At 39.0% G+C, this 128,872-nt stretch overlaps 1 pseudogene; it reads right to left on the bottom strand.

The window, feature by feature from the left end:
- Positions 1 to 59,022: 59,022 nt before the first annotated feature.
- On the bottom strand, positions 59,023 to 118,222 carry LOC132693137 (large ribosomal subunit protein uL4 pseudogene; annotated as a pseudogene).
- Between the last annotated feature and the right edge of the window lie 10,650 nt (positions 118,223 to 128,872).

Here is a 128,872-nt window from a genome sequence, read left to right on the forward strand (position 1 = left end):
TCTTGTGTTTGAACTAACATTTTCAATATGGACAGGTCTCAGCCTCTAGGCCAAGAATGCTAGCATGTACATTCTTCTAGGTTTTCTGATTTGATTATACTGAGTATAGCAACCACATTTCAATGGTCATTGCTATTTCTATATCCAATTGTTATTACACAATAAAGTTAAGATAGTTAAGGAATGGTAACTCTTCCTAAAGCCTAAAATGACCTAAATGTCCTCAGCTTAAACTATATCTTCTGAAGTGGTTGCGATTTCAGTGGGGAATAAAGAATATTTTCCAGGTTGATGACTGTAAGATTGTTCGTTATCCAGATAGCTTTCACTCTACTCTATTTTCTGTCTATCACCACAGATGCCTCCTGATGACAGTTGATGAGGTCAGAGTCATCTGCTAAGGTGTCTATTACAATGTCCTGGCTGAAGATGACATGGTTGGACCTTTGTGAATTAGCAGTTTCATGCCAGCCACATGTGGTAACACAGTTTGGGTCTAGACTTGGCATCTAACCAGGCCACTGTCCAATGAAAGCTTTTGCTATTTGGGTGGAGCAGGGAGATTAAGAGAAGAAAGTAGAAAGGCTGCATGATGCTTTAGAGAGAGTGGGTTTGGAGTCAGGCACACTCATCTTTGAATTCCAGGCACACCATTTACAAGCCAGGTTATATTGGTCAGGTAATTTAACCTCTATGAGTTTTAGGGTTCTCATCAAAGCTGAGTAGTTAATAAGTAGTGTGTATCTTATAAGGTTGTTGTGTATACTAAATAAGGTTATATGAAATCCGAGTAAATGTTCATTTGTGAAAGAAAACCCAGTCAACTACTGAGGCCTTTGTTCAAACTAGATGATCAAGTATTTTCTGCTCTGAGAGCAGACTTGAAGTAGATCTGAAGAAGGAGGAAATGGGAAAAAGGTCTGGAGAGTACATTAAGATTGAATGGCAGAGGGGACTTCAAGACAGGAAATGCCATGAAAGAAAGACAAAATAATAGGACATTGATACCCTGTGATAGACCCGTAGCTAGGCCATTTACCTGTATTATTTCATTCCATTTTACAACCTTTTGAGGTATACATTTAGGTCATTGTAAGAATGAGAAAATCGGGCTGTCTGAGAGGGCAAGGGACTTGGGGATTATGTAGCAAGGAAGTGACAAAGTTTGAATGACTAAATAGATTAATCTGAAGTTCCTAGACTGGGCCATAGTCCTTCTCTGGGGAAAGAAATGAGGGGAGGGCTGTGGTGAGGATAAGGGGTTGGTCCATATCTGCTTAATTGTCATCATTTCCGAGATAGCAGCCGATATGTAGTGATATGGTAGTATTTGTCTGCAAGAAAAAGAGTCCAGAAAAAAATTCCCACAATCTTTCCAAGTGTTTTACAAAACACATGATTTATTAGATGATTTAAGAGACAATGTTCCACTGATTTTTAGCTTTTTTTTTTTAATTGGTCAAATGGGAAATATGATGCTAAGATACACTTGGGCATTTGGTCCTTTTAAAATAGCTTGATGGCAACCCCACCACTCACTGGAATGCCATTGGAATTGAGTCCCTCCCATGTGTCAAGTACTGTGCTGGGCCCTGGAAATATACAGGTGAACAAGGCAGCATGGTCTTTGCCCCGCATAGAACTTTCACTCTAGATAGGAAGATGGGCCCTAAATAATTACACAGATAACTCTGAAATTATAATGAGAACTATAGAAGAGGAGTGAAGGTTATTAATGTAATTTTAACAGGAGAATAACCACATGGAGGTAATGAGGCAATGGTTATCAGAATCTGTCCCAAGGCTGTGATATTTCAGCTCAGCTCTGCAAGATGAGTAGAATCTATCCAGCTGAAAAGGAAGGAGCTCTCCAGGTAGAGCACATACTTATCTGTCACCTGGCATGTCAATTCCTGATTTTTTAAAAAACACCTGCTCATGCTTTGATTTTGGTACCAATCTCAATCCACTCTGGCATATTCCATTTTGGATAGGAGGTAATTGGCTTGGACTTTAACCAGTCACTATCCTTTGCCTCTCTCACTGGCTGTGGAACTTGTTCACAGCTTCTTCAATATTGCATTCTCTATGCCTCTTGGTTTTTGCTTTCTTCTGCCTGCTTTGTGCTTGCACATTAAAATTGAAAAGGAAGAGATTTTAGAAAAATACATTTATTTTCGAAAATGCTAGTTGTATTGAAGAGTGGTTACCTGAGATGCAGAGCAAATTTAAATTGCATCTCTCATTTGATACGATTGCTGGTGAACATAAGCAAATAGTGTCCATTTATTAAGGAAGCCATGTGCAAATGCAGGGCATGTTTGCAAAGGCTTATTATAGTACAAGAGGCAATTGCTGCTTTGTTTATTTGGTTTGTGGCTAAGTCATTACAATGCTCCTCTTCTAGAAAAGAAAATGTATGTAGACTGAGATGTTTCTGGCAACATAATTGCTTCCATTTTATTTGTAGATAACCCAAATTTTAAAAACCCTTGTTGCAGTGGACATTGCTTATTTGGGGCTGTCCCACATCCATTTGCCCTATTCTTGGAAATGTCAGTCCAGTACTTCTTAGTATTATATTAAAGTAATAATGACTGTTGCAATAAATACATGGTAAATTTTCAATGCTTAAGCATTATAAAAAGTGTATTTCTTGGCCATATCATCATCTAATGTGGGTGTTCCTGGTAAAGTGGCTTATACTTATTCAGAGATCTCTGCTTCTTCCATTTTCTTGGCTGTGCCCTCCTTTAAATTTTTAGAGTCCTCTCTTCAGCTGACAGGTGGGAAAAGATAGAGAGGATCATATGTGAAAGGTTGTCATGGGCAAGGATTTCATGCCATTGGCCACAGCACAGTACCATGACCACATCTAGCTGCAAGAGAAGTAGGAAAATGCATTCTAGTTGCCTGTGTGGGAAGAAAAGGAACTGACAGTTTATGCTGCAGATACCTGTCTCTTCCCATGTTTCAGAGGATGCTGACTTCACTCACCTCTCCTCTACCCCAAAATGAAGCAAGTAACTTAGCCCTCACCTATTCTGCTCATAAATGGGCATATGACCTAAGTTAGTTGAGTCAAACTGGAACTCCAGAGTTTTGTTGAGTGTTTGGGTGAATACTCTTTTTTGATGGAAATAAACAAAGGAACATGTGGTTCTATGGCAGCCACCCTGAGATTGGAGGTATGATGGGAGGTGCCTTAGAGATTGAAGCCAACACTTAAAAGTAGACCCAGAAATGGAGACAGAGAAACCACTTTCTGGTGATTGTTTTAGCTGTTGGATCAAGTTTTACCTGAAGGCTTATCTAGTTTTTCAGTCAGAGGACCCAGTCAGTTCCCTTTGTTTAATTCAGTTTGATTTATAGTTTGTTCTTGAAAAATTTCAGTCTTGTAGATGGTATCATAAGTGATATCATTACACAATTATTTGGGGAGTATATAGTATTTATGTGACTTTATTTGGGGAATGATTTAGTTGAGAAATGGACTGTTTCTTAATTTAAGGCATTGTAATTACATCTGATTACACACTCACTAGTTCAACAAAGACTTCGTATCACTTATCTATTGTGCTTTTTAACATCACCAGCTCTTTGACTTCCCCTTTGGCAATACTGGCCATTTCAATGGTTGCACCGTTTAAACTCCTATCTCTAAATACATTGGATTTCAAACAAAAGCCAGGGTAGGGTAGGGATCACACTTCTCCATGTGGCTACATGCATATGGATGAACATTCAGCATTTCTATTTAATACTTCCTGAGAACTAACAGTTAGTGCAGTGATATGTCCAAATCTGTTCATCAGTGGCCTGGTAAAACAAAACTTCAAGATATATAATGTTATGGTAACAATAGGGCTTTTAGAATTTCTTTGAGACAGAAGAGGAAGCAATCAGCCAGATAAGGCATGGACTACTTTATTAGACAGTATATGGATTCAGGATTTATAACAAAATAAAACATTTGAAACAAATTGGAAGTTTATTTCTCTTTCACAGAGAAATCTGAGCTGGTATTAAGACTCTGCTCTGAGAATTCTTCAGAGACCCATGTTCCTTCCATTTTGTTGTTCTCATGTCAGTAGGATGTTGTTCACATGGTCCAAGGTGGCTCACTAGCATGTCTGAGTTTCAGCTAGGGAGAAGATGGACAGGGGAAGGGGGAGGGGGATTGGTTGGAATAGCTTAATTGTGCCATGGTAATAATAATCTAAATATTAGTGGCTTATTTTTTGCTCACGTTATATGCTTAACATGGGTTGCTGGACCTGCATCATCAGGAGCATTGCTAAGGCCTGTGGCAGGACAAGGGCAAGCTGGATAGTCTTGCAACAGCAGTTAAATGATTGTGCCCTTCACCTGTTGGCCAGAACTGGTCACATGGCTGCACCTAACATTAAAGAGTCAGGAATTACAATCCTACAGTGGACTGTGGATGAACAATCTTAATGACTACTACAGAGGGCATGCCCTTTCAAAGCATGACCAGAAAGATGCATGTAGCAACTTTTCTCACATCCTATTAGTCAGAATCCAGGCATACAGTTACCCCTAGCCAGAGAGGAAGTTGGTAAATGCAAGTCTTCATTTCTGTTACAGTGGTTATGTTTTAGCATTTCCTTTTGAATCCTTCTTAGAGTTTCCACCTCTTAGCTTACATGACATCTGTTCTTCCATTTTGTCCACTTTTTCCATTAGAGCCTTAGGATATAAATCATAATTATTTTTGCCTGGTCTGATGATTCTAAAATCTCTGTCACATTTGAGTCTGTTACTACTGTTGCTTGCTCTGTATCTTAAGATTGTGTTTTTTCTTGCCTTTTAGCATGTGTTGTAGTTTTTGTTGAAAGCCAGAGATGGTATGTTGGGTAATAGAAAAGTAAATAGGCTTTTAGTATGAGGCTTTATGTTTATCTCACTAGGAGTTATGCTGTTTACTATTTGTACTAGCTATAGATGTCTGAGGCTTCAATTTCTTCTAGTTTTTGTCTTCTGGGTTGTCTTTGGGTTCCCCTAGGAACTCCTTAAATAGAGTCATAACCTTGCAGTTATTTCAGTTATAATCTTCTGTTATTATCCAGGGTCTTGTTGTGTTGTGCTAAGATGTGGGAGGAGTAGGGAAAACATTCTGCACTCACTCTCAGTCTTTTCTTTTTAAGTTTATTTATTTATTTGGAGAGAGAGAGAACATGAGTAAGGGAGGAGCAGAGAGAGAGAGAGAGAGAGAGAGAGAGAGAGATGGATGTTGATATTCAAGCAGGCTCATGCTCAGTATGGAGCCTGAGATGGGTCTCAATCTCATGACTGTGAGATCATGACCTGAGCCTATATCAAGGGTTGGATGCATAACCAACTGAACTACCCAGGTGCCCCTACTGTCAATCTTTTAGTGAGTATGTGTCATGGGCTGTGACCTTCACAAGTGCTTCTCAGCTTTTTATTTACTTATTTTTTATTTAGGTAATAGAGGAAGGTTATAGGCAGGACTGGAGTTGGGTATTTCTTTTCTCCCTTTCTGTTGGAAGCACAAAAGGAGTTTCTTCCAGTCTTCACCATCAGAACCTGATGGGCTCCTGGAGGCAACACAACAGGAACACATGAAAGTACGGGGCTCCTCTATTAGGCTGGGCATTTTAAACTCTCACAGCAGTCCACGTCAGCCTCCAACAGTTCATCCATTACAGCTTAAGTTCTCTACCTATTCTTGGCTCCAGCAGCTTCCACTCCTGGTAAGTTGTGATTCTCTGGATTTGCCTGTTTGTGTCTTTAGTTTTCAGGGCATTGGTTTTCCTTGCGATCTCAATTCTCTGATGGAATTAAGTAGAGCTCTTGACTTTCAGTTTGTTGAGTTTCTTTTTCTTGTTGTGAGGAAGGGGGTGACAACTTCCAAGTGCTTTATTTGTCTGAGCAGAAGCCAGTTGTTGATAGTGGTTTCATCATTACTGTAAACTGGTAAATGTATTTAGGGCTAGAGGCCATGTGTCTAGTTAATAATTAGGATTCTAGGGGTGCCAGCCTGGCTTAGTTAGAAGAGTGTGCAGGTCTTGATCTCAGGGTCATGAGTTCAAGCCCTATATTGGGTGTAGAGATTGCTTAAATAAATAAATAAATAAATAAATAAATAAATAAATAAATAAATAAACTTCAAAAACTAATTTGGATTCCATATTGGGGGAATGGCAGTCTCTGACACACCTGCATTAATGAAACTCTAGGTGTGAACAGTACAGGGCTTAGGTATCTCTGAAGAACCCAAAAAAGTACCCATTAGACCACAACTAAGCAGTTGGATTCTGCTAAGCACAGAGAATCCCAATACTAGATTATAACTGTGCTAGTAAAGTTGGAACTTTCTTTCCATCTCTCTTCCTTCTCCAGCTGCAACATTGGAGAGCCACTGGAATCCAATCAATGCACAAGAGGATAAAGGTGAGACAGTACAGAAACTAATCTTGCCCTACTGTCTAGTATAAATGGAGGTGTTTTTAGTTGGATGAGGGTTTGGAGTTTTATTATGATGGACAAAGCCCTTGATTATAGGACTGTGACCAGGGGAACAACTGAATTACTGGAAAAGCAATGGAAGCTGGGGGACTGCCAGTTGCCTATCCATTCTCCCCTCCCTAGTTTGTAACAAAACTGGATTGTCAACTAGGCAAATTGCACCCTACCTAGAAAACCGTGTTTTACAGCCTTCTGTACAATAAACTGCAAAGGGAAGTGTTGTGTAAAACTTATAGTGAATCTCCTTAAGCATTCCTTTCCTTTATTTTTCCTTTAGCCTATTCCTTGGAATGGGTATGTGGTAGCCAGATCTCCAGCAGCCATTTTGGATTATGAAGATGCAGAAGGGGTGACACATTTTAGGTTTGGGGGAACAGTGAGCTAGAAAGGACCCAAGTCCCTGAGGAACATGAAGCAGCAATACTACTCCTGGACATTTCACTCCAAGTCTTGTTTTATATGAGATATAAATAAACTTCTATATTATTTAAGCCGTTCATTTTCAGGGTTTCTATTTATCCTAATGAAACCTTACTCTAAGAGATATAAAACCTACCCAAGATTATATGCAGGAGGGAGAGAAATGGGCCCATGGGGCAGGTTTGCAGATCTGCAGTGATGAGAAAGAATAAACTTGATTTCTTTAGAGTCTAGTTCATTTAACAAATCAGTTACAAAATAAGAAACTTACAGCTGAGCAAGGTCTCCTACCCAAACCAAGAAAGAGGAAAGGAGGTGTGTAAACTCATGTTCTTCAAGAAGAAGATATCAACATGAGATACACTATGCCAGGATTTTATAGGAATAACACCCGAATGAGAGAAAATAATAAGGGATCCAGGTAAGCCCAGGAGAGCCATCAGACTTCTGTGCAAGTATGACCTCTTGTGAAGAGAGAAGGGGAGAGTGTTGTATGGAAGCATGACAGTCTGTCATGTCAGTTGAAGGAAGGTTGGGCAAAGCTATCAGGGGTCCTAGAGCCCAAGCTGACCCTTAGAGAAATGCTGTGTCTTTCAGGGATGGTTCTGTCTTAATATCTTGCCCCATTCAGTCCCTGGCTGGAGGCATCCCATGTGAGTCATGGCCTCACACAAACTCTGCTGAGAATTTCAGAGCTCAGCAGCTAGAACCCTTGTGAGCACTGAGCACTCTGTGAAGTGCATTCTCATGGCCACACAGAAGCTAAGAGTAGGCAGCTCCAGAGAATGGGTACCTAGATGTGCACAGTGTACCACTGTGCAAAGAGAATAGACTCATGGTAGAGTGGCAGGATCATCCTGCATCCATCAGGGTCAGATGCCACAATGTAGGTTTCCTGTGGGAGGTGAGGAAACATCCCCCCCTTGATGCCACCTAGAAGAGGCAGAAAGACCTTGGTGTTGATATAAACATGGACTACCAGGCTCTAGGCCGAGATAAATCATACTCAGTATCAACTGCAGTATAGCAAGGCTCACTACAGGCTCAGTTCCACATAAGACATTCAGAACATCACTGCATTTGCCAAGATTTTAAATGTATAAGGGGAGAATTTTATAATCATAAAGGTGAGATGACTTTAAAAGTTGAGAGCTTCTTAAAGCATTACATGTATAACAGTGGTAATATATGATATTATACTAGGAGATATATAGATAAAATTATTTCAATAGTTATAACTTTATTTTTAGGATTCATGGATAATGATACATTTCCAATTACATGTTGATTCAAAGTTTTAAATTTAAATTTATTAAAGTTTTATTTCATTTACATTCGAAGAAAAAGTGGAAATACAGGCAGATGGCTTATGGATATGGCAAAAAATTATGAAGTGAGGAGGTTATCAACAGGCTTACACAACTAGCAAATGACAGGGTCATAGTAAGAACAAGACATTCCAACTCTTTCTAAGACATTTTGTTGGCTTTCCAGGAACGACTGGCTTCCCTAAAGGGAAATCTGGCTACATCATGATAGAGTTTCCTGTCTTTTAGAGAAACGGGCTTACTATGCACTAATATTGAAAGTTTAAAGAGTGTCCCAACTGCCAGTTCTCTGTGCATAGTCAGGTACATCAAATGTGAGGAGGGGAAATGAGATCTAAACAATGTCCAGAAGAAAGCGAGACTGAAATTTATGCAGGCTTTGAAAAGAAGTGGAAAGCACTCTCGAAGAAGTTAGAATGCAGTCTGGGGGATTCAGGACTGAGCTGAGGACCTGGAGAAGACGAAGAGGGAAAGAACATTGGATTGGAATCGTGTCATGACTACTTTCTATGGTGCATCTTTAACTTGTCAGTGACTGGGAGAGAAAGCTATTTGAGGACAGGCCACTTCTGATTGGGGCTAATCACATGGGTGGAAGGTTTTAAAGGTTTATTTTACTTTAAACTTTGAGGAGGTGTATAGAAAAATTTAAACTATATTTTAAGCATGACCCTACTATTGGATGGGAGTCGTGTCTTTTTGCATTTGTTATGTACATGGTACATGTGTAATAACTGTTTAGAGGAGAAATGATTGGCTGATGCCATTACTCATCAGCAAGCTGAAATAAACTCTTAGGGAACCTCTATATACTTTCTTTCCTTCTTTTGCATCTTAAGCTCTGCTATGATGGCTACACGAGCTGGAATGACCTCGTTGTCCTAAGAGATGCCTGGATTGAATGTCGTAGGAATCAGCAGAGAAAGCATAATTCAGAGGGGAATGAGAGAATAGTGACAAGAAAGTAAACAAGTCCAGCACTGTCAGTTTTGCTCATTATTTAGGACTGTCCCGTAGTTTAGTACCTTGTCCTGTAAGTAAGTGCCTGCTGCCTGATGGTTCTTGACCTGTAAAGAAATTTAAGGAATGGGATGTTTACGACCTGCATGGTGTCCTTATGTTTGGTTCTGCTGGGACAGGAGGTTTGGTGGTCAGACTTGCTCTCAGGCAGCTTCTCAGGCACGTGATGTACAGATAACACCAATTCTCAGATCCTCCCACATCCCTTTCAATCAGGACACGCTGTGTATCTCCGCTGAGAGTTCTGGTAGCTATTGTATAGCAAGCCTATAATTAAAATAATGGAAAAATCTGCCACAAAACACTGGTTTGTCTTTATGATATATACTCAAAGGTATTTGGATCATTGGAAATATTTAATATCTATTAATTAAATAACAATGAATAAGTGAATGTTTCTTATCCAGTTGTTTTAAATAGATCTTTGTATGTGTTTTCAATTATAATAGTCACTTAGTGTCCTTGTAGAGTTTATTAATTTCTTTGAAGGCAAGGGCTAGGTACAGTTGGTAGAATAAATTCAAAGAAGCAATATACTCCCAAGGGTAAAAAGATGGTAGATGAAACATCATAAATCCTGATTTCTTCTCTTGGTTCTGTCAAGAGTAGTTATTGTAATTAGCATTTTCTGCATGCTTATAATACACAAGGCGCTTTGCACATGCTATCTTATTTAAATCTCAAAATAAAGCTATGTGAAAGGTACAGCAGGGGTGTCCAGTGTTCTAGCAGGCTTCAGTGTTGTGTTTTCTCCTTCCTTGGCATACCACAAGACCGTATTTCCCCTGGCCCTCTTGCTTGTGGGAACGGGCGTACAACTAGTTCTCAGCAGTGAAGTGGGAATACAAGTGACGTGAGTCACTTCTGGGTCAAGATCGATAAGAACTTTTGTGTATTTTCCCCACGTGTTGTCTTCTCCATTTACTGCCTGAAACAGAGATGGGATCCTAAAAATGAGCAGAGCCATATGATGACTGTTATTATGATTACTCCATTTCACAGACGAGGAAACTGAGGCTAGAGAGATCAAGTATCTTACACAGAGTAGGCAAGTGGTAAAGTAGGGATCTGATAGTTTTAACTCAGTGTGACTTCATTGTCACTTAGTGTAGAACTAGCCGTGTAGACTCAAGTCACTGCAGCTCTGTAAGTCTCAATTTCCTCAGCTGTAAATGGAGATATTAAGATTGTCTTAAAAGCATGTTATGGGGATTAATGAGTTAACATATCAAAAGCCTAGTAAGAACATAGCACAAAATAAATTTTTTAAAAAAGGGACTGTGTGTGTGTGTGCACACACACACACACATATATTTGGAACTTTGTCACATCAAGGCTGCTTTTTAACAAATAGTCCATGGTTGAGGCCTGAGAATCTCTTTATCACTTGAGGATTTTGTTCAGTGGCATTTTTTAGATAGGATTTGACCTGTTGTATGAATTATGCCTTCTATCTAAGGAGACTGTTTGGATACTAATTTGCTCTCTTGCTTCTAAGCAACCAGAAGTAGGGAGAGGGTCAGGCAGCTTCTCAAGCTGTTTCTGGACAGCATCCGTTACTGGGTCCTAAAGGGAGCTGTGTTCATCCCTTCTGACAAGGAGAGGAAGCCAGACTGGCAGCAGGGTGGGCCGTGAGCACCTGGGTAGCAGCATGTGACGCTCCTGAAGTTTAGGAAACTGCGGTCACCATCATAATTCAGATAGTTGCTTTGATTTTTATTTTGAATAAAAACATTTTGAGGCAACATGTTGTAGAGTACTGAAAGTCAGAATAGTAGGATGTGAGTCTTTTTCTTTGGACTTTGGTGTGTTCAATAGTCTCTTGAAGCCTCAATTTTCTTACCTGTAAATGGGGATAATAACTGACTCTCTCTTCCTAGAATTGCTCTGAGGCTGGAATGCAGCTACACCCAGGAAGGTGGTCTGCAAATGCTAACAAATTGTGCAAAAATGTTAAGTCTTTGTTGTTGCTGTGGCATTTCTGTGGTTCAGTTGCATTTGCAGCTTTCAGCATCTGAGAGAATAAAAAAGCTACACCTCATTTTCACTATGGAAGAAATGATGTGTCTGCTCACCAGACTTGCCTGATTGCTTGATCATCACATGACTGATTCTTCTAACTCTTCATTGTGAATGGTTCTGCACCCAGGATAGGCCCATGGAGGGTGAAGATGTTATCCTTTGAACCTAATTGAAAAGGGCAGGAAAGATGGGAAAGAGCCATTGGTTAATGAATTAGCTTGCTTGTTAAGTTAACATTTATTAAGAGTCTGCTAAGTGTGTTGGGTACTGAGCATACAAAAGTGGAATAAGACAGAATCTTGATCTTGCTGCCAAATGACTCACAGCATAGTAGGAATAACAGACATTTCAATGGGTATTATATGATGATACAGTAAGGGCAAAGAGAGAGTTAAGTTTAGGGTAATCTGGAAGAACAGAGGAGGGGTACTTAATATATCCTGTAGGTTGGATGTGAAGGTCTTACAGAGGGTGACTTCTTGAGTCTTAGAGCGTGAAGAGAAGATACTCAAGTATATGATCTGGTGAAGCAGGAAAAGAAGGGCATTATGAGTAGAGAGACTTCGGGGTCAAAGTTACAGAGATAAGAAATAACGCAGTGTAGTATAAGTAGTTGCTGTTCCTGGAGTGTAACATTGTGAGGGCAGGGGTAGGTGCAAGAATGGGAAGAACATATTAAGAAATTTTATCCTGAATTGAAACATGAGAGGGTTTAAAGCAGGTTGTGTTTGAAGGTAGGGTGGGATGGTTGACAGCTATGTAAGGAGAAATATCACTGTAGTAACTTATGTGAGATATGATGAGAAGCTGAACCATGGCTGTGGTAGTTGGGATTGAAATAACAACAACAACAACAACAACAACAACAACAACAACAACAACAAAAGTCATTAAGAGATATTCTGTCTGGAAAAGCAGACAGCAGTCCTTCCAGCAGTCCTGGAAGAGGAGAATTCTGGGTTTCGAGCTCGGGTAATGGGTTGATGGTTTTGCTACCAACCAAGATAGAGAAGGCAGGAAACAGTTCAGATTTAGAAGACAGCAAACGTATATTGAGCGTGAAAAGATTGGGGGTCACCCAGGTGGGATGGTAGCTGGCATTTGGAAGCCATGTAGTGCAGTAAGTGGGAGCTTGTTGCTCTGTCCCTGTGCACTGCTGGAACTTTCTGGGCATGTGTGGGGCAGGGTAGACACATTTGGGAGAGGCTAGTGGTAACTAAGTGGGAGACTTTTCATTCTTTGGAGCAGACACTTCTCCTTGCTCAAGGCAACTGTAAGCCAGATGTCTTCTCTTGAGTGCTTTACCCTCAATTCCAGGTAACATCCCTTGGCTCTGCTGACTAAAAAGTGAAACATCAAATATGAGATTCTGCATTCTCATATAGAATACAGAGCTCTGGGCAGGGCATTGAGAGTCTTGAGTTCTAGTCCCTTCTCTGCCTTTAATTATTAAATATGGTCACCTCTTGGGTCTCTTTCTCTTTCTCTTTTAAAGGACAAAATGGGAGTGGTTGACTTTTAGATTTTATTCAAGTCTCGAGGTTCTTTCAACTGTCTACATTGTTTTTCTGTTTTATGATGCTGACTTAACTGTGAAATTAGTAAAATATTAAGCAATAGACTATCTTTTTAAAAAGTAAAGGTACAAAATCTTCCAAATTACTTAGTTCCTGGGAACTGGTCATAAATCTGTACACAGCACTTCCTCTGCTACCTGGATTTTCATTAACCCAGAGCTCTATTAACCAGCCCTCCACATGCAGTGTAATCTCAGAGTGGGGCTCTAAGTTTATGCCCTCATATGCTGATGATTGATAGTCATCGTGGTTGCCTTGAGGCAATGTGATAATCCAAAGTCATCAGAGACAGAGGAAATTATGTCCAGCCTAGTTTCAAAGGTGAACTGTATTGCTTTCACATGATTTGAAAGTCATTAATCTATGTGTGGTGTATATCAGGGCTCCCTGACCTTTTTGTGAGGAGAATTTTTTAATTTCCGTGAGACAGATTCTTTGATTAACCAGAATTTCCTTTTTCCCTGAATATGTTAGATAAGATGGTTTCATATTTACTTACGAGATCCTTTGCTATATTCAACTTAATTTTATGCTCATTTGATGTTAAACACAAGTAAAGATGAATCTGATCTTTGGGTATAGTGGGAAGATCTCTGGATTAAAAGTTAAAATATTCAGGGGCCTCTGGGTGGCTTAGCTGGTTGAGCACCGAACTCTTGATTTTGTTTCAGGTCATGATCCTAAGGTTGTTAGATCAAGCCCCATGTCAGGCTGTGTGCTAAGCTTGGGGACAACTGGAGATTCTCTCTCTCTCTCTCTCTGTCTCTCTCTCTCTCTGTTTCTCTATCTCTCTCTCTCTCTGATTCTCCCTCCCTTTGCCCCTCTCCCCGTCTCATGCTCTCTCTCTCTTAAAAAAAAAAAATTAGAAGACCCAAGTCGAAGTCCTAGCTCAGGCACTAATAAGCTGTGTGACCTTGGACAAACCATTTCATTTTCTGGGCTTCAGTTTCACCTTCTGTAAAATGAGGAGGTTGTAGTAGGTCATCTTTAAGGTCCTTGCAATTTTGATTTGGCATGTGTATCTGTCTTCCAAATGCTTCAGTTAAATGCAACATTAATTGACTGTACTATAGTATTTTGCATACAAGATCTTATCCATGTAATGCTAGCCCTATTTTATAGCTAAGAAAACAGACCTAGAGAGAATAAATACCTTGTTAGTGGCACAGCCAGAGTTTGAATTTCAGTATTTGTTTTCAAGTCCAGTGTTCTTTCCTGTATATGCGCTGTTGTGGCTTTTATGAGAGCAGAGTGGGGTGCTGGCTGTGAGAACAAAATGGGGACTTTGAGGACGAGAGCCTTTGTCTGTCATTGTCTCTGGAGAGGATGATGTATATTTCACTGTCTTTCTCAGTTTAAGAAATGCTCTGCACGGCTTTTTTGTGACTTCTGATTGTTGCTTTCAATCTTTCTTGGATCATGTCTCTTGGCAGTTGCAATACTGTAATATGAGGATCAGATCAGCCTGCCTGTCTCAATAGCTGTCAATTTATCTCTGGGTATTCTTAGGTGCCTCAGATAAAAGTAATATAAATATAATGAAAAAATGAATTCCTTTCTGACACTTGGTGTCATTTGTATAAAAGAATGAAATCGCCTTTAAAAATATTGTTTTTTTAAAAATATGTGTTCTCTGGATGTAACCCAGTGTTACAAAACCATAAAAACATTTTAGAGGCCATATGAATTTAGGAAACCTTTCTTAATATAGTGGGAGTTTGAGCCTTTAAGACAATTATGCTCATTGTGAATTTAAAGGAGGGAGAAAGCGTATGGTCTTTTCTCAACCACAGTTAACTGTAAAACCTCCTCTAACCTGTCTCTCTAGTCCAACACCAGATTGCTACTGGGCTAGTTTTTTGAAATACAAGTTTCCTTTGCTATTCAAAAATAGAACCTTCCTAGGAAACCATTCATAGGTTAAAATGGCATAAAGCAAAGAGTAATCTCTAGCTTTCTGAAAGTTTGCATTGCAAACTAAGAAATCTGAAGAGATTTTTGCTTTTACAAACAACAACAACAACAACAACAACAACAACCATATTTGTACCAATGTAGGTGTTTAGTAAAAGTGAAGTGAAGTGATGGAGAATTTCAGAAAGTGGGCAATACCTGAATTGACCTATAGTGTCCTAACGTGCTGTGTGCCAAAAAGGAGGGTAACTATCATTTCTTTTTTTTTTTTTAACTATCATTTATTTTCAATACCTATGTTCTAAGTACTTTCATAAATTTTATTTTATTTACTTTTTTAACTCTATGAGGTCTCTTCATCCATATTTATTTGATGAAAAACTGAGGCTCGGATAGGTTAAGAAATGCAGTTTGTAGGAGCATAGCCAAATTCACACCCACGTCTAACTGCCAAGTCCTGGTTGTTCACTGTAGTTCACTGTGTGTGTTAAGGTGATGTAGTGACAGTTCAAACACATGCACTGGGGGAGCGATGTTCTCTCCTGCCAGACCACTCTCACCTCAGTGAGACATGTGCAGAGCCAGCTAGAGGCAACATGATGGGTTCTCTCCAGGGATAGCTTTCCCCATCCATCGCTCATTTCCCTCCCTCCCTTGGGATTTCTGCAATGGTTTTCTCAGTCTTCTGGGTAAAGGGTTATTTCACGGTCTGTGAACAAGGGAGACCTTGTGGTACTTCTGTTTTTGGGGAAGCCTGATTCAGAACACTGTATCTTCCAATATTGGGTTCCACCTCTGGAATAGGAAAATTCCCAGCAGAGAGAGGAAAGCCTAACTGTATGACACATTCCATAGGAAGGTGCTATGCATGTCCACATCTTGGATGCATTTTCATGACATCTGATTTATGTGGGGGTGTTTTGTTTATGCTGTTCATTTTGTGACAGAGTCAGTGGGGTCATCTAGAAAGAATGAGGGTATTGGACTCTGGCATTCCTCAGGGTGAGTTCCAGCCCCAGCACCTATTTGTTGTGGAGGCCTTGGACCTGTCACTTTATATTCATGGCCCTCATCTACCTTGCCGGGTATTTGGAGGATTAAATTAAGCAATGCATACGTGATTACTGGTGCATGGAAGGAATTCAATGCATCATAACAATTATCAATACTGTTAGTGGTATAATCTGCATTCCGAACCTTTTCTTTATACCTCAGAGTAGCTTTTCTTTGATGTCCCTGGTGAAATGGAGATCAAAGGAATCTTTCTCATGATTATTTATGGTGGGGAGAGTCATCATCTGGTGGTCTGTAATCTTCTCTGGGTCACTTTTCTCCCCAAGGGAGGGCAAGTTCTTAACCAGGTGATAACCACCAGGAGGCACACCAGACACTGTTCTTCCATGGACTGAGCAGAACTGAAGTTGGTGGAGGTTAAACGCTTCTTCTACTAAAGCATGCAAATGAGTAACCTACAATAAATTTCTTTTTTTTAAAGTTTGTTTGTTTGTTTATTTATTTATTTATTTATTTATTTATTTAGAGATTGATCTGGGGAGGGGCAGAGAGAGAGAATCCCAGGCAGGCTCCACACCATCAGCATAGAGCCCGACTTGGGGTTTGAACCCACAAACTGTGAGATCATGACCTGGGCCAAAACAAAGAGTGAGGCCTTTAACTGACTGAGCCACCCAGGCACCCCTACAATCAATTTCAAGGACTAGGAATTATGGCTCTACTTAGCTAACCTGTTTTCTGTACCTCTCATAGTAAGAGGGGAGGAATATAGTAGGGGTGGGGGTGTATTAAGAAAAGATCTCATGGTTTGGAATATACCATGGGGAGCATATCTCACCCTTTCAACCTGTCATCTTCCCACCACCCCCTTCTATAACCACAAGATCATCTTTCCCCCACCTCTGGTGTCTCTAACACTGCTTTGATTCCTCCACCTTCTGTATAAACAGATTCTCAGCTCTATCTGTTTTTTTGTGTTTTGAAAATACTGCCTGCATAAGTTTCAGCTGATTACTATTAAAGGTATTTTCCTTTGTTCAGTCATTTATTGCCTCCCAGGTGGCAGTAGGATAATTTAGTCCTCTTGGTGGGAGGCAGGGAAGAATGGAGTATTTCAGCTCCAGCTTCACCACTTGCAACAAAGGTGGCTGTGTCTACATTTGTCTGAGTTACCTGAAGAGACCAGTAAGATGAACTTTTCTACAGAGGAACATTCTAGGAACCCAGAAGTCACAAAGGAAAACCTATCAGATCTGCAAACAGAACATGTGCCTTACAATATCTGGATGACACTACGTATAAAAAAATAATAAGGCACTAGATGAGATTCAAATGCAGCACACACATGCTTTGTCATGGAACACACCATCACCACCACCAAAAACATTCACCACCAAAACAACAATTAAATTCCCATGATTTCCTGTGTAAACAATTCTGTAGAAGAATTGAAGGAGGGATTGTCACTGTTGGTTTCAAATTTGGGAGCGTAAGGATTATTTCAAAGTACAAAATTTTAATTTTCGTAATGTTTATTTCTGAGAGAGAGAAAGAGAGAGCAAGAGAGAGAGGGAGAGAGAGAATGCAAGTGGGGAGGGGGGGGTGGTTGGCAGAGAGAGAGAGAGAGAGGGAAACACAGAATCTGTAACAGGCTCCAGGCTCTGAGCTGTCAGCACAGAGACGGGTGCGGGGGCTTGAACTCAGGTATAGTGAGATCATGACCTGAGCCAAAGTCAGATGCTTAACCTACTGAGCCACCCAGGTGCCCCATCAAAGTATAAAATTTGAAAAAAAAAAAAAAAAAAAAAAAGGAAGACAAGAGGGAAACAGTAAAAGACTTAAGGATAGAGATCTTTGAGACTTGGGTAGACATTTCAGAAGAGGAGCAATGAAACCAATAAACACCTGAAAGGGGTCCCTTGGTTCTGGGATGGATTGATGAGAAAATAACCAATACTTTAAGGTGGAGGAAGATGGGGAGTGAGGAACAAGAGTGCAGGATCCATCTCAATTTCTCTTTGTCTCCAAAAATTAGATCAAAGTGGATAAGACCAGATTGGGAATATGTAATACGGGTGCTAAACGAGGGGTTTTAGAAGACATATACTGATATACTATAAGGAAAAATCAAATAATTAGGTAGAATAAAAAGTCGTATTCCACTTTAGCAAAACTAGGCTCATCTCATTGGGGTGGAGGAAGGAGAGGGAATAAAATGTCTTGAGGGAGGAAATAGTTGGTATCTTGTTTTCTCACAAAAGTAGAAGATTTTGTGATTATGACAACAGGTAAAAGAAGGTGGTCACCATGAAATTCAGAATTCCAAATCAACAAGGGGGAAAATAGCAATATGATCAAATCCGCAAACAAAGGAAAATTAAGAAATATTAATGTAAAATAATCGAAGTGAAGTATCATGAAAAGATAGAATCAATTCATACAGAATATGAGCAGTCTTAGTTTTCTCCTTTAAAATACATTTTCAATTGGGTTAAAACACAAAACTGAGCTATATGACTTAAAAAAATCTATATTTATATCTATACCTATATCTATATCCATCCACATCTTTCTCTATGCTTAAAAAACTGATGAAGAGAAAATGAAGGTAGGTCAAAGGGATATAAAAGCAAAGCAAAAGGACAGATGCAAACAGAAAACAGGCATGGCAGTGTCGCTCTCTGATGTGGGGAAATTCAAGGTCAACTGCATTGAATAAAATAACAAGGGACATTATGTTAATGCAACAGTTTATGAAGGCAATATATTTATACTCGTTTGCCTATCAAATAGTTACAAAAATCAATTATTTACTTGATCATAAATTAAACCTTCAAAATTGAAAAGGCATATTCTTAGATCATAATTCAATAAAAATTAAATAATAAAAAGGTGACAAAAGTCTTATCTTTTTGGAATTTATGAAAAACTCCACTAGGAGCACCTGGGTGGCTCAGTTGGTTAAGTGTCCGACTTCAGCTCAGGTCATGATCTCACAGTTTGTGGGTTCAAGCCCCGCGTCGGGCTCTGTGCTGACAGCTCAGAGCCTAGACTCTGCTTCAGATTCTGTGTCTCCCTCTCTCTCTCTCTCTCTCTCTCTCTCTCTCTCTCTCTCTCTCTGTCACTTCCCCACTTGTGTTCTCTGTCTCTCTCTCTCTCTCTCAAAATAAATAAACATTAAAAAAATTAAAAAACAACAACAACCACAAAACCCCACTAGATAAACCTGGCACTAAAATAAATTTACTTTTACTTATTTTCATTTATTTTATGTAGGCTCCATGCCCACCATGGGACTTGAACTGACCCTGAGATCAAGAGTCACATGCTCTACCACCTGAGCCAGTTAGGCGCCCCAGCACCAAAAGGAATTTAAAAGGGAAATTATAAACTACACGAAAAAAAAAATACTCAGTACCAAAAACCTATGGGAGGTACTTAGAGCTATGCAGAGAGAAAATTTTAGTATCTTAAATATACTTCTATTAAAGAAATAAAAAATGAGGGGCACCTGAGTGGCTCAATTGGTTAAGCATCTGACTCTTGATTTCAGCTTAGATTATGATCTCTCAGTTCATGAGATTGAGCCCCACATTGGGCTCTGCACTGACAGCCAGTGCCCACTTGGGATTCACTCTCTGTCTTCTCTCTGCCCCTCTCCTGCTCATGCTCTTTCTCCCTCTCAAAAATAAATAGATAAATGTTAAAAAAAAGAGAAAAAAATGCTTATTTTATTTTAGTTTTTTATGAATGCTTTTTTAAAAATTAGTAAAATAACAAATACACACAAAGAAACTAGGAAAAAGGAATTAAGATAAACCATGAAATGAAATAAAAGTAACTATAGTAGAAATAATGGATCAGCTAAAGAGCTGATAGCCAAGAAGTCCACTGAAATTAAATAAACCCACTGAAAATATGATCAAGGAAACAGATCACACATTAAAGAGAAAGTAGACATGGCAAAGATACAAAGAGATGAAAAGAACCATCAGAGAATATTATACACACCTCTGGTGGACACCGTGGTGTGCTGCCCAGGTGCCCCTTTCATGACTGCAAGACTCATTCTCTTATTGTGGGGAGTGTTCATGGCTGATGGCTCACAGTTGTATCTCTTTCCAGGCATTGCTTTTGGCCAAGTGGGCTGTCTTGCCCAAGTTACCATCCAGCATATATGGTCCAATATGTACTGGAGACAGCTTACATCTCAAAACTGATTGATGAAGAAATATAAGATCCCCTCCCTCCTGTCTCCTTTTGGGGCAGTTCTGAAACGCCCTAGCTCCTAGTGGGATAGCCCCTGCCACTGTTGGCTTCACAGTTCACGTGCTCCACCTACTGAGTCACACTGCCCAAACTTTCCTACAGGTGCCTTTCCTGATTGCACGTCCCAATAAACCTCATACAAATCTCCATTTCAGAGTTTATTTCAAGGGAACCTGATTTAAGATATAGTCCTGTGAAAAGAAAATGGAAATCTGGAGAACATGGACAATTAACTATGAAAAAATAAATTACTAGAAAGGGGTGCTGATTTCCACCATTCTTATATTTCTAAATAAACTTTACTGTGGTATAATTGACATGAAAAAATTGTACCCATTTTAATTGCACAGATTGGTGAGTTTTGACAAACATGTAATCTGGGTAACTGTCACCACAATCAAGATACAGAATATTTCCATCATCCCAAAATCCCTTGTATTCCTTTCCAGCCAACTTTCTCCTTCCAACCTCCAGCCTCAAGTATCCACTGATCTGCTCCTTATCATCACAGATTGGATTTGTAGTGTATATACAGTATATATTCTGTAGGGTCACACTACAGTCACTTAGCACAATGTTTTTGAGATTTGTCTCTATTTTTGGCTCCTCTTCTTTCCCTTCTCTCAAGGACCATAATCCTGCACTGCTGATTGTCTATTTACTGAAAGCAGTTGTTTTCATACATTTTGTTTTGTAGTTCTTTAAAATATGATGTTGAATCTGATGTCTGTACTATTCATGGCTAGAAGTAGAAGCCCCCATCATTCTTATTTAATAGTTTCTTAAATGTTGAGAATGCACTATGAAAATGAAAAAGGAACTAAGTGGTTTAAAATAGGTAAAAAAGAGATAAAACTGTTTCCAGTTGCTGATTTTTAGTTGGGTTATCTAAAAAAATTCTAGGGACCTACTAACAACATTTTATACAGTAAGAGAATTTGGTGATTTTCCTGAATATAAGATAAAAATATAACATTAATTGGTTTTCATTGTCCTGATAATAAGCAACTAGACAGAGAAATGGGGGAAAATATACTATTTGTTAGTAGTAACAAAATTTTTAAGAATAAATTTTATAAGCAAGGCCAGGACTTATATGGAAAAAAACCCAAAATTCTTATTGTTAGATTTTTCAAAAATAGCTAAGCACTCACTTTATTATTATCACTATTCTAAGTACTTTACATGTATTAGCTCATTTAACCTTTCCAGAAACTCTGGAAGGTTATTCTTCTTCTCATTTCATGGATGAGATAACTGAGATATAGAGAAATTAAGTAACTTGCCCAAGTTATCCAGCCTACAAGTGATGGAGCTAATATTTGAAATCAAGGCTGAAAAAAATGGAGAGACATACCCTGTTCTTCCATGAAGTTACTTAACATAAAAATAGTTTCTAAAATGTAAATACCATCATGCCACTTTCCTACTTCAAGCTCTTTATTCATTGCTGCACTTGGGATGTTCCCCTAAACATGTCTAAACCTCCAGAATATTTCACCAGTACATCCCTTCTATCCATTTGCATCCAGTATTTGAAATGGGATCTCCTTTTATTCCTTGATTTGATATTCAGTAATTACTGAATAGAATTCAGTAATTACTGTTAATGTCTAGTTCAGATCCTTATCCATTTATCCATCTATCCATCTACCCATTCATTCAACAAACCAGATGATCTTGGTGGTGTTGTAGAGGGCAGATTTGAGGGGGCCTGGGGAGTCAGGAATGAGCTCATTTGTGAGACTGTCATAGATCAAGTAGAAAATGAGCAGAGGTCTAGGAGTAGATAGGAGGAAGCATATATGAAATATGTTTAAAAAGAAAAAACCAGCAGTACTTAAATGTACCCATTTTGAGTGCACAGATTGATGAGTTTTGACAAATATGTACATCCATGTAATCATCCACACAATCAAGATACAGAATATTTCTATCACCCCAAAAGGTTCTCTTGTGTTTCTTTCCAGCCAACTCCAGCCTTTCCACATCCAGCCTTAAATAATCACTGATCTGCTCCCTATCATCAAAAATTGGGTTTCTAGATTATGTACAGTATACGTTCTTTGGTGTCACACTAAGTGGGTGTGAATGTTGAGGGTGTTATTCTACTCCACTATGACTCCCAGGATTCTAAATTAGATGATTGGTAAAATATTTTCAAAGGCCTCAACCATGTTGGGGAGGGTAATTTCAATGATTGAGCTCTACTCTAGAGTCCTTTAGCCAAACTGGTATTAATCTCTTAGTGAATATTCTTTGGTTTAACTTCAAAACTAGCTTTTACTTCGTCAAAAGGTACAGTGCTCCTTTATCAGCTTCAGAGCTTATACTTTTAAAGTCTAAGCAGTAGAAGAACATAACAGTTGAGAAATTTACAGGTGTGAGGAACTGGTTTGATGTAATAATTAGAATCTGGAATAGAATTGCCTGGGCCTCAGTCAAATCTCAGTTTACCACCTTTTAGTTCTACTTAACCTCTCTGAAACTCAGCTTCCTTATCAGCAGGGTGAGGATAAAGCAAATAGTATGGCATGGGGTTTTTGTAGAGATTTGATGAGATAATGTATATAAAGCTTTTAACAAAATACCTGGCTCCATAGTTTAAAATTCCACAAAGTTAGCTATTATTATTTACCATGTATAAAAGTCTCTCTCTGTCTCTTTTTTTAACATTTACTAAGATAAAGCAGTAAATCCAGACCACCGTATAAAGAGACGGTCAGTGTGATTTTTGCATATGTTAAGTTGATAAACATGGATATGGTGCAGTTGATTCCTGTGTTATTTCTTATTTGCCAGAGAACTTTTTATAGGGGTGAAATGTGCATGCCATGAAATTTACCATTTCAATCACTTTTAAATGTACAGTTCAGTGGCATTAAGTACATTCACAATATTATGCATCCATCACCACTCTATGTCTCCAGAACTTTTTCATTATGTCCAGATGTCAGAGAATTTTAACCAATACTCTTCTCTAGATTTTCTAGGAGATGCTTATAAATACATTTTGGCTTTTGGAGACTGCAAATATTAAGAGATAACACATTTTAAGTTTGGTGTACCTTCCCAATGTTTGATGCCTTTCTTAGTTTACAATTCAAAAGTATTGACTTTGACTTCTCAGTTTCCTCCTTGGTCCTAGAGACATAGAGTAACCTGGTGGTTTGATACGTTTTGAATAGCTCATTTGATTTACACATTGTAGCTGAGGAAGTATTTCTCACACATCTTCTCCAGTACCTAGGGTCATCTAGTCCTTAGCTCTGCCTGTGAACACATTTTCCCAAAGTAAATGCAGTCAGCCGCTCTTCTACTTTACCAGAAGAGGAGGGCAGCTCCCAATCCCAGGGTTGTTTTTCCTTAGCTCTTTTGGAAAGAGGTATTTAAAATTTTCTTTGCTCTCATGTCATTTGCTTTAGTCTACCCTTTGCATTCCCGACCTCGGTTCCTCTTTATGTAATTATCCCCAACATGATATTATGTCTAGAATAGGACTCATATTCTTCCAACAAATCTTCTTCTCCTCCAGTGTTCTTTATCCCCATAAATGGAAAAATCATTTATCTACCCTACAGCTCATGCCAGATACCATAATTTGGTCAAAGGATAATTCCATCTCTCTTGGCAGTGATTGGTCCAGTAATTGGCATATGACCTAATTTGGATAACATGAAGTAAAGAGAGGTCTACTAAGGGGCTTCTAGGAAAGTTGTTTTTATTTCTGGGAATCCTTTTGGAAGTAATCTCTCTCCTTTCCCCCTGAGTGTTGTTGTATGTATGAGTCCAGAACTTCTGTTGCATCTGACCTCCTGCATGAGGATGAGGGTGACATATGGTTTTAGGTTCCTCTTAAGCAACTTTCAGCTGAGCCAATGCATTTTTTGAATGTTTAAGATAGTCTGAATTGGGTTCTCTTTTATTTGTTATACAAGTCACCCTAACTGATAAACCACTGTAGGGGCTAAATTTTAAAAAGTTATGTTTTCTACCATTCACTAGGTTGCCTTTTGGTTTTGTTGATGGTTCATTCCCTGTGTAAAAGCATTTTATTTTTATGTAGTCCCACTAGTTAATTTTTGCTTTTGTTTCCCTTGCTTTAAGAGTCATGTTTAGAAAGATGTTGCTATGGACCATGTTGAAGAAATTATTTTCTCTTCTAGGAGTTTGATGGTTTTAGGTCTCATATTTAGGTCTTTAATCCATCTTGAGTTTATTTTTGTGTGTGGTATAGGAAAGTGGTCCAGTTTCATCTGATGAGGGGCTAATATAAAAAATATATGAAAAACTTACACAACTCAAAACCCAAAAACCATAATCTGATTAAAAATGGGAAGAAAACCTGAGTAGACATTTTTCCAAAGAAGACATACAGATGACCAACAGACACATGAAAAGATGCTCAATGTCACTAATCATTAGGGAAATGCAAGTCAAAACCACAATGAGATACCACCTTATACCTCTCTAAATGGCTAGTATCCAAAAAACAAGAAATAACAAATGTTGGCAAGGATGTGGAGAAAAGGAAACCCTTGTACACTGTTGGAGGGAATGTAAATTGGTGCAGCCACTGTGGAAAACAGTATGAAGGTTTCTCAAAAAATTAAAAATAGAAATGCCATATGATCTAGCAATTCCACTACTGGGTATATAACCAAAGAAAAGAAAAACACTAATTTGAAAAGATAAATGCACCCCTATGTTTATTGCAGCATTATTTATAATAACTGATATATGGAAGCAATCCAAGTGTCCATCGATAGATGGATGAAGAAAATGTGTATACACACGTGCACACGTGCATGTGCGCGCACACACACACACATGCATACACACACACTGGAATATTACTCAGCCATAAAAAAGAATGAGATCTTGCCATTTGGGACACCATGGATGGACCTAGAGGGTATTATGTTAAGTGAAATGTCAGAAAGAAAGACAAGTAGTGTGTAATTTCACTTCTATGTGGAATCTAAAACAAAACAATTGAATATACCAACCAAAAACCAAAAATCAGACCTGTAAATGATGGTTTCCAGAGGGGAGTGGGTGATGGGCAAAATGGGGGAAGGAGAATGGGATATATAGGCTTCCGGTTATGGAATGAATAAGTCATGGGAACAAAAGGTATAGCATAGAGAATATAGTCAGTGGCATTGTAATAGCATTGTATGGTGATGATGGTAGCTACACTTACAGTGAGCATAGCATAACATATAGAGAAGTTGCATCACTATGTTGCACACCTGAAACATACATTTTGTATTAACTGTACTCAGATAATAAATAAAAAGTTATGTCACTGAATGGGGTGGAATTTTGGTATGTGAAAAATTCACTTATGCCAATCTTACATGCTATTATTTTCTGGGATTTTTTTTCCCCTTAGGACTTTTGAATTACCCTAAGTCAAGATTGATAATATAGTGACAGTCTTGTTTACCTTAATTTGAGGAAACCATCTCTTTCTCTCCATAAAATTCTTAGACTAAGAGTAAGAGAATGAGTTATTTAACCTCATATCTAGACCATTCTTACATAAGTTGTGGCTTGTCTTCCTCACTTAGCACTGGAGGCTAGATTTTTCTGAGGTTTTGATGCCTTCTTGTCAGAGGAATTTAATTGTGCTGCATATGACTTCTCATGGCTTAGCTTTGTGAGCCTTATGCCCATTTTTTTTCTGATAGTGGTATATCTGCCCCTCCCACCTCACAACTGCCCATCATCCTTAGGGGAAATGAGCAATAGGGGCTATGTTATCTAATTTAGATTGTTACTTAAAAATTTTTTTTTAATTTATTTTGAGATAGAGAGTGCTAGTGGGGGAGGGGCAGAGGGAGAAGGAGAGAGAGAGAATCGCAAGCAGGCCACTGCCACCACAGAACCCAACATGGGGCTTGACCCCAGGAACAGTGAGATCATGACCTGAACTGAAGTTGGAGGCTTAACTGGCTGAGCCACCCAGGCACCCCTAGATTATTCCTTAATAGAGAAAGTGGACTTGAACCTTAGGAACCAATTTGGAAAAATTCTTAGCCATTACTTATTTTAAAAATTTTTTTCTGTACCATTCTCTGTGTTCTTTCTGTCTAGAATTCCAATTAGGTGTTTTTAGATTTTGTCACTCTCTTCTCAAGATCTGTTTTCTTCATATTTTCTATCTCCTTTCCTGTCCTTCATCCTGGTAGCTCCTTCTGAAATTTCAGTTCACTCTTTCTGTCTTCTGTTGTATCAAAACTGTTTACCATGTCCACTGAATTTCTATTTTAATGACCATAGTTTTCATTTCTAGCCATTCTATTTTTCTTTTTCAGATCAGCTTGATATCTTTAAATAATCTTTTGATGCTTTTTCATACTTTTGATACTCTATTTTATTACTTTAAATATTTATTTTATATTCTGGCTTTAGAATTCCAATATCTTTGCTTTTGCAGGTCTGATTCTGCCATCTGTTGCTTCTGCTGGTTATTCACACTCACAATGGCTCATTTCCTCATGATTTGCCACTTCAAATGTGAATTAGTATTCCTTGGAAGTTTTTCAGTAGGAATTATTTGAATCTTGGGTTTAGAATATTTTTGTCAAAGGAGATTTGGGTCTGTTTCTGCCTGACTCCTGGTAAGGCAAAAAAAACAGGTAGTATTTTTTGGTTTGGGTTTTATAAATATATATTTTATATATGTATATATTTATATATATCCTATTGGTTCTGTTTCCTGGAGAATCCTGACTAACAGAGTATTTAGAAATAGAAGATCTAATTTATGCTGTAAGTGTTGGCATTTTTATTACTCCTCTCTTTAGGATTCCAAAATCTTTTCTCTTGCCTTTTTGTCCACCATGCTAGTTACCCTTTTCCATTCACCTGTGCCAGTGTGATTTTCTCTGCCTTCCCTGTTGATGTTTGGTCTTTTTTCAGGACACTGTCCTGGTTGGTCTCCTAGTCTCTGTCTACTGTCTGTCCCAGGAGATCTCATTTAACCCACGGCTACATGTTGAGGATGGTCCAGGCTGTATCTCAAACTAATCTTTTCTCTAAATTCCAGATACACATATCCAGTTCCTTACTCGACAACTCCACCTGGACATCTCACAGATTTCTCACACTTAATTTTTCCAAAGCAGAATTTTTTCCCTTCCTAGATCAATTAAGTGGTACTTTATTAACAATCATTGGGCAAATTATAGTCTTTCTCATTTTATGGACCAAGACCTCAGGTCCATAAAATGAAGATAATGATAGAATGAGTATTAAAATAATTACTATATGTAAAAAATAGTTAACAAAGTGATTATCTTGTGTCACATACTAGCTGTTGCTCCTTTTTGCTTTACTTTATCTTTTCTTCAGTATTTTGCAACAAGGCTGTAAATTCCATGAGGTTAGTGATATTCTCTGCAGATTGAGGAGCAAGGCCTTTCACATGATAGATCCTCATTAAGTATCTGACAAATTGAATGTAGGAGGAATTATAGTTACTGAATCCTAGAATTCTTTTTATATTACTTGATTTTTTTTTCCTTTTTGTAATTTAAATTTTAGTTAACATACAGTACAATATTGATTTCAGGAGTAGAATTCATTGATTGATCACTTACATGCAGCACTCAGTGCGCATCAACAAGTGCCCTCCTTAGTACCCATCACGCATCTAGCCCACCCCCCACTCACCTCCCTCTGCCAACCCATAGTTTGTTCTCTGTCATAAAGAGTCTCTTGTGGCTTGTTTCCCTCTCTTCTACCCCCCACCTTCCCTTTTTGTTCATCTGTTTTGTGAAACCCAGAGTTTATGTTTGACTTTGCTCTTTCTTTCCCTGACCTGCCAAGTCACTCCATCAGTGGGAACTAGTAATTCAACTTTCAAAACATATCTGAAGTCTGTTTCACTAGTACTCTCTAGTCTAGAAAATCATCACCTCTTTGTTGGACTACTATAACAGTCTAGCTTTGCCGTTCTTTGTTGTTTCCTGTTTATTAAACATGCTATAGTTTGGGATATATTAGGGAAGGGAGGTAGTACAGGAGGAAGGTGACAAATGAAGGGCCCTTCAGTTCTAGAAGAACATGATGCCCAGAGGACTGGACTTTTCTCACTCTTGGCTGTAGCTGGTTCCTTGCTGGCTGGAATCAAGGTGTGGCCAGAACCTCCATGTCACCTTTAGAGCTGAGGCCATAGCTGGCAGCACTTCTGGAAGACGGTCTTCCTAGGGAGCTGCCCAGCTGCTCCAGGCGCTGCATCATGGTCGCCTCTTGTCCCTATCATGTCCTGGTTCTCTAAATACTGCCCAGGTGAGCTCTGGTTGTCAGCTCTGTGGAATCTGATTTCACAGAGCTGAAAGCCACACCTCTTGTTTTAATGATTGGGGCTATGGTGACATGCTCCCAATGCAAAGTAGTCTAAAGCAGTCTAAAGTGACAGCCACCAGAGCATGTCCTGGAGGAACCAGGAGCTGGGCTCCTGGGGTGGGATTCTGTGTTTTGTATCTTCTCTGGACCTTTCTGTTTCATCTTCAGAGTCAAAAGTACCTCTCAAACAGATGATGCTGCAAGCCCCAAAGAGTATGTTCCTATAGTTTATCTACTTGAATGCAGCTTCTAGGTGGGGAAAAGGAGGAAGGTAAGGAAGAGAAGAGGATCTCTTGAATATTCTGTTTTCCTCCTTCTGGAATTTTTATCCCCTAATCCTGGAATACCTGGTAGGGGAACAAACAAAAAGAAGAAATCTTCCATTTAGTGTTAAATCATTTCTTGTACTGAATTAGAATGAAGATAGTGTTGTCTTGTCCTACCTTTTTGGAATATCATGACTTTAAACATTCTGCCTCTATGTCTGATATGTGAAATTGCTTAAGCAGCTTGCAAACTCTTTACCCAAGAGGGTGTGTGGGCAATAGTGAGTCTCAAGGGAGATGGCTTAGATCTAACAATTGGGTGTGCTTGCCTCTGTAGAAGGTCACTGAATCAGTCATAGTTGTATCTAATAAAATTAGTATTTGCTTTAAACTTATTACATGCTTACCATGGTAACAAATATCAAAAGGATTAAGGATACATTTTCTGCTGTTGCTGGAGAAACAAGGGATAGAGACTAGGAAAAATCTGGATGATGCAAAATAATATGGTTGTATAATTTATTAAGGTATGAAATTGTGTCTTTCTTTACTATACCCCACATTCACCAAACATATATTTTTTGGTACTTAAAGGCTTTATCCTTCCGGGAGTCACTTACTGAGGAGCAAATCTTGAAATAACTCTGCAATTAGGTGGCAATATCAGATGACCAAGTGTTAAAGAATTCCAGGGTATGTTTGATGAGCCAGCTTTTCCTTTTTGACAGCTAGATTAATTCTGCCATTGGGTGGGAAAGAGAATATGATAGAAGGGACCCTAAGGGCTTGAAAGCTATGAGAGACAAACTGAAGTATATCAGAGCCAGTTCCCATCCTTTGTCAGTACCAGGAGCTGAATGGAAGCCAACCCAGGGAAAAGTTCTCTGGCTTCTGCCTGCCTGATTAGGACCAGCTACCAGCCATAGAGGCTCAGCCTACTTGAGATTCTGCCTTAGCTTATCTGACCCATCATGTAAGAATGCCCTCACTTCCATCCAGGACCTTGGAAACCTTTTCTAGATTAGCAAGTAGGGCATTTGGACACTTTATAAGGTGTTAGCAATCTGAGATCTTTGCTCCTGGCCCAAGGGGAGACTATTCATAACACATTTGAAATCTCTCCCCTGAGCTGAAAAAGCAGTTCTCACTGGGTGAATATATTAGGTGGGTTAGAAACATATTGGTCATATTTGGGCTTCTAATGGTGATGTTGACCATGCCTTGTGTGGATGTGGCCTGACTCTCCATAGGTTGAGCAAAACAGATCTGAACAACCATCCAAGTGTCAGAAAAGAGAGGTTTGAACGTCGGATATGACGGTACAAGGCATGAGACCTTTGACAAGTCATTTAACTTTCTGGGATTAATTTTCTTCTCTATTAAACATGGACACTCATTTTTAAAATTAAATTATATTTATGAAGTCACTTTGAGAACTGGAAAGCACCCTATGAATATGAATTTTTACTAATCCTTTCTTCTATAAAATGAGAAAAATAATACCTATGGTTAAGGACTGTTGTAAAGGTTAAATAAGTAATTCAACAAAAAATATGTTTGAAAACTCTTTGTATCTATAAGAGCTTTTATTTTTTATTTTTTTAAGTTTATTTATTTATTTTGAGAGTGAGAGAGTGAGCAGAAGAGGGGCATAGAAAGAAGGAGAGAGAGAATCACAAGGAGGTTCTGCACTGTCAGTGCAGAGCTTGACGTGGGGCTTGATCCTGCAAAACATGCGATCATGACCAATTGAGCTGAAATCAGGAGTCAGACACTTAACTGACTGATCCACCCAGGTACTCCAAGCTTTTATTATTTTTTAGTGCATTTGTGGATTTAATTACTTTGTTGCTTTAAACTGCAAGGTAGTTTTTGACTTACCTTCCTCTTTCCTACCTTTTACTTTCCACTACTCCATTCTTCCAGTAGTGGTATTTAATTATGTTTCCCTTCTCCATACAGATAATAATAGAGACTCTGTTTTACTCATGTAACTATAGTTACAAGAGATAAATCCTTTCTCCTGGTGACACAGTCTTACCTAAGTACAAGTTAACATATCTTCATGGATCTTTCCCCTGCTGACATTATTACATTCATCAACAAAAACTATCATCATCACCATACCTCCCCTATTTCACTGAAATGTGCAGCAAACATTCCTAATGCAACTCTTTACTCAGATTGTGGTGAAATTGTATCAAGTACTTCTTTACGCCAAAATAATCCCACTACTTCATTTATATTTTAAATGTCAGAGGCTCCTGGAATTCACCTTCATCCTTTTTTTTTTAAATTTTTATTTTTTAATGTTTATTTATTTTTGACAGCGAGAGAGAGGGAGAGCATGAGTGGGGGAGGGCCAGAGAGAGAGGGAGACACAGAATCCGAAGAAGGTTCCAGGCTCTGAGCTGTCAGCACAGAGCCTGATGCGGGACTTGAACTCACAGACTGCGAGATCATGACCTGAGCTGAAATCGGACGCTCAACCGACTGAGCCACCCACGTGCCCCTCACCTTCATCCTTCTAAGGCAGGTGCTCCCTGGAGAAAATAATCACACCCCCACTATACCATGATGAGTAAATAGTGATCACATCGTTAAGGGACTTAATCATTTACCATATTGATACTATTTAGTAGCTTATAAGGATTTTGATAAAAAACTGTATCTGCATAACATAAGTATTACATTGTATTTAAAAATGATAGATAGTTAAAATCTTAATTTTAGACTTTAATAACTTTGTAGACCTCATATTCACCTTAGATCCATATCAATGCATTTTATTTTTTACATAGTTATTGTTAATATATAGAGTCTCAAAGGCTCTTTTTCACTCCTCCGTTTTCATGAAGCAAGGTCTACATACCTTTTCTTTTTGTTATTTGATACTGTGGTTTTTTTTTTTTTTTGTAATTTGCTTTCTCATTCTATTGTGGGTCAGTTGCATTAAGACAATTCATCTGGATGTAAAAGGTAGCTTTTCTTTATTCATTGCTAATCTCTCCATTTTCAAATTGTTTAAATAAATGGCTCTCCCAATTTGATGACATCTAAATCACCTTATGAAAATTTTAAAATAAAGAGGTTATTTTGTTCTACAACAGATTTACTGTATAGAATCTGTAGGGATGCTAGCTTGTGATTTTACAAAAGCTCTTCAGCTGAATTTGATGGGAAAAAGTGTCTACTGTGTGGATACAGCTAAAATCAGCTCCAGAACAACCATTGTCTTCTCTAGCTAATATGCATGCATGTGCATGCGCACGCACACGCGCGCGCGCGCACACACACACACACACACACACACACACACACACATACACACACACAATTTAATTTTCATGTAATTCTACCTGCAGTGGACATGGTCAGCTCTAGCATGATGTCGCATACTGTTTTAGTGATTCTTTGCCAGCATCATGGCTTTATGTACGTCAAATCTCCTCAACTAGAGGATAAAGAATACAATTGAAAACAAGGTTTCTGTTTCCTCTATATCCCCAGAGTACTCAGCACAGGGCTGGCCGTGCATTGGGGTCTATGGTAATATGGTCGTCTCCTTTCCTGGCCCTGTAAATCAGGCCAACTCACCCACTCATATTGTGAAGCAAGTTGTGGAAAACTGCTCCACTCTCACGTGTTCACCCAGGCACACCTGACTTATCCATTCAACACTTTCTTTAGTCACCTGAGCTCAGTTCCCTTGTTTTCAGGAATTCTAGAGATTCATTCATTTATTGATTCATTCCAACATTTATTGAGTCCCCATGTATCTGTGCCAGATAGTTAGGACATAAAGGCTAACATCCTATCCTGTCTGCCAGCAAGGTTCTTGTCATCTGTTGGTAGGTCTGGGTAAGAGTTCCTTCCCCAGTGGAAGAAGTCAGGTAGCCAGTTCTGGCTCTGTGTCAGGGTGGGAGGATATATTGTCCTAGCTACCAATCTCTAGCTCACATTGTAGTTCTAAAATACTTGAAAGTTTTGAAATATAGCTATGTTTGTGTGTGTGTGTGTGTGTGTGACATTCATTGATTTATGCATTGATCTGGCTCCCATCTAGCCTGTAAGCTCCTTGAGGGGGAAAATGTGTTATTTGCATTCTTTGAAACAAATTTGAGAAACATATACTGTGTTGATTTATTGATTTCTATAGTTAAGAGATGGATTGGCTTTTGTGACTTGGCTCATATTTCTAAATTATTTGACTTGTCTTTCATTACTGTGTACATCTCATTTCCCTCTCCATTTAGCCTCCATTCCAGGACCCATCTATTTGACCACTCTCTTTCAGCACCTTCTGCTTTTTTGGCTCCTTGACTTACAAGGCCTACAGCCAGTCTTGGACACAATCAGCCACCAGCTTTTTCTGCTCTCACACCCTCGTGGCTGAACACTTTGGAGAAAAATCCCAGAATAGTATAGATGAGGACCCTAACAAACTGCTGATCTCTATCTTTAGTTGGACCCTAACTCTTCTTGGCACACATTTCTCTTACATATCTTTTATCAGTGCTTCTTCCTGTTCCCGGGAAGCTCTTTCAACTCTACAGTTCTTTCCTGATGGCCTCTTCCTCACCACCTCTTCCCTCTCTCTCTGGTGATAAACAGCCAGAGAGAATAGAGTCCTTAGAACATATTCCTCACCTCCTTGCCTCCTTTGTCTTTAACAACTCTCATCCTCAGTCTCTCTTCTTTGAATGGAAGGGACTCCTTGCCTCTTCCCTTTCTTCCTGTTTAAGGCCAGTTCCTCCACCTATGCCCTTGATCCTCTACCTTCCTGTCTTTTCAGGCCTTTGCTCCATTAATTAATCAGTTTCTTTCCTGACTCATTAACTTCTTCCTCTCTATTGGCTATTTCCCTTCATCACAAAATAAGATGAAAATATCTTCTACCCTGAAAAACCAATTCTGGTTTCTCTCTTGCCACAGGATGATTGAGACAACCTGAGAGATGCAAAATACTAGAGTGAGCTTTGAGACAGATCTCAATTTGATTAGGTTATTGGCTTTTAACCAAGGTATGAAAATGGTACCATCCAAAACGGGGAGAGCTTCCATAGAGCTCATAGGAATGCAAGAGCCAAGCCAAACTGAGAAAACAGTGTGGAGAGGACCTGACTCCAACCCTCAGACTGGAGCCTGGATTCCACAAGTTCAGTTTGGCCCAGCCAGTTTGTAGATGGACTGAGACCTGTAAGAAGAAATAAAGCTCAATAATTTTGGAGTGGTTGTCATACAGCATTATTCTAGTAATAGCTGACTAGTACAGTTGGCACTTAAAAAGTGACAAAAAAGAGATACAAGAGACAGGGGTGGAAAGGAGGTAGGCTTCTCTTCCTTCCACACCTAGAATGCCATATTCTGCCACCCTTCTGGTTGCCAAGGGAAGAAGTTAATCTACCACAATAATGATTATTTTAATGCACTGAAGTTCTTTCTTTCTAGTTCACTTTCTTTGCCTTTATCTTCCTTCCTTCTTTCATTCTTATCCTCTTTCACTATTGAGCCCTTACATTCTGTTGGGTACTAGGAATACAAAACAAAATCCATCTTTTGGTTTAAATGGGGAAATGAACTGTAAACAAATAATTAATCCCCATGCAATATGCCCAGTAGTAAAGATGTATATAGAAGGAAGAAAAAATGGGATAGGTTAGCTCTGCGTGTTGCTGCTGATGGTCACTGAACACTTGTGAGAGGCCCTGTGCTAAGAGCAGAGTTGAACAAGGACATAGTCCCTGCCCTTGTCCCTTCTTTCAATTTTTTTTGATGTTTATTTATTTTTGAGAGAGAGACACACACATACAGTGTGGTTGGGGGGGGGTGGGCAGAGAGGGAGACACAGAATCTGAAACAGGCTGCATGCTCCAGGCTCTGAGCTGACAGCACAGAGCCCAATATGGGGCTCGAACTCACAAACCATGAGATCATGACCTGAGCTGAATTTGGACGCTTAACCAACTGAGCCACCCAGGAGCCCCAGAAGTTTAGCAGTTTACATCTGTGATTATACCATAGTCTCTACCATAGGTTCTTCACATACATTATTTCCTCTGTTGAAAATTTTCTCTTCCTCTTTACCAAGCCACCCAACTTTGGGTCTTTCCCAAGCAGGCCTTCTGTACATCCAGGAGTAGGCTGTATTCCCTTTCTAGATATATTTATAGCACTTGATATGTCTCTTACTGTAATATGTGTTATACTTGAATTAGTAGTTAAATGTCTGTTTTCTTTGTTAACCAACTAATCCAAATCAAATCTGTCTGGTTTACTGCCTTATCTCCAGTAACTAGCTTATTTTAGGAGAGACTCACTAAATATTAAGTGAATGGGATAGAATTGAATCATTAAAGATCTGTTATGTATATGAGACAGTAGGCATGGAGGCAGGAAGAGGGTTTGCAGAAAGTATATCAGTTTACTTCCTAGGCCCTTGAACAAAATACCCAAATTGCTACCCCAACTTGATCCCTGAATTTGGAAAAAAGAAAACAAGAGAAATCCAATTTGAGTCTCCAAGGAACTCAGCGGTACTTTGCATTTTTGAGAGCTCTCTGATAACTAGAAAATTCCACTCATGAGCAGCTGGCCTTGCTCATGGCTCATGACGCAGGCAGTGTGTGGTGATAACACTTCCTGGCATTGATACGTATCTGCTGTGTGTACAGTTCGGGGACCTTGTCTTATGCACAGGAATACAAACCCCAGCAGTGCAGCATGGCTTGTGAAGACCAATAATCCTGGTGGGAGAGGTGGTGGGAGGCTGGCTGTACAGAAGGCTGTGTGCTCCACTGGTGTGCCTTGCCTGGGGCCCTGCCTATTCTGCCACTGTCCTTTGTCTGATCGTTAAGAGTTGGCTACTGTGCTCTGTTCTTGGTAGGTGAAATCATTCAGTTCCTTCTCTTTGTTTCTGCAAAAAATAAAAATATGAAAATTTCAACTTCCTTGAACCAGATGTGCTGCAACAACATCTATCTAACAATTTGAAAAGATTGCACAGAATAAAAAGCAATCTTTTGTACATACAGATTCATCTCCATGTCCTCAATGAGTTTTCAGTCATCATGGCCATGGGACCATGTGGACTGATGTATAAGGAGTCACATGATGGCAAGTTGGTTTTAAGAAAACCCTACCATCATGTGATGGAAATCAGTAGCTTTACTCATACAACAGGGTGGGCAAATACTGCCTGCTTTTGCACAGCCCTCCAGTTAACAGTAGTTTTTATATTTTCAAATGGTTACAAAAGTCAAAGAAGGGGCACCTGCGTGGCTCAGTCAGTTAAGTCTGACTCTTGATCTCGGCTCAAGTCTTGATTTCAGGGTTGTGAGTTCAAACTCTGCATTGGGCTCCACGCTGGGCATAGAGTCTACTTGAAAAAAAAAGTCAAAGAACAATGGTATTTTTAGAAAGGGAAAATTAGATGAAATTGAAATTATAGTATCCATTAATAAGGTTTTATTGAAACACAACCATGCTTATTTGTTAAGGGCTTGTTTAGGGCCACTTTCCTGCTGCAAGAGCAGAGTTGAATAGAAGCAATAGGGACTAGGCATGGTTGGCAAAGCCTAAAATACTTACTGTCTTGCCTTTTACAGAAAAAGTTTGCTGACCTTTGTATTGGATATGGATTTTTAAATGGACTCATTCTGAATGTACCAGAGACTTGCTGAAGGGCCCATTTTGTGTTTCCAGTAGACTGAACTTGCATTCACCCTCTGGGAAAGATGTACTGCCACAGATGGCTCTGTTTGCTACCCTTTTCTACCCACCTTCATGTTACAGGGATGGGTATGATAATCACAACTCAGAGAACAGAACTGAGTGAGCAGGAACTATGTAAAAATTCAGTAGAGAAGGTAGAACTAATGTGTAGATCTGCTGCCTACATGTCTAGTGAGACCTTCTAGGATATTGGGTATTCAAGAAAACCCAGGATGTTCTCTTTTTTTTCATCTTTAAAGGGATTCACACCTGTGGGGAAAGTTAGTAAGCAAAGACACTTGTCCAGATTATCTCAGTGCCCCTCAGTAGGTCTTGTTGCCCACCACTGATCTCCTGTGTCCTGTTCTTACTCTGCAGTAGCAGACCCATGGCCAGAATTATGATTGTTTGTCTTTGTATCTTCTAGACTGTGAGTTCCTTGAGGGCAGGGTTTTAAAGATATCTCTGTGTCATGAGCATCTGGAAAGGGCTAGGCACCTGGTGGATGCACACAAAATGTTCAAGGAATCAACAAAGTCTGTCATGCTTCTCACACAGAGTTATAAGTCTGGAGGGTCCATGGTGGTGTGACAGGAAGTACCTGAATCCACAAAATAGCACAGCCCAACTTTCTGGGTATTGATAGTACTTGAAGATCTGTGGTAGGAATCATGAGTTTTATATTTAAACAAGAATGGCTAGATTACAGAGACTTCAAAGAACTTAACCTGCTTGTGGTGGTCATTGGGGGTCTGCCTCAGGTCTCTGAAGTGGGGAGAGGGGTGGCAGGGGTAAATTCATTGCCTCCTGAAGTTAGAAATCTTGGCACGAAATTGTCAGAGAAGGACTAAGGTACTATGTTTCTGCAAGTCCTGAACGTGGCATTATTATTTTTTCCCAAGATTTTATTTTTAAGTAATCTCTGCACCCAATGTGGGGCTCGAACCCACAACCCTGAGATCAAGAGTCACATACTCCACTGACTGAGCCAGCCAGGCACCCCCAAACATGGCATTATTAACAATGGGAGGCAGGAAGGTAGAAGATAGAGGCCCTTGAAAGGACACGGCCAATTCTGCTAGTACTTCAGATGCATCATATCCTTTGTCAGAAATCTTCAGACAGCAGTGTGGACCTTTGGTCCAATAGGTCCCTTGAGAATCTGCTAAAGTCTGTAGACGCTATGAAATTACACTGTCTACCAACTTGGGTATAGTAGATTACAACTTTAACATGAAGTTTATTGTATCCTCATTGCTGCTAGATGAGGTGATTTTAATCAATCCAAGATTATTCCCTGGCAATGTGACTCAGGTCTTGGTAATATGGGGAAGGGTGAAAAGTGAGTTACTGTTTAATGGGGAATATGGTCTAAATTGGTATCCTAGATGACATTTTCCTCGATTCCTTCTGGTCTTCAGTGGTTTTTCTAGCAGGTCATTTACAACCTATCTCTCACAAGCTGTATCTCACTCATGTCTTTTCTTCTCTATGTCTATGCCAATGCTTTTATTCCTTTTAGGTTCTTTTTGCTCCTCCCTGGATGCACTGGGCCACCAGAATCTGGATGGAGCCAGCTACAGTCTGTCCCCACTTCCCTGTTAGTCTGGCTTGGGGGTGGGTATTGAGAACCATGCAACATACACCAAGTTTTTATATACAATTACACTGTGCCCATGGATCTCATATGAATAACCCCTGCCAAAGTCTAGTCCAAAACAGGAGGTCTGCTATTTTCAGGGCCAATGGAAACAAGAAAGAGGGGATGAGATGAACCAGGAGGTTTTTCCTGTTGTCTGAATTACTGGTGAAGGGAAAGAGTGGGGAGAGAGGTGAGTGGGCACCAGTGTGTAGAACATCACTGGCAGCAGGCGGCAGCTAGCATCCAATCATAGCCACATGCCTACTGTACTGTGTAATTCTATAGCTCTTTTGGCAGCACTTACAGGCATGCTCTCTTTGAGTGCTATTGATTTCTTGGGGAAAGGAGATCAAAAACAAGTGTTATACTTGGTGTCGTGTGTTTTCTGGGGGAAGTAAATAGATTAGCCAAATTGGACAGACAAGATCAGGGCAAAGAAAGAAGAGGCTCCATGGAACTGCCTTCCCTGAAATGGGATCTCTTAAAATGATCCACAGGGGAAATAAAATGATTAAGCAAGGCAGGGATTTATTCTGTACTCAGATCGAATGTCACATTTTGTTTCCGTCTCAGCTTCATGTCCTGGGACTCAAACCACGCTGCTTTCCATTGGATTACTGTTTGATACCAGCAACTTTGCTTGCCTGATGACCATCCCCGTCCCCCAGGATGCCAGGGCTAATTGTCACTGTGTTTCTGGATATTGCTCTAGAACAGCACTGTCTGATAAAACTTTTTATGATAGTGTAAGTGTTTACACAGTTCTCTGCTGTTAAATACAGTAGCCCACTGGCCTCATGTGGCTTTTGAACACTTGACATGTGGCTGGGTTGGCTATGAAACTGAATATTTAATTTTAGTTAATTTAAATTGAAGTAGTCATTTGGTATTTGCTATCATCTTAGGCAGTTCAGTTTTAGATTCTTGCAATACTGTAATATGAACCAGCATCATCCACATCATCTGGGAATGGGAAATTGTTAGAAATACAGTATCTTGGGCTTCAAATCTTCTGAACAGGAATCTACACTTTTACAATATCTCCAGGTATTAGAGTGCATATTAAAGTTTGAGAAGCAGTGCTAGAAATGAGTAAGTCTCAGGAAAAGATATGGTATCATTTAGAGTAAGCTGAATTATGTTGCAGTAACAAGCAAGCCCCAAGTCCTAGTGACTTAAAATAAACAAATTTTACTTCTCACCAATGCTTCTTGTCCATGGTGGGCCAGAGGGGGTTCTGTTCTACATCATTCTTACTCCAGGTTCCAGGCTAATGGGCCAGTGCCCTCTGGATCATTTGTCATTGCTGTGATATAAGGGAAAACAGACAGTGTGGTGAAGCCTGTAATTTCAACTCACATTCCATTGGCCAAAGCATGTCACATGACTGCACCTGACTCTAAGGGGACAAAGAAGCACAATATTATCAAATGCCCAGAAGCGGGAGGAACAGAATATTTGGTGAAAGTATATGGTGGACAGCACTAATGGCTGCCACACACAAGCATAATTATACCTTTTTTTTTTTTAACAGCCAGTTCTGAAGATCATCATTTCAAGTCTGGACTTGCCATAGCTTTCTAATTGGTCTCTCTGTTGTGCTTTATTTTTTTACATCACTACCACATTAATCCTCTTAAGGCATTGCTCTGAGTATGTCATTTCTTTGCTCAAAACCCTTCAATGACACCTCATTGTCCACCAAGTTAAGTAAACTCCCTTTAGCATGATGTAGTGGAAAGAATGCTACTAATATATGTGTGACCTTGGACAGCGTTACTTAAATTCTCTGAATCACAATTTTCTCATTATTTAATTTGAAGATAAAAATACCTACTTTCAAGGGCTGCTATGAGTCTTAAGTAAAATAATGTGTATAAAGTGCATAGTGTATTAGACATTTAGTAAATGAGAGTGTAATCCCTGTCATGAACTCCTAGAGCCCACCATGCATATATATACATCATAATATTTATCCAAAACATATTGAGATGACCTATTATATGTCTGTTTCTCCTAGTAAACTTGAATTCCTTAAGGGTGGAGACTATGTCTTTGACTTTACAATTACTGAATCTAGCATAAGGCTCTTCACGCATAAGATTCTTATGAAATGTTTTAACTGCACATCATTTATGAAGCATTTTGGGCTCTCTCTAGCAAGATTGTCCTATGTGTGTACCAGTGTTATAACCAAGCTGTACCATTTGCTGTTGCTTAAACAAACAGCATGTTTCTCACTTCTGGACCTTTGCTCATGATGTTTCTGTTTCTCATATATATTTTTTATTCCCTGTGCCTTAGCCTTTCAAAAGTTTGCTTAAGCCACACCTAAAATGGCACCTCTACAACTATTATTTTTCTAATTCCTGAACCTGAAAGCAGCATCTTCATTCTTAGAACATTCATAGTATTCAGAGAAGACTTCACACAGGTGGCTGTGATTTGAGATTCCTCTGGGAAAATAATGACTTGTACTGGTAAGGCAAAGTGGACAACAGGAGATAGGGAGGGCATTCCAGATTGATCAGGATGGGCCTAGACACCTGCATGTGGCTGAAGTGCAAAGATGATGGAGAAAGAAGGCAGAGACAAGGCTGGAGAGATAGGCAAGTTCAAGAGGTTACTGGCTTTATAGGCCATGGTTAAGAAGTTTGAATTTTATCCTAAGCCAATGGAGATGACTTTGAGCAGGGAAGGGACATGATCATTTTTGTGACCTAGAAAAACCAGTCTATTGAGGATGAGAGTATGATATTTAATAATTAATATTTAATAGAGATATTAGATATTTAGTAATTGATCTTCAACATTCTGTGTTAAGCCAGTTAGCATTGTCTGTTTTCTGATCACGATGGTCTTCCCAGTGCCCCTCCTTTTCTTATGTCATTTATTTATTCCAGTTACCTACCTATCCCCTGAAGATGTTTGCATTTTGAGGCCTGTCTTGCACTCCAAGCAAGTATCATCTGATAACTTCAATCATCTATCAAATAGGAATTGCATTTGGCTGTTAATAACAAGGACACTTCTCTCAGTAGTGGCTTCAATAAGATAGAGGGTTATTTCTCTCATGTAAAAGAAGCCTGCAGATGACTTGTACAGTTTTATCAGGGACTAAGACTTGTACTTGTTTCCTGTGCCAGCCCTGACCCTGTTGCTTCCATTCTCAGAATCATCTGGTGCACAATAGCTGTTGGAGCTCCTACCGTCACATCGCCATTTCAGGCAGTAGGAAGGAAGAAGTGGGAAAGAATGCATTATTTCTCGGAGTTCTATGTAATGCATCTGCTTATTATCATTGACATTTAGTCATAGGGCTACGAAGGGGTTGAGAATGGAGACTTTTATTCTAAGAAGCTTTGTGCCTGACTAAAAAAATAATTTTTTTTTTAATTAGAAGAGACTTGTGAGGGGTGCCTGGGTGGCTCAGTGGGTTAAGCGTCCGACTTTGGCTCAGGTCATGATCTCAGTTTGTGGGTTCGAGCCCTGCATCAGGCTCTGTGCTGATGGCTCAGAGCCTGGAGCCTGCCTCAGATTCTGTGTCTCCCTCTCTCTCTGCCCCTCCCCTGCTCACGCTCTGTCTCTCTCTCCTTCAAAAATAAACATTAAAAAAAATTAAAAAAAAAAAGAGACTTGTGAGGGTAGGAAAATAGCATCCTTTGCTATGATATGTGACTCCAACCTTCATTCTTATACATCTGTTTTTTGAAGACTTTGTGCTTCCTTTAGTACATACTTGCCAAAAGTTCCCTCCTTCTTAACCTCCACCTACAGTCCTTCATCTCAACAAGGGAGAGAACCAGAAGGCACTGCACAGACTAAGGGCAGAGGCCTCAGGTGTGTTTGAACAGACACCCTTCAGTTGATACCCATCTAGATGAGGAATATATTTTTTTCTTTGTCCAAATTTATTTGTTCTTAGAGTGCCCCTGTTTGAATTGTTTGTCATCAACTTTGCATGCCTGCAGCCCCTCTCTAAGGTTTTCTCTGCATTTGCAGAAGAGAAGTCAGGAGCTTTCCATCCCTATATTGTTCCCACCCCTATATTGTTCCCACCCCTATATTGTTCCCATCCCTATATTGTTCCCATCCCTATATTGCTGCAGGCTCAAATTCGCTAATAAGAGGAATTTACATAGGACTTGCAAGGCAGAAGACTGGGAGAAGCCAGTGTTGTCTGGATGCAAACCCAGAGTTGCTTTCTAGGGAGGTTTTTACCCTAAACACTTGGTTGTTTCAGGCTGAGCTCAAGCTGCTGTCCAAGCTGCTCCTGGGCAGCACTTCCCTGATTTCACAGGCATCTCCTCTTACTTCTGTTCCCTCAGATCTTCCAATGGCTGTATAATCTCCTAAACTCTATAATGAGTGCTTCGTACCAAAGTAGTAGAGTGGATTCTCTTTTTCTGAATGAGCCCTGACTGATATAACCTCTCTCACCTGAGTTATTTGATTACAAAAATTTTGGAAGCTCTTTTCATAGGATAGTATTTATATAGCTATGCAGGTATATTATTTTACATTGTAAACATCCTTTGAAATTATATATATAAATATTAAAATATATAGTACAATGAAATCTTCTATAATTATATATTACAAGTTACATTATGTTCTATAGTATATTATAAATGTATTTCTCTCACCCCTCTGAAGACTTCTCAGAGTACTAGAGAATACCGTATACCTCTTGCTTCAATTACATTATTCAAGGAGGTCTTTCACTGTGCTCTGTAAAAGTGCCTTAGGAGCCAGTGTGGGGTGGGGTGAGAGTAGGGATGGTGATGGAGTCAAAAAGTGAAGTAGACAACTCCCAAGCTTGGTGGGACTCCAATCTGAATTGCCAGCCCTGCACTCTTTCTTCATCTGCAGAGCTCAGCTTCCATTAATTGACACATGAGTGATCCACTCAAGGTTTCCTCTGATAGGAAGCATTTCACTGCTTAAAACTAAGGTTGGATTTATTTTTGTGTATGTGTAAGAAAGTGGTCCAGTTTCATTCTTCTGCATTCGCTGTCCAGTTTTCCCAGCACCATTTCCTGAAGAGTGTCTTTTTTTCCATCGGCTACTCTTTCCTGCTTTGTTGTTCAAAATCACAATGAGATACCACCTCACACCTGTCAGAATGACTAAAATTAACAACTCAGGAAATAACAGATGTTGGTGAGGATGCAGAGAAAAGGGAACTCTTTTGCACTTGTGGTGGGAATGCAGACTGGTGCAGCCACTCTGGAAAACAGTATGCTTTTGTCAAAAAATTAAAAATGAACTATGTTATGACCCAGCAGTTGCAGTACTAGGCATTTATCTAAATGATACAAAAATGTTGATTTGAAGGGGCACATGCACCCTAATGTTAATAGCAGCACTGTCAACAATAGCCAAATTATGGAAAGAGCCCAGATGTCCATCAACTGGTGAATGGATAAAGAAGATTATCACACACACACACACACACACACACACACACACACACACACACACACACACACTAGAATACTACTTGGCTATGAAAAAGAATGGAATCTTGCCATTTGCAACAATGTGGATGGAACTAGAGGGTATTATGCTAAGTGAAATAAGTCAGAGAAAGGCCAATATATGCTTTCACTCTTATGTGGAACTTGAGAAAAACAACATATGAACATAAGGGAAGGGAAGTAAAAATAAGATAAAAAGAGAAAGGGAGGCAAACCATAAGACACTCTTAAATACAGAGAACAAACTGAAGGTTGCTGGAGGGGAGGGGGGATGGGCCAAATGGGTGATGGGCATTAAGGAGAGCACTTGGGATGATCACTGGGTGTCATGTAAGAGATGAATCATTGGGTTCTACTCTGAAGCTAAGTCTACACTGTATATTAACTGACTTGAATTTAAATTAAAAAAAAAATAGTAAGGTTGAAAGATGCTCCTTTAAAACCCTAAATTTGAGATGTGCGTTATAAGTCTCAGCTCCTCCACTTATTAGCCTTGTGACCTTGAGCATATCATGAAAACTCTGAGTTCAGCTTCCTTGGGGTAAGATAATGCCAATGGCAAAGTATTGCCAAGAAGCTGGAAAGAAATAATGCTCATAATTTTGAAGGGCTGCACTAGTCAAGTCATACTCTCAAGTGCCTGCAGGACCAGGTGTGAGTGACATAAATGAATGAAATAGGCCACTGTGAATGGGAAGGGGCATCCTCAACTTAACTATATTTGTTAACATTTGGGGTATGTGACCAGATCTTTTGTTTTTTGAAGAAAACCTGGAAATAAAGATTTTTGGAGAGGAATCTCAGGATTTTAAAAAGGTTGATACTGATTTCACTTAAAAAATTTTTTTTAATTTATTTTTGAGAGAGAGTGCACAAGCAGGGGAGGGATAGAGAGGGTCCAGGCAGAGGATCTGAAGTAGGCTCCGTGCTGACAACAGAGAGCCTGAGGCAGGGCTCGAACTCACAAACCATGAGATCATGACCTGAGCTGAAATCAGACTGTTAACCGACTGAGCCACCCAGGTGCCCTAATACTAATTTCACTTTTAAAAGCCTATCAAAACACATTTGTTTATTTGTGGGCCTCCTTGTATGACCTTTAAGTTACACAGATACCAATTATTATTATTTTTAATGGGCTTTAGAAGCCACTGTTCTTCAGCCTTTCCTGTGCGCCTTGTCTTTACACTCTGTAACTTACCTTCCCCCTTGACTCAGGTCTGACTGCTCATAGTTTTCCATCTAAGGGGTTGGTATTTGAACTAGGTAGGCCTAATTAGGTTCTTTCTAGGGATCAGTATTGGATCCTAGGGAAATTAGTCTATCCTTCCTTACTTGTCTTGCCCAACTGCTCTGCATAGGCATAGAGATGCCAATGACCATATTTCTTAGTCACTTGATAGAAATCCAGTTGTGGGAGAGAATGAGGCCGAAACACAGAGGCAAGTGGGGATAAAAGTGACCAAGAGAGTCCTGGCAGCACTGAGTCAGTGAGACCTTCATTTTTATAGCTCTTTCTTTAACATTGTGAGTTACTAAAAAATATTCCTCTTAGCCATAGAAGCCAGTAAATTCCCTTTTGGTTTGCTTATGAGAACTTGAACTGAGTTTGTTTCAATAACATCTAATGAAAATGAATACTCCTATTAGCAGTAATAGTAGTATTAATAGAGATAAAACTCATTAGCCATCAATTACTTTAGAAACAAGGCAAAAAGTAGAGTGCTGGGGTGGCTCAGTCAGTTAGAAATTTGACTTTTGATTTCAGCTCAGGTCATGATCTCATGGTTCGTGAGATCAAGCCTCATGTTGGGCTCTGTGCTTACAGCGGGGAACCTGTTGGGTTTCTATCTTTGTCTCTTTGTCCCTCCACCCCACACACGGATGCACGTACCCTCTCTCTCTTAAAATAAATGAATAAACACTAAAAAAAAACACCCAAAAGAAAATATTTGGATTTTTAAGAACTGTCCTTGAACTAAAATTATTTTTGAATTTAAGTTTTTTGAGTTTAGGAATTATTATTGAGTTATTATTATTACTATTTTCGAATTTAAGAATTACAGTAAGAGACTTGGTATTTGGAATAGTGTAAGAGAGAAGCACAAAAGGAGGCTTTTTATTCTTATAGGTTGTGATGTGCAATGGCTCTTCATAGATTCTGTGCCATCCATCATCTGTTCATACTTTTCTTAGAGAAGTTTCCTGGTACCATTGTGTGAATAGTTCAGAAGGTTTTTATTTTCCCAGAGTGCACACCAAGAGCACAGGTCTAGAAGAAAAGATTCAGTAGGCACTGACACGATCTGTCTGGGATAACTACCGAATTGATGAGAAAATGAAAAATAATGCCTCAGAGCACTTGCTTAGATGTTATGTGTGATGTGAGTAACTAAGTAGATATGTTTGTCTTTTGCTAAATATAACTTAATGGCACTTAAAACCAGTCTATGGGGGAGAAATAGAAGATGTAGAATGTTATGTAGGATTCATATATAGATAGTACAAAGGCAAAACATAATCAAGAATTGAAATGCCTCTCATTTTAGTGTCATAGGAATTTATTTAGGCCTGGGAGGTTGAAGAGCTGATACTGGTGGTAAGAGAAATTGTATATTACCTTTATGACACCCCATAAGGATATAGTGATTTCTGAATGTGTGCATTTAGTTTTACTTTAGATGCCATCAGAATGATCAGAGACTTTACAGAGAAAACATCTTCCCCAGGGATAGGTAAGCATCCCACCGGGAACACAGTTACAAATGTTCCTCAGAGTTGGCAGAAAGCTTGGCAGAAAGCTTGGCAATGTGCTCCTTAAGCATCCTTTCAAGTGCCTCAAGCTCCTTCATTCAAGCCCATAGTTTTTTTTGAAATCTTGAGCCTTTGCTGGAGAGGAAACCTTAGAAATCAAAACAGTCAAAACAGTAAATTCTGTGGGTGCTTGGGTTAAAAAAAAAACCTCTCAAGATACAGCTCCCTAATTGGGATTGTTTTTGTGAATTTAGTCACATTAATCCATGTCTCAGTTAATTATGCAATAACATTTACATGCCTGGAGGCAAATTTACAATTTTTGCTCAGATTTTTTTCCTGAATATGTGTAGTTAGGCTCTGAAAACAGTGCCAAGATATTAACTGTAAATTGAGTTGGGGGGCTTAGAATTACTGATCTGGCTCTATGACATGTTAGAATATGAGGGAGTGTTACTCATCATTCTACCCTTCTATGATACTAGACCAAATTTTCTACTAAAGCTTAAAATTTTATATGCTGACTTCACCTCTGAAAAACTTTCCTTTACTGAGGCCTGTAAGATAAAAATGTAAACATTTCAGCCTAGCATCAAATATTCTAGTCTTACCACTAAAGAATATGCCTCATATTGGGCCAGAGTGCCCCTCTCAGTGCTGATATACAAAGAGTTTGATCAACGCTTGTCAGAGTGTGAAGTCTGAGCTACGGGTGCCAAGTGAGATCTTCACTTCACCGAGCTGCATACAGTGTGGCTGGATGCAGAGATAAGTTGAGGTGTTTCAGTTTCAAGTCTTTCTTGAAGAGTCTTGAGATTATGGAAGGCTATTGGTCACACAGGATTAGATATAAACTGTGCCTAAATATTCCCAAAATATTGCTGGTTATGCTATTAATTTTGTCTACTATTAATTACAATTCCACAAATTTCTATGGTAATATATTTTGTCTTTAGCTTTGAGAAGCAGAGGATTATTGAATCTGGGAGGAGAAGAATTTTTAACTCATTCAGTCTCCAATTCAAGGCATGTATCTCTTCTGCCATGTCTTTAATGCATTAACTCAGCTGGGAAATATTTGTTAAATGCCTATACTGAGTCAGTGATTGTCTCAGGTTTTGTGAAAGACTCCAAGATTAGTAAAATAGGCTCTGTCCTCAGGGGATTATAGCCTCACAGCAGTTATGCAGCATGTTTATATGTATACTAGATGATGGACAGGGATAGGTGGCTTAATAGAAGTGGAGATAGAATGCTAGAGGAGTTTCAGGGTAGGGGTGACTAATTTTGGCTGATGGAATAAAAAGTATTGGAGGAAGTAACTTTTCATCTAAGGTATGAAAAAGAGTAAAGGTTTGAACTGACAGGTATGGGAGAGAAAGAAATTCCAGTTAGAAGGATAATGTGAGAAAATGAAGGAATTTTATAAAGGGGACATGGAGAAGTTTTAGGTGTGGCTGTATCATAGGTCATGCTTAGCAGGATAACTGGTTGGAAGCATAGTTAGAAGGATACATAAAGGAGAAATTTCCGCCAAATCACTGAATCTTTTGAAAGGCAGCCAAAATGTGTCGTGTGCTACTCTGTAGGACCTGTGGAGGCACTGGCAGTTTTCAAGCAAGGAAGTGACATGATCAGACTGTGCCATTGGAAGATGACTGTCAAGGCTGAATGTGAGGTGCACTGGGGAACAAAGAGACTAGAGTCAATGAAATAAGGTGGGGACTAGTACATGGTTCAGGTAAGAGGTAATTAGAGCTCTAACTAGAGAAGTGTCTAGAATAACCATGAGAAGGGATATGGGTTTAACCTGTGGGATTTCATGACTGGCTAATTGTGGAGAACAAGAGGGAGAAAGATGTAGAAGTTACCTCAGCAGTTTTTATCCAAGTACCTGGGAATGTGGTGACACTGAGGAGGAAGAGCAGATCTGGTGGAGGTAACAGTGGGAGTTGGGATGAGTATGCATAAGAAGCCAGCAGTTTATCAAGCTGGAGATGTCCAAAAAACAATGGAAAATGTGGGGTGGAACTAGGAAGAAGTGCCAGCAGTATAAGCAGAGACTTGGGAGTAAAAATGATAGAAGTACAGGTCACTCAAGGAAAGAGTGTAGAGAAGAGGGAGAGAAAGACAAAGCCAGGGGTTTATATGGGTTAATTCACACATTAAGGGAGTGAGAGTTCAGAGAGAGGATGAACTAGAGAAGGAACAGTTACAGAGGAAGATGATGAGGAAGATACAAGGTAATGGACAACAAAGGAGGTGAGAGCTTTTTAGCCCAAGGATATGATCAATATGAAATGTGTCAAGAAGATGGACAAGGGTAAGGTTTGAGGGAAAGCCACTACCTCTTAGCTGAAGCAGCTAGATGATCAGTTAAGAGAACCCTTTTTGGAGAGCATTGTTTCCATAAGTTAGCTGGTAAGGGCTTAAGAAAAGAGTTGAGACATGTGCTCAAGATGGGGCAGTGTATTTGTTCTGTGTAAATATCTTTTTTGTTCCAAACACATAATAATAGATTTTAACAAGTAAAAAGGATAATAAAAGACTTAGTGAAAGGTTCTAAATTCAAGGCAAATAAAAACACAGTGTTGGTGACAGCTGCAGTACAGACCTTCTGGGCTTTCTGTTTTGAAGCAGGGAGTGGATCTGGGAGCTTGGTTTCTGCAAATGTGCTCCTCATGAGGTGGGGAGCATAGCCACGTCATTGATTAAGGCTGCACAGTTTCTACCACTTGTGAAAAGAGACTGTAGTGAAAAAAAAATGCCTCATGATATACAATTGTTGATTGGCTTTAAAAAGCTGTAGGTTGTGGAGTGAAGAGGAGTTTAGGAGTGGAGGTGGGAACAGAGATTCAGAAGGGACAGAAGCACAGCCCCATGACTAGGAACTGGGTTTCAGCGCCCCCTGGCTTTGTGCCTGGATCTGTGACGGTCCTACTGTGAGAGTGCAGGCCTGGATTTGGATTTGGACACCAGGCTAATGGGTAGAAATAATTACAAAACTTTTACACAAGGAGGGTGTGAGTGTGAAACACTAAAACAAGTCACACACAACAGTAGCATTAAAACACATTTTTAGAAAGTATCTACTTCATACAAACTTGTAGACAGAATTTAAAACACATGAAAAAATTAATGCTGAAAAGGATAATGCACAAAATAATAAAAAAAGTCAGAACATGAATTCACTCCAGATGAAATTACTTTAGGACCCAGTCTGACAAAGACTTTTGTGTGTGTTTAAGGCAACAAAGCAAAAAAACCAGATACTTTCTATTAAAAATGGAAATATTACATACTCCTGAAACCAATATTACACTATATGTTAACTAACTTGGATTTAAAAAAAATAAAAAAATTAAAGTATTGCAGACAAGTATTAAGTCAAACAATACAACATACACACAAAACTATACCATATGATTTCCATTTCAAAAGTTTAAAAGCTGGCAAAACTCATGTTTTTTTTAATGTTTATTTTTGAGAGAGAGAGAGAGACAGAGCATGAGCAGGGAGGGGCAGAGAGAGAGAGAGACAGAGACAGAATCTGAAGTAGGCTCCAGGCTCTGTGCTGTCAGCACAGAACCCAATGTGGGGCTTGAACCCATGAACTATGAGATCATGACGTGAGCTGAAGTTGGATGCCCAACCTACTGAGCATCCACGACGTACAGCCTTTATAATGGATTTGCTCAATCCAACCTAATGTCTCAGGTGGAAGGAGTGTGTAAGAGGTGGAGCAAGAATAAGGAAAGACACTTGCTAGGGACATCCCTTTATATACATACATGGGGAGTGAGGGAGAAGTCTTACCTTCTAACAAAGTCAACTCTAGACTGACTGGACACAGAGTGAGAATTTGTGCATTAAAGATAGTAGTGAAGGGGGCGCCTGGGTGGCTCAGTCGGTTGAGCAACCGACTTTGGCTCAGGTAATGATCTCACTGTTTGTGAGTTTGAGCCCGCGTCAAAGGAGCCTGCTTGGGATTCTGTGTCTCCCTCTCTCTCTGCCCCTCCCCCACTCATGCTCTGTCTCTCTCTGTCTCAGAAATAAATAAACATAAAAAAAATTAAAAAAAAAGATAGTAGTGAAGAATTCACTCTGTGTTCAACACTGTTTTCTCATTGTAGGGAAGGTGCAAAATATCAGAGAGAAAGGGAGACTTTAAAGCCATTACAGAGGAAAGGCAGACTACTCGCAAAGAAACAGTAGTTAGATTTATTAATTGACTTTTGAATCAGCAAAAACAGAGGCTGATAGATTCTTAAGTACCATTGTAAAATGTCAACCAAGAATAATAACGTAGGTGAATTATTATTCAAGATTGAAGATAAATAAATATATTTTTAGATATATAAAAGTACAAAAGTTTACTACACAAATATTATCAATGTAAGAATCATTGAAGATACAGAGTGTAGAAAAGTGAGTACAGAGGTAAACCCTGGGTTACAAGATATGATAGAAGGCACTGAAATTTTATACATTGTGTTGGAAAATTTCATTAAGAGTTGACATAAAAGAAACAAATAACCTCAATGTCATGTTTTCCTTAAAGATAAAACTAAGGAGGGGACATTTGATAGATAAAGAGTGCAAAAATCCTTGTGTCTAAGAGGGAGATAAAATACTGTAATCTTTAGATTATTAGGATAATGTGTAGCTAATTTTGTATGCTAAAACATTAACTAAAACCATGGTAAAATCTACAGGTGGATAAGAAAAAGGCATGTACAAACCATTACCTAATGCAGAGAAGAAAAGGAAAAAAGATAAAGAAGAAAAGAAAATGTTGGTAAACTCCAAACACAACATAAGATGTAGAAATAATTCAAAATATGTCAGGTATTAACAATATGTATAAGTAGATTAAGTCTTTACAAGATAAGAGATTTTTAGGATATAAAAACAAAACCCAGCCATATGCTGCTGCTGAAGCTCACCACAAAAACAAAATTACGTGGAGAGGTTAAAAACAAAGAGATGGGAAAATAAACTAATTACTATAGCAATATTAATATCATACAAAGTAGAATTAAAGTATTAATAAAAAAGAGGACAATTATGTAAAGAATAATCCTCTGAGAAGATTTAACAGTCAAAATCCATTTGCAACTAAGGGCATATCCTTGGAAAAGATAAAGTAAAAATGGAACAAAATATAAGGAAAGATGGTGAAATCAACAATTTTAGTGGGAGATTTAACCCTTGTCTAATACTTACAGAACAAGGTTAAGGGATATTAGTAATAATAGAGAATATTTAAGCAACACAATTAAGAAGCTAACTCTAACAGATAACATAGAACTCTGAGTTGAACAAATAGGCAATATTATATGTCTTTAAAGTACATGTGAAATATTTACTTCACATTCAGACACAGAAATATCAATAAATTTCAAAGAACCAGTAAATTCCATATTCTCTAACCAAAAGGCAATTAAATTACAAATCAATAAGAAAATATTTTAAAAGCCCCAATATGTTTCAAAAGTGAAATTATACTAAAAATAATTAATGAATTAAAGAGTAAAATACAATGAAAATTACAAAATATTGGAAGAATGCATCAATAATACCTCAAGTGCATTTCTTAACACATAAATGGTTAAACATAAATTAAGTATTTGGTTCAAGAAGCAAAAACACACACACAAAACAAAACAAAACAAAACACAAAAAACAAACACTGAGGAAGGATTGTAGGAAAAAGAGAATAATAAAAAGCCAAAAAAGGTTTTTTAACAGAAAATAAAGGAACTATACAAAGAACCAAGAAAATCTAAATATTATTTTTGATTAGAAACTGATAAGAACAAAAAGGTACAAAAGAGTAAAAAAAAATATGTAACTTGTATCTAGTAGGGATGTAACAACATCCGAAAGAATACTGTAAACATATTTATGCTACAAAAAATTGGTTTCAACACAGAGATAAACAGTTTTCTAGAAAACTACATTTAAGATACCAATTTGAGTCAGGAAGATGTAGAGAACATAAATAAAAGAATAATCATCAAAGAAGTTGTGATAATAATGAAAATTCTCCTTCTTTCTACCTATTAACCTCAGCCCACCTAAACATTAAAGTCATCTGTCTTCTCTGCACAGATAATTTTAACAAGTAAGTTTTACCAGTCCTTTGAGGAACATATCTTCATCTTATAAAACTGTTTCAAAGAATTAAAATAGAAGGAAAGCTACTCAGTTTATTTTGTGACAATATTATAATCTTGATATTTAAACTAAATCAAAAAAGGATAATAAAATTATAGATCAGTTTCACTTAGGGATAGAGATGCAGAAACTCTAAATAAAATATAAAGAAATTGAAGTCAGCTTATGTGTGGTCTACATACATCCTCTCAGGTATATAAATGTCACATAGGAGTTATTTCAACAATGTAAGGATGGCTCTATATGAGAAGACCTAATCATGTAATTCATCATATTAACAGATTAAAAAGGCCTATTATATGACCATACGGTCAACTCAACAGATAGAGGAAAAAAACTGATAAAATTCAATAGTCAGCCACAGTTTATATGAAATATTGTATGTTATTTAAATATATAAATATTATTTATTTTAAAAACTATCAGCAAAATGGAAATGAAGGGAAACTTTCTTAAATTGGTTATTTTTTATTAAAACTTCATAGTGAACATAATACTTAATGTATTACTTTATAAGCATTCTTACTAATGCCAGGAAGAACTAAAGATGACAAATTGAGTCATTTATATTATCATTATATTAGAAACTGTATCTAGTGCAATAAATCAAAGATAGAGCTAGATTAGAGTTTGAAAAGAGTAGGACAAATATTTTTAACCATGTGATTGTTTCAATAGAAAAATTTAATAGACTCTATAAACTACCAGAAATAATAGAGTTCAGTAAACTTAATTGATGTGAGATCAGTGTGAAAACATTAATAGCCATGTTAAACACCAGAACTAACAGAGTGGAATATATAATAACATAGCACATCATAAGGTACCAAGGGATATATTTAACACAATTATGGAGAAAATTACTATATATATATATATATATATATATATATATATATATATATACACATATGTGTGTATATATATATGTATATATATATGAAAATTACTATATATATAGTAATATATATTGTAATTTATGTATTTATGTATTTATATATTTATATATTTATGTATTTATATATATATAATGTTTATTTATTTTTTGGGAGAGAGAGACAGAGCACAAGTAGTGGATGGGGAGAGAGAGAGTGAGACACAGAATCTGAAGCAGTCTCGATGCTTCACTTACAAATCTCGAGATCATCACCTGAGCTGAAGTCAGATGCTTAACCGACTTAAGCCCCACCCAGGTGCCCCACAAAATATTTTTGAAGGTCACAAAATGGATGTGAAGAAGTTGAGAGATATACTATGTTCATGGATAAAAAGATATAATGACTATATTAATCTTCCAAGGTAAAGATTCTATGAAATTTTAATTGAAATCCTGATTTTTCATGGAATTTGACAAACTCATCTTAAAAATAATATGGAAGGAGAAAGGGACAGAGTAGTTACAATTTTAGAAAAAAGATGGTACGGCTGCCTGGGTGGGGCTTAGTCCATTAAGCATCAGACTCTTGATATGGGCTCAGGTTGTGACTTCATGGTCATGGAATCAGCCCTGCATTGGGCTCTGTGCTGAGTGTGGAGTCTGTTTGGGATTCTCTCTCCCTCTCAGCGCCTCCACCACTTGTGTGCGTATGTGTGCATACATGCACACTGTCTCAAAATAAACATTTTTTTTTGAAAAGAAAAAGATGGTAAATTGCCTTACAGATAGTAAGAAATCCTTAATTTTAAAAACCATACTAATTAAGACATGTGGCATTTGTTAAGGGATAGATAAATGGACCAATAACACAGAAAAGGTCCGTGCATATATGGAAACTTGGTATATAACACAAGTGGCATTAAAAATTAGTGCAAAAAATTATTTGGCAAAAAAGTATTTGGAAAAAATAATTAAAATCACATCCCTGCCACACACCGTACACAATTTGGCTAGAGACAGGATGTGATAAGCAAATGTTCAAATATTTAGAAGAAAAAACATGTGAAAATCTGTTTGACCCTGGGTTAGGAAAAGATTTTATAAAAAAGAAACAAAAAACGCGACTATAAAGGAAAAGTAAATAAATTTGAGTGTATTAAAATGAAAATGTTTCAATTTGCAGAAGAGGAAATGTAAATGGCTAACAGGCTTAAGAAAATGAGGTTAACCTCGCTAATAATTAGAGAAATATAAAATAGAACAGTGAGACACCTTTTCACAGTTATAAAATTGAAAAAATAAAATTAAAGTTAGCTAACTTCAAAGTTTAAGGGTGATAATGGAGATATTAGCAATTCACATACCGCTCCCAGTTCAACTCACCAGTCACTCAACTCACCAGTCACTCAACTGGTGAGAGTTCAACCAATTTAGAGAGGAATTTGGCAATATTTGGTCAATTCGAAATGTGCTTTAATTTTGGAATGGGGGTAGTGAATGCTTGATGGTTCAGGGTTAGTTTCAGGTGGTTGGTGTTAGATTTCACTTTTAGAACCAGAGTGGGGAAGGAGCTCAATAAATGGGGGAAAAGATTTGGGTTGAACATTAATAGTGCAATCCATGTCTGCCCCAAAGTCCAGCAAATCCACTTTCTCCTTGCTCATCATGCACCAGGAGACACATACAGGAACATTCATAGTAGTGTGCTGATAATAGGAAAACACCAGAAGTAACTAGAATGAATAGGATAATAATTAAATAGTGATTTGTAAGTACTAGAGATAATTTATAGCATTCAGATGAATGAGAGCATATGCTTCTTTGTGGATAGAGCTCAGAAACACAAAGTAGAGTAGTTTAAAAAAGCAACCTGCAAAATGAAAAATACAAAATGACAGACATCATTTATATGAAGTTTAAAAACCTACAAAATTCTATTTTTAATGGATGCATGCACATATAATAATAGTATAAGACATGCAAAGGAAAGATAAATGAATGCAAAGTCAGGATAGTGAATACTATCCTGAGGCAGGAGGTAATGTGTTTGGATAAATGTATAAAGGGACCATTAACATCATCTGTAATGTTTTGTTCTCTAAAAAAATACGAAGCAAGTATGACATAATTCGATTAAGCTCAGGTGATGAGTAGTACATGGTGATTAATTTTTTTAAGTTTATTTATTTTGAGAGAGAGAGAGAGAGAGTGAGAGAACAAGCAGGGGAGGGGCAGAGAGAGGAAGAGACAGAATCCCAAGCAGGCTCTGTGTGCTGTACGTGGGGCTCAATCCCACCAACCATGAAATCATGACCTGAGCGAAAATCAAGAGTCGGATGCCACCCAGGCGCCCCAGTACATGGTGATTATTAAGCGATATAGGTGATGAGGAGATACATTGCTTTTCAGAAGGTTGAAGCAATGGTAGGTCAAGAAAGTGACTGAATAAAGTTTATTATTATTATTACTTAGAATAGGGAAACAATCTCTTGAACAATGAGACATTAAAGATGTACTAGAGAGGGGATAATTGATGAGTTTGTTTTAAATACTTCCCACATCCTTTATGTCTTTACTTTGATACTTCCTAGTCATCTTAAGATTGGGTCAGCTGCCAACTTCTCCAGAAAGACCCCTAGTCATCTTAAGATTTGGGTCAGCTGCCAACTTCTCCAGAAAGACCCCAGAATGAGGTGTCTCCTCTTATGGGCTCCTATGAGAACCTGTACGTACTACTTCCCTGCTGCCTTATTTTATAATTGTATGCTACATTCACGAATTTCACTTGAGGACATTGGCTATGTTTTATTTACTTTTGCATTTTCCGTACCAAGCATGGTGCTGGTATATATAGGCATTGAATAAACATTCAATTTAATAACTTAGTCTTGTTTTAGTATCTGCCATCTGTGACGTTGTAACTCAGTCAATATTGGTTGAATTTTAGGTAAGTAGATATAGAAGAAATAAGACATCTAAATGGAAATCTTTATCAGGCTTTTGGAGATGTTCAGTTTGGGACATGTAAGAGGGTGAAGGAAAGGAAGACTTGGAGGGCAAAAAGGCAAGAACCAGAATTTCAATGTGAAGAGAAATACATAATAAGTAGTAATATTTAAATGATTTGTTCATGGTCCTACAACTAGGAAATGAGGTGACCTAAATGTAAATTCACAGCTTTTCACACCCACATCTGTGCTACCAACTGCAATACTGTTTTTTTGAGTAAATGACCATGAATTTTTTTTTAAGCTCCATTCTTTAATAAAGGTTCGTTATTCGGTTTGGAATATAAGGTTAAAGAGTCAATGCTAGATCCTGTGTGAACTATATTGTGTGGTTTTGTGAGAAACAAAGTGTGAGTAGTTACTCTATTATCTTTTGGCTCCACACCCACCTGTCTGTGCTCTGTTGGGACTCTGCAATTTACGGTTCTCCTTTGCCAGCTGGATCCTTGTAAGGTCTGAACATTGGGAGACTGAGAGGGACACAGGAAGGATGGAGGGGAAAGGGACATATTTCATGCTGTTTGCCTGTTCTTAACTGTCAGCGTTGCCCCCAAAAGGCACTTTGGCTCCAGTGGTTTTTTCAGCAATCCCAGAAGCAGCCTCAGTCATACCTCGCAGAGGTCCTGGTGCCAGTGGACATGACTCCTTCCTCAGAGACTAAGCTCCAACTCCTCTGTGTCCCTCCTCTGTGTTCCTGGCAGGCAGTGCCCCCTTAGAGGTCTAAGTCTCAGGCTGGCAAGCTCCTCATCCGAAGTAGCTGTTCCGAACATCAAAACTTCTTTCCTTTTATCCCCAGCCCTGTGGTTATTACCATGTGCTCTTCCTCAGTGTTTCCTTTTTGCGTCTTTAATCCCCCAAACTGTTTAACCAATTCCCTGTATTAAAGTCTCTTTGTTGAAGTATCGAGGGTCGTGTTTATTTTCCTTCTGGACCCTTGCCAATATAAATCACTTGTTGGGTTTTCTCTCTCATTTTACATTTGGAGAAACTGAGGCTCAGGGAAATTAAGCAAGCTGCCCAAAGTAGAATTGTAGAGAAACTTTTAAAACTCTGATATATATCATTCCAGATTCCGTCTTCTGCTTACTGTCTCATACGATCTTTCTTAAGTATATGCTGCTCTTCCTTTCCAATCTTGTTTTTCTCTTCACTGTGAAACTCTCATACTCTAGATATTAATTAATTTGCTTCCAAATATCTTTCTTAAACTCCAAGAATTTTCAAGCAAGTTTGTGTGAATTTTCAGTCTTTCTGTAGAACTGGAAGGAAGGTTTTATAATAATGAAGTTCTGGGAGGAAGCCAAAGTAAAACAAACCCAGGTCTTGAAATTACATTTGTCACTTTTGGTGAGGAGAGAGTGGAGCTAAGTGTGAGGGGCTGGCAGAGCCATGCCTTCATCTTAAACACCAGCTGCCGTTATTGAAGATCTGTGAAGCGCCAGGCATGGGAACACCTGCTTTACGTACTTGATCTCGTTTACTAACATGGTACAAGGTAAGTGTGGCAGAATTGCAGCATACAATCCTACATGCATTTAACTTAGGTGCATTTAAACTTGCATGGGAGAAGGAGAGGAAGACAAAGTGGCAGAGGAGGAAGAGAAGGAGGAGGGAAAGGAAGGAGTTTGCATAGTGTATATTTCAATAGTGGATTCAATTTTGGTTAGCTTTCTACTAATCAGTATTTGGCTTAGAGTAACCCAAAATGGACACATGAAACCGTTACTCTCTGAAATGTCCTCTGTTTCAAATGCTTCTCATTTGAGGAGCGTCAGCTATGCTGAGTGCAATTCTGATGTTTAAACGGTTCCCATTGAACACACCCCTCAACTGCGAGCCAACGGCTTCATCTGGACTTTGAATGAAGAAGCAGACACCTCTTTTGACCCTGGGAAAGAAACCGGCTCTGCTCTGCTGGCCTAAATGAAGTATATAGTGGCACATGGACTCCAAAGTAGCAGCCTTCCTAGAGATTTAAAAAAAAAATCTATCTGACTTTTGCCTGACAGTCTGACTAGAGTCAAACTGCTGAAGGTGCCCCATGAGTATTGTTTTCTGTAATCCTGAACTGCTGGAACTGATGCCCAGAAAGGGAACAGATCCCCTTCCCCGAAGTCGCACAGGGAGTAGCGGCTGATTTGGGCTGAGAGCGGGATTCGAGCCCATTTCCCTCCCTCCAAAGCTCTGTTCTTCTCTGTATCTGCTGCCTCGTGCAGACTATAGAACAAAGGTTGACAGGTGTACTTTGGCTGCCAGAGAGGGGAGAAACCATGCCCAGGTTTCCCCAGGGTCTGCTAGCACCAAGGTGCTGAAATGACCTAACAAAGCTGGATTCAAAACCAACATCACTCATGTAAAACTCTGAATTTTAATCTTTGCAAAACCAATCAATTTCCTTAGATAACGCTATTCCCTTGATGGAATATCTTCTAAGGACATGTTTCTCTTCCCTTAGGGAGGATAGTGAATCCCCTAGAAGTAAAATCGGCATATTTGTCACTTGAAATGACCTGGTGACTTAGAATAACAGTGCTTATTTTTGCAATTTGTCTTTCCCTTGCCTTCACCATGGTCATCTGGGTTTAATATCCTGGGTGCTGGGAAATGAAAGGCAGTGTGTATTTTTCCTTGATATTTTTGAATTTGAATTTCCTGCTGTGAGTGCTCTTACTGCTCAGTTGAAATTAGAGCAGGATGAACTTCTTGAACTGTCACCAACTTGGCCACAGGCTGACTCCAGGACCCTGCAGGGAAAGTTCCCTGAAGGGACAGCATGAAATGTCTCTGCAGGAGAGATTAAATGGTTTAATAATGTCCTATTAAACCCACAGCTTTCGAAGAAAACTGAGCCTTTCAATACCACTAGTCACTCTAAAGCTCCTATTTAAGTGATTTTAATCTCAGATAAAGTTTTTACTATTAGAAAAGAAGACACTGGCAGCATTATCATTTTTTAGGCTTTTTGGAGTATGGGATGCTGAACTTTTGTCAAATTCTTACAAAGCATGTTACAGTGGTTGCCTATGTGTATAGGAGGAGAAAGGAGTTGGTGTTGGTGAACAAACAGGTATAAATCATAATAAGGGGTGAATCCAGCACCAATGATAACAATATGCCATGAACTGAGAAGTTGGATTGCTTCACCTCTGTTCATAAATTAAAGGAAGACACAGAACAAAATGAAAGAAAACAACAAAGCAGATACCACCAGAATAGAGCATATCTGCATTGTTTCCATTCCCAGTGAACAAATGAAGTTTCAAAATTAAGTGTGTAATTCTATCAGGGAATCAGCAGAGAGATTCCAAGTCGATTTTTGATGTTCCTTATTCCCACTGTCTTAGAGTGACTGGGTATCACAGTCTTCTTTAAACTACCATTTTTGTTCTTACTTTAGCCATATTCTTTCTTAAAAATAAAAACTTTTAATTTATTTTTTTAATAAACTTTTAGTTTTAGAGTAGTTTTAGATTACAGAAGAATTTCAAACATAGTAAAGAGTGTTCCCATATGCTGTACCCTGGTTCTCCTACTATCAACAGTTTAGGTTGTTTGTCCATACTTCATTCCTATTTCCATACATTTTACCTCATGTCCTCTTCTGTTCCAGTATCTCATCCAGGATCCCACATTACATTTTGTTGTCGTGTCTCCTTAGGCTCGTCTTAGCTGTGACAATTTCTCAACCCTTTTTAAAAATTTTCCTTTTGATGACCTTGGCAGTTTTGAGGGATACCTGTTGGGTATTTTGTATAATGTCCCTCAACTGGAATTTGTCTGATGTTTTCCTCATGATTAGATTGGGATTATGTGAATTTTAAAGTAAGATCACAGAAGTAAAGGGCCATTTTTACCACCTCTTTATCTCTCTATATTGATCTCTGTCTGTATATATGTGCATATATATGTGTGTGTGGAGGCATACCTTGTTTTATTGCACTTTGCTTCATTGTGCTTTGTAGATATTGTGTTTTTTATTGTTGTTGTTGTTGTTGTTTTTACAAATTAGGACTGTGGCAACTCTGTGTTGAACAAGTCTTTTGGCACCATTTTCCCAATAGCATTTGCTTACTTTGTGCTTCTGTGTCACATTTTGGTAATTCTTGTAGTATTTCAAACTTTTTCATTATTATTACATCTGTTACAGTGATCTATGACCAATGATTATTATTCACTAAAAGCTGAAATGATGGTTAGCATTTTTTAGCAATAAGGTATACTTTAATTAAGGTATATACATTTTTTAGACACAATGCTATTGCACATTTAATAGACTATAGTATAGTGTAAACACAACTTTTATATGCATTGGGAAACCAAAAAAAAATTGACTCACCTTATTGAGATTATTGAAATACTTTATTGATACGGTCTGAAACCAAACCTGCGATATCTCTGAGGCATGCTTTTATATATATATATATATATATATATATATATATATATATATATATATATATGATTATGTCTGTATCTATCTGTCTATATAGTTACAAATAGATACCTTTGCTCACTCTATCTATCTACCCACCTACCTACCTAGGGAAGAGCCAGATTTTAAGGAATTGGCTTTTACTATTGTGGAGATAAAAGTCCAAAATCTTCAGGGCAGGCCGGCAGGCTGGAGACCGAGGGTTGAGCTGTAGTCTGAGTTAAAAGGCATTCTGCCCACAGAATTCTTTTCTGCTGAGGGGAAGTCAGTCTTTTTTATGTTAAGGCATTCAATTGATTGGATGAGGCCCACCACAGTTTCCAGCATAAGCTTCTTTACTCAAGAGTCCACTGGTTTAAATGTTAATCTCATTGACAATAACCTTCACAGAAATGTCCAGAATAATATTGACTAAATACCTGGGCACTGTGGCCCAGCCAATTTGAAGCATAAAATTAACTATCAGAAGCAGACTCATGAAAAGATGATAATAATTTCCTCTTGTAGCCCTTCTCCAACCACAGACTTGTATTATAAGGGCCCAAGGGAGAATTCATAGGGCTTTGTTTCCATTAAGAAATAGAGTTTGATTTTTTGATGAGGAGCAGGGGGGTGGTCTAAAGATAGAGAGTTGAAAGTTACCTGAGTTTAGAAGTAGAGCAATGTGTTCCCCAAGACTGAGGATTTGAACACCTCACAGTTTCTCAGTGTGGCAAGAGTCTATGCCTCACTCCCATGAAGCTCCTGGAGGTGGTCAGATGGAGTGAGAAGGTTGTGTGGGCTGGAAATAAGATATCTGGTAAACACTGAAAGAATAGACTGTCACCCTTCTGGTGGAGCACAAGAACATGGACACTGAGTACCTCAACTGCAGTCAGGATGGATTGAAAGCCAGAGGCTTGTTTTTACTTTCTAGATGCCATTCAAATATCTTATAATTATTGTTGAAACTTGGGGAGCCTGGGTGGCTCAGTCAGGTAAGTGTCCGACTTCAGCTCAGGTCATGATCTCGCATTTGTGGTTTTGAGCCCTGCATCAGGCTCTGTGCTGACAGCTCAGAGCCTGGAGCTTGTTTCATTTTCTGTGTCTCCTTCTCTTTCTGCCCCTCCCCTGCTCACGCTGTGTCTCTCTATGTCTCTCAAAACAAAACAAAACAAAACAAAACAAAACAAAACAAACCCCACAATTCTTGTTGAATCTCAGGAGGGAAGAAGGTAGTGAAATAGGAAAAATGATTGCAATTGCCTTTCTTGGTACCCTGATGAATGAACCTCAGGTTAAGCAGGATAGCTATAATTCAGAATAAGTAATGGGCTGTGCTTTGTATCTCAATGTATGGAGCAAACCATTCCATTATAATAACTTTAATCTTTATAATTTTTCTCAGTGGTTTTTAATGACTAATTTCTATTGAAATAATATTGAATTTTTAAAACATAAGGAATTTGAGAAATTCTCATATGCAAAAGACCTTTCTTCAGTGATGAGAAACATGACTTGATCAGTCACAGAGTAAAGAGCAAAGGCAAGACTACCACTCAGGCGTCCTAGTCCTCTGTTGATGCTTTCCCTCTATTTCGCTGTCAGAAATCTGGTACTTTATACTATATAGCTCAATTATTTCATTATTTAATATAAACTAGTTTTTCACTTTTAGAAACTGTTATGGACTGAATAGTGCTTCTTCAGAATTCATATATTGAAGCCCTAACCCCCAAAGTGACTATATTTGGAGACAGGGCTTTTAAAGAGTTAATTAAGGTCAAATGCAGTCATAATGGTGCAGCCCTAATTCAATAACACTTATGTTTTTATAAAATAAAAAGGAAACGTTAGGGACATGCACACCCAGAAAAAGCCAAGTAAGGACACAGCAAGAAGGCAAGAAGCTTGCAAGCCACGAGAAGACACCTCAGGAGAAACCAAACCACAGTGCCAACACTGTGATCTTGGACTTCCAGCCTCCAAAACTATGAGAAATAAATTTCTATTGATTAAACTACCAATCCTGTGAGGATTTTTATGGAAGTCCTAGCAAACTAATACAGAAAACATTTTCTGTATCACATTTATTTTAAAGAAAATTTGATTAAAGAGAAAAAAAATCACCCATAAACCCATCACCACAGAACAGTGTTTCCTCTTTGCACGTTCCCTTCTAGTGATGTGAAAAGTTGGGGTCCAGGAGCAAACAGTCAAGAAAGAATTCTTGAGATGTCTTCAGTGAAAAGAAAAGGTGGTTTTATTAAAGTACAGGGACAGGACATGTGGACAGAAAGACTGCACTGGGATTGTGAAGAGTGACTGATTATATACTTTCAAGTTGGGGGAAGAGGTTAGGGATAGCATGAGTCTCTAAGAAATTTGGAAGCAAGGTTTCCAGGACCTGAGAGGTCATTTACTACTGTTCAGTAAAACCTTAGTCTTGAGACCCTTCAGATGTGTATCAGTAAGCTATATGTTTAGAGGATGATTGATAACATGTATCTTGGGGGCGTAGAGATAAAGGAAGTTTCCAAAGGGATTTTCATAAGTGAAAGGAGACTATCAGGATCCTGGAGGTCTGGCTATTGGCTTTCTGCCTCTAGCAAAGTATTAACATTGAGGCAGCTTAGTTCCTGGAGGATGGTCACCCTTTCTGTCTTAAATTCTTGTCAATGGGCTGTAATGGAAATTTAGATTTTTTCTATATTTCTTTTGCCTTTGTTCTCCATATCATTAGTAGTTTCTGGGAATACCTATTTTATAGATAATTTACTTCTAAAACTATTTATTTGTGCGAGACAATGATCTCCTCAAGGGCCTCCTTAAAATATTTTTGTTCTTCCAGCTGTATTGTTTTGTTAGTTTCTGCTCATGTTCCATGTTCTGTTCAATCTTCTCTGGATTTTTGGGGAGTGTCATTTGCCCCCCAACTTGCTATTTGGGGCTAAGGTCCAGCATACTAAGGTGTATAAGTAGCAGTAGTCCCACTGTTCTGGGCCATCTAGGCACTGTTCTGGGCAGTCCAGGACCTCTGTCAATAATCGGAAGGAAGTTTCTCTCTTTCCTGGTTCTTCATGTGCACGAGCTAAAATCTCAGGCACCCAGCCTAATAGCCAGAGAGAACCCAGTGTTCCAATGGTTTAGCTCCCCTGTGGCTACTGCAGGTCAAAATATGTATTTTTTTATATTCTTCAACCTAGGTGATCGTGTGAAGCTTTCCAGGACAGGACAGGAATGTGGATACTGTGATTTATAGTAAGAAAGATATATTTGCTCTTTGTTCCATTTCTGGCACAGAGTTCCTAAAACCCTTGGAATATCCTAATGACAGCAAGACAGTGATAAAGGTATCTTTTGTTATGTTAATGAGGTGACTTTCAGACCCAGAAGGGGACTGGTTGCCAGGAGAACCAATCTTGTGATTGGAGGGTATAGGTTCATAAACTTGGGGGCTTACCTGGGTGAAATCTGAAACTGGCATCTGTTTGTGGAGGACAGGGAGAGACTGAAGAAAGATGCAGGCCACCCAGAGTGGTAGGTAGCAGGGAACTTACATAGGAGGCAGTAAGATGTATTGTCATGAGTGGCAGTAAGATGAGTAGATCTCTGCACCTATCCACCAGAATCTTAAAAGCTTATAAAGAGACCTTAAATGGATTCAGCCATGTATATCACATGGAGGTGTTCTCCACCCCACATCACTATCTCAATGCTATGTCCTTGAAAACAGTGAGGGAATGGGGGACTGCACATCCATTTCAAGGACAAGGGAGGGGCTGAGGAACCTCTGATTGCTCTCTTCAGCTCTCAGGCCAGTTGGCAGGTTACATCCTCTCAATGACTTCTGGCAGAGGAGGTTGGGCACTCTCATTCCCACCCCCCCCCCCCCCCCCGATTTCCAGGGAGGGAAGAGGGGCTAGAAGTTGAATCAATTGCCAGTGGCCAATGATTTAATCATTCACAGCTATGTAATGAAGCTTCCATAAAAACCTAAAAGGACCTGGTTCAGAGCTTCTGGGTTGGTGAACACATAGAGGTACTTACTGGGAGAGTGGTGCACTCAGAGAGGGCATGAAAGCTGTATGTCCCTTCCCACATACCTTGCTATACACACCTCTTCCATTTGGCTGTTCCTGAGTTATATCCTTTTACAGAAAACCTGGTGCTCTAGTAAGTAAAATGTTTTTCTGAGTTCTGTGAGCCACTCTAGCAAATTAATCAAACCCAAGGAGGGCATCTGGGAATGTCTGATTTATAGCCAGTCAGTGACAAGTACAAGTAACAGCCTGGGCTTGTGACTGGTGTCTGTGTTCAAGGAGGGGGCTGTTGGAACTTCCACGCTATAGCTGGTTTGTCAGAAGCATAGGTAATAATCTGGGCTTGGTTCTGACATCTGAGGTTGGTGGGGGTGGATCTGGGGGAGGTCTTGTAGGACTGAGCCCTTAACCTGTGGTATCTGATGCTACCTCTGGATAGACCATGTCAGAATTGAGTTGAACTGTAGGACACCCAGCTGGTGTCCAGAGTATTGCTTGTTGGTATGGGAGAACCCCCTTCCCCCATTGGGCCCAGGAACCTATAAAGAGAATGGGAAAGACATTTCAGGCTGGGGAAAATATATGAGCAAAGGTAGGAAAAAATCAAAGATATCCCCGGAATATGGAATAAATTAATCTGGCTATAACCAAGGCCCATATACTCATAAAATCACAACCCATCTGTTCTACAAAATATATCATAAGGAACAGCTACTTTGAAAAATCCTTGCATATTACCTAATTATAACTATATAAGTACACATAAATTATATACACATACATAAATACACATAAGTTTATATTATATATTAAAGTGTCCATAAAATTCTTGTGAAGTTTGAATTTGTAATAAATTTGTTTCTACATAGGATGTGAGCAATCTGCAAAATGAGACAGAGGGTTTATTCAGATTTAAAATATCGAATGTTAATATATAACAAGTCTACCACCATATTGGATACAATTGGAAAGAGCCATTATTATACATAGGGCTTATTACCTAGAAAATGGAATAAAGATATTAAAACAAGTTAAGAGTTTATTTAAATCTTGAATAATTATCCTCTGTTCTATTTTGCAAATTGCTTTATGTTATATAATTGCTTTATATTTATTTATGTAAATAAATCACAGACATGATTTATTTTCTATTCAGACTGAGCTAGGACTTTATGTACACCTTGTACTTGTAGGGCGTGCGTGTGCGCGCGCGCACACACACACACACACACACACACACACACCATTAGTTCTCAAACTTGAGTGTGCACCAGAATTACGTAGCTGGCTTGTTAGGGACACAGATTGCTGAGTCCCATCTAAGAGATTCTGATTTAGTTGACCTTGGGTATGATCTAAGAATTTATCTTTCTAACAAGTTTCCAGGGATGCTTATGCTGCTAGTAGATAACCACACTGAGAGAACCACTGGTTTAAAAAATCCATTGAACAAAATACACTGGGGGTGATAGGAAAGGATCCTAAAAAGGATCCTTTTAAAATTTTTTTTAATGTTTATTTATTTTTAATGGAGAGAGAGAGATGGGTGTGAGTGGGGGAGGGGTAGAGAGAGAGGGAGACACAGAATCTGAAGTGGGCTCCAGGCTCTGAGCTGTCAGCACTGAGGTCCACTCGAACTTACAAACTGTGAGATCATGACCTGAGCTGAAGTCAGACACATAAGCTACTGAGCCACTCAGGTGCCCTGAGAGTTCTTCTTCCCTGCCTCTTCTCTTTCATTCCTTCCCTCCTTCCCACCTTCTCTCCCTTTCTTCCCTCACTCCTTAACCTGCTTTTGCACTCTCTTTCTCCTGTGTATGTATGTATGTATGTATGTATTTCAACCCTCCTCAGGTAGGATTGATTTGGTACGATGATTGTTGCCAATTTTTGGTGACCCTAGATAATGGGAATGACATGATCACTTATTACCCTTTGTCCTATAGGTTGCCATGGTCTCTTTTCCTTGCCTCCCATGTCTGTTTGTCTGATTCCTTCCCTACACAGTTGCCAGTTGCAACTGTCTGAAAAACAAGTCACTCCTCAAAACATCCAATGACTTCCATTGATACTCACCGTGGAGCTGGAATTCAGACTCAGCTCTACCTAAAGGGCAAGTAGCCCTTTTACCTACTATAGCTTGTCTTCCTCACATGTGTGAATAGAATGGATAATTGAAACATAGGTTTTCCTATTTCAGGAAATAATTTTGACCTTATTTCTCATTAAGCTCTTAAATTCTGATCTCCAAAGATATAGTTTGTTTGAAGCCCACAAACAATTAATAAGCCCTTATGATGGACTCAGCATTGTGTGGATAGAGATATCTTTCCTCTTCTCTGAACATGACTTTGGGTTTGAATAATGTTATGACCAAACAAACAAAAAATCCAAAGTAGGGGAAAAAAACCAAACCTCTTTATAAAACACAAAAGTCAGCACATGAAAGGGAGATGGGGTAATCATTCCCTGAGATTGCAAAGGATAAGTGCTTTAAAAAAATTCATGAATTCTATCTCTTGTAAACTCAGGCACACCTATCCAAAAAGAAACTCCAGAAAACTAGAAATTATTTTATTATAGAAATGCCCTGTATCTAGCACTGGCTCTTCTTAAACAGTCTGTGTGTCTTTGATTAATTCACTTTATTTCTCTGTTCCTTCATCTGTAAAATGAAGGGCTGGACCCAGGTGATCTTGGGAGTTCTTTGCAGTGCCAATATTCTAGGATTGCAACGTTCAGTAGACAAACACACAAAGCAGTCTTTAATTATAAGTTTGCAAAGGCATCTAGGGGGCCAGCTCCATCTGCTCCTGAAGTCTTAAACCTTTATTAATTGCTTGTTTCTCAAGGCCACCTCTGTTGGTGGGAGGGGCAGAGAAGCAGAGAAACCCCTTGGACCACAGGCCTCCCACTCTGGTTTCTCACTGCAAAATATTCCCCGGGATTTGGGGGCCAGATGGCAACATTTTTGAAGATGCACTAAGGATTTGAATTCTGGTTCATATTAAATATCACATGTAAATTATTAATCTGTAGCAGATGTAAATGTATATTATTATACTTCATTAAACATTAATGTTGCAGCAACAAGCCTGTGGACCACGTGCAACTACTAGGGGACCACCATTGGTCCTCTGACTAAAATCCAGATTTAGAATCCAAGTAAGTTAGGCACAAGTTTTTAGAAGAAAACCAAAGAATATGAGCACTGTTCCAAAATAAATCATAATAGCTAGCATTTATTGAGGTCCTATTATATGCCAAGTAGTCTTCTAAATGCTTAACATATACTGATAAATTTAATCTTACTAAAAAATCTATAAGGTAAGCATTATTATTTACTACTGTTAGGGAACAACCTTTATTAGACACCAACTATGTACCAGGAACTGTTCTAGATGGTGGGGATACAGAGGTGTGATAAGACATTTTATGGAGCTTACTTTCTGGTGGGATTAGACAGACAGTATAACCCCAAACTAATAAATGAATAAAAATAATTTCCGAGAAGGTTAAGTGTTATAAATTAAATGCAATGGTTATGTGATTGCAGTAGAGTAGGAGAGGGTTATTACAGATTAACTAGTCTGAGGAGGAGACATTTAGGCTAATAGTTCTAGGTTAATTGGCTTAACAGCAATTTCCTAAGAACAATTGGACACATATCAGTTCTTTAAATGACCGTTGTGTTGAAATACCAGTTTGCCAAAAATGTGTTTTAATCAACTATTTATCAATTTGATATAATTTCTTGTTTCTCCAAGGTCACTTAAGGTACAGTGTGTTTTTAGAATGACAATCTCCTGAGTATTGTGTACTTTAGCTTTTGGTTGTGTCACTGATATGAAGAATGTTATAAATAGTAGTGTGGGTTTCTGTTTTCCAAAGCATTTTCTATACAGGATGCAGCATTTTTCTTCTCTCAGTTTCATCTCTGCTTAGGTTATTCCATTTTCCTGTTAGGCCTAAGCTTGTCTATGAATGGCTTGAAATAGTTTGTGGAGAGACAAGCTGGGCAGCTCCAGTGTAAAAATGAATATAAATTAACTGGAATAGATATATTGTTTAGAAATGGCTGCTGTCACTTTAACCTCTCTTCAAGTCAGCCTCCCCTCCTCTCCCAGGCTACCACCACTAGGAGAATGATCTTGTTATTATCTCTTGAGTATTTACCATCTTTGGAGCCCTCTGACCCCTTTCCATGCCTTCGAAACTAGTCAAGCCCCTACCCCAGCTCTCCTCAGTTTTTATCTCTGTTTACTTGGTAACTACTAAAGATCAAAAGCTCTTAGTTTGTTCCCTCAAAACTCATTCCAACCAACTTGGATATTGGTTTCTTGTATTATAGAGCCTGAAGAGCCAAAACCAACATTGCTATAAACTTCTTTGTAGCTGGGGTGTAGGCACATGACCTAGGATCTGCCAGTCAAAAGATCTCCTCATTTGGAGGTGAAACTAAGTGAAGGGAAGGGGCAATATGCCATGAAGAGGCCAAAATTTCTAAAAGTTGTGGAGAAGTATCTAGGGCAGCTGGTGTGGTATTTCTAGTATCCAATTCCGAGTATTATACATGCATTTGGAGCAGTGATGGTTTCTGTAGGATAGTTCCATGGTGGGCTAGAATGGGTTTTCTAGATGCATTTTACCTAGTTGCATCTATGTTGGGTTAAGTAGCATAAGTGTGGTAATTTGGATCTCACAGAGGTTCTACGAACCACATAGTATCTTTTACCAAATTACTTTATGCTTAAACTAGCTGGAATGGATTCTCTTGTCTTTGAGTAAGAATTCTGATCAGCATATCTGATGTATTTACATTTTATTGAATCCTTGATGATGGTATGGTGCCTTAGTGCGTTTAGTTATCTGCTATAACAAAATACCATGGACTGGGTGGCTTATAAACAGCAGTTTATTCCTCACAGTTCTGGAGGTTGTCCAGGATCATGACACTGGCACATTCCATGTCTGGTAAAGGCCTTCCTTCTAGACTGCTATCTTCTTGCTGTGTCCTCACATGGTGGGTGTGGCCAGGGAGTTTTCTTGGTCTTTTTTTATGAGGGCATTAATCTCATTCGTGAGAGCTCTGTCCTTATAACCTAATTACCTCCCTAAAGCCCCACTTCCTAATATCATAACCTTGGGAATTAGAATTCAGCGTCAGAGTTTTGGGGGATACAAACATTCAGACCACAGCAGACGGAGAAGCATGGGAAGAAGGATGCTATAATGGTGGAATGACTTGCACTGAAGTCACTTGGGGGATCTAATTCATAGGTCATGTTCAGGGGGGGAGGGGTCACTCACTCTTTCCCCTCATAAGTTTAGTTGGCTTTTCCTTCTTTCTTACATTTCCATTCTTAAACATATGCTAGTTTCCTCATTTATAAATTGAGAATCATAATTGTAACTATTTCACAGGTGTGTCATTTTGAGTTAAATAAAATATTCTATGGACCTAGAATAGTACTTAGTCCATAGATGTGTTTAGGAGTAAACATTGGCTAACATTTTTGTTGGTATTAGGAAGGACTGATTAGTTCTGCCTAGGATAGCAACAGAGTCGATGTCTTCAAACAAGGAATAGCAGGTCTGGGAGAAAGGGAGAGGGAGAGGGAGCAACATCCTCTGAATCAGATGCACAAAAGAGCATAGCATGTTCTGGGAGCCAGAGGGTCTTCTGTATGACTAAATCCCCTAGAGCAGTATAGGGACTGTTGGAGGTATATTGCTAGTCCCTGTGGTGGGACTGGGAGAGTCAGTGAGGGCTGGACTGTGCAAAAACTATAGACCCTTTTCATAACGAGGCAGCCCTGACCTCAGCCCCTTCATCCCAGTTCTGGTGAAAGGACTTCCTCCTTCCACAACATGAACTCATTTAATCACCTCCAATTTCAGGCCATGTGCATAACCCCTAGTTAGCTACCTAGGGGGCAGGACCCTAATCTATTGACTGAATTTGCTTCCCTGAAACATTGATGAGATGGGGCTAAATGTGTGCTAAGGCTATATAGCAGGGATAGGAAAAATTATTTTTAAAACTCTTGGATAAATATATGATTGAAAAACTTTGGTAACTGAGAGAGGTTGGATCACTCTGGTAAATTCCCTCATGCATTTATGCCTTAGTAAAACACACACACACACACACACACACACACACACACACACACATACCTCCCCCCCCCCCCCCAAACCCAACAACAACAAAAAGCAAAACAGAAAATACACTTTGGGGAAAACTGTGAATTCCACAACAAAACAATCTTTCTGATGCCAGAGTCCAGAGAGTCACTTTTGGACTGATTAATTCATTGATTTGGTGTAATAGTTCTAGAATTTCTTTTCTTTCTTACTTTCCTCTTCCTTTCCCCACTCCTCCTCCTCGTCCTCGTCCTCGTCCTCCTCCTCGTCCTCGTCCTCCTCCTCGTCCTCGTCCTCCTCCTCGTCCTCGTCCTCGTCCTCCTCCTCGTCCTCCTCCTCCTCCTCCTCCTCCTCCTCCTCCTCCTCCTCGTCCTCCTCCTCCTCCTCGTCCTCCTCCTCCTCCTCGTCCTCCTCCTCCTCCTTCTTCTCTTTCTTAGTTAAACCCAAATTCTCTCATGAGATTTAGAATTGACATCTTGGTGCTTAATCCGGAGTTAACTTTTGTCAGTTTCTGGAAATAATCTTTATTCCAGATGATTTGTCAGGAATATTTACTTTATCTGAGGCTTGCCTTGCCTTGTAAAATCAGCCCATTTTCTGCAACTGCTCAAGTACAATTAGCATGAAGAATAATTATTTCATATAAAATAATAAGAAAAACTAGTAGTCATCAGTGACAGGAAAAATGGTCACTTTTATGGGGCAGGACAAATCCAGCCATGATTTTTGTTTTATTTATTTTGTTTTTGTTTTTGTTTTTTTAATGTGTTAAAACTGAAAACATATTTTGCCAGCCACCTCCTCCCTTGCCTGTTTGAAAGTCCATATGTTATTCAAGAGAAAACTGAATTCAGCTTTATTTGAGTCTTTGCAAAATTTTAAAGAGCCATTTGATGTACAAGATTTCTAGGTCTTTAGAAATCAGATCTAAAGTCAATTGCTTGGAAAAAATTCAAATTGTGTTTTTTCCAACACTCTGAAAACAATATTTGGGTCAGATTCAAAAGCTCAATCTTCTGCTACTTGGAAGTAGATGCACACACTGCAGGGCACATTTACACGTTGTCTATTTTCCAGTAGACTTTAGGAGGTCATAAATTTTGTCCACATTCGGTATTCAGTTATCCACATTCACATTCAATAAACATATTTTTCTTTGAACTAGCATCTGGGTGTAGTAGCTTTAGGCTTCCCCTCTTTTATGGGTAGAGTGGGTTCTTTTCCATAGTAGAAGAATGCATTGCTCTATGTGAGTCAAGCAACTTTGAGAGCAAATAACCAGTTGAGGATTGTCAAAAGGATGGGAGTCTCCTCAAATCTATTTACACTTGCTTTGAATTGAGCAGGAGCATGATTATCACAGTGTTTGAGTCCAGAGAAGGATACCATTCAACAGGGTGAGGCTAGTGAGTTGAACTGGAGATTAGGAGGAAGTTGGGTTCTAATCCTTGGCTTTCTCACTGCCTGGCTGTGTAACCCCATGAAGGAATTTTTTTCCCCCTTGGGACTGAATTTCCTTATTCTAAAACAGCAGAGGATAGACCACAGCAGTATTTTCAAATTGGGCTCTTCAAACCCTGTGGTTCCAGAAAGCTGTCTCCAGAGCTCCCTGGCTTTTATAGGTTTTATATATGAAGATTTTTTTCAGAAAATTGCTTTAGATTAAAAGGATTCTGCTGCTATAAAACAAAGAGATAATTCTTAACTCTCGTGTTTTAAATTGTTAGGTTTATTTGTTTTGTTTTTGGTTATTTAACTTAGTGAGCAATTATTATTTGTTGTTATGGCTTTTAAATGAACTAGAGGAAGTTATACCTGGATCTTGGCTGAGGAAATGGAAATTTGGTTTTACTCATTGACACTGATCTCTTACATCCCAGGGAACATGAACCTAGAGTTGCTTCTCTGGCATTCAAAACAGACTACTGGGTTTAAAAAGTGACCTATGTTACAAGCACCTTGGAAAATCTGGGTGATAGTATCTCTTATGGCTAAATATATATATAAGCTATGACCAGAAATATTATTCCTAGATAAATACCCTTAGAAATGTATGTGTTATGTTCCCCAACAGACATACATGCACAAGAATGTACATAGCAGCACTGTTAGTAATAACTCTAAATTAGAGACTCAAATGTTCATCAGCAATGGAAAGGAAAATAAATTTGTGTTTCACTGTCATAATGGAAATTTACTCAGCAATGAGAATGATGTATCTACAACTATATAGCATAGATGAATCTCACAAGCACAAAAGAATACATAATTATGAGTTCATGTATAAGACACAAAAACAGGCAAAACTAATCTCTGTTGTTAGAAGTAAGGATTATGGATATCATCGTAGGGGGAGAAAATGGGAAGGGATTATGAGTAGGGAATTCTGGAATCCTGATAATGGACTTTCTTAAACTGGGTGCTGGTAATATGTATGTGTTCAGTTTGTGAAAATATACTAAGCTGTATCCTTATGATATGTACTTTTTTATATGTACATTATAGTTATTAAATGTTTTTTATAGTTACTAAAAATTTTTAAAACTTCCTCTAGATTATCTTCTCCAATCTGTTTCCTAAGATTAGTTAGTGCAAAAGAAAATAACAATATCGGTTCTGGTAGTGCTTTATGACATGGGCAAAAGGACATGTTTTCTGCTTCAAAGTATTAAGTTGAAATAGTACTTGGCTAAAGGGATTTATCTAATCATGCAAATGATTACATGCCACCTTTGTACCTGTGGATGTTGGTCATAGTGCTTCTGCCAGTTGTATGCTTGGAAGGTGCTGGTTTGAACTCTTTTATGTCACACAGAAAGACTGTGTTTTTCTTATTGACTGTTTAAAACCCAATTCCTAGAGTCCTCTGTTTCCTCTTCTGAAAGATTACCTGCAAAAGGATTTTCTCTCCTGCCATAAACAACTATAATTGGGAAAATTATATGAACTAATGATTTCCAGACATTGGGCAACAGGCAGTGCAGGAGTGTGATGCCTTAGAGAAGGGAAATAGACATGGGAAGCCGAATGACTGTCCCAATTTACTATCTGAAAGAGGAACAGAAACAGGATTGGTGGCCTCACTGAGTTGAAGAGACAGAGATTGAAGTTCAGGGTCGTTGGGGCAGCTAAAATCTGAGGAACAGAGATGGAGTAAGCAAGTGAGAGAGAGGGAGGAGGGGGATGAAAGAAAGAAAATGAGAGAGTGAGATCTACAGAGGAGCCCCTCTAATTTTTTACTAAGTACTAATAGGTACATGTATGAAAGGAAAATACTTGAGGCAGGGAAAGAACCACTAGAAAGCAATAGGCTGAAAAATTTCTGATGCTCGCACAGGACTGAGAATAGTTCATATTTCCACAAACCATAGCTTGTCATTCTAGGGCATTTGGTAGAGTTCTTAGAAGGATTGTACCTTAGTAGTGGGGTTAAATTGGAGCAAGGTGACTCTGGACCTGCCATAATAAAATTTAAAGGCAAGGATTGTAAGGATTAAATTTGCTCTTTAAGTAATTAAAAGGGCACTGTGGTAGGCTAAATAATGGTTCCCAAAGATATACAGGCCTTGATCCTTGGAAACTGTCTAAATATTACCTTATATGAAAAAAGGAACTCTGAAGACATATTAAGGGTCTTGAGATGGGAACATTATCCTGGATTATCTAGATGATGTCTAAGAGGGAGATTTAACTTTAGACGAGGAGAAGGCAAGGTACTGATGGAAACAGAAATTGGAGTGATACAGCCACAAACTAAGAGAATTCTGGCAGCTACCAGAAACTGAAAGAGACAACAAATGGATTCTCTAGGAGGAGCTAGACTTGCCAACACCTTGACTTTAGCCTTGTAAGACTCATTTTGGAATCTGTCTTTCAGAACTGTAAGATAATAAGGTTTTGTTGTTTTAGCCACTAAGTTTGTGAGGATTTGTTATAGCATCAGTAGGAAACTAATACAGGGGCTAAAACAAAATTCAACAGTATTTAAGGAACACAACATAATTAAGCACCCAACAATGTAAAATTTTCAGTCTGCCATCTAAAAAAAATTACTAGTCATGTGAAGGCCCACTGCTATATGGCCCATAACCAGGAAAAAAAAGTCCATCAATAGAAACACATTTCTAAAATGGGAAAGTTAGTGGAATTAGACAAAAACCTTAAAACAGCTATTATAAATATTCTAAATATGCTCAAGGATATAAACATTTTAAAAGCCTGAATATGCTGAGCATAGAAATGAAAGGAATAGAAGAGACACAAATGGAACGTTTAGAGATGAAAATACAATATATAAAATAAAATATTCACTAGGTAGGATGAAGAAATTAGGTTAAGACTAACCTAATTAGGTTAAGCCCACCAATGGGCTTCAAATATGAAACTTGTCAGGACTCCTGTTGGGAACAGTAGATGGCTGTGGTGACTTTATTTGGTTCCTGTGCTTCAGCTCAGTGCCAGGTGAATTGAGAATACCCTTCAATTCTAGAAAATGCAAACTAACTTATGGTGATAGAAAGGAAATGAGTGGTTACCTGGGGATGGTGGTGGGTGGCAGGGCAATATCAGAGGGAGGGATTTCAAAAGGGGATGAGGAAACTTTTGGGGGAGATGTATATGTTCATTATTTTGATTGTGGTGATGGTTTCAGAGATGTATACATTTATCAAAACCTATCAAATTGTACACTGTTAGCACATATAGTTTACAGTATATTAATCATACCTCAGTGAAACTATTTGCTTTCTTATCCTAGTTGCTTAACCAATAACCAATTGACATTGCAGACATGGCTGATGATGCTTTCGTTTCATCTTAACTTTTCTGGAGTTAAACTTGGAAAGTTGCAGGCAGTGAGATGGTTTAAGTGACAGAAGAAGCAAATTAGTAATTCAATTTAGGAATGCCTCAAGTTCCAAAAGGTAGGGGGAATTTTTTTTTTTTTTGAGAGGGTGCAAGTGAGTGAGGGATGGAAAGAGAGGGAATCCCATAAGGGGCAGAGAGGGATGGGGAGAAGGAGAGAGAGAAGTGGGGCTCACCCGAAGCAGGGCTCGGGCTCAAAGCAAGGCTTGAGCTCACCACATGTGGGACTTGAACTCACGAACCGTGAGATCATGATCTGAGCCGTGACCTGAGCCAAAGTCAGAAGCTTACCGACTGAGCCATTCAGGCACCCTGAAGTTTGATCCTCACATGGGGAGGGGCAGCTTCTGTTGTCCAATTTTCTGTTCACGTCTCTATCTAGGACTCTGGGCACTCACACTCATGTTTCTGGCATCTAGCTGGCTGGGTCGCCCCTCCCGGTCTCTACCCTTTGTTGACCTAGAATGAACACATGCAAATCACATGCAAATGAAGAATATTCACACATTTAATTATTTTCCAGTGAAATATGGAGTTGTTTACTTTTTGATAAGACTATTTATTATAGTAATAAAAATTCTCAGGCTTGAATTTGAAATTTATTATTTGCCAGAATGCTATCCTATTATTGAAACATTCATTGAAACAAGGATGGAAAACTTTTTAAAATTAATATCCCTTGGTCCCTTTGGAATGTGAAACATTGGAAAAGGCAGGGACTTTTAAATCAGATGGAAGTTCAAATCTTTCACAGATGAAATTTATAACAGTGGGTAAATTGTTTAAATTTTGTATACTGCAGCTTCCTTCAGTGCAAAACAGAGATAATCATAGCTTTCTTATAGGTTTTTGTGTGTGTTTGTGAGGAGTAGATAATGTTTGTAAAGTGCCTAGCATAATGCCTGAATGAACACTCAGTAAACAATAAATAATAGTAGACTACTAGTTTGTAAACACAACCAGATTTCATTAGCGTTTTGAAGGTACTTTTTAATGATAAAATTAAGGCCAGGTATTTTGACTGTTTTTCACCCTCCACACTCACATCTATATGCATACCTGTTACAATTTCCTCAGGCCTTTTTCACTTGCCAGGTGGAACATCAATTTTAGCTTTCCTAAAGTTTCTGGTAAATTCCCCTTGTCCTCCTCCCCAACCCAGGTCTCCCTTTCCTTTGTTTCCAAGCCAAGACAAAAATGTTGGCTATGGGAAATATTTATTGGGTGCCATTTAGACAAATATAAGAATCTGATTGAATACTCTCCACAACTGTCGGTTGAAACTAAACATGGAGTTGCCATGGATACTGGTTGCTTGGCCTCTGCTCTAACACATTAGAGCCTTTTTAGTTCAACAATGTGCAAACCACAGATGTTGCCATGCATTGTATTCATAATCAGCTTGGATCTCTTCGCAGAGGAATATCTTGGGTTTGCTTTAGCAGAGAAGGATCTAAATACTCAGAAGGAAAACAGAATGCCCTGTGCCCTTCATTGTGCTTTCAGGATAGGTACTAACCTCTGCACACACCATTTTTACCTTTCTCTGCTTCATTAAATCTAAATAGACTACTCCTCTCTTGATATTTATGTGGAAATAAGAATCTCTACTGCATATATTGTGAAACACCACAGAGCATCTGCTAGGAAAATTTTACAGAGCTTTGGGTATAGGACTAAAAACAAGAAATAATCAAAAGAGAGAGAATATAAGAAACTCCCAGGTTGTATTTCAGAGCTGGAGTAGAGTCACATAGGAGAGGTCCCAGGTTGATTCAACAAGTTCTGACTTTGCCCCTCACTAGCTATGTGTCCTTGGGCAAATTAAACAATGTAAACCTTAGTTTCTTCATTTCATGTCTCTTCCACTTGTAAGGACTTTTGTGATTACACCGGTCCTTCTGGATAATCCAGGATAATTTCATATTTTAAGGACAGTTGATTATCAACCTTAATTCCATCTCTACCCTTAATTTCTCTTTGCTGTGTAACATATTCACATGCTCTGGCGGATCCAAAGATGTGTAGACATCTTGGAGAGGGAGACATTATTCAGTAATCCTGTGGTACATAAATGTCTATATTTTGTTCCTGAATTCCTTTTCCACTGCTAGCAAAAGGAAGCAATTCTAACGATCTGTTTTAGGTTTTCCCAGCCTCTTTTTTTTTTTTTTTTTTAATTTTTAACGTTTTTATTTTTTTTTCAGAGAGACAGAGACAGAGTGTGAGTGGGGGAGGGGCAGAGAGAGAGGGAGTCACAGAATCTGAAGCAGGCTCCAGTCTCCAAGCTGTCAGCACAGATCCTGATGTGGGGCTTGAGCCCACGAACCATGAGATCATGACCTGAGCCGAAGTTGGACGCTTAGCCGACAGAGACACCCAGGCACCACCCCCCCCCCCCAACTGCCCCCAGCCTCTTTTTGATAAATATTCAGTTTAATTCCTACCCAGGGCTGTTTGTCTCCCTTCAAAGATTCATTTCCTGTCTCCCTCTCAAGTTGGTCTCTGGGCATTTAAAAGCTTAGGTGACTTCATGATGATGGTGTGGGCATTTGAGCGACAGCACTGAAGCAAGCTGGGGAGCACTCTCTCTCACCCTATCTGTGTATAGCCAACACTACTATCTTTACTCTGCTGAGACTGCCTGGCCTTATTACAACTGAGAAGCATTTTCTCTTCTAATGCATATGGTGTGTAAAAACTACTTTATATTGTTGAGCATCAACTTCTAAAAAATGCTTCCAAAAATAATATGCTCTTAGCAACAAGACATTAGACCCAGAAATATTTTGTGCAAGAAATATTTCCCTTGCCCACTCCCATCCAGATGGAGTTTGATGTCTACAGTCCAAAATTATGGTCTTGTCCTAAGCCTGCTCTAAATCACTAGATATGTCATGACTAAAAACAATGATAAGATTTTCCACCTTGTTGCTGCAGTAGACAATTAGGCAAATAGAATTCCAAACTGAACAGTATTTACAGGAAAAACTGATTGCTCTCCTAAAGAAATATTTGTGGTTATTATAAAGAGAAGGGACAGCCAATTCCCTTCACTGAAGTCAAGTGGTCACAAGCATACTGGAAACAACATGATCCAAACATCTTCTCTTTCCACAAATTTCTGGTTGTCAAGAATAATTACAAGTGAAAGAGTTGCCTCAATAGCACTGTGAGCCACTTTCATTTGATTTTTTCTTCCCCATCAAGCTGCCTCACAGTGAATAGTGCATCATTTATTGTTAGCCATAGGCAGAGCTCATTGTTGAGGAGAGGTAAACAGAAATCAAATTTGTAAGTAGCCCTGGGTAAAATATGTGGTGAGCCAAGTTTTGTGATTAGTGACTCAGGCTCTCCTACTCTGGTCCCCCACAATGATGAGACAATGGTATAATTTGAGGAAAATGTAATTGTTGATTTCAGCCCTAGGACAGTGTGGCAGTGATGGTGTTGAAGATAGAGGGGAAAGGAAAATGGGAGCTAACTTTGAACCCTGAGAGGGTGATGTGCTAGATTCTTTCACAGAAAAGCTTTATCTTCCCCTACAACTCTGTGGGCTGATAGTACCATTATAGACACAGAGATAGTAACTGACTCTCTTTTTCATACTCCCCACGCTCATCCATTGCACATTTTTTGAAGTTTATTTATTTATTTTGAGAGAGTGCATGAGAGAGAGTGGGGGAGGAGCAGAGAGAGAGAGTGAGAGAGAATCCCAAGCAGGCTCTGTGCTATCAGCGCAGAACCTGATGAGAGGCTTGATCTCACAAAGTGTGAGATCACAACCTGAGCCGAAATCAAGAGCAATACGCTCAACCGCCCGAGCCACCCAGGTGCCCCTTGTCCATTGCAAGTTTAAATGATTTCTGTCCATTTCTACTTTCAGTGTGCTGGTCTAAGCCAACATTAACTCTTTTCTGGATATCTGTAACTACTCTTCCAACAGTTCTCTCTCCCTCTGCTGCTCTTCTTTGCTCTTTGAAAACATTTACACATTTTTAAAACCATATGTTGGGGTGCCTGGGTGGCTCAGTCAGTTGAGTGACTCCTTATTTCGGCTGAGGTTATGATCTCACAGTTTGTGAAGTCAAGCCCCATGTCAGACTCTGTGCTGAGCGTGGATCCTGCTTGGGATTCTCTCTCCCTCTCTCTCTCTCTGCTGTTTCCCTGCTCGGACGTGCGCTCTCTCTCTCTCTCTCTCTCTCTCTCTCTCTCAAAATAAATAAACACTAAAAAACACACATTATATCAGGTCATGCCCCAGATTAAATCCCCACGATGTCTTTTCAAATACCTTAGAATAAAATATTTCATCATTCAATATGGGTTAATCTCTTGTGTGGTAACAAAAATAGCGTTTATTTTTCATTCATGTTGCATATCCACTGTGAGTCTGTACTGTGGACTGAACTGTGTCCCTCAAAATTCAGATGTTGAAGCCCTAAAGATGGGGCCTTTGAGAGGTAATTAGGTTTAGATGAAGGTCATGAAAATGAGACTCTATGATAAAATTAATAGCACTATAGGAAGAGACACCAGAGGGCTTGCTTCCTTTTTCTCTCCCCACCCACACCATTTGAGACACAGTGAGAAAGTGGCCATCTACAGGCCAGGAAGAGGGAGGGCTGTCAGTGGAAAACTTGATCTTAGACTTTGCAGCCTTCAGAATGCTGAGAAATAAATATCTGGTGTTTAAGTCACTCAGTGTATTCACTAGTCTGGTATTTTGTTATGGCAGACCAAGCAGATTAATACAGTCTGCTTAGGGGCTCTGGATATCAGAGGCCAATTGAGGCTCTATTTTATCCTAGGCTTCCATAATCAGTGAGGCAAGGCAAACAGATGCATTGAATCCTATGCTGGTTCTTCAAATTTCCGTGGGGAAGTGACCCATATCTTTGGCCTCTCAGCTTTTATGGGTCAGAGCAAGTAATGGCCTTTCTTGCATTCAACTGGGTGGAGAACAGCTGTTGTATCACATGTCACTGAATGAGAGAACCAAACATTTCAAGCAGTCCCAATGACCACCACAGATAGAAACCTTTATTGGTATTGATAGGGTTTCATTTGATTTGATGCTCTTCACTTCTTGGATAGCATCTCCATTTATCATCTATCTTCTTGCTATGTGTTGAGGCATTTGCACAGCTCTTTCCTCTGCTTGGGTGCCCTTCTCCTTGGTTGTTTGCTTGACTGTCTCTCACTGCTCCTTAAAATATCAGTCAAAATGTTCATCTTTAGATCAATCTTAACAGAGGTTTCTTTCCTTTGTCTGAATTTTTGCCACCGTGTTAGTATATTTGTTTTCTTTCTATATCTTTCCTTTTAATTAACTCATGAATTAACTTATTTATGTATTTATGTATGTATTAGTTATTTTAGCAGCATGGCCTTTTGGAATTCCTCAAGTTTTATGTCTTTTTGTTAGTTTGTTCACTCATCTGTTTATTTCAGTTTCTGGGGATTCAAAGACAAACGACACTGTATTTACTCTTGAGGAACTCATAATGTAGGGGAGAGACAGACGTAAACACAAATCAATTTACAACCTGGAAAAGTAAGAAGTAAGCATGAACGCATCCAAAATGGTCCACATCATTAGCCATTAGGAAAATGTCAATCAGAGTCACAGCGAGATACCACTGCATACCAGCTAGCATGGCTGCAATAAAAACAATGGACAATACTATGGTTTGTGGGAATATGGCGAAATTAGAGCTCTCGTTACTGCTGGCGGAGATGGTGCAGCCAACTTAGCAAACAGTTTGACAGTTTCTCAAAAGGGTAAACAAAGAGTTACCATATGATCCAGGAATTCCACTCTTAGGTATATATCCGAGAGAAATAAAAACATACATTCACGCACAAACTTGTACATGAGCGTTCACAGCAACATTATTCATTGTAGCCCCAAAATGGAAACAAGCCACATGTCTACCAGCTGATAGATAGAAGAGCAAAATGTGGATATCTGTACAATGGAATGTTATTCAGCCATAAGAAGAGGTAAAGTGCTGACATAATCTACAGTATGGGGTGAACCTTGAAAACTGTATGCTAAGTGAAAGAAGTCAGACACAAAAAGTCACGTACTGTGTGGTCCCTTTGGTATGAAATATCCAGAAAAGGCAAATCCATAGAAACAGAAACTAGATTAGTGATTGCCAGGAGGTGGGGTAAGGTAGGAATAGGGAGGGATTGCTAACAGGTGTAAGGTTCTTTCTGGGCTGATGAAAGGTTTTGGAATTAGATAGTGGTGGTAGTTGCTGTTCGAGGAGGTCATTGAGAGGACGTGACCACCGGTTGACCCTGGAGCTGGACCCAGGCAAATCAGAAGCTTTTGACCCCCACCTTGTGCTTAGAATATATGTTCTGTGCACCATTCCCACAGTGGGGTCCTTTTCAAGGATGCAGCCTTAAGAAAGTAAGGTGGTGTTGAGACCATCTGGATGATATACCTGACTAAGCCTCATTAAGGTCTCTATTTTATAAATTTATATTTTATAAATTTAAAGATTCTAGCCATTGCGGCTGTCCAAAGCAAGCCGAGTAAGTTCCCATGCCTATTAAAACTGCTACCTACCAATCTGGAGTAGCCTCTTTGTTTGGTCTCTCCTTGCTTTTCAAGTACAGGGACCAGTTTGCAAACAGTTGCAGAATTTGTGAAATACTAAAAACCACTAAGTTTTACGCTTTAAAAATGTGAATTTTTACATGTGAATTATGCCTCAGGAAGAAAGGAAAGAAAGGAGGGAAGGAAGGAAGGAAGGAAGGAAGGAAGGAAGGAAGAAAAGAGGCAAGAGCAGAGTCGCTTATACACTGCAGACTGTAGTGTGAAGCATCTTGCACTTTGGGAAACCATTGGTGTTTACTTGTCCACACAACATTTTCCTCTCCTGACAGTCCATCTGATAGCCATGCTTTGTAATGTGGATAAATAGTACTCTGCAAATGTTAGCTTCCTTTTAACTTAAAGCTGTATTTGCATAAGAGCAGTAGGAGGATTATATTTATATATTTTTTCATTTTTCTCAGTATTTTTTCAGGAGATTATAAAACTTTTATAATAAAAATGTACACAATTAAAAAGAAATCTCCAAAGCTCAGAATGGAGTATGAGGGCAGAGGTGGTCCTGGTCACAATCTTAGATGATAGGACTTGCCCAACAGGACAAAGAGAAGTAGGAAGTAGAGTGAGTGCTTCATGTAGAGTGAACAGCATGTACAAAGAAAGGCCCAGAGGTGAGAAGGGCCACCATATATCTAAGAGCTGGTGTCATCTTTGTGATGGAGACAGAGTGTGGGAGAGAAGTGCCAGCCAGGTGAATTGGAAAATTAAGTGACCTGGTCATTGGTTGGCTCACTCAGCTAGTAAGTGGTGGAGTAAGTAAGGGGAAGGAGAGTATGTCTGGGAGATTATTATAAAAAACATGAACAAATTCTGCTTAAGATCCTCCAGTGACTTCTCATTACTGTTGGAATAAAATCCAAGGACTTGAATAAATAGTGATGCATCAGCATTTATTTTAAATTTATTTTAAATACATTAATAATATCAAAAAGGCCTCTGTGAATTTGTAAATTAAAGCCCAGTGATTGGAGGAGTTAGCTGACATATGGTGGTAATCATATTGCACCGTATAAGAGTATCAAGTCAACATGTTGTACACCTTACAGTTATAAGATGTTACATGCCAACTTTGTCTCAATAAAGTTGGGGGTGGGGCAGCAGGCAGAGGCTTACTTTAAGTTTTTAATAGTCCCCACATAACATAACTAATAGCTCAAGCCAAAACTGATTTACAGTGCTGAAAATGAAATTTTTTTTCTGACCTGAATATAAAAATATAATAATCATATTATACTGATATGCAGGCTAAATCCCTTATAAGGCGTTTCACGTAAATATCTTTTAATCTGTAACTCTTGGCAATGTTTGCATGAGGGTAGTGGGTTCTTTATGACCATATGTTTTACTTTTTACGTGACAGCATGTTGTCATGGGACTGGGTCCTGTCTGTCTCCAACCTCAACTCCCACCACGCTCCCCTTCCCATGCTGTGTTCCAGCTGCCCTGGCCTTGCTTCTGTTCTTCGGACCTCCCAGCAGGTCTCCTGGGCATGGCTTTTCAGAAGACTTCGCCTCCAGGCCTCTCTTGTCAGGTGACTTTCTTGTTCAGGACCTGGTTTCAATGTCACCTCTCCAGTGTGGGTTTTCAAGAACTGTGCATGGGAATTGTCAGCTGCCTTTATCTCTTACTCCTTGGCTCATCATCCTGTTCCTTATAGCACTTATCACCATCTGCAGTGATCTTGTTCATTAGTTCATGTATTGATTTTCCATCTGCTCCCAAAAGAATGTGTTTGAGGAGGGCAGAGATTTTGCCTTTCTTGCTTAGTCCTCTATCACCAGAATCTTGAACTCCACACAGCACTTCAGAGGTCTCAATAAATACTTGTGGATGAAATTACTGAATAAATACAGTCAGGAGTATGTAGTTTTGAAAACTTTCAGAGAGATAATGGGCTTAAGTTCTCTATTTTACCACTTACTTGAAGTGAGATTCTTACCCTTAGCCACTACCTTAATCTCTCTGCGACTCAGTTTCCTTTATTTAATGCAATTGTGCATTTAAGAAGGACCAGTGTACTGTAAAGGGCTTAGTACTATACTTGGCAAATAATAAACCTTTAGTGAGTGTTACCTATATGGCAAGTAATGTTAGGCTATTTCATCTCCCTATAACTTTTAGCCTGACTAATGGGACATCTTGTTCAACTTGTAAACAGTTCATGTATAACATATAATTTTGCCAAATGTCCTTCTGGGAGCCTAGAAACATGATTAGAAAATTACATTAAGTTGTAATGTTTTGATTTTACCTTTTTATTATTACTTAAACCATAGAAAATTTAGTTTGAGTACAGGAATTTAATTTGATTTCTATTTTGATTAAATCAAAGCATATTAAAGATACTAGATACATGTGTTTACTAATTGGTTTCATCAAAGTTTTTTTTTAACACCTAAAATTTTTCAGCTTGAAATAAATCTCTGAGATCAGACCCATGCCAAGATAATGATAAATACCTTTTAACATATGGTTGTCTAATTGTACATATATTTTTTTTAATACTAGAAACATTCCTTGGAAGGAATTGTGAGATGGGGGATATTTTGAAGGTAAGTAGAAATTTATATTAGCACTTGTATTAATCATTTCCCTCTAAATAAATTATGGAGGGGATGTAATATATGTACAAAGAAGAATCAAGTTGTGAATGAATAAAAGAAAATGGAAGAGAAAACACATGGGACCTGAGTACCTAGGAGATTTGTCCAGGTGGAAACGTGTTCAAGTATAAAGTCAGAAAGACCTAGAGGAGGCTGAAAGGAGAATAGACAGGATATCAAAGGACGAGAATCTAGCTCAGCTTTGTCACCAGCTGGCTTGTGCCCTCGGGCGACTCTAAATAACCTTTCTGCCTAGTTTTCCCATGTTAAATAGGCTTAATTTTATCTATCTACTTCACAGGATTGTGATGATAAAGTAAAATAATAATAATGAAAGGGTTTGGGAAAAGGTAATGCACGTCATAGATGCAAAATACATCCACTTTAAGTTCTAATATTTGGAATAAAAGTAACATTTATTGATTCAGAGTTGGTTTATGCTAATTTAATCTCTACACAATCCTGGGAGATAAGTGTAACTCTCTCCCTTTTACCCATGGCAAAACTGAGGCTCATGCAGACAAAGCAACCCCTGGCAGCTACTAAACGGCTGAGTCAGAATTTAAGTAAGTCCGTCTGACCTCAAGGTCCCTGCACTTCGCAAGACACAATTCAGCCTCATAATATGAAACCGCAGCTGGGGGGAGTGGTCACCTGTGCATCAGAGAACTGGCCCTGCATGGGTGGGCTGGCATCCCTGAGACATTCTGCAGGGGATGTACATTCCCCTCAGTAAACATGTATTTCCCACATTTATATATATATGTATACACATATACATATATACTTATATGTGTGTGTGTATATATATATTAGAATTAATGATCTAATAATTTTTGACAATTTATAATCAAGTCACCTTCTAGTTTTCTCAGGGCTTACACCACTTGTGGCTGGATTCTGGTGCAGTGTAAAAAGGGAGTATATTTTATTCTCCTTTATTTCAAACCCCTAATTCTGCCTGCATTTTGCCCATCTTGTGGGCTCATTCAGTAGTTGGATTGTTTTCCCACATGAAGACATAAGCGTCCTCGATTTCTTAGGTGTGGCATTTGTGTCTCTTGGCTGAGCTTCTTTTCCTGTTACTTTCATGAATCTATGGGTCATGGTTATGTTTTGTACTTAGATGAAGAATCTCATGTTGGGTGACAGTAGCCCTTAGGCAAAGAAGTCCTTCCTCACCCAGCGAGGAGTAAACGTGAAGAATTCACGAACAAGGTCACACAGAAATAGAAATTTGAGAAGTTCTTAAATACAGACATTGGAAACACATCCCTAACAGAACACTAAGGAAGAGGACGATGCTAGAGATGTGCCCAGCGAAGGGTGGCTCTCATTGGAGGATAAGACCTATGACCTGTGTTCCCACTGCAAACCGGTTGGGCCCAGAGCAGAATCTCTTACCTTCTTTACTGATTATAGTAGATTCAAGAATAAATATGAAACAGCAAGAGTGTGTGTGTGTAAAAGCCAGCAGGAAGTTGGGCAGAAAATACAAGGTGCAATGGAAAATGATTCGTATTTGGAATCAAAAGACGATTTAAGTCTTTGTTGCTGCCTATGATCTTGGCGGTTACTTTATTTCTTCAGGTTGTCCTTTGTAAAATGAAGATAATAATAATTATTCTTTATTTAACATTTACTACATGGTAGGTACTGTGCTGAGTTCCCATAATAGCCTATGAAGTAGACACCATTATTATCCCCATTTTACAGATGGAGAAGATGAGGCTTAGAGAGGTTAAGTAACTTTCTCCAAGATATTCTGTTAATAGGTTGCTGAGCAAAGATTCTAGCCTGACTTTTTTTTTTCTTTTCTCTTTTTAACGTTTATGAGAGAGAGAGAAAGACAGAGCATGAGCAGGGGAGGGGCAGAGAGAGAGAGAGAGAGAAAGAGAGAGAGAGAGAGAGGGAGAGACAGAATCTGAAGCAGGCTTCAGGCTCTGAGCTATCAGCACAGAGCCCAATGTGGGGCTTGAACCCATGAACTGCAAGATTATGACCTGAGCCAAAGTTGGATGCTGACTGAGCCACCCAGGTGCCCCATAGCCTGGCTTTTATTTTTAATCTTTATACTTTATTATTCTACCCTGCATGGAGGGTTGGAAAGAAAAAATATTTATAATTTTGTATGAAAGGTTTTAGACGTGAAATTCAAATTATTATTATTATTTACTCCATTGTCCAGCTCCATATGGATAAAAATCATTGAAATACTAAGAAATAAAACACACAATGAGTAATTTCTGTTATTGTTTTGAATGTCATTGGCTCGCAGGTATGAAAAATCTGCAAGGAGGGCACAAAGCCTTTTCTGATCAGCATCCTCCTCCGGTCAAGCTGGTCTCCATTGGTGCTTGGCAGATAGGAATCATAAATATTCATGGCACAGGGAGCTTTAGCATCTTGGGGCAGTGAGGTTCACACAGCACAGAGACAATAATGCACAGCCTCCTCCTTCAAGGGTGGGGTACAGCTTCTGCAGCAGTGGGCAGTGTGCATGCATGCCCATGTGAGACAATGCTGTTTCCCACTTTTCCTCTGTGTGAGGCACAGGAGGAGACACCTTGCGTTGTTTTCACAGAAGAAAAAGGAGACCCTGATTTTATTTTTCATCAGTGTCTTCCTCTTACTTTGGTTTACAAGTTGTTTCGGTTTGTTTTTTTTTTTTAGAGAGATAGCACAAGTTGGGGAGGGGAGCAGAGGGAGAGAGAATCTTAAGCAGACACCACGCTCATGGCTCCAGCATGGAGCCCAACTCGGAGCTTGTTCTCATGACCCTGGGATCATGACCTGAGCCGAAATTAAGAGTCAGACGCTCAAGGACTGAGCCACCCAGGCGCCCTTACAAGTTCTTTTCTTATTTGCTATTTCATTCAGCCCTGGGCTCAGTGGTTAAATCAGTTTATATGGGAGCCAGCTGAATGGTGTGGAAAGATCAAGCCAGACAGACCTGGGTCATAGTACTTAGATGTATAATCTTTGAAAAAGGCACTGAATTTATCTGAGTCTCAGTTTCCTGATCTGTAACAGTGGGCATAACAACTCTTCACCTTCTTCTCTGGCATATGGGCCACACCCAGTGGCTAGCAGCAACAGAATTAACATTTCTGGCTGCTCAGCATCTAATCCTTTCTATTTTGAAAACATCTTACCTGCTTCATCTCTGTCCACAGAATCTAGAAAGAAAGTGGTTTCTCTTTCCGTCACCTGGTGAAGCCAGAGCTTGGGCGGGGAACCTAGTCTGAACCAATACATACATACATACCTGACTTCCATACAGGACTTTGCATACAGGACTTTGCAAGTGCTCCTAAGGCCAGGAGAAGTTGGGAGGTGTCATGGTGATACTCACAGTGGGAGAGAAAACAATTCCTGTTCACAGGTGTTCGTATTCTTGATCCCATGCTGCCTCCTTCTTGCATGTATTAAAGTTATTGTCTGACACTTGTTAAAAGGTTAAGGAAGGCTCTATTCAAGATTATTGCAATAGAGGTCATGGCTGTTGAAATAGAAGGGAGAGATGGGGCCGGACTCTGAATACAACAAAGACAGCTGGGGATTTGTAGCCAAGGAGCAGGATCAGATGGGGTCAGTGGATGGAAAATTACAAAGATGAGACATCAAGGATCAGGAGTTTTTCTTGCTAAACTGACCTACCAGGATTCCTGATATAGGCAGGCCAAAGACGGGACAGGGACCAAGGTTGAGGACTACTTGACAACAGGACCGAGAGGAGCCTTATTAAAGTTTGGTCCAGGAGAGTCTGTTACCTGTCACATCTGAAGTCTGATTTTGACAATTTTAAATTTTGTGTTTCCTTAATAAACTTCTAGTACATCTTTTTGTTATAAGAATAGCCAGTTTCTTTCTGCCAAAAACACAGATAGGTACGCTGTACTCTCTAATAGCATTATCTGGAGTGAACTGGGGATATTTAGTGAATTAAAATGTATTTTATCTAGCTTGTAGTCTGGCTTATTTTGAAGACAGGATTAATTTATGATACAAAAATCCCATTTCATGATTTTACATAATCGTTGTTATTATTTTTTAATGGGCTACCATCAGGCTAATCTTGGTTTGAGCATCCATTCAGTAAAGTATCAGTTTGCTTCATGCCTTCCAGTGTGTTTGAAATACACTGCTTAGGCTGATGCCTGTTCTACTCCTGTGAGGGTAGGTCCTCTCCTCATTATCTCTATGTTTGGAGATAAGGTTCCATTGCTTGAGTGACTGGCCCAGAGTCATTCAGTTTGTGGTGGAACTGGGATTCAAACTCAGGTTTCCTGATAGCAAGCCCCAACTCATCTAGGAATATATTTAATGGCAAGTCTAGGACTCCGCCAAATTGAAATCATAAGCCTAAAATTTTATTTAATCAGGACTGTCTCTTCCCCTCAGGGAGCTGGTCTGTGGTGGGCCTTGTGTTTTTTTTTTTTTTTTTTTTTTTAATGCCATCTACTGAGAAGTGCATCTAATACATTATAGAGATCGGGCCCAGGCCTAGATGGGGACCATCTAAGATTGCAGTTTGGAAGTGGCTCTTGTCCTACACTGTGTGACTGTCAGCTTAAACAAAATGAATCTGACTGGTGAAATGCTTGCTAAAGCTAATAGTTGACTGATGGCTTTCCACCCTCCTCCCCCAACCATTAACCCTGCCTAGGGGAGTTTGCTCATGGAGCTACAAGTAAGTGACTGGCAGGCTGGGGAATAGAATGGAGACATCCACAGAACCAGGCACCATGGGGTAATTTTTCTCATCACGACATGACTCTGACAGGTGCAGGGTAGATGTGTTTTTATCTCAATAATTTCCCAGTAACATTCTGCTCTGCAGAGAGAAAATGCCAGACGTACACACTCCTCCCATGGCATGCACACAGCGTTGCAAACCCAGGTTAACTGTTTCCTAAGATTTCTGTGTCAGGGTAACTCTGTTGTTTGAATTGATCTGGGAAGAAATCCCTAGTGGTGCTCTTGTTAATTCCAGCTAATCACCCTCTCCAGCAGGAGAACCGAAGGCCGGCTTGTTCCCTTGGTGTGTCTTAGATCTTTAAATGCTTGTGACTTCAAGTACTAACGAGCTAAAGGAAATCTTCCCCACACAGTTTAACCTACTGCTTCTTAAATGACAATCCTCGGGGTCTTTCCTTCACATTCAATCTCTGATAAGCTATTTTATAATTTCCTGATGACAGTTAAATTGAGTCTCGTTAGCGTAGTTACCCAATTTGCTTTCAATAATTCTGCCTTCAGAAACTTCTGATGAGGAGGTTGCAGAAGTGCCACCTCCAACAATCTCTGTGGGGAGGGTGGGGGTGGGGGCGGGGGCGTGCAGATGAAATAGTTGGTTTTTAAAACAAAACGGAAAGAAGTAGAGGAAATCATTAAAAAAAAAAAAAAAAAGAAGCATATCTGTAAATGCAGAGACCGTTTCCCAGGATTTTATATGGTTAATGAAAAGTCAGACAGCAGATGACATTTACCCTGCTAAATGTTGATGATTAAGAAGGAAAAGGTTATAGCCTGCTTTTTTCTTTCTGGAGCATCTGTACGAGGGGGTCAACACAAATGTCTGCACAAAAGGAATTGCCTGTTTGTGAACAACCCGAGCCCAACTCCAGTATTGTTGCAATTGTTCTTGATGATGGTAATTACTTTGCATCCCTCCCTGGGTATTCCCTTTTCTGAATCTGGCCAGTTGAAAGCCTTGCTCCAGCCTCCCAGCCTCTGATAGCCAGCTCCCTCCTGGACACATGCCAGCAGCTGATAATTAAAGTGTTTTCTGGAGGGAGCGTCTCCTTGTACTACCCATTGTGAATGATGTCCTTGGAGTCTGGCTATAGTAATTGAAAAGAAATGAGACCTTTCCAATTTGTCCCTCTTTCTACAGCTCCTGCCCCACCCCTTTCCCAGGACAAAAACATTGTGAAATGCCACACAAGAAAGGAAGGATCCATTTCTGTGAATTTGAAAGCTGAAGCATAATACATCCCCTTCCCCCACCCACAGGACTGGATGTTTCAAGTGTAACCTTCCCATTATAATTATTCTTGCATGATTAAATAGAAACTGTCCTCCTATTATGCTCTTTGTTGATAGATTAAATGTTCCAATGAGACATTAGACTGTATTATAATGAAACATTTCAGGAGCATCAAATTAAAAATTAGGTATGTCTTTGAAGATTACCTTCAATGATTATGTGATTGTTAATTCTAAATAATAAACATTAGCAGTATTTTCATATATATGTGTGTATATATATATATATATATATATATATATATATATAATCTCAGTTGATACTGATAATAATTTTATGAGGTATTCTGTACTGGTATTATAAATCCATTTTTTACCAGTCAGAAAACCTCAACTCAGAGGAATTAAATAGCTTCCCCTAGGTCCCCCAGCTAGTAAGTGGAACTGAGACATGAATCCAGGCTTTTGATTTCCGAAGTGAGGTTCTTTTCACCATACCATAAGATTATTTATAAAGTCAATGTTCAGAAAGTATATTTTGATTTTCTCAAAATTCTACAAATGTATCTCCAAATTTTAAGTAAATAAGATTGAAAAATTATAATGATTTTCAGAAGATAGAATTTTGATTGAGTTGTATTCTCTCCTACCAAGTGGCCCAAACACACAGAGGGAGAGCAATTATATTACCAACCTTGTTCTCAGCAATGCAACTCATATACAGAACTTGGAAAGGAATTAAAGAGGCTTGTTGGCTTCTGTTCCACAATAAACATGGGAAAAGAGATCAGTGTTTGCTTAATGGAAACCTTAATTCAAATTTCTAATTGAGTATAATGAACAAAGGAGAATGTCCCCAATGCTTGAGAACTGTAAACAGTACAGTGTTCTTTTAATGATCACACACTGATTATCTTAGTGAATCTAAATTACATGGGTCCAAATACTGCTGTGGGAGGCAGAGCTCCTCCTTTGTGTTTCCAATAAGCTCTGGGCTGTCATGGCAAGGGAATGTGGGGATGGGCAGGGTTCTTGCTTAGCTGTCATCATGATAGAGTTGCAGACAAGAGGACAATCACTTTTCAAAGAATTATAATAGAGGAAAACCTGAGCTATGACCTTGATTTCAGGATATTGGCTTTTGAAACTCATATATTGGAAATAAGTGTAGATCATGTTTAAATGAATAGGCTCCAGAGACTAGGCCACCTATACCAAAGATGCTCAGGAGTATTTTTGGAACCTATGGTATGGTTTGTCTACTTAGAGTTTATGTCGACTTCCTTTAACTTCTTCAGGAGTTGCAAATCTTTGTCCACAAGGGACAATTTGATTTTGGAAAAAAAGTAATACTTTTTGGAATCAGAGCAGGTCTGGACAATTAAATGAAGGGATGAGTGGGGGCAAAGCCATGTGGGGTCAAAATGAAGTGTGACAAAGTATGGAGAATCATTTTCTTCTCTGCCTCTTTCACTATCTCTGAGTGCAATTCCAGAGGAGACATTCTTAAGTATTTTTGGTGGTAGAAGCATCATTGAAATAAGTCCATTCCTTAGATTTTTTAAAAATAAAATTTTTCTCGTTATAAAAAATATATATACATACATATATGCACATAGATATACATATATATGTATGTACATGCATATATATATACATTCATATATAGACATATGTAAAATACTTATATCTATATTTTTTGGTAGAAAATTTAGAAAGTAGCTCTGTAGAAAGGAGAAAACAATCATTGGGATTACCAAGTAGCCATGACGGACCTACTGGTATCCACTCTCTGTTCTAATTCTCTTCACAGACATATGGTAGAACATAGTGATTAGAAGTTTAGGTGGGAGAATCAGAGACTTAGGTCCAAATACCAGCTTTATAATTTCCTAGCTCTGTGATTATTGCTAAGTTATCCAAACCCACTCAACTTCTTGTTTTTTCATCTATAAAATAGAGTTGAGTTGTGCCAAACTTATTGGGTTATTATTCATTTCCTTTTTATGTATTTATTCATTCATTAAACAAATGTTTACTGAGTACCTTTTATGTACTTGACTCTGTTTTAAGTCCTGGGAACAGTAGAGGAGTGGGCACAGTAAGCATCCTGGAACTCAAGAAATATACTGAGAAGGAGATGTAGACAAAAGCCTTATAAATAAATTAAAATATGTCATATATGAAGTGCTTATATCAGTCCCAGAGCCTTAATTCTCACAGGGCAATGGCAGGAGGGCCAGATAATGCCTGCACAAAAAGTGGTTGGCATTAAAGGAGAAGAATCATGAGCTTAAGGAATCCTGATCATTTATAATGGACAGTAAGTTTTCCTGAACTTTGCCCTGGAGAACAACATTGTTATCTTTATTAAACAGGATATAAATAAACTTGCCTTTTACTGTCTATCTCCCAAGGCTGTTCACTATACAAAATCCTTGGAAGGTAGTCCAGAAAAAAGGAAGCCAGTGACTCTGCTTGCGAGATGTGAGGAAACACTAGACTTGTGGAGAATTATCTCATAACACTTGCTAGAAATACAAATTCTTGGGTGAATGTAGACCTACTGAATCTGAAACTCTCGGGGTGGAGCTGAACAATTTGTGTTTTAACAGGCATCTAGGTGATTTTGATGCAACTGGAGTTGGAGATCACTGCCTGGGGAATGGACTGAGAACTGACCAGGGAATTTGGGTAGAGTGGATGGGAGTAGGACCTGAAGAGGCAATATCAATTAATGTGAATTGATCTAGAAATCAGGATACTGGGTTTCCACCATTACCTTTGCCATGGAAACCTGAGAAAATAATCTAGTTTTAATGACTTTTTTACATCTGAAAAAGATTTTGAAGATCACCTAGACCTAGGGTTCCAAATAGGGATTTTCTTATGTGACAAGTCTAATCTCCTGATCCGCAGGCTTTAGAGGGATTTATAGGTGTCTGCCAGGTTGACAGCTGGGATGTGGGGATACTTTTACAGCTGATATCACCGATCTATCCAAATTTCTTATTTTTCTTCAGGAAAAAAGAAGGCAATTATCTATCCTTTAGTAATTGCTAGTTCTCTGTTCTCTCTTTTCTTCAGGGATCATGCCAATACTGGCTGTCTTTTACAAGCTTACTTTCTGTTACAATTTTGCATTGCTTTGGTGAATCATCATTGAGGTGGCTGGAGAAGTGTGGGGCACTTGGGTTCTTAGGCTGTGACTTTGTACTCAAATTCAGCCGAGATTGAGGATTTCTGGGGCAAAAGTCTTTGTCAGTTTACTTTTCTTTGAAGTATTGCTTGTTCGCAAACCAAATGGATTTTTTTTTAGTGCTCCTGCAATCAGTAGCAACTAGAGAAAGAGAGAGAAAAATGCATTTGAAGTAGTTTCTTGGAAATCATTCAAAGGTTTCAACAAGTTGGATATATTATTTACCACCATGTGAGTTCTCAAAAACAGCTTTTGAACTCTTAGAATCTTATCTATTTTGACATTTAAAATTTTTTTTATTATTATTTTTAATGTTTATTTATTTTTGAGAGAGAGACAGAGAGACAGAGTATGAGCAGGGGAGGGGCAGAGCGAGAGGGAGACACAGAATCCGAAGCAGGCTCCAGGCTCTGAGCTGTCGGCACAGAGCCCCATGCAAGGCTCAAACTCATGGACCGTGAGATCATGACCTGAGCGGAAGCTGGACACTTAACCAACTGAGCCACTCAGGCGCCCCTATTTTGACATTTTTTAATGAAATATTTTTAGTCAGCTAAGCACACTGGAAAAAATAAAATTTTCATTTGAATTATAGCCATTTCTTTAAGGTGAATCTTTAATTTTAAGTGCAACTAATACTTCAAAATGAATTTAAACAACATTGTGGGTAATGGTTTTGATCTGTTTCCAAGAAAAATGAATACTTCATAGCTGCAGATTTGTTACAGTACTAATTAGTTCCTGCACCAGCAAGGACAGTATTCAGAAGGATGAGGAAAAAATGTGGAACAGCAATAGCAGTAGCCAGGGAAGACAGAACAAGAGAGGACATGAGAGAGGAGACAGGAGAGAGGAGAGGAGTAAGGAGAGAAAAAGGAGTGAGAGAAAGAGCGAGAAGGAAAGGAGACCAAGTAAGAGTATATGAAAGGCAGTGGTCAGGCTCTCTCTACTCCACCCTTGTTAAAATTGTGTCATTTCCAAGGGATGAGAAGCTGCTCTTCAGTTTCAAGCTAATGCTTTCCCAGAAAATGTTTCCTTTGTTCCCTAAATTATTGATTGGGCGATTAGGGATCTAAAATGATATTGTAATTCATTGTAAGATTCTTCCCAAAGTGTGACCTCCTGGAACACACTGATTGAGTTGCTACACTGCCATCTGAGTAATTGAAGAGAGGGTAGAAGTGCCCGAGAGCAGGAAATAGATGTCCATGGAAAATAGATAATTTCTGCAGGGTCCCCTGTGCAAACCTGGCTCCAGGGGGGTTGAAGAGTCCAATGGAAGGTTGGAAATTGTTCTACACTGTCCTTTCTGAGAAAGAGTATAGGGTCTTCCTGCCAGTCCCTGTTCGCAGGGTGGAAATTCTCACTGGACTCTCTGTTTAGGAGTCAAGAGCACTCGCCCCTACCCATCTGTCACACCTGAACACAGAAATTGTTGACCCAGGAGCATGGGTTATCTAGTCATGAATCTGTCAAGGCACGGACGAGTTCTTAGAGTCTGGGAGGTGCAGTGGTATAGCTGTGGAAAGGGTGATATTTGGCATCATAAAGCCCTGAATTTAAATCCTTTCACCACCGCTTAATGGAAATCATCTTGGAAAAGGTAATGTAATTGGTGTCTCTGTTTCTTAGTGTTCCCATCTGTAAAATGGAGATGATGAGAAAACAGTGGGGCCAATACATGGATAAAAAGATATAATATAAATAAAAGGCTTATTAGTATCATGCCGAGTAAGTATCTCCATAAATTTTAACCGTTAATTCATTTTGCAGTTATATTTATGTTGTCATCCTTTCTATTGTTGTCAGAGGCAGGATGATAAGGGGCAGATTGGGGTATTGGTTCACCAGATAAGGAGCAAATGAAAGGATCTGGGAACCAGTGATGTGTACTAGGACAGAAAGCAACCAGGTCTTGAGAAAAAGATAGAGTATGGAGACCAGAAACTTAAGCTAACACTTAACTTAGTATATTACCAATATTGGTATCCATCATTTACTGATTATCTGCCAAGTGCTACTCTTCTATTGTACTATTATATACAATACTATAGTGTTGTATAATCCTCATATCTACTCTCTGAAAAAGAGAGCATTATTTTCTTATTTGGACTAGTGAGAATAAAGGGCCCAGAACATTTACATAGCAATTGAGAACCCAAGTTCTCATTTCAAGGTCTGTAATTTTTCCATTGCACCCACACTTCAGGTGAATGCTCTTCAGGCCATTGTAAATATCTGTGGGTTCTGATCTCTTTTCTCCATTTTTCTTTTCTTTATCTTAATGGCTAGGATTTTTGGCCCCTGAGAAAGCTTCAGAAGTCTGCTCCTCCCCTCTATCTTTCTCCTCTCATCTCTTTAATTTCCTGGCTCCTGTTTTATTTTGTGTTATTGGTGGGTCTTATTGTACCTCTGATTTTATTATGAGCAAAATACTTTGAAGGGGGGACTATTGCAGTCAGACATTGCCTTTCCCCCCCCATTACCTTCGATCGGGTCTTTATTCAAAATTAGCAGTCCAAAATGATTGGACTTTTATGGAATACACAAATTTAAGTTTTTATGCAGCAGGCTTGTTTAGTTCCGTGGTGGGCTTCTATTTTTTTCTTTTCTTTTTCATGGCTAAATCTGTTTCTTTTCCAGGCAACTTTGACCATGTCACAACTCATCTGAGCCTTAATGTCTCCACCTACAAATGAAATAATAGATAATAAAGTATCACTGATTGTAATGAGACATGTAAAGTTAGAGCATTTTTCTTGACTGATATTGGAAGCTTTTTTGTAAAAAATTTACATACAAGTTAGTTAGCATATAGTGCAACAGTGATTTCAGGAGTAGATTCATTAATACTCCTTACCCATTTAGCCCCCCCCCCAAACCCACCAGCAACCCTCTGTTTGTTCTCCGTATTTAAGAGTTTCTTATGTTTTTCCCCCTCCCTGTTTTTATATTATTTTTGTTTCCCTTCCCTTGTCTTCATCTATTTTGTATCTTAAAGTCCTCATATGAGTGAAGTCATATGATAATTTATCTTTCTCTAATTTAGCTTAGCATAATACCCTCTAGTTCTATCCACATAGTTGCAAATGGCAAGATTTCATACTTTTTGATTGCCGAGTAATACTCCATTTTGTGTGTGTGTGTGTGTGTGTGTGTGTGTGTGTGTGTGTGTGTGTGTATGTATGTGTATATATATATATATATATATATATATATATATATATATATATATATACCACATCTTCTTTATCCAATCATCGATTGATGGACATTTGGGCTCTTTCCAAATGTCTTTGGCTATTGTCGATAGTGGTGCTATAAACATGGGGGTGCATATGCCCCTTCGAAACAGCATATACCTGTGTCCCTTGGATAAATACCTAGTAGTGCAATTGCTGGGTCGTAGGGTAGTTCTATTTTTAATTTTTTGAGGAACCTCCATATTGTTTTCCAGAGTGGCTGCACCAGTTTGCATTCCCACCAACAAGGCAAAAGAGATCCTCTTTCTCTGCATCCTCGCCATCACCTGTTGTTGCCTGAGTTGTTAATGTTAGCTATTCTGACAGGTGTGAGGTGGTATCTCACTGTGGTTTTGATTTGTATTTCCCTGATGATGAGTGATGTTGAACATTTTTTCATGTGTCGGTTGAAGAAGTGTCTATTCATGTCTTTTGCCCATTTCTTCACTGGATAATTTGTCTTTTGGGTGTTGAGTTTGATAAGTTCTTTATAGATTTTGGATATTAACCCTTTATTGGATATGTCATTTGTGAATATCTTCTCGCATTCCGTTGGTTGCCTTTTAGTTTTGCTGATTGTTTCCTTCGCTGCGCAGAAGCTTTTTATACTGATGAGGTCCCAGTAGTTACTTCACTGTGCAGAAGCTTTTTATACTGATGAGGTCCCAGTAGTTCATTTTTGCTTTTGTTTCCCTTGCCTCTGGAGACGTGTTGAGTAAGAAGTTGCTGTGGCCGAGGTCAAAGAGGTTTTTGCCTGCTTTCTCCTTGAGGATTTTGATGGTTTCCTGTCTTACATTTAGGTCTTTCATCCGTTTTGACTTTTTGTGTATGGTGTAAGAAAGTGGTCTGGGTTCATTCTTCTACATGTCGCTGTCTGGTTTTCCCAGAACCACTTGCTGAAGAGATAGTCTTTATTCCATTGGATATTCTTTCCTGCTTTGTCAAAGATTAGTTGACCATATGTTTGTGGGCCCATTTCTGGGTTCTCTATTCTATTCCATTGATCCGAGTGTCTGTTTTTGTGCCAGTACCACACTGTCTTGATGATTACAGCTTTGTAGTACAGCTTGAAGTCTGGGATTGTGATATCTCCAGCTTTGTTTTGTTTTTGTTTTTGTTTTTCTCAATATTTCTGTGGCTATTCGAGGTCTTTACTGGTTCCATACAAATTTTAGGATTATTTGTTCTAGCTCTGTGAAGAATGCTGGTGTTATTTTGATAGATATTGTATTGAATATGTAGATTGCTTTGGGTAGTATTGACATTTTAACAATATTTATTCTTCCTATCCAGGAGCATGGAATATTTTTCCATTTTTTTTTGTGTGTGTGTCTTCTTCAATTTCTTTCATGAGATTTCTATAGTTTTCAGTGTATAGATTTTTTTCCTCTTTGGTTAGATTTATTCCTAGCTATTTTATGGTTTTGGGGACAATTGTAAATGGGACTGATTCCTTGATTTCTCTTTCTGTTGCTTCATTATTGGTGTATAGGAATGAAACCATATTCTGTGCATTGACTTTATATCCTGTGACTTTGCTGAAGTAATGGATCAGTTCTAGCAGTTTTTTGGTGTTCCATATAGAGTATCATGTCATCTGCGAAGAGTGAAAGTTTGACCTCTTCCTGGCTGATTTGGATGACATTTATTTCTTTGTTTTGTCTGATTGCTGAGACTGACTTCCAGTACTATGTTGAATAACAGTGGCAAGAGTGGACATCCTTGTCTTGTTCCTGACCTTAGAGGGAAACCTCTCAGTATTTCCCCATTGAGGATGCTATTAGCACTGGGTTTTACATACATGGCTTTCGTGATCTTGAGGTATGCTCCTTCTACCCCTACTTTCTTGAGGGTTTTTATCAAGAAAGGATGTTGTATTTTGTCAAATGCTTTCTCTGTGAGGGAGAATAGGAAGATGGCGGCATAGGAGGATGCTGGGCTCACCGCAGGTCCTGCTGATCACTTAGATTCCACCTACACCTGCCTAACTAACCCAGAAAACCACCAGAGGATTAGCAGGACGGAGTCTCCGGAACCAAGCGCAGAGGAGAGGCCCACGGAAAAGGGTAGGAAGGGCGGCTAGGTGGTGCGCGCTCCACGGACTGGTGGGAGGGAGCCGGGGCGGAGGGGCGGCCCGCTGGCCAAGCAGAGCCCCTAAGTCTGGCTGGCAAAAGTGGAGGGGCCGAACGGAGTGTGTTCCGACAGCAAGCGCGACTTATCATCTGGGAGGTCATAAGTTAACAGCTCTGCTCAGAAAGTGGGAAGGCTGGAGGACAAAGGGAGGGAGAGTTGCTGAGCCCCAGGACAACAGAGCTCAGTTTGTTGGGGAACAAAGGCGCTCGCCAGCGCCATCTCCCTTGCCCATCCGCCAGCCAAAATCCCAAAGGGAACCAGTTCCTGCCAGGGAACTTGCTTGCTCCACGCAAACACCCAACGCTGTGCTTCTGCGGAGCCACCCCTCCGGCAGCGGGTCTGACTCCCTCCCGCTGCCACAGGGCCCCTCCTGAAGTGGATCACCTAAGGAGAAGCAAGCTAAGCCTGCCCCTCCTGCCCCCGTGCACCTTGCCTACCCACCCCAGCTAATACGCCAGATCCCCAGCACCACAAGCCTGGCAGTGTGCAAGTAGCCCAGACGGGCCACGCCACCCCGCAGTGAATCCCGCCCCTAGGAGAGGGGAAGAGAAGGCACACACCAGTCTGACTGTGGCCCCAGTGGTGGGCTGGGGGCAGACATCAGGTCAGACTGCGGCTCTGCCCACCAACTCCAATTATACACCACAGCACAGGGGAAGTGCCCTGCAGGTCCGCACCACTCCAGGGACTATCCAAACTGACCAAACGGAAGAATTCCCCTCAGAAGAATCTCCAGGAAATAACAACAGTTAATGAACTGATCAAAAAGGATTTAAATAATATAACAGAAAGTGAATTTAGAATAATAGTCATAAAATTAATCGCTGGGCTTGAAAACAGTATAGAGGACAGCAGAGAATCTCTTGCCACAGAGATCAAGGGATTAAGGAACAGTCAGGAGGAGCTGAAAAACGCTTTAAACGAAATGCAAAACAAAATGGAAACGACGGCGGCTCGGATTGAAGAGGCAGAGGAGAGAATAGGTGTACTAGAAGATAAAGTTATGGAAAAAGAGGAAGCTGAGAGAAAGAGAGATAAAAAAATCCAGGAGTATGAGGGGAAAATTAGAGAACTAAGTGATACACTAAAAAGAAATAATATACGTATAATTGGTATCCCAGAGGAGGAAGAGAGAGGGAAAGGTGCTGAGGGGTACTTGAAGAAATAATAGCTGAGAACTTCCCTGAACTGGGGAAGGAAAAAGGCATTGAAATCCAAGAGGCACAGAGAACTCCCTTCAGACGTAACTTGAATCGATCTTCTGCACGACATATCATAGTGAAACTGGCAAAATACAAGGATAAAGAGAAAATTCTGAAAGCAGCAAGGGATAAACGTGCCCTCACATATAAAGGGAGACCTATAAGACTCGTGACTGATCTCTTTTGAAACTTGGCAGGCCAGAAAGGATTGGCACGAGATCTTCAATGTGCTGAACAGAAAAAATATGCAGCCGAGAATCCTTTATCCAGCAAGTCTGTCATTTAGAATAGAAGGAGAGATAAAGGTCTTCCCAAACAAACAAAAACTGAAGGAATTCGTCACCGCTAAACCAGCCCTACAAGAGATCCTAAGGGGGATCCTGTGAGACAAAGTACCAGAGACATCACTACAAGCATAAATCATACAGACATCACCATGACTCTAAACCCGTATCTTTCTATAATAACACTGAATGTAAATGGATTAAATGCGCCAACCAAAAGACATAGGGTATCAGAATGGATAAAAAAACAAAACCCATCTATTTGCTGTCTACAAGAGACTCATTTTAGATCTGAGGACACCTTTAGATTGAGAGTGAGGGGATGGAGAGCTATTTATCATGCTACTGGAAGCCGAAAGAAAGCTGGAGTAGCCATACTTATATCAGACAAACTAGACTTTAAATTAAAGGCTGTAACAAGAGATGAAGAAGGGCATTATATAATAATTACAGGGTCTATCCACCAGGAAGAGCTAACAATTATAAATGTCTATGCGCCGAATACCGGAGCCCCCAAGTATATAAAACAATTACTCATAAACATAAGCAACCTTATTGATAAGAATGTGGTCATTGCAGGGGACTTTAACACTCCACTTACAGAAATGGATAGATCATCTAGACACATGGTCAATAAAGAAACAAGGGCCCTGAATGATACATTGGATCAGATGGACTTGACAGATATATTTAGAAGTCTGCATCCCAAAGCAACAGAATATACTTTCTTCTCGAGTGCACATGGAACATTCTCCAAGATAGATCATATCCTGGGTCACAAAACAGCCCTTCATAAGTATACAAGAATTGAAATTATACCATGCATACTTTCAGACCACAATGCTATGAAGCTTGAAATCAACCACAGGAAAAAGTCTGGAAAACCTCCAAAAGCATGGAGGTTAAAGAACACCCTACTAACGAATGAGTGGGTCAACCAGGCAATTAGAGAAGAAATTAAAAAATATATGGAAACAAACGAAAATGAAAATACAACAATCCAAACGCTTTGGGACGCAGCGAAGGCAGTCCTGAGAGGAAAATACATCGCAATCCAGGCCTATCTCAAGAAACAAGAAAAATCCCAAATACAAAATCTAACGGCACACCTAGAGGAAATAGAAGCAGAACAGCAAAGGCAGCCTAAACCCAGCAGAAGAAGAGAAATAATAAAGATCAGAGCAGAAATAAACAATATAGAATCTAAAAAAACTGTAGAGCAGATCAACGAAACCAAGAGTTGGTTTTTTGAAAAAATAAACAAAATTGACAAACCTCTAGCCAGGCTTCTCAAAAAGAAAAGGGAGATGACCCAAATAGATAAAATCATGAATGAAAATGGAATTATTACAACCAATCCCTCAGAGATACAAACAATTATCAGGGAATACTATGAAAAATTATATGCCATCAAATTGGACAACCTGGAAGAAATGGACAAATTCCTAAACACCCACACTCTTCCAAAACTCAATCAGGAGGAAATAGAAAGCTTGAACAGACCCATAACCAGTGAAGAAATTGAATCGGTTATCAAAAATCTCCCAACAAATAAGAGTCCAGGACCAGATGGCTTCCCAGGGGAGTTCTACCAGACGTTTAAAGCAGAGATAATACCTATCCTTCTCAAACTATTCCAAGAAATAGAAAGGGAAGGAAAACTTCCAGACTCATTCTATGAAGCCAGTATTACTTTGATTTCTAAACCAGACAGAGACCCAGTAAAAAAAAGAGAACTACAGGCCAATATCCCTGATGAATATGGATGCAAAAATTCTCAATAAGGTACTAGCAAATCGAATTCAACGGCATATAAAAAGAATTATTCACCATGATCAAGTGGGATTCATTCCTGGGATGCAGGGCTGGTTCAACATTCGCAAATCAATCAACGTGATACATCACATTAACAAAAAAAAAAAAAAGAGAAGAACCATATGATCCTGTCAATCGATGCAGAAAAGGCCTTTGACAAAATCCAGCACCCTTTCTTAATAAAAACCCTTGAGAAAGTCGGGATAGAAGGAACATACTAACATCATAAAAGCCATTTATGAAAAGCCCACAGCTAACATCATCCTCAATGGGGAAAAACTGAGAGCTTTTTCCCTGAGATCAGGAACACGACAGGGATGCCCACTCTCACCGCTTTTGTTTAACATAGTGTTGGAAGTTCTAGCATTAGCAATCAGACAACAAAAGGAAATCAAAGGCATCAAAATTGGCAATGATGAAGTCAAGCTTTCACTTTTTGCAGATGACATGATACTATACATGAAAAATCCGACAGACTCCACCAAAAGTCCGCTAAAACTGATACATGAATTCAGCAAAGTTGCAGGATACAAAATCAATGTACAGAAATCAGTTGCATTCTTATACACTAACAATGAAGCAACAGAAAGACAAATAAAGAAACTGATCCCATTCACAGTTGCACCAAGAAGCATAAAATACCTAGGAATAAATCTAAGCAAAGATGTAAAAGATCTGTATGCTGAAAACTATAGAAAGCTTATGAAGGTAATTGAAGAAGATATAAAAAAATGGAAAGACATTCCCTGCTCATGGATTGGAAGAATAAATATTGTCAAAATGTCAATACTACCCAAAGCTATCTACACATTCAATGCAATCCCAATCAAAATTGCACCAGCATTCTTCTCGAAACTAGAACAAGCAATTCTAAAATTCATATGGAACCACAAAAGGCCCCGAATAGCCAAAGTAATTTTGAAGAAGAAGACCAAAGCAGGAGGCATCACAATCCGAGGCTTTAGCCTCTACTACAAAGCTGTAATCATCAAGACAGCATGGTATTGGCACAAAAACAGACACATAGACCAATGGAATAGAATAGAAACCCCAGAACTAGACCCACGAAGTTAGTATGGCCAACTAATCTTTGACAAAGCAGGAAAGAACATCCAATGGAAAAAAGACAGTCTCTTTAACAAATGGTGCTGGGAGAACTGGACAGCAACATGCAGAAGGTTGAAACTAGACCAGTTTCTCACACCATTCACAAAAATAAACTCAAAATGGATAAAGGACCTGAATGCGAGACAGGAAACCATCAAAACCCTAGAGGAAAAAGCAGGAAAAGACCTCTCTGACCTCAGCCGTAGCATTGTCTTACTCGACACATCCCCAAAGGCAAGGGAATTAAAAGCAAAAATGAATTACTGGGACCTTATGAAGATAAAAATCTTCTGCACAGCAAAGGAAACAACCAACAAAACTAAAAGGCAACCAACGGAATGGGAAAAGATATTTACAAATGACATATAGGACAAAGGGCTAGTATCCAAAATCTATAAAGAGCTCACCAAACTCCACACCCGAAAAACAAATAACCCAGTGAAGAAATGGGCAGAAAACATGAATAGACACTTCTCTAAAGAAGACATCTGGATGGCCAACAGGCACATGAAAAGATGCTCAGCCTCGCTCCTTATCAGGGAAATACAAATCAAAACCACACTCAGATATCACCTCATGCCAGTCAGAGTGGCCAAAATGAATAAATCAGGAGACTATAGATGCTGGAGACGATGTGGAGAAACGGGAACCCTCTTGCACTGTTGGTGGGAATGCAAATTGGTGCAGCCACCCTGGAAAGCAGTGTGGAGGTTCCTCAGAAAATTAAAAATAGACCTACCCTATGACCCAGCAATAGCACTGCTAGGAATTTACCCAAGGGATACAGGAGTACTGATGCATAGGGGCACTTGTACCCCAATGTTTATAGCAGCACTCTCAACAATAGCCAAATTATGGAAAGAGCCTAAATGTCCATCAACTGATGAATGGATAAAGAAATTGTGGTTTATATACACAATGGAGTACTACATGGCAATGAGAAAGAACGAAATATGGCCCTTGGTAGCAACGTGGATGGAACTGGAGAGTGTGATGCTAAGTGAAATAAGCCATACAGAGAAAGACAGATGCCATATGTTTTCACTCTTATGTGGATCCTGAGAAACTTAACAGAATCCCATGGGGGAGGGGAAGGAAAAAAAAAAGGTTAGAGTGGGAGAGAGCCAAAGCATAAGAGACTGTTAAAAACTGAGAACAAACTGAGGGTTGATGAGGGGTGGGAGGGAGGGGAGGGTGGGTGATGGGTATTGAGGAGGGCACCTTTTGGGATGAGCACTGGGTGTTGTATGGAAACCAATTTGACAATAAATTTCATATATTGAAAAAAAATGCTTTCTCTGCATCTATTAAGAGGATCATATGGTTCTTGTTCTTTCTTTTATTGATGTGATGAATCACAGATATTGAACCAGCCCTGCATTCCAAGTGTAAATCCCACTTGGTCGTGGTGAATAACTTTTTTAATGTATTGTTGGAGCTGGTTGGCTAATATCTTGTTAAGGATTTTTGCATCCATGTTCATCAGGGAAATTGGTCTATAGTTCTCCTTTTTTGTGGGGTCTCTGTCTGTTTTTGGAATCAAGGTAATGCTGGCTTCATAGAAAAAGTTTGGAAGTTTTCCTTCCATATCTATTTTTTGGAACACCTTCAAGAGAATAGGTGCTTAGTCTTCCTTAAACATTTGGTAGAATTCCCCTGGAAAGCCATCTGGCCCTGGACTCTTGTTTTTTGGCAGATTTTTGATTGCTAATTTGATTTCTTTCCTGGTTATGGGTCTGTTCAAATTTTCTCTTTCTTCCTGTTTCAGTTTTGGTAGTGTATGTTTCTAGGAATTTGTCCATTTCTTCCAGATTGCCCATTTTATTGGCATATAATTGCTCATAATATTCTCTTATTATCATTTTCATTTCTGCTGTGTTGGTTGTAATCTCTCCTCTTTCATTCTTGATTTTATTTTTTGGGGGCCTTTCCTTTTTCTTTTTTATCAAAGTGGCTAGTGGTTTATCAATTTTGTTAATTCTTTCAAAGAACCAGCTTCTGGTTTCATTGATCTGTTCTACCTTTTTTTTTTTTTTTTTGGTTTCGATAGCATTAATTTCAGGTCTATTCTTTGTTATTTCCTGTCTTCTGCTGGTTTGGGGTTTTATTTGCTGTTCTTTTTCCAGCTCCATAAGGCATAAGGTTAGGTTGTGTATCTGAGATCTTTCTTCCTTCTTTAGGAAGGCCTGGATTGCTATATACTTTCCTCTTATGACTGCCTTTGCTGTGCCCCAGAGGTTTTGGGCTATGGTATTATCATTTTCATTGACTTCCATATACTTTTTAATTTCCTCTTTAACTTCTTGGTTAGCCCATTCATTCTTTAGTAGGATGTTATTCAGTCTCCAAGTATTTGTTACCTTTCCAAATTTTTTCTTGTGGTTGATTTCGAGTTTCATAGCGTTGTGGTCTGAAATTATGCACAGTATGATCTCGATCTTTTTGTATTTACTTAGGGCTAATTTATGTCCCAGTATATCGTCTATACTGAAGAACGTTCCATGTGTACTGGAGAAGAATGTATGTTCTGCTGCTTTAGGATGAAATGTTCTGAATATATCTGTTAAGTCTATCTGGTCCAGTGTGTCATTCAAAGCCATTGTTTCCTTGTTGATTTTCTGTTTAGATAATCTGTCTATTGTTGTAAGTGGGGTGTTGAAGTCCCCTACTATTATGGTATTATTATCAATGAGTTTTTTTATGTTTGTGATTAACTGATTCATACATTTGGGTTCTTTCACATTTGGTGCATAAATGTTTATAATTGTTAGGTCTTGGTGGATAGCCCCTTAATTATGATATAATACCCTTCTTCATCTCTTATTACAGTCTTTATTTTAAAGTCTAGATTGTCTGATTTAAGTACGGCTACTCCAGCTTTCTTTTGTCGAGCATTGACATGATAGATGGTTCTCCATCCCTTTACTTTCAGTCTGAAGGTGTCGTTTAGGTCTAAAGTGGATCTTTTGTAAACAGCATATAGATGGATCTTATTTTCTTATCCATTCTGTTATCCTATGTCTTTTTATTAGAGCCCTTAGTTCATTGATGTTTAGAATGAGTACTGAAAGATACAAATTTATTGTCATTATGTTGCCTGTAGAGTTTGAGTTTCTGGTGGTGTTCTCTGGTCTTTTCTAGTCGTTGTTGCTTTTGGTCTGCCTCTCTCTCTCTCTTTTTGCCTTTTCTCCCCCCAGAGAGCCCCCTTACAATTTCTTGCAGGGCTGGTTTAGTAGTCAATTAACTCCTTTTTGTTTGTCTGGGAAGCTTTTTCTCTCTCCAGCTTTGCTAGATAAGCAATTCTTGGGTACATATTTTTCTGATTCAGCACATTGAATATATCCTGCCACTCCATTTTGGCTCGCCAAATTTCTGTGGATAGGTCTGCTGCAAACCCGATCTGTCTTCCCTTGTATGTTAAGGACGTTATCTTCCCTTGCTGCTTTCATGATTCTTTTCTTGCCTGAGTATTTTGTGAATTTGACTATGATAGGCCTTGCTGATTGTTGGTTTTTGTTGAATCTAATAGGAGTCCTCTGTGCTTCCTGGATTTTGATGTCTATGTCTTTCCCCAGGTTAGGAAAGTTTTCTGCTATGATTTGTTCTCATAAACCTTCTACCCCTTTTTCTCTCTCTTCGTCTTCTGGGATCCCTATGATTCTGATATTGTTCCTTTTTAATGAGTCACTTAGTTCTCCAATTCTTAAATTGGGCTCTTTTGTCTTAGTCCTCCTTTTTTTCTGCTTCATTATTCTCCATAAGTTTGTCCTCTATAGCGCTGCTTTGCTGCTCTGCCTCATCCATCCTTCCCGCCATGGCAACATTGAAGATTGCAGGTCTGTTATAGCATTTTTTAAATTTCATCCTGACTAACTTTTACTTCTTTTATCTCCACAGAAAGGGATTCTAATCTGTTTTCAAGACTAGTTAGTATTCTTATTATTGTGATTCTAAATTCTGGTTCAGACATCTTGCTTGTATCTGTGTTGATTAAGTCCCTGGCTGTCATTTCTTCCTGCTCTTTCTTTCGGGGTGAATTCCTTCCTTTCATCATTTTGAAGGAAGAAAGAAATTAATAAGTTAAAAAAATTAAAATTAAAAATTTTAAAACAACACACACACAAAAATCAAATGATGCTAGATCCTAGGTGTGTTTTGGTCTGGTTGTTGAAAGGGGCTTACTAGATTAGAGAAAAAAGAGAAAGATAAGAAAAGACAAAAAAAAAAAAAAAAGAAAAAGAAGAAAAGGAAAAAAAAGGAAAACATTTGAAAATTTGAAAAAATGTATGCAATGAAATAGAATAAAATTAAATGATGGAAGCAAAATATAATTTGAAAAATTTACAAAGAAGTAAAAATATATTAGAAAAAATTAAAGAAAAATGTTTTTAATAATAATTGAAAATAAAAATAATTTTTTCTCTTTCTGTATTCAAGAAAAAGAAAAGAAACAAAAAAGAAAAAAATTGAATAAATGGACCAGTGAACAGACTGAGATACAACTGAAATTACCTTGTTTTCCCCTAGCAGTCAAAGTATGAAGCACTTTATAGTCCGTAAACTAAGCAGGCAGAGAGACTTGTGGTGTTCCTGAAGAGCGAGGTTGTTCCAGTTTGGTGGGGCCTAGTGTAATGTCCATTATCCACTAGATGGCGCTGCTTAATTTACTGGGGTGGATTGTTGTGGTACTTGTAAGTGAGTATGCGCATGTGTGGGAGGGGTGAAAATGGCACCACCCAGCTACCCAGTCTCTAGTATGGGAACTCTGTTCTTCCCTATCAGCAATCATGCACCCATCCTTTGTCTCTGGCTTCCATCCACTCCCTACTTGTACCCTGTCCATGACCAAGCTATCAGATTGCCAGGCGGCACCTCCCTCCTGAATTTTATCTTGGATGCGGATGTGTTTCCCAACCCCTCACTTCTGAGAAACTGCGTCTTTGACCCACTCAGACCTTTGGGGGAGGGTCTCACCAAGGAATGGCCAGGTGCCAGCCTCACCCAGGAACATTTGCAGGACTGTGCTGCTGCTAATTCCCAGAGACTGTGGCTGGGTGCCAGCCTGCCCCAGAAAAAGGTGATGCGATCGCGTAGCAGCAGCCTTTCAGGGATTATGGAAAACCACAACATACATCTGGTGCCAGGCTTCACCCTTAACGTCTTTGTTCCAGAACCAGCAAATGTGGTTGTTCTCTGGGGTCTGCTGTGACCTTTGCCTGTGGGATGGCCACACAGCCTCTACCAAATGTCCTTCCAGCAGGGGAACCACCTCTGCCTGTGTGGCCCAAGGACCCCAAGGACTTCACTCTCTGCTTCTGGGGATTCACCGTTCCCACCAGAGCTCCACCAGGTGTCAAGCTGTGGAGTTTTAGACTCTGCACTCCCCTGTTTATAGAGTCTTAATGGAATTTAAACCCTCTCCTTTCTCCTTTCGCCCTGTTTTGTTCAGTCCTTGTGGCTGTTTCCACTTTTTCCACTTTCTCTCCAGCTGCTTTTGGGTGCTTTTCCCATACTCTCCCCTCATCTCTGTTCTCTCTCCACAAGCAAAAACAGCTCCCTGCCCTCCCTCCGCAGCTTCTGTCTCCCCCAGTTCACCTCTCCATGCCATGAACCTGCTGAGTTCTGTGGTCGGATTGTGCAGATTGTTGTGTTAATCCTCAAACAGTTTTCTAGGTGTGCAGGATGGTTTAGTGTTGATCTGGCTGTATTTCATGGATGAGAGATGCAAAACAAACTTCCATGCTGTTCTGCCATCTTGTCCCCTCTCCCATGGTGGGTTTCTTTTCTGCAGGCTTCCTCTATGCTTCTGGTTTCTTGGTAGCTGCAGGCTTTTTTCCTGCCAAAGGTTTCTTTTTCCTTTTTTTTAAAATTTTTTCCAAAAATTTATTCAAGTTATAACCTATAGTGTAGTATTGGTTTTAAGAGTAGAATTTAGTGATTAATCACATATAACACCCAGTGCTTATCCCACAAGTTCCCTTTTTAATGCCTATCACCCATTTAGCCCATTCCGTACCCACGTCCCTACAGCAATCCTTAGTTTGTTCTCTCTAGTTAAGAGTTTCTTATCATTTGTCTCCCTCTCTGTTTTTATTTTTCCTTCCCTTCCCCTATATTCATCTGTTTTGTTTCTTAAATTCCACATATGAGTGAAATCACATGATATTTGTCTTTCTCTGATTGACTTATTTCACTTAGCATAATACACTTTAGTTCCATTCACATTGTTGCAAATGACAAGATTTCATTCTTTTTGATCACCAAGTAATATTCCATTGTGTGTGTGTGTGTGCGTGTGTGCGTGTGTGTGCATGCCATATCTTCTTTATCCATTAACCAGTCAAAGAACATTTGGGTTCTTTCCATAACTTGGCTATTGTTGATAGTGCTGCTATTAACATTGGGGTGCATGTGTCCATTGAAATCAGTATTTTTGTATCCTTTCAATTAATACTTAGTAGTGCAATTCCTAGGTCATATGGTAGTTCTATTTTTAACTTTTATAGAGCCTCCATATTGTTTTCCAGAATGGCTGCACCAGTTTGCATTCCTACCAACAGTATGAGAGGGTTCCTTTTTCTCTGCATCCTTGGTAACATCTCTTATTTCCTGAGTTGTTAATTTTAGCCATTCTGACAGGTATGACATGGTATCTCATTGTGGTTTTGTTTTGTTTTGTTTGTTTGTTTTATTTTTTAGAGAGAGAGAGATCAAGAGCAAGTGAGCAAGCAGAGGGGAGAGGCAGGGTAGAGGGGAGAGAGAATCCCGTGGCCATGGGATCATGCCCTGAGCCAAAATCAATAGTTGGACATTCAAGTGACTGAGCCACTCAGGTGACCCCTCACTGTGATTTCGATTTGTGTTTCCCTGATCATGAGTGCCATTGAGAATTTTTTTCATGTATCTTTTTCATGTAGCCATTTTTCATGTAGCCTTTTGTATGTCATCTTTGGAGAAATGTCTGTTCATGTCTTGTGCCCATTTCTTAACTGGATTATTTATTTTTTGGGTGTTGAGTTTGATAAGTTATTTATAGATTTTGGGTACTAGCCCTTTATCTGGTATATCATTTGCAAATATTTTATTCCATTCTGTAGGCTGCCTTCTAGTTTTGTTGATTGTTTCCTTCACTGTGCAGAAGGTTTTTGTCTTGATGAAGTCCCAATAGTTCATTTTTGCTTTTGTTTCCCTTGCCTCCAGTGACATGTCTAATAAGAAGATGCTGCAGCCGAGGTCAGAGGGATTGCTGCCTGTGTTCTCCCTTGGGGATTTTAATGGTTTCCTGTCTCACATGTAGGTCTTTCATTTTTTGAATTTATTGTTGTGTATAGGTAAGAAAGTTGTCCAGTTTCATTGTTTTGCATGCCACCGTCCAGTTTCCCCAGCACCATTTGTTGAAGATACTGTCTTTTTTCCATTGGATATTCTTTCCTGCTTTGTCAAATATTAATTGGCCATATAGTTGTGGGTTCATTTCTGGGGTCTCTATTTTGTTCCATTGATCTAAGTGTCTATTTTTGTGTCAGTACCATACTGTCCTGTGATTAAAGCTTTGCAATACAGTTTGAAGTCTGGAATTGTGATGCCTCCCTCTTTGTTTATCTTTTTCAAAATCACTTTTAGGGTCTTTTCTAATTTCATGCAAATTTTGGGATTGTTTGTTCTGGCTCTGTGAAGAATGCTGGTGTTATTTTGATAGAGATTGCATTGAATGTGTAGATTGCTTTGGGTAGTATAGACATTTTAACAATATTTGCTCTTCTAATCCATGAGCATGGACTATTTTTCCATTTCTTTGTGTCTTCTTTAATTTCTTTCATAAGTGTTCTGCAGTTTTCAGAGCACAGATCTTTTACCTCTTTCGTTACGTTTATTCCTAGGTATCTTATGGTTTTTGGTGCAATTGTAAATGGGATCAATTCCCTGATTTCTTTTCTGCTCTTTCATTATTGGTGTGTAGAAATGCAACAGGTTTCCTTACATTGATTTCATATCCTGAACTTTGATAAATTCGTATGTTAGTTCTAGCAATTTTTTGGTGTAGTCTTTTGGGTTTTCCACATAGATTATCATGTTATCTGCAAAGAGTGAAAGTTTGATTTACTTCTTGCCAATTTGGATGCTTTTTATTTCTTTTTGTTTTCTGATTGCTGAGGCTACGACTTCCATTACTATGTTAAATAGTAATGGTGAGAGTGGACACCATTGTCATATTCCTGATCTTAGGGGGAAATGTTCTCAGTGTTTCCTTATTGAGGATGATATTAGCTGTGGGTCTTTTATTTATGGCCTTTATGATACTGAGGTATGGTTCCATCTATTCCTACTTTGTTGAAGGTTTTTATCAAGAATGGATGCTGTATCTTGTCAAATGCCTTTTCTGTATCAATTGAAAGAATCATATGATTCTTATCCTTTCTTTTATTAAGGTGGTGTATTATGGTGATTGATTTGTGAATATTGAACCAACCCTGTAGCCCAGGAATAAATTCCAGTTGATCATGGTTAATAATTGTTTTAAGTACTGTTAGATTTGATTTGCTAGTATCTTGTGCAGATTTTTTTGCATCCAGATTCATCAGGGATATTCATCTATAACTCTCCTTCTTAGTGGAGTCTTTGGTTTTGGAATCAAGGTAATGCTGGCCTCACAGGATGAATTTGGCAGCTTTCCTTCCATTTCTATTTGTTGGAACAATTTCAGAAGAATGGGTATTAATTCTGCTTTAAATGTCTGGTAGAATTCCCCTGGGAAGCCATCTGGCCCTAGACTCTTATTTGTTGGGAGATTTTTGATTACTGATTCAATTTCTTTACTGGTTATGGGTCTGTTCAAATTTTCTGTTTCTTCCTCTTTCAGTTTTGGTAGTTTCTAATCTTTCTTGGAATGTATCCACTTCTAGATTGCCCAATTTATTGGTATATAATTGCTGATAATATTCTATTATAATTGTATTTCCATGGTGTTTGTTATAATCTCTTCTCTTTCATTCATGATCTTACTTATTTGAGTCCTTTCTCTTTCTTTTTAATAACTACGACTAGGGGCTTATCAATTTTGTCAATTCTTATAAAGAACAAGCTCCTAGTTTTGTTGATCTACTATTTTTTAAAATTTCTATATCATTTGTATCTGCTCTCATTTTTATTTCCCATTTTCTTCTGGTTTTAGGTTTATTTACTGTTCTTTTTCCAGCTCCTTTAGGTTTAAGGTTAGGGTGTGTATTTGAGACCTTTCTTGCTTCTTGATATAGGCCTTTTTGCTGTATACTTCCTTCTTTTGCCCTCCTTTGCTCCATCCCAAAGGTTTTGGATTGTCATGTTTTCATTTTCATTTGCTTACATTTATTATTTTAATTTCTTATTTAATTTACTGGTTAGCCCATCACAGTTAGTAGGATGTTCTTTAATCTCCATGTATTTGTGGTCTGTCCAGTTTTGTTTGTTTGTTTGTTTGTTTTTTTGTTTGACTTCAAGTTTCATAGCATTGTATTGTAGTCTGAAAATATGCATGATATTATCTCAATCTTTTTGTCCTGGTTAAGGCCTGATTTGTGACCCAGTGTATGATCTATTCTGGAGAAGGTTCCACGTGTACTTTAAAAGAATGTGTAGTCTGCTGCTTTAGAATTAAATGCTCTGAATATATGTTAACTCCATCTGGTCCGGTGTATCACTCAAAGCCATTGTTTCCTTGCTTATCTTCTGCTTAGATGATCTGTCCATTGTTGTAAGTGGGTGTTAAAGTCCCCTAGTATTATTCTATTACTATCAATGAGTTTCTTTGTTAATTTATTTGTATATTTGGGTGCTTCCAAGTTTGGCACATAAATATTTACAATTATTATATCTTCTTGCTGGATAGACCCCTTTATTATGTTATAGTGCCCTTCATCTCTTATTATAATCTTTGGTTTAAAATTTAGTTTGTCTGATATAAGTATGGTTACTCAGTTTTTTTTTTTGTTTTTTGTGTTTTTTGTGATGTCCATTGACATGATAAATTGTTCTCCATCTCGTCACGTTCATCTGGAAGTGTCTTTGGGTCTCATGTGAATCTTTTATAAGCAGCATATCAATGGATCTTGTTTTTTTATGCATTATGATACCTTATGTCTTTTGATTGGAGTATTTGGTCTATTTACATTCAGAGTAATTATTGATCAGTATGAATTTGGTGCCATCGTATTACCTATAAAGTTGCTGTGCTTGTAGATTGTCTCCATTCCTTTCTAGTCTTTGTTGGTTTTGGTCTCTCTTTCCTGATCAAAGTGTCCACTTTAATATTTATTGCAGAGCTGGTCTAGTGTTTACAAACTCCTTTAGTTTTTGATTGTCTTGGAAACTCTATCTCTCCTTCTATTCTGAATGATAGCCTTGCTGGATAAACTATTCTTGGCTGTGGGGCACCTGGGTGGTTCAAATGGTTAAGTGTCAGACTTTGGCTCAGGTCATGATCTCACAGTTCTTCAGTTGGAGCCCCATATCAGGATCTGTGCTGACAGCTCAGAGCCTGGAGCCTGTGTAGGATTCTGTGTCTCCCTCTCTCTCTGCCCCTCCTCTGCTCATACTTTCTCTTTCTCTCTCTTAAAAATAAAGAAAAACATTAAAAATATTAAAAGTATTCTTAGCTGAGTATTTTCTCCATTTATTTCATTGAATGTATCATGCCACTCACTTCTGACCTGCCAACTCCCTGGACAGGTCTGCTGCTAACCTAATATGTCTATCCTTACAAGGTTAAGGACCTTTTGTTCCTAGCTGCTTTCAAAATTCTCTTTTTCTTTGATTTTTTGCAAGTTTTACTATGACATGTCTTGGTGTTGACCTGTTTTGGTTGATTTTGAGCGGGGGGGGGTCTCTGTGCCTCTTGGACTTGAATGCCTGTTTCCTTTCTCAGATTATAGAAGTTCTCAGCTATGATTTTTCAAATAAACCCTCTGCACCTTCCCCTACTCTTCTTCTGGGACTCCTGTGATACAGATAATATTGTGCTTTATGGAATCACTTAATTCCCTGGGTCTATAGTCTTGATCTAATAGTTTTCTTTCCCTTTTCTTTCCAGCTTCAATATTTTCCATAACTTTATCTTTTATATCACTTATTCATTCCTTGGCTTCTTCCATCCTCATTGTGATTACAATCAGTCAGTTTTGTATCTCAGGTATAGCATTTTTTTTAACTTCAACCTATTTTTTAGGTCTTTTATCTCTGTAGCAAGGGTTTCTCTGGTGTCTCCTATGCTTCTTTCAAGCCCAGCTAGTATTCTTATAACTGTTCCTCTAAATTCTTGTTCAGATATATTGCTTATATCTTTTTTGAGTAAATCCCTGGCTGTGATTTCTTCTTGATCTTTCTTTTGGGGAGAATTATTTCATCTTGTCATTTTGTCTAGGTTTCTGTGTTTTGTGTGTTATGAAGTCTTGTTATGTTTCCTGATCCTGAGAGTAATGCTATAGTGAGAAAGGGTTATACACTTTACAAAGCCTGGTGCTTCAGGAAATGGTTAAGATATATGCTGTGTACACTCTACTGTTATGATTTGGCTGCTCTTTGCCCCAGGTAAGTCGTGTGCAGAGTACCTCCTTGCTTGTAGTGGAGAGTGTTTGGACCTTTAACTAGGTGTGCTTTAATTTGTTTTTTAAATAAGCCTGATTAAATATAAAAAAGTGCTGATCCAAAGAGAGAGAAAAGGAAAAGGAAAAAAAATCCCCAGATAAGCAAATAAACAAAAAAGTATAAGCCTCATTCCAAAGAAACAGAAAGAAAGAAAACAACAATGACAACAACAACAACAACAACAACAAACAAACAAAGAAAGCCTAGTCCTATTTCCACCAGAACTAAAGCTGACACTTTGGAGCACTCTATAATCAGTAGACTTGGTGCATACAGGGGGTCTGTGCTTGTTCTCTGGGGGAGAGACCTGCCATGCTGGCTCACAGTCAGACCTGCTTTAGAAAAGATGTCCCTACAGGGCCCAGCATGGCGAGGTTTGGTGTAAGCGGCTCCACCCTCCACTGAGGGTGCTATGTTGTTCATTGAATGTAGGTGTTCCAAACATGCTGGCTGTCAGGGGAAGATGGTGTCACGCCACTCTCTTATCCCTGTTTAGGGGAGCTCATGCCCACTGCTGTTCAGGAAGCCCTCACAGAAAAGGGAACAACCTCCCTTTTTGTGTCCTAGGCTTCCATCAGATCCCTGCCCTCAACCTGTCTGTGCCTGGGGCCAATGAATGCCCAGTGCCACAGTTCTCCTGTGTTTTATCTCTGGCCTGTGGCTGGGATTCAACACTCTAAATCGTAAAGGATCAGCAAGGCACAGACCAGATTCCCTTCTCCAGAGGAGGAGGTCTGTGCTGTGTCTGGTGCTGGCTTTTTCCCAGTGAAGCAGTTGCACAGCTGCGTAGGCACTTGGAGTTTATGGTGAAGCACAGCAAAAAGCTGTGATCAGGTTATCTGTCCTCCGTGTGCATTTCTGTCCCTTGCGGATGAATGGCTGCTCACTGGTGCCCACTCAGTCCTTTGTCCTTGGAGAGGCAGTATACCCTCTTCCAAATGTACTCCAGGAAAGGGAACATTCTCTCCTAGTGCGACCCAGGGGATCTCTACACCACACTGTCCTCTGTCCACTCTGTCCAGTGTTTGCCTGTCTCCCTAGGAGCACTGCTGCCCACCTGGTTTGACTCCAGCAAATGGTGCTGACTTCTAAAACCTCAGAATTTGAGTTCCATTGTTTGTAAAAACTTGCAATAGTCAGTTCCTGTTGATTCCCCAGTCAGTGGTTTGGGGGAAGTGTATTTCTTGCATGAACCCCATGCACTGCTCTCTCCCCCTCTCTTTTTCTCTGTCTTCTCTCTGTGAAAAGGGCTCCCTCTCCACTGCAACACCACAGCTTTTCTCTCCCCCATTTTACATCTCCGCACCTGCCACCTTCTCTTCTCTAATTGTGAGGATCGTTCTCTTCATACTCAGATCGATTTGTTAGGTGTTCCAAATGATTTGATGTTGATCTAGCTATGTTTGAGGGACGAGGCAAGCCCGGGGTCCCCTTACTACACTGCCATTGTAACTCCTCCTCCTCTTCTGCTTCTTAACACTGACAGCCTTCTTTCCTTTCTTCCCTACCACAAGCTTCTGGCCTGGAACCCTTTTATCTGATTTGGCTTCTAATACTGCTCCTGCCTTATCCATCTGGAATTTGTGATTCTTGGCCCAGTGAAGAATGGTGTTCTGGTGCATGGTCTTTTCACATGGGTGTAGCTTCAATATGATTCTCAGGTTTTTCAGTGAATACTTCTTCAGAACTCTGCACTGAATCTTCTTATGTGGTACTTGGAGGGCTCTTGGGATCTCTGGGCTCTTCAAGATTCTGCTAAGGTCTGTATTAAGCATCTTGTGCATGGGAAGATTGTAGTCACTCCTGAGGGAGGCATGCTTACCCCTAGTGCCATACAGAGTGTCTAGCTTGCAGAAAGCAAGCATTTCAATCCAAATGCAGAAAGGCCCCACATGCCCACCAGGAGTAAGTTTCAAAATGTTCTATGTGCTTCTATTAAGTAAAGTAATTCCACGGACGTTTCTGAAGGCCTTAATGTTTCTTCATTATAGATGATGCAGGGGTCCCTGTGCTGGATACAATGACAGTTGCTCATTTTGCCCTTGCCAGCTCTCATTCTCTGAGAGGCATAGACCTTTTTGATATCATTCTTCCTTGGTCTTTTTATAGCCTTCAACCACCAAAGAAAGTTCAGGAACTTCCTCAATACGAAGACTTTTAGACATGACCAGCACTAGTAAGGCTGAGGCAGCCAGGGCAGAGTGATGGCATATTGCTTCTGTGTTGTGTTCATTCTGTGGTGCCAAAGGCACCAAGTTTTGGTTGGTGCAAACATGTGGCCCCTATGACACATATTTCCAAAAGCACCCTGGACAGAATGGTGAGTTCCACCACTTCGAACTCTGGAAATTTGAGTCATGGCTCTGCCAGTCTCTCTAAGACTCAGCACTGGTTTGATGACCTGCTAGTTCACTGACACCAGATGGCTCTTTGCTGTTTTCATGCAAGTTGGTGTGAACAAAGTTCATGGTATTGGGTCGAATGGGAGCCTTGAACACTGCAGACAAAGTAACATTAATTTCCAGATGACTCCTCCTTCTTGGAGTATACAGATATTAATGGAGGAGCACAGTCCATCATAGGGAGAGGAGAGGGCCATACTCCTGTATCAGTTGGATATTGTGTGTAGCAATTCATCCCCAAACACCTATTTATTATTTCTCAAAGTCTGTGAGTTGACTGAGGGTTGACTGATCTTGGCTGGGCTTGGCTTGCAGGTGGCTGTGCTCCATCCTCCTGCTAGGATCGTCAAGCCAGCCCCAGTTTGTTCTTGACAGTGGCAATGGCAGAGGTTCAAAAGAGCAAGTGGAAGCATACAAGACTTTTCAAAGCCATCTTATTCTGTGGGCCAAAGAAAATCATATGTTTGAGCCCCAAATTAGGAAGTAGGGGTACCCTCATCTACAGTGGATGACACTACAAAAATATATGGCAAAGGATATAGAATTAGGGAGAAGCAGGGAATTAGGACTATTGATGCAATTTATCACAGAGATGTGTCAACCAAGCAATCATTTTACAATCTACTGTTACTTGTTGGTTTCTCTTACTCTGACTTAAGGAAGGGTTAGCTCCCTTCTGAATCCTGACAACCATGGGAATCTGTTATCTTCTTGGAGGTGGTTGACTCTGAGTGTTGCTTTTTCCAGTTGCTTACTCTGCTTCCTCTCCCCTGTGAAATTGTAAGCTCTGGAGTATCTTCAAACTTGAATCATTAAGTAGGGCACATTTGTGAAGTAACAGGTTTTTTTCCTTAAAAAGTCTTTATTTCCTTCAATAAGTAGGGACAATATGAGTGTGTACATTCACATTATAATCTGGTATTCTTGTATTTTAGCTGGTATTGTATCCCTGTAACACTTTTCCTGGTATTATGGTATTTTACTGAACCTTGTAAGACATAATACCTTTTGTTTGCTAATGGCAGAATTTTAAGCAAGAAATAATACTGACTGAGTAATGGAGGGGCTGTGAAATTGAAATCAACTCCTGTATTTGGACATGAATCCTGATTATTGCACAGAATGGGTGTTCACACATGACCCTGATGGGCTGTATGAATAAAAGTCTTATTTTTATTCTGCAAAATTCACCCATCCAAGGTAGGATTCTGAAACTTTTTGACCTTGTTCTTGGAAGGAGTTATAACATGCCATTTAAATCAATATTAACCTGGCCTCCAAAACCATGTGGAATCTGGGCTTTTCATTCTTTGCATTTTGCATTCTTTTTCCTTCTTTCCAACAACATTCTTACCAAACAAGCCTCTTCTTCCTTTCTTAAATACCAAGCTACTCCATGCCTCAGTTCTTTGTACCACCCATTCCATCTGCTGGAATGTTCTTTCCCCAACCAGCTGTCTTTCACCTACCTAAATTCCTGCATGTGCATTGGGACTAAGTTAAATCCTAATTTATTTGAGAAGCTGTCCTGACCTCACAGTTGTGATTACCCAATCTGTCACCCTGTGCTAGAACTCTCCATCTTCCTTCCTAGAACTTTTCACATTTCTAGTGACTGAATGAATCATTGCATGGTTTTATTTTGTTTTGTTTTGTGTGTGTTTTCCTTTTTGGCCTCTTAGTTCCTTGAGAGTTAGTACACCTTGTTTCCCTAGCCCCTGGCCTATGGTGTTTGGCACAGAGAAGGTTGTGAGTTCCCATTTGTTGAATGAATGAATGAATGAATGTACAAGGCAAGTTTGCAGAGACATAGATACTCCAAACTATAATACACTGTAAAAGTTCCCATCTTACGGCTTCTACAGCAACTCTCTTGGTCTCCAGGTACTGATTGCTTCTGCTTGAATGCTTCCCCCAAATGGGAACTCATTCTTCTTGATGCTGTCAATTTCATCTTTTTAACAGTTATAAAATTTTCATGTTTCCATTTCCATTAAACTAGAATGTGTCATCTCATAACTCTTATCTATTGATTTTATGTCAAGCCCCTTGGGATTTTACAAAACAACCTTAATTTATCCATTATTTGTCAGTGTTTTATGTATTTGAAAATAATGATTGTAATTCCTATGCATTGTTAATTGAAATACTCAATCTTTTATATGCACACTTTATCAACATTATCTCATTTAATTGTCAACATGATCCTCAATGAGTTGTATTATTATCCCCATTTTACAGATGAGAATACTGAGGCTGAAAGAGCTTAAAGAATTAACCAAAAGCATGGAATCAGTAAGTGGCAGAACCTAGATTTGAAACCAGGAACCATAATTTGTGCAATCCAGATTCTTGTTATGCTGAGGGGACTAATATAGATATTATATTTAACAAATGTGAAGGACTTTGTAGAAATTAACACACTGGGTTGCTGTTCCCTTACTTTTTGACCTTCATACTCTTGTGAATAGTGCTCTAAGATGCTTTTGTTCATATTTCATTCACGTTGGTGATCTTTCATCCCTTTCTGCATTCACCTGATGGCCATCTTATAGGGCTGCATGTTTAACTAGATATCCATTCCTGTATGATGAATCCAATACCCTGAACCTTGATAATGGCAATGACAAGCATTTTTAGCCCTATGACATTTTTACTCCATTTTGCCATCTCTTCCAGTGTTTCTCAGTACTTGATCTCTGGCTTCATCCAAGCGACTTTAGCCCTGTACTTACTTTCTCCCTTCTATAATATCTAACAATGATCTTGTACTGACATTGATTCTCCCTTACTCTTTTTCATTCATGCCTGCAACATCTACCTTTTGTACCACTGGGGAACATCCTAAAATAATCTCTGTGTCAATTTAGTTACATTATGCTGCAGTAACAAACAACACCAAAATATTAGTGGCTTTCATAGAAAAGGCTTATTTTTAATTCATGCTTAATGTCCTTAGTAAGTTAATATGCAGACTGTTGATCACAGTTCCTCAGAGACTCAAGCTAATAGAACAGCTACTATCTTGAACATGACCTGTTGTTGTGACATTAAAAAAAAAAAAAAGATGAGTCCTGTTGTCTCTTATCAACAATTGAGTGCTTAGCCTGGAAGTGACACTAGTCATATGACCCACCCAATCATAAGGGGGCCAGAGAGGACATTTCTGACATATGAACATACATTGGGGAACTAAGAAACATTTGGTTTATATTTGATAACTTAGTTTGTAAGACTAAGATTTGTGTTAGGGATAATTAGGTTATATTAAATAGAAACCTACTCAGTGTAGCTCATTGGGAATTTAAAATAGAAATTTATTATAAGGACTCAAAGGATTTTAATGGAATCCAAGAGTTGAAGTACAGTAACTGTACTTCATAAAGTATGAAGTACATAAATATGGATCTTCATAGCTATCATAAGCTATAGATTTTGAGAACTGGAAGGCTTCCAAAAACTAGGCAGCAATTCCATTGCTCTCTTTGTCTTTAGAAACAAATGACCTCTCATCTCTCTTTCCTTGCACATTGGATCCATTCTCTCTCTCTCTTTTTTCCTGCAAACTAGCCTTCCCTGTTTATTTTTTAGCACATACGACCCTAAAATTGACCATCTCAGAATGGGAGGCTTAATTCTTAAGTCAACTTGACCTTATAATTTCAGGGCCTACAGCTTACTAACCCAGATTCTCTCTTATCCTTGGGTTGGTATCCTTCCATGGTTCAATTAATAACTATTATTGGCAGGGCAAAGATGATGTTAGATAGTAGTAAGTAGTCCTGTCTCTAGGGAGTATGGAAGAGGAATTGATTGGAATCTTTATCACTTTAGCCTTTTCTAGTACTAGTTTAAATGACCAATAATACAGTTCCTCAGAAAAGGGATTAGACATCATCTTTCCAAATAGTGTGGAACATCATGAAAACCCCAGTGTTCTTTTGTGTTGTCTTTTCTGAATGTCTTCTCTTTTCTGATGACTTCTGAAATCCAACATTACAATTTTACCTCTTAAATATTAAGATTTAAATCTCAGTTGCATTTAACATTAGGGAGACCCTAACCATTCCATATATTCCGTCAACTAGTTAACTAATTAGTTAAACAAATGATTATTAAGTGCCTATTAGGTAGAATGTGTGCTTTGTGTTGGGTGTAACCAAAAGGAACTGCCCTCAAATTGCATGCAATCAAATATTGACAGGTTCATGTGAATTAGGATTTTAAGGTCAGGTTTCCAAGGCTAACAGACCACAGGCACTTGTGGATGGAAAGATGTGAGCTGACTTCTATAGAATATCCACTGTGTACCATGCACCATGCGCTGGGCCCTCTGTGAATAATTTCTTGTAAATCCTTACATTACACCACAGAGATCAATGTCATCATTCCAATTTAAAGAGAAGCAAGATTGAAACTTAGGTCTTTTAGATTCCAAAGGCTGTTTTCCTTTCTAGGTCAAGCTGCTTTCAGGAATGAGGTGGTGATATCATCCACAGTTGACTAAATTGGGCTGGTCTTTGACTCTGTTCATTCTCTTTCTTATAGCACTACCTTAACAATTTCTCTTTTAAATCACTTCATGAGGAAACTTGCTTCTCATAGTAAATAACTGGGTGGTTTTGATTTAGGTTCTTTGTTCAGATCCAAGTAAAGCTTTATGATAAGAGGAAGAGCCTGAACCAGTGTGAGTTGATCATTAAAGCTGGAAGTAATGATTTCTGACACAGGTGGGAAATAAATTCTTATTAGCAACTAAGTTAACAATTGACCAGGTTGTCCCAGTATGAATGCCTCTCTTGTGAGGAAGCTAACCCTCTGGGAGGATGTAAGATCTGTTCACTTGGATTTCATCTCAGAATTGATAATTGTCTTTATTCATTTCAAAGTTTCATCCAGTAGTTTATTAAATGGTGCCCTCATGGCCTCCAAGAGCTCTGTCTTCTTCTATGAGTTCCTATCTCATTGCAGGGAAATTGCATAAGTTCTGGTAGACTACTACAAACTGTAAAAGCTTCTCAACTTCCTCTACTCTACAAGGTATTCACTAACAAGCAATAAACTAGGAAGAGGCACAGTGGAATGGTGGAAAAAGCATGGAGCAAGGCAAAACTGTGTTTGAATCTTGGCTCCTCTGCTTAGTAACCGTGTAGACATGGATAAGTTATTTAACCTCACTGTTAGTCAGCTTCCAAATCTGGATAGAAGAAGGTAACAAAATCTACCTCAGAGGCTTGTTGCTGGAATTAAATGACATAGAACCTGTATTGCATAGAAAATACTCAGTGCAACAATGCAATTATGATATATTTATACAGGCCTGCCATGAATGACTATGTAGACAGGGTACTGCATGACTCTAGGGAGTACCATTCAAATGTGGTCAGTACTGTGTGGCTAACAACCTTTATGACCATAGTCACCCTACTGAAGGACTTAGCATACTGCCCAGTGCAAAGAGAGTATTTTTAAAAAGGCAATTATCATTCTTATTACTCCTCCTGTGGAATTTTCAAACCTGGTGCTCACTCTTGACTTCTTCTTTTTGGACTATTGGTTTGGTTGAGCAACCTACCTGACTTCAGCTTCTTTTCACTCCAGCTGGACATTGCTTCTTCAATAACCCACTTCCATTTTGTAAACAGCAGACTGTAGGCAAATGATAGCCTGGAATCTTGGGATTCTTTTCCCCATCCTGGAGCTAGAGCTTAGCTTTTCTGTTTGCCTGGGAAGTGGAATCAGAGACCAAGGACAGAAAAGTAGGAACTGGGTTTATGATACAGAGAACATGCTTTTGTGAGTGAGGGTAGTGGCTTCAGACTGTCAGAACTTGAATTTGAAAATTGTGGTGATCTTCATAAACATACGTTTCACTGTCACAGAAGCATAAAAAGGTCTCTGAAAGTGGTGAGAAAGAGAGTTAAAGGATTAGGACAACTATGTGACTAGAAAAATTTGCACTTCTGTAGAGAATTTCTGTGGCACAATTTAGAATTGGATTGTCAAGCATTAATATAAATTTGTGAATACTGAGCCATAGCTATAATGAGATTCTGTTGTTACCTGAAGGGAAGGCATTTTGTGGACCTTAAACTGTATTGGTTTTGAATAACTTGGTGCCACACCTACATTTTTAACATGTTGATTTGCTTTCACCTTATAGAGCAATGTCTTACCCAAACTTGTAGATGTGCAGATTGCTCCATTCCTTTGAAAGTGCATCAGGAGAAAGGAAGGTGGGGGGGGCAGGGAACGAGAAATTACACATATATGAGGATCATAAGAAGCCTTGGTTTTATCCTTTACATGCCAGTGAATTTATTTGAAATAAGTATTTTGTAGATTGAAATTGTACTGCTCAAGAGAAAGTGAATGGGTTGTGTGTAGTGGGCAAGGGAGGAAGAATGGAAACATTAATATCTGTGAGGTATACTCTGTCCCAAATTCTTTGCACATTCATTTAATCCTCATAATATATCCATGAGGCTGTGGTTATTATTTCCAGTTAAGAATGAGAAAAGTCAGGTTCAGAGAAGATGATTTGTTCCTACTGGTAGAGTTTGGGTTCTAACCCATATCTGCTGACTCCAAGGCAATTCCCCTTTCATTAGACCAAGATCAGCATGCATTTTTGGAAAAGAACTTTAGTAAATAGGTTTTGTGGGCTATAAGGTCTCTAATGCTGCTACTCACTGTGCTCAGGTGATACAAAATCAGCCATGGAGAGTATGTAAACATAAATGAGCACTGCTATGTTACAATAAAGCTTAATTTGCAAAAAGAGGGAGGGTGAGATTTGATCTGCAAGTCTCGTTTGCCAAACCTTGAAAGCCTTAGAATGAAAACCAAGGCAACAAATCTCTAAATGAAAAGAAGAGAAAACAGTTAAATGAAGGTAGAATTTGGACAATGACACCGTTTTGAAAGGGACATCATAAAATTTACATACAGTTTTCCTCATATAGTGAGAGCAAAGGCCATTTCATATACACTTTACAACTGTATCAGCTACATGACTATGTCAGTCCTGGAAGGCAACGAAATTCTTCTTTAAAGAGATATGTGACTAGTGTTTTATGTATAACATCTCAGTTAACCACAAAAGACTGGGTCAGAGTGTTCTTCAATACCCATGAACTGTTACAGTCCCTCTGCCTCAGTTTAGTTACTGGTTCCTTCTCTTGTCATTGACTAAATTTTAATGTAATTCTTAGATTTCTATAAACAAACAAATCATCATGTTGTTGGAACAATTCTAATATCATAAAGCTGGACAGGTAAAATTTAAGGTAAAACTATAATGTTATTTTCTCTACTGAAGATAGAATGAATAGCACATTTCTTTAAAAAATCTTTATCATTGGGATGAGCACTGGGTGTTGTATGGAAACCAATTTGACAGTAAATTTCATATATTAAAAAATAAATTAAAAAAAAATCAACTGAATATAAAAAAAAATAAATAAATACAGGCAAAGTAACAAAAAAAATCTTTATCATTTGCTTATTAATTTTTGCATGTTAAATAGAGACTGGGAGGCCCCAAAACAGGTTACTAAGTAAAAAATGATAAAAAGATATTTCTCTTCAAACAGCATCATAAATATTTGAAAAAGGTGAAAAGAACAGCTTCTCAACTCTCACTGAATTCCATAGAAAATCACCAACTTGTTCTGTTAAGAGTTGTGGGACACCTAATACTTGGAAATTACCAAAAACAGTAAGTAAACCAAATAATATTAACTGAAGAATACTAAAGACTCAAAAACATTTTGACATGAGGCCCCAGTCTGGTGGCTCAATACTCTGGTTCAGAAGTCCTCTTGTAGTGGTTCAGGCTGGGAAGGATGGAAGTCCAAGTTGAGACAGTAACTCCAACTGTGGCAAGGAAGGGATGAATATGAGAAATGTTTATACCTAGAAATGACAAAATGTGTTGTACTATTTAGAGCTCATTATAGTTGTTGTTGTTGTTGTTGTTGATGATGATTATGATGATGATGATGATGATGATGATGATTTTTGATGGCAGATAATGGAAACTGGCTGGTGGACTTAAGCTGAAATGGTGATTTATTGGCAGGATTCTGGGGTAGTTTACATAATTGAAGAAAGCTAGCACATATAATTGATCAAATCTTGGGAAGGCATAAGTCAGGGAATCTCTGGGGACATCAGCATTGAGCCTCCATATATCTTCTTTCTGGGGTGTTACCATAGTGTTATTGACTTCCAACCTGTGGTTAGTGGCATTAATAGTCCTAATTAAAGACCTTGTTGCATCCATGCCATTTGCTCTGTAACTGTATGGGCCTCTCTCATTCTGGTTCTGAAAATTAGCCCTGAAAGAGTAGCAAATGCGATGTAATCAGAAACCTGAATAGGCAGATTTCCACTTCTTTGTTTGTTTGTCTTTGCCATGAGAATGTGCCTGGGTTAGCCTACTGGATAGTACGGCACATGGAGAAGAGCTGAGTGATCCCAGCCATCTGAGCTGAGCCCCCAGCTATGGGAAAAGCTCATTTGAGAACTGCCTATCCTACTTGCAGCTGACTGAGATGCATAAATAAATCTAGCATAGATCAGCAGAACTGTCTACTTGACCCATAGACTAATGAGAAATGATAGGTTGTTGTTCATCATTTAAAATTTTGTGGGTATTTATTACACAGCAGTAGCTAATTAATACACAACAATGTGTCTTGGCTCAAGTTTTAATTTCTTTTTTTTTTCAAGTTTTAATTTCTTGAATAAGAGGACCTATTTGATTCAGCTTGGTTCTTGGAGTCACTTAGCTGTGACTCCACGGGGCAGGTGGTATGGCTGAAAGGAGAAACATGGTGAGCTGTAAAAACACCACAATTGGTAATATAAATTATGTATGGATAGCATGGGGGAGGGATTGGGATAAAAATGGAGAGTCAAAAACTCTTGGAATATTTGTAAATATTCTGAGTTTCATCAAACTCCTGAAAGGAAGGGCTTTTGGACTCCCACTGATAGTAGCTGTGAGTCAGCATTAGGGAAATTGCGTGTTCATAACAAGTCAAAAAGTGATCAAACCCATGGAGAACTTGATTCAGTGGGCAACATAAAATGGACTTGGTTTTCATCTCTGTATCCTCAGTGCCTAACAAATGATGGTGCCCAGGAAAACCAACATTTTTTTAGAGACAGATTGGGTATCAAAAGAATTTTCCAGAGTAAAATATCAGCTGTTGATATTAAAAAGACAGTGGCAGGGCGCCTGGGTGGCTTGGTGCGTTAAGCGTCCGACTTCAGCTCATGTCATGATCTCACGGTCCGTGAGTTCGAGCCCCGCGTCGGGCTTTGTGCTGACAGCTCAGAGCCTGGAGCCTGTTTCAGATTCTGTGTCTCCCTCTCTCTCTGCCCCTCCCCTGTTCATGCTCTGTCTCTCTCTGTCTCAAAAATAAATAAACGTTAAAAAGACAGTGGCCAAATTCTGCTGGCTTTAGATGTGTCAGTACCTGATAATGTGGTGCCTATATAATATTAATTATTAAAAAAGTAGTAATTTGTGCCAGAAACAAAAACATTAATGTTGTCATGTAATAAAAGTGTTTTTCAGGCAACCAGCTCACTAACTGCCTGCTTGTGGTGTTTATGGCTGTGCTTTTCTTCCTTGCCATAATTGTAGAATTCTAGGACTATAGGGAAACTGAGACCCTCTGGTCCAGAAGGCCTATGGCATGGTGTGGGTACTTCTTGATTCACTGCCTTGGCACAGTCCCATATATTCTTCTTTTGTAGAAGGTTATCAAGTGGCTTGTCTGAACCCCCATTCACTAAGTCACTCATTCATCCTCTTCTCAGTCAGCACATAGTTACTGAGCTCTAGCCATACCCCCTGCACACAGAAGGTGCAAGCAACCAGGGGCCAGGTGGTTCCAGCTCTGGTCAGTCTGTGATTAACATGATCCTAATCACAAGGAACACATTCATTTCCGTATTTTTATTTCTCATACTTTATAACCTTCTGCATGTACATCTAGGCTGTCTGTATATCCTAGCAGCTGAGCTGTGAGGAATGTATTGGAAAGAATGGCATGTGGGAGCACTTTTCCTCATGTGAGTTCTAGAAGTTAGTTGCATTTTAACTGTCATTCCCCTTCCTTCCTCCTTCCTTCCTTCCTTCCTTCCTTCCTTCCTTCCTTCCTTCCTCTCTCCCTCCCTCCCTCCTTCTCCTCCTTCCTTCCTTATTCTTTTCCTTCTTTTCTGTTTTTGCCCTTGAATAAATACTGATTAAGTCCTGGTGTTCAAAAAGTGGCACATAGAACTAAAGACACTTTGCTAACCTCAAGTTGCCCACAATCTAAATATTTTGTGAAAAAAAAGTAGAGGTTTTACTTAGTTGTTGGCATGAAAGATCTCACTTAATCTATACAGCTGTTCTATAAACTAGGCATTCTTATTCCTATTTTTAGATAAAGTAAAGCTCAGACTGTCAGGTAATTTTCTCAAAGTCCTACAGCTAAGGCACGACAGAAGTGGTATTTGAATCCTAGTTCTTCGAGTTGTGACTTCAAAACCTGTGCTCATATCTGCACATTGTGACAGTCCCATCACCCTTCAGCCACAGTCCCTGTCCCCAAATCAGACATAGTCCCTGTACTATTCAGCTGTTGTCAGAATATTGCTGCATAACAAACAACCTCAAGACCTCAAAACTCATTGGCTTATAGCAGCAAGTATTTAGTTTCTTCACTCATGGATCTGCAAGTTGCCTGGACTTTGATCTCAACTGGATTTGGATGGATTCATCTGTATTTGGCTTCCGCATGCAGGTTGGATGCAGGTCTACCCT

Source organism: Panthera onca, chromosome B1 (assembly GCF_046562875.1).
Source record: "Panthera onca isolate mPanOnc1 chromosome B1, mPanOnc1 haplotype 2, whole genome shotgun sequence".
Taxonomy (NCBI): Eukaryota; Metazoa; Chordata; class Mammalia; order Carnivora; family Felidae; genus Panthera; species Panthera onca.